The sequence below is a fragment of the Nyctereutes procyonoides genome, unplaced genomic scaffold, assembly GCF_905146905.1.
Source record: "Nyctereutes procyonoides isolate TBG_1078 unplaced genomic scaffold, NYPRO_anot_genome, whole genome shotgun sequence".
Lineage (NCBI taxonomy): Eukaryota > Metazoa > Chordata > Mammalia > Carnivora > Canidae > Nyctereutes > Nyctereutes procyonoides.
In genome coordinates, this window is record NW_026575125.1 from 103,652,536 (window position 1) to 103,795,888 (window position 143,353).

Genomic DNA, 143,353 nt, shown 5'->3' on the forward strand with positions numbered 1-143,353 from the left:
CCGAGCGGCCCGCTCCCTGGATGCCTTGGAGCCGCGAGGAAGGCTCGGGGCTGAGGGCCGGCGACCGCGCACGCTCTCAAGGAAGGGGCGCTCGCTCCCTCGCTCGCTCGCTCGCTCGCAATCCCCTGCAGGAGCGCTGCCTCTGGGCCAGGCCGGCCTGCTGCCCGTGGCTTCCGTGCAGCTGCATCCGCCGCCGCGGGAAACCTGGGGAAACTGACGGTTCCAGGAGAGACACTGGGCCTCCTTTGAGATACCTTCCGCGAGGTGGGGGGGGGGGGGGCAGAGGCGGGGCGGCGGGCGGGGCCTGAGCGGCTCAGTGGCTTGAGCTTGGGATTCTTGGGGTCAGCTCAGGTCCTGGACTCAGGGTCCTGAGGTCAGGCTCCCGCTCAGCCCGGGAGTGCGCGCTTGGCAGTCTCTCCCTCCCTCTCCCTCTGCCACCCCGCCCTCCCTCAAGGGAAGAAATCATTCTTCCTCCAAAGAAGCTTGCCCAGGGATGGGGTGGGAACAGCGCCGTTTTCCACGACTGGGCAGGAAGAGTCATGAGTCGTTTTCTGTTTCATCCCCTCCAGGGACGAGGCCGGGGACCCCAGGGCTGTGAGCAAAGAGAGGGAGAGCATGTGGGGGGCGCGGGTGGGGGGCGGTAGAGGTCTCGAGACCTGTGCTGACGTGCACGTGACCACCCCTGTGTCCACCAGCGTGGCCCCAGACGTTGCACTAAGAACCTTTGGATGTTGGTACACGTGAGCGTTGCAGGGGCTATCCACTCTAGCCCGGTCGCCATAACCCTCTGGCATCTTCTGTGTGACCTGGGAAGAGTTAGTCAGTGCTCCTGAGCCACAAGCCTCAGGCCCCTTCTCTGTACTCCGGGCATGATCCTAGCCCCCACCTCTGAGCTTCGGGTGAGGGCTGGGGGACCTGACCTATGCCTAGGAAGGAGGCTTAGAGCAGCACCTGGACCCAGCAGGAGGAGCGTGATCTGGTCGGTGTCCTTCGTTCTTCACGCAGCCCAGATGGCCGGTGGCCCACCCTGTTGCGGTCTGTTTTTCTCTCCCCCGAGGAAGCCCCGCATGCCCCTCCCTAGCAGGAGGCCCGTCACGCTGACGCTGGCTGAAGGACGCACCCCTTGAGCGGAGAGGCACGAAGGCTTGTGGATTTGCAGCCTTTGGAGGCATGGCTGCAGCTATGATGCCCGTGGCGGAAGGTGACCGAGGGTCACTCAGGGCCACCTGGACCTTCAGGGTTGCTCAGCAGAGGTGTGAGCGCTACCCCCACTTCCTCGGTGGCGCGCCTCTACACAGAAACGGAAGACGGCGCTCACTAGACTGGCAGTGGGGTTACACGCCACCAGATGGATAGGGCTTCGCATAAGGGGTGGGGTCCTTAGCCTTCGGCCGGTGGAGTTTCAAAGCCGAGCTGTCCCATAGCACTTCCTGCAATTCTGTCTCTAGAGCACTTGAAATGTGGCTAGTGGGAATGAGAAACTGAATCTTTCGGGTTAATTAAACTGAAACTGCCACATGGGACGTGCACTATCGTATGGGGCAGCACAGTCGTAGAGGGTCCTTGGATGTTCATGAACATCTTGTAAACCTTTGACACGGGATGTGTGTGTGTGTGTGTGTGTGTGTGTGTGTGTGTGGTTTGTATTTCTGGGAGGTGATTCCATGGCTTTCATCAGCTTCTGCTAACTACCAAAGAGGTCAGGACCTGCAGCTTTATGGCTTTGGCAGAAAGGCAGCAAGGTAAGGGAGGTGATTGTGGCCTCTGGTAACCAGTACGGTTGCTCCTTCCTGCTTTTGCCTGTGGGTGGCTTCTGGGGATGAACCCCTATGTGCTTGACTTCTTCCTAGCAGGCTAGGACCCCTAGCCCAGAGCCCACTGGTGTGAAGCTCAGACTCTCATGCATCCTGCGGTTTTTTTTTATTTATGATAGCTACAGAGAGAGAGAGAGGCAGAGACACAGGGGAGGGAGAAGCAGGCTCCATGCAGGGACCTCGACGTGGCACTTTATCCCAGATCTCGCACTGGGCTAAATTCGGGACTAAACCGCTAAGTCACCCATGCTGCCCTGTGTTGTGGATCTTAATTCTGGAAAGTCCTCTTCCTTCTCTTGCTAATTGTAAGCTTATTCAAAAAATGTTTTTCTTCAAGTTGTTTCCACATACTGAGTTCTTTGCAGCTCAGGATCACACCTTGGTTCCTTTGTGAATCAAGGTTGAAGGTTGAAGTGTTTAAAGGAAGAGAAATGCCCTCTAGCTTTTACATTTTTTAGTGTTTCAAACATATTAGCCCAAATTTAACCATAAATGTCATCTAGGTGTTATGTGTGTAATTAGAAACCCCTAATTTTTGCAGTTTTATAAAAAGAGAACATAGCTCAATGTTTGGTTTTATTATTAACCATATTAACAATACATAATGAATTTTTTTAAATAAATTACAAATTGTCTTCCTGGAGTCTATATTCCTTTTGAAGATTTTTCTCTTCGAAGCTTATAAACCATATTAGGTTAAAGAGACTATTATGCTTATTTCTATATTCATTCTAAATGGTTAACTGTTTAATCCACAGATAAGTTATATTGAAGAGAGTTACAAGGTATAACTTTATGCAGATTAAGATATAAATTTCACACGGTGTAAAAACCTTATGATTAAAAAAACAAAATAAAAAGAAAATGCCTTTTATCTAACTACCCTTGTTGGTTAGTGAGTGATTCAATTAAAGGGTAAGCCCAGGAAGGAATGGTTCAGAAGTAACAATGCCTTTAATTCTTCTTCATTGTTAGAAAACATTGGGTTGAAAATACATGCCCTTAGGAACATAGCTTTGAAAGATCGATTCTGAAATCATTTCTCTGTTGAGGCAAACATCTTTTTTTTAATTTTTTTTATTTATTTATGATTGTCAGAGAGAGAGAGAGAGAGAGAGAGAGAGAGAGGCAGAGACACAGGCAGAGGGAGAAGCAGGCTCCATGTACCAGGAGCCTGACGTGGGACTCGATCCTGGGTCTCCAGGATCGCGCCCTGGGCCAAAGGCAGGTGCCAAACCACTGCACCACCCAGGGATCCCGAGGCAAACATCTTTACTAGGGTCATATGCCACAGATAATGCACTGTCTTATTGCAGGCTTTGAGGCAGTTTTGTTTTTCAAAAACTTAATTTGTGTCTCCTCAGGTAAACAGTTAGATAAGTACTCTTTATTTTTCTCCTAGGCCTGCAGGTCTCTTTTCTGCTTCCCAGGGAAACTTCTCCCACAGACTTCCAAAAGAGGTGTTTAAACCCCACCGCCCTACTGAGTTAGTTTCTTCTCTTTCGATTCATAGGGACAGTTTTCATCCAAATGGCTCAATACTAGGTAAACATGGATAATTTGGAGATGCTGACAACCCAAGATACTCAGGTTCTTAGAAAAGCGACTTATCCAGAAGACTATGCTGAGCACTACAAGGGGTAATACGGTGAAACAAGGCTCCTGGCATGCCTGGGTGGCTCAGTAGTTGAGCGTCTGCTTTTGTCTCAGGGTGTGATCCTGGTCTGGGAATCGAGTCTCTCATCGGGCTCCCCTGGGGGAGCCTGCTTCTCCTACTATGCCTCTGCCTCTCTCTTAAAGTTTTTTTTTTTTTTAAAGAGAGAGCATCTGCCTTTGACTCAGGGCGTGATCACGGAGTCCACCGGGATTGAGTCCCACATCGAGCTTCCTTCATGGAGCCTGCTTCTCCCTCTGCCTATGTCTCTGCCTCTGTGTGTGTGTCTCACATGAATAAATAAATAAATAAATAAATTCTCTTAAAAAATAAAATAAACTAGAGAAACAAGGTTCCTCCTGTCTCACAGGGAAGAAACATAATGCAATAGAAAAAGCAAGGGAAATAGCAAAAGACCTCAATTTTTCTCTAAAATTTGCCACTGCAATCCACATGATCCTGAGGCCATTATGCCTTACAATTCTGGAGGCTTGGGACAAGTCTAGTGACGATTTTCAGGGCGGCGGCCCTCACTTGGAGTGGGGGTGAGGTTCCAGGTAGAAAGGGCTGCTGGCTGCCAGAACGCGACCAGAAGGATCTGCACTTGGCAAGTCAGGGCCACATGATCGCGGCACCTGGAGTCGGTAGGCTACACAGCTCGCAGGCGACAAGCCGCTGCCCTGGCTCCCTCCCACCGGCCTCTAGTAGGCCTGGAATAGGCGCGTTCGCGTCCTAGCCTGAGCCTGAGCAGAAAGCTGCGCTCCCAGGACGGAAGGGAGCGGGGTCACGTTGCCTGCCAGGCTGCGCCCGAGACGCCACAGGTAGAGAGAGGGAGACGACTGGGCGTGACTGTCACGTAGCCACCGGAAGCGCATTCTTTCTTTTCCGGTTGGGCGAGGTCCACAGACTGCGACCCCAAAATGGCGAGTCGGGGCACAGCCTTGGGGAGCTAGAGGGGTCGGATGGGGGAACAGTTCTCCAAGGCCCCCGCGCTCCCGAGCTCGGAGCTTCCGTCACCAGGCCTGGAGAGGCGCGGGAACCGGGCGCTCCCTCCGCGAGGCGGCGGGGAAGGCGCAGAGACACTAGCCAAGTTGAGGAAGAGGGAAGTGGCGTCCGCGGAAGCTCGGGCTGGGCAGAGGTAATGAAGCAGCTGCGTTGCCCCTGGGATTTGGTGGCCCGCGCCCCCTTCGCTGCTGGCCACACGTGCCAGTGGCGGCCCCTCTTCTCCCGGGGCGGTGAGCTGGGGCGGGGCCGGCAGCCTCCCGCCACGCGCCAGGCGGTCAGTGGCCCGCGGCTGCAGGGCCAGGCGAGTGCCCTTGCTCCGACCGCCCCGTCCAGCCGCCGCCAGCACTCTTTGTCCCCCATGTGCACGTGCAGCCCAGTGATGCCCCCCGAGCATCCTCGGGTGGGGGGCTGGCCGCCCGCGGAGTCCCCGGGAGAGCGCTGGTGGTCAGGCCCCAGGGCGTCTCGGATTCTTGGAGGGTGGGGGGTGCAGCAGCAGTGTCCCCCGCTGCACCTGGCGGAACTTCCCCGTTTCCGCTCTGGCTGCTGGTCAGGTCGCTGAAGCAAGGGGCCTTTCAGCCTCAGAGATGTTAGGCTCTGCTGACATAGAAATAGAGGAGGTTCCCCTGTACCTTCCGAGCCTGGAGGAGTGGCAGGGAACCGAGCATTTCTTTGAATACCCGTGGCATCCTCAAGAGAACTTTGTTGCTGTTTCTGCTGGAATAGCTCAGGAAAAATCGGCCTTTCGGGGTTACCCTTAGCCTTACTTAAAAGATCTGTGTGTCCCTAAGGAACTGTAAAGTCAGGAGAAGAGTTACCTTTATTAGGACCCTTCCTGTCTCAGGAACCTTAATCATCACCCTTTGTCTCATTTTTTACAAGCTGACATTGTGTTTGGTAAACAAGGCCAAGTTGTCTTTCCAGTAAAGTAAGCAAAAAGTTAATACACAAGTACAAATCAGCACCATGCCCTTGATGAGTCTTCCCAAAGTACCCCCCCCCTCGCCAATTATTTTTTGACACCTGGTTGCTCAGTTGGAGGATATTTGCTGAGAGGGATTAGGTTACTTTTTCCCCTAATGGCTTTACTTTTCTTATCTGGTTGTCTCAGCTCTCCTGCTGTATTAATACAGTGGAAAAGAGACTATCAAATGTTCCATGAGGTAAAAGTTTCAGTCTTAATTAGGGGTGGAAGGGGCATAGTAGTTGTTTCCCCCTAACTAAAGACAAAAGACTGGGCTGGGCTGATCTGTTAAAATTTAGAGAAACTCAGATATGCCCTATTTGTGCAGGTGAAATAGGAAGCACACAGATTAAATATTGGATATTGTCAAAGCTCCTTTTAGCGAGTGGGTGCCAGTTTCACTCACCAGCTTTTCCTCGACCTTAAACCAAAAAAAAAAAAAAAAAAAAGAAAAAAGAAAAGTTACCGATTGAGGTTTGTCTTCTCTGAGCTGTGCTTTGTTTATCAAGCTGAGTGACAAAAAGAAATAGATATCTTGAAGGAATCTGTCATCGTAAGTGTCCTCATACTTGGCAGGTGATTTTAAAGGGGAGACTGGACAGGTTCTTTTCTGTTCGTTTTTCTCTGGTAACTATAAATAGCAAGTAAATATGTATGTCATGTGGCTTTCTTTTTGACATGTACTTTTTTTCTCCCCTCTCTCAGTGCTCTTGGGGAGAAGATCTACTCATTGGTTTTATACCAAGCCTGACAAGGCCTCAGTTGTCAAAGGTGGCACCAGGAGAATGTCACACATAGGAATAAAACTGTTCCTAGAGCAAATGATGATGAGACATCTGGAGGTGAATGCATGCTTATACCCACACATGGAGGCTTTGTGGGAGTCTAAGGGGTCCGTGAAAGAGAGCTCCAGTGACAGTCAGAAATCCAGCCCAGAGATGGACAGTCTTGGTCCCGAGAGCGCTCGCCAGCACTTCCGGAGCTTCTATTATCATGAAGCACCTGGACCCCTTGAGGCTGTCAGCCAACTTCAGGAATTATGCCACCAGTGGCTGAGGCCAGAGACCCACTCGAAAGAGCAGATCTTGGAACTGCTGGTGCTAGAGCAGTTCCTGTCTATTCTGCCCAGGGATACCCAGAACTGGGTGCGGAAGTATCATCCACAGAGCATCAAAGAGGCTGTGGCCCTGGTAGAGCGCTTTCAGAGAGAACATGGTGGAATAAGTGATGAGGTGAGATGATCCTTTACTCGTACAATGAAATAGAACAAAGGTGGATATATCCGGGTTAGGAGGGAGGAGTCAAATTTTTTGTAAAAATTATTTATTTATTTATTTATTCATTCATTCATTCATGAGAGATGCAGAGAGAGGCAGAGACGTAGGCAGAGGGAGGAACAGGCTCCCTGTGAGGACCCTGATATGGGACTAGATCCCAGGATCCCAGGATCACCACCTGAGTCCAAGGCAGATGCTCAACCACTGAGCCACTCAGGCACCCCTGGGGAAGAGGGATCAATTGAGGAATGAGGTGGATTAGGTCCCTCCTCTTTAATTCCTTTAGGACTGCTATGCAGGATCTGAAATCAGAGGTATGTAACAGCAGTAGATGATAGCTTTCAGGCTTCCTGGCCATCTTTTCCTGGCCTTAGGAAAAAAACAAATGTATTTTACCCACTTTCAGGCCAGGGCAAACTGGGGGTGGTGGGCCTTGTTTGGCATGGCCGAGAAGAGAAGACTTAAGTTCTTAGAAACAGAAATAAAAGGCAAGATGGAGTTAGAAAAGGGAGGAAAAAATCTGGAAAAAAAATCTGGAAAAAAAGGCACAGCACTTAGAGATCAAAGGAGAGAGGGCAGCAAATAGAAGTATAAATCAAACAACTTTGGGAAGACTGCAAAGAAAGATAAGAGATGGAAAGAAAAAAGGGATGCAAGGATACAGAAAGAAGAAACCTGCTAAGAGAGGGGAGTGGATAGAATCAGGGTGTGGAAGGGTAGTGCCTTCTCTAGTGGGAGTGCCTGTGGTCTGCCCTAGGCCTTCCTGAGAAGTGGGGAGCCAAGGGTATGCCCTCAGCAGATGGCAGCACCTTTCTTTTCCTTGGGGGCCTGCTCTGAAGGGCACAGGACAGGGCATATTTTTGGTGTCTTACTATAACAGAATCTTAGGGAAGAGTCCGAACTTTCCCCCCAGTTTTTCCTCCACTGTATCTCCTTTCTCCCTGAAGTCCTTCCCTGGCTGTGGAAGGATTGGGAAAGATGACCTATAGGTGTCTTTTTTTAATTGGGGTTTGTTTGTTTTAGAGCAAACAGATAAGTTAGAAATATCCTTAGGCAAGGATCCAAGTTGGGAAAGCAAGCCAGTAAAGGCAGCGTGTAAGAGCCAGTGGGCCCCCACCTTGCCCCCATGCTGCTTGCAGAGGGGTGGAGGCTGGCAGCAGCCACAGCTTTTGTCATCTTATACTGATCTCCCTAGCCAGTGTATGTAGTTCTTTGCGAAGAAGTGGTGACACGGTACCTCTTAATTTTTTATTACTTCTCTGAATGTCACAACTTCCTTCCCGAATCCAGGCTCCACTCTTGTTCATCCCTTCACCACCACCCTCGAACCGAAAGTAAGTTCTGTGCTAATGAGGATGGGGATTATTTCTAGGTCACAGCCCATGAGCTGGGAAAGGAGGCAGTGCTCTTGGGAGGAGCAGCATTGGCCCCAGGCTTTAAGTGGAAGCCAGCAGAGCCCCAGCCACTGGGTGTGTTCCAGAAAGAATGTTGGAATACACTCCGGGTACCACAGGAACAGCTGGGCTGGAATACTCACAGAGAAAGCCAGCCTGTATATCAAAGAGGTGAGGAGCTTCATAATAATTCTCTTCTGGGCAGTGTGATAGTAATCGGTTCAGCTGGAATGTCATGGGAATTCTCCAGGTGCCCAGCCATGCCAGCTGTTAGAGTGTCTCTCAAGTTTGAGTACAATAGGCCAATGATGGGTAAAGGTGAGGGTCAGCTGGAGTGCAGAAATACCCAAACCAGACATTCCTCGGATTCACACCAGGGACCTTGCTTCTTAGGAATTTGAGAGAAGATGGAATAGGGACAGGTGGGGTCATCTCCCCCTTCTATGTTAGAGAGGAAACTGGGATCAGAAATGGGTTGTCATGGCAGAAGAAGGCGAGGATTGTGCACCAAGAAAAAAAAATAATAAAAGACAGAAACCACCTAGCTTGGAAGGACCCGAGTCTTTCATTTTCAATCACCTCTAATTCCTGCTTAGCTCAGTAAACAATTTGTTTCATGAGAAGCAAAAAAAATAATTACAATAATGGATTTTCTTGTAGTAATTTCTCTCACGAAATCTGGGTAAACAGCCAACTAGGGAACCAGTTTGTTGGCGTGGTGGGTATTTGATTCTCATTTACAATGAGAAGGTCACTTCTGGCACCACACACACACACTTGTGGAGGTGAGCCATCTTTCCTGAAGGACTCCTGATGTCCTGTGTTTTAGAAATCAGCTCAGAATATTTGTAAACACAAAAGAGAGACATTTTCTCTGGCTCTTTTCCATCCACAGCTGTGCCTGCTCAACAGATTCTAGCCTTTTCTGAGCAGAAAAGCACCCCACACTGGAAGATGGCATCTGAGCTCATCTTGCCTGAGTACCAGGTGAGCTGTACTTTCCAGCTTTTTCAGGCAGCCTGAACGCAGCCTTGTCTGTGCTTTTGTCTGCTGCCCATGACCCACAGTGCTTGGAAGGTGCTCTGAGGCACGTTAGCCCTGGATGTTCACCTCTAGGCAACTAGGCTTGGCACAGTGGGGACCAGGCCCCTCCCGAGCTGTTTACTGATCTTTGGCTTTTTCCTTTTCTGCCATTTCACTTTTTTCCCCTGAATCTTAATACTCTTCTTTGGTGACTGGCCTGCTGTGTATTTCAGAGATGAGTGATAGGATGGCTTCATGCAGTGGCAAGTACTGAACTAAAACCCATTCTCTTCTTCAGAGCTTATTGACATTTGAAGATGTGGCTGTGTTTTTTTCTGAGGAAGAATGGAAATTACTGAACCCTACTCAGAAGATCATTTACAGTGATGTAATGCAGGAAAACTATGAGACTATCATCTCTCTAGGTAAAAATTCTTCCTTTCCTTTGCATAGGAGTTGCATGATTGGGCTGCGGTTTATGGAAGACTATCTCCCATGGGAGAATCCCAGTGTCCCAGTTGCTGCTTGTGTCTCAACTTGATGGTGTGAGGGAAAGGCAAGGCAAATCTAGATCATTGAAAATAGATCCTGACTACAACCATGTCTCCCCGTCTTATGCTCTTACCATATTAGTCTAAGCTGCCATCATCCCTGACCATGTCCGCTTCACCAGCACTGGATTCCCATTCTCTGCTTCACATGCCCTCCCCAGGCTTCCTTCTCCACTTTCTCCTTGTGCATCCCCCCACAACCACAGTAGACTAGAAAGAGGATAACTGAATCTAAGAATCTACCCATTTAAACGTTTGGAATAAATGAAAGTATGAAAGAATCATTCACTCTTCCTGAAGAGAGTCTGGAAGTAAGATGCCAGCCCATGACCTCAGGTTTTATACTCAGAGCATTATTGTTACCCCCTAAACCTGAACTAATCTGTTCAGAGCAAGGGATAACCACAGATCCAAGGTCCCCAAGAGTTGAAGGAGTCTTGGAGAGTCTCCCACAGGTAAGTATATACATGGGAAGAAGAGAAATGTTCTTTGGTAAGAATATTTATAGGGGATTAACATTCCAAGATTCCATTCCTGTGTTTTTCTAAGTGAACTTCATATTGAGTGATAATTGTAAATTTGTATGCAGATTTAAAGTGTAATACAAAGAGAACCCATAGATGCTTTACCCAGTTTTCCTCAATGATAACTTTTGCAAAAGTATCATAGTGTTACAACCAGGATATTGATATCTATAGTCTTCTGACCTTCCTGTTTTCCATTTTATTTGTATGTGTGCATAATTAGTTTTGTAAAGGTATTTTTTTAAGATTTATTAATTTATTTTAAGGAGAGAGAACGTGAGCATGCACGCTTGTATGTGTGCAGGGGGAGGGGCAGAGGGAAAGAATCTCAAGCGGACTCCCTGTTGAGCAGGGAGCATGATGCAGGGCTCAATCTAAAGACCCTGAGATCATGACCTGAGCGGAAATCAGGAGTTGGATGCTTAACTGACTGAGCTACACCAGGGGTCCCTAGTTCTGTAAAGTTTTATTGCAATTATAGGTTTGTATATACACCTCTGCAGTCAAGATGCTGGACAGGTACATTACTGCAAGGACCTTTTTGGTTGCTCTTTTATAATCATACATGTGTCTTCTGTACCTCACCCCATCACCAACCCATGCCAACCACCCATCTGTTCTACATTTTGCCATTTCAAAAGTATTGCCTGAATAGAATCATAAACTGTAACCTTTTGGCATTAACTTTTTCATTCAGAATAATTCTCTGGAAATTGATCTGAATTGTTGCATGCATCAGTAGTTGTTGGGCTTTTTGTTTTGTTTTGTTTTTTTTCTTACTACTGAGTAGCATGCCATGATATTGGGAGACCACAGTGTGTGTAACCATTCACCACTGAAAAGAGATCTTTGCTATCTTCAGCTTGGAACTAGTGTGGATAAAGCTGCCCTGACCTGAGCATTTGTGTGCAGGATTTTTTTACAGAGATAAGTTTTCATTTCTCTGGAAAAAATGCTTTGAGAGTGCATTTGCTGGTTCATATGGCAATTAAATGTTTAATTTCCTAAGCACTTGCCAAACTGTTTTCTACAGTGGCTGTGCCATTTCATATTCCCAGCAGTAAAGAACGAATGGTCCAGTTTCTCATGTCCTTGCCAGTGTTTAGTATTATCTCCCTTTTATGTTTGCTATTCTGAAGTATTTGGGAAAAAAATAGCAGAAAATGTATAGTGCTTATCCCATTGTGGCTTGGATTTGCACTTCCCAATTGGCCAATGATGTTTTACAGCTTTTCATGCACTTATTTGCCATCTCTATATTCTCATTTGTGAAATATCTTTTACCTATACTTTAATTGGATTGTCTTTTAACTGTTGAATTTTGTGAGTTTTTTCTAGATTATAAATTCTAGCACTTTGTCAAATATTTGGATTGCAAATAGTTTCTCCAAGTCTGTATATTGTCTTTTTAATTCTTTTTCCATGGACTTCCACAGAAGAAAAGGTTTTCGTTTCATGAAAAGGTTTCATGAGGAACAATTTTTCATTTTTTTCTTTTGTACATTGTATATTTGATGTCAAAGCTAGAACTCTAACCCTAGATCCCTAAAATTTTCTATTTTTTTCCCAAAAGTTTTATAATCTTTTAAGTCCATGATCCATTTAGGGTTGATTATTTTATAAGGTGTGAAGTTTAGGATGAGCTTCATTTTTTGGCCTATGGAGAGCCAGTTGCTTCAGCCCCATTTCTTGGAAAGGTTATCCTTCCTCCATTCAGTTGCTTTTGCACTTTTGTCAAAGATCAGTTGGGTATATTTGTGTGCATCTATTCTGTTCCATTGAGCTCTGTGTCTGTCCCTCTGCTGATATTGCATTGTCTTGATTACTGTAGCTATGTAATATCAAAGCCACAGTATCTGTCAAATAGGCTGATTTTTCCACTTTATTCTTTTTTTGTAAAATAAAATTTTATTTTAGTCCTTCTAGGGCCTGTGTCTTTCCATGTAAATTTTAGAGTAAGCTTATCTATGTATACAAAAAACTTTGTTGGGATTTTGCTAGATACTATAATAAACCTATGTATTAGTTTGAGGAAGATTGATATCTTTACTATGTGGATTTTTTTGATCAGTGAACACAGTGTGTGTCTATTTAAGTCTTTGATTTCTTTTGTCAACTTTTTATAATTTTCAGTGTACAGATCCTCTGTGTGGTTTGTTAAATATATACATTTTATTTTCACTGGAACATTTATAGGTGGTATTATTTTTAATTTTGGTTTCTGCATGTTCATTATTATATAGTAATGCCACTGATTTTGTATTTTGATTTTGTATTCTGTGACCCTACTAACTCACTTATTATTTTTAAAGAGTTTTTTTGTAGCTTCCTTGAGATTTTTACACCTAGATAATCACATTATCTGCAATGCCTTTTAATATGTTCTTTTTCATGCTGTAACTGCAGTAGCTCCAACTTCCTGCTATGTTGAATAAAAGTGGAAAGAGCAGACATCCTTGCCTTGTCCCAGTTTTATCATGAAAACATTGTTTTTCACCTTTACCTATTTATATTAATATGTTTTTTGTTGTTGATACTATTTTATCAAGTCAATATAATTCTTAACTTAAGTGTTTTTATCATGAATGGATATAGTTTGTGAAACACTTTCCTATGTCTGTTGGTAGGAATATGATCCTTAAAAGCTAGTTGATATGGTATGTTATGTTGATTGATTTCAAATGCTGAACCAACTTTGCATACTTGCAGTAAATCCTTCTTGATCCTGGTATATAATCCTTACATACTGTTACATTCAGTTTGATAGTATTTTGTTGAGTATTTATACATTTAAGTTCATGGGAGATGTTAGTCTGTAGTTTCCTTTTATTTTTAAAGATTTATTTATTTATTTTAGAGAGTGCATGCACAAGCTTGAGCAGAAGGAAGAGGAGGGACAGAAGGAGAGGGAGAGAGAATCCTCAAAGAGACTCCTCGCTGAGTGGGGAGGCTAATGTTGGGCTCAATCCCTGGACTCTGGGACCTGAGCCAAATCCTTGGACTCTGGGACCTGAGCCAAAATCCAGAGTTGGCCTATTAACGACCTGAGCCACTCAGGCACCCCGATAGTTTTCTCTTTTAGTACTGTCTTTATATGATTTTGCTATCAAGGTGATATTGGCCTTATAAAATGAGTTGGGTAATATTTAATCCTCTTTTCAGGAAGAGATTGTATAAAATTAGTGTTAATTCTTTAAATATTTTATAGAATCCTCCAGTCACACCATATGGACTTGGATTTTAGAAGGAAGCTTTTAAACTATGAATTCAACTTGTTTAATGGTGATGGTGCTATTCAGATATCTATTTCATGTTGTTTGAATTCTGTTAGTTTGTGGTTTTGAGAAATTGGTCCATTTTTTCCTAACTTTTATTTTTTTTCCTGACTTTTAAAAGCTATGAACATAAGGTTGTTGGTAGCATTCTCTTACCATCCTTTTATTTATTATTTTTAAAAAAGATTTATCTATTTATTTTTTAGAGAGCGTGTGAGCCAGGGGAGGGGCAGAGAGAGAAGGAGAGGGAGAGAAGCAGACTCCCTGTTGAGTGTGGAGTCTGAAGCGAGGCTTGATCTCAAGATCCTGAGATCATGACCTGAGCCAAAATCAAGAGTCAGATGCCCAAAGAACTGAGCCACCCAAGTGCCCCTCTTACTATCCTTTTAGTTGCCGCAGAATGTGTAGTGATATATCCAATTTACTTCCTCCTATTGGTGATGTGGATTTTCCATCCTTTTATTTTTGTCAATTGTGATAGAAGTTTATCAATTTTTTAAATTTTTTAGAAGAACAGGCTTTTTGTTTGGTTGTGACTTTTGCTATGATTTTTATTATTTCCTTTCTTTAACTTGCTTGCTTTGGGTTTATTTTGCTTTTTTCTCTAATTTATAGAGGGAGAAACTAGATTATTGATTTGAGACCTTTCTACTGTTCTATTATAAGCATTCGGGGCTGTACCTTTTCCTCTGAGCACTTTGGCTGCATTCCACATATTTTGATATATTTTAATTTCACTTTCTTTTTTTTCTTATTTACTTATTTATTTATTAAAGGTTTTATTATTAAGTAATCTCTACACCCAGCATGGAGCTTGAACTCATGACCCTAAGATCAGGAGTCTCCCATTCCACTGACTTAGCTAGCCATGAGCCCCTAGAGTTCGATTTTCATTCAACTGTGTATTTTAAAATTTTTTTGAGACTTTCTCTTTGAATCATGGAAATTTTAGAAGTGTATTTTTCTGTTTCCACATATTTTTAGATTTTCCTGTTGTCTTTCTGTTTTTTTATTAAGATTTTATCCATTGATACATGAGAGACACAGAAGGAGGGAGAGAGAGAGAGGTAGAGACACAGAGGAAAAGCAGGCTCCATGCAGGAAGCCCGATGCACAACTTGATCCCAGGACCCCAGGATCATGCCCTGGGCTGAAGGCAGGCACCAAACCACTGAGTCACCCAGGGATCCACTGTCTTTCTGTTTTTGATTTCTAGTCTGATGCTATTTTTGTTAGATTGCCTTTTTTCACTCAAGTTGTGATTTTTTTTTTTTTTTTGGTTCTTGGTCTGATGGGTGATTTTTTATTGTATCCTGAACATTTGTCTATTATGTTAGGAGATTCTGGGTCCTATTTAAATATCTTAATGTAATAGCCCCCCTGTTTTAGTTTAGCACATAGGTTTTTTCCTGCTTTTGTGGGTTATGCTTCCAGCGATAGTTTAATTTTCAGAGCCTTCATGGTGTTATCATGATTTCCTTGGTTCATATGGTACTGCTAGGGCTTCTTTTTAAAAAAAATATTTTACTTATTCATGAGACTCACACACACACACACACACACACACACACACACACACACAGAGGCAGAGACACAAGCAGAGGGAGAAGCAGGCTCCACGTAGGGAGTCCGATGTGGGATTTAATCCCTGGACTCCAGGATCACGCCCTGGGCTGAAGTCAGGCACTAAACCACTGAGCCACCCAGGGATCCCTGTTAGGGCTTCTATATGTCCCTGCTGGTGTTGCTTGAGGGTGAGGAAGGTACTTACCCAGGCCAGAGTACCTCTCAGTGGGAAAAAGGAATCTCAGACCCTAATGGATGAAGAGGCTTCCTGGGCCAGGCCACTGTGGCTACTTACTACTGTGCCTTACACTGTGCCTCTTACTACTTCTGCCCCTCCACTTTGGTTTCTCCAAACTAGGGTTCTGCTGCGGGCAGGCTTCCCATTGAGACTGGTGAAGAGATAAGCCTGTCCAGGCAGCTTTCTGTTGCTAAGTTGAGTATTGGAAAAATGCTAGCTTGGGGCTGCATTCCTCTGGTGGGTGTGGGGATGTAAGACCATCTGCTGTGTTATTCTGCTAGTTCTGGAATCCAATACCATTTTGCTTTCATTTTACCATGTTTTAGAATTCTTTGCTGGTTGTGCCTTGCATTCTTTCATCAGTTGTTGTCCCTAGTGGAGAGGATCAGGAGGAAATGTGCCTGTGCCATTTTGTCCATATTGGACCAGAAATCATTTGTTCTGTGTTTTTTAAAAGCAATCATCATTGATTTTTCTCTCCATTCCTATAGTTTTGTTCTGGGACACAGACGGCTGACTCTTCTGTTTATTCCAACAGGGTTAAAGCTCAAAAATGACACTGGAAATGACCAACCTATATCTCTTTCTACATTAGAATTACAAGCATCAGGATGCAAAGTATTAAGAAAGGCCAGAGTGAAAGTTGCCCAGAAAACAACAGGCAAAGAAAATCATGATGGTACACGCAGGGTCCAGAAACGGCACCAAGCTTTTCTAGGGAGGAAAAGAAGGAAATTTTCAACCTGTACACAAGCGCTTCCAAAACATATGGATCTTCATGGGAAAGGCCATGCAGGAGAGAAACCTTTTAAGTGTCAGGAATGTGAGAAAAGCTTCAGAGTTAGCTCTGACCTTATTAAGCACCAGAGAATTCACACTGAAGAGAAGCCCTATAAATGTCAACAGTGCGATAAGAGGTTTAGATGGAGTTCAGATCTTAATAAGCACTTAATGGCACACCAAGGAATAAAACCATACAGGTGCTCATGGTGTGGGAAAAGCTTCAGTCACAATACAAATCTACACACACACCTAAGAATTCATACAGGCGAGAAGCCCTTTAAATGTTATGAATGTGGGAAAAGATTTATTCAGAACTCCCACCTTATTAAGCACCAGAGAACCCACACAGGTGAGCAGCCATATACTTGTAGCATATGCAGGAGAAATTTTAGCAGGCGGTCAAGCCTTCTTAGACACCAGAAACTCCACAGAAGAAGGGAATCCTGTTCAGTACCTCCGGTCTGAAGAAAGTCACCATATGGATCTTGACCTTAGAGGTGATGAAAGAGTTTAAAACTATGATACATCGATGATAGGAACTTGTCACCCACAGGAAATTTGGGAGGGGTACATGTCCTGCTTTACAGAAAGGAATCTAAGCTCTCTTGCTCAGTATTGTATTTTCCGTGCCTAGCACAAGACTGATACACAATGAGTACTTGATAAATAAAAGAGTGGAAATATAGCTATTATATATCTATAGTTACCTATTCATCTATCTATCTATATATCTGTCTGGTTATTCAGCTTCCCCATACCCTCTGCGATCTAAGTTCTGCAAGTGTCAGGTGCTCAGCAAATACATGGTGGCCATGAGTCTTACTCTCATTCTTTCTGAAGAGAGATGGAATAGAAAAGTATTCAGGTCCTCTGAGGGGAGCTTAGAATTTCTAAGCTGGACAGAGTTTCTCTGGCCATTATTCTGCCGACACGAACAACCAAGCTCAGGGCCGAGGGAACTTTATTCTGTACCAGGAAGAGAGCATTCTGTGTTTGCCCTGGGAGAAGTGCCCCCATTACAGTGGCCGTTCCCTGGAGTGCCCACTACCACAGTGTTTTCTCTCAAGAAGTTCCAAGAAGCAAGCGAAGGCCTGAATACCACCACAGACCTAGGGACCTTGCAAGCACTTGATATCTCTCCTGCTAATCCTCTCAACACTGAGGTATATGGAATGAAATGATGAAGGAAGCAGTCTGGGCCCTCATCCACACATTTGTCTTTTTGTAGAAAGCCCAGGGCCATGTTAAATGACCTTTTTTTTTTTTTTTACTTTTCACAATTTGGGCTAGAGGCTTTCACATTGAGGCCACACTGCTCCAGGGCCTAAAGGGAAGCCCGTTTTTATGGATTGCTCAGCCACAACCCCATATACTTTGGATGATCTGCAGGAAAGTCTGGAAGTTTTGTACACTGATTTGCTGAGAATGGCAAGGTGAGACCTGTGGACTTGTAGCCTCAGTACACAGTGGATAGCAGGAGGGAGCCTCTGAAGTGTTGGAGCAAAGTAAGGTCCGTGGGCTAAACGGATGTCCCCCACCCCAATGAGAAGTAGGTCAGATGGAAACTGTTTTGTGATGTTGATGGTTTCTCTTCCTTCCCTTGGCCTCAGATTATCTCCTGAGAACGTAATGTGATGTCAAGGGAAGGGTGATGAAGTTGAAGGATATGGATTTATAGCTATGTCAGATCCTAGTTTAGGATGTTGGCTGGGAAAACAAAAATTAAAAAGAAAGATGTTGGCTGAGGCTTCATAAAATTTTCCCCCTTTTTCTGAAGATTTTATCTATCTATTCATGAGAGACACAGAGAGAGAGGCAGAGACATAGGCAGAGGGAGAAGCAGGCTCCCTGTGGGGAGCCTGATGTGGGACTCGATCCCAGAACTCTGGGATCGTGACCTGAGGTGAAGGTGGATGCTCAAGCACTGAGCCACCAAGGTGCCCCCAAATTTTCCTTTTTTAATGAAATGGAGTGTTGTTTCATACTAAACATTAAACAAAACTCCATGGTTACCAAATAACTCAGAGATGGCAGTCACTTTTTTGGCATAGATACTTCGAGATATTTTTTCTATCAAGAGCCCCCTCTATGCCTGTTTTCAGATTTGTAAAACAGAGATGATAATTCCATCCTCTTAGGGCTGCTGTGAGGATCAAATGAGATGTGAACATGCCTCACACTGATGGGCCACAGTGGGTGTTCCATAAACATTTGGATCAGTCTTCATCTCTCATTCAGTTATTTTAAAAAGAAAATAAGCAAAAAAAAAAAACGCATCCTCAGTTAGTGGTTGTTTCTGTCATTCCCAGCTGCTTTTTAAGCCTCCTTGTGGTGGTCAGAAGGGTAGCCTAGTTTGACATTCCTTTCTAGAGATGCTTCTCTCTAGTCATTATGAAGCAATAAGCCGATGTCCCCATTGAGCTAGATGCACTGATAGCAAGTAACAGAACCAAAATAGACTAGAAGTCCCCAACTTGACATATGTGCAATGTCGAGGGGGTGATGGCTAGGGGTGAACCTATTTGGACTGTATTTGCACTATGAGGTGTATTCATCCTCAAAATAATGGAGGAAAGGAATGCATACTAAGAAGAATGCAAGCACTAAGCCCAGAGGAGGAAGTGACCCAGAAGGAAAGGATTCCATTATATTCCTGAAGGCTTGGAGACTGACTGCCCCACCATTGCTTCTAGAACTGAGATTGTGCTCTTGAAATTAATGGAAAATTCAGCTTCTTTCAGAGGGCATTCTCTTTGTGTGACCCTGTTTGGTACCACCCTGGATGGCTCCTGTCATACCACCATTCAAAGGACCTTTGTTCGTGTAGCATTTAGAAAGGGCAGATGGACTTGAAAGTTGAAGGAAGTACTACATCAATGGAGCAAGCAGTTACTGCCCACTTCCAAGATTCAGCAGACTTCCTGAAAATGCGTCTCTAAAAGGGCCCTCCCGTTTCCATAAAGCTGCCAACCCCTATTATTATACCTGTTGGTGTGAAAGCTCATCTTGGAGGTCCTCATCTACACTGGCATCCTCAGGAGAGGTCAGAACTAGGGAAGCTGGGTCCTATTTTAGAGATCAGTTATTTAAGGCAAGCAGCAGAAAGGCCTTTAGATGCAAATGGGCCGAAACAGAGAATTCAGGATACCCTGTTCTAAATTCAGACCACACTGCCCTTTGAATACAAGGGCTCCAGGAAGAAATGACATTCCCTGCAGTTGTGGGACTGGATTTAGAAGTTGGGGCTCCTGGCTGAGTCATCAGTACCTATTTTTCCCTTTCAGCCCTGTGATACAGCTTCCTGGGGCCCCATTCCCAAGGCATCCTGACCACTCCTGTCAGCCCTGACTGTCAGAAAAAGGAGAGACACAGGCACTAGGGGATAAAATGGCAGAATGAAATCAGAGAGATGCCATTCTGCTTTATACTTGCCTGCCACCTCCCCAGCATATGGCTAAGAGATGGGAACTCCACTGCCTTTCTGAGGACACAGTAGGAAGCCCGGAGACTGAAGGAACAGGCTGATCAGTCATCCGAGGGACAGAGCAAAGAGGGAGAAGGCTCCATCCCACGGGCAGAGATGGGACCAATGAGACAAAGGCTGGCCTGAACCTGGTGTGAGGGCTGTGGGCTCAGATCCCAGTGTATGTGCTCCTGTCCTCAGGGAGTGAGGGGCAGGCATCATAGGGAAGACAGGCTGAGTGGAGAGGAAGAGCAAGGAGCTGGGTGAGCAGAGGCCAGCAGTCCTCTTCCACTCGGATCTGCATCTATAAGGCCTGAGGTTGGGGGTCAAGGCCTCACAGAGCATAGTATTGACACTTGCTGCCGCTGAGGCACAAGGCCATGTCTGAATCAAGGCTCATTCATGCAGGACCCAGGTCTCTACCTTCTCTCAGAGCAGACCATGGCATGGCTGCCCCCAGGAGTCTGGTTGGGTCCCTCTGTAGTTACAGCTGCAATCACATAAAGCTGTATCCCCTGCTCCCTCCAATCATGTAGGACACCGGGGCTGAAGGAGCCTTGGAAGCCCAGGAGACCATGCTCCTTATTTTACAGAAGAGGCCACTGGAGCTTAGGGTGTTTCCCTTCCCAGGGCCTTGTGGCAGGGGGAGGGACTGAAATAGTCTCCCAAGCCCCAGGCCTCTCTCTCCAGACATGACACATTCAGCTCCTGGCAGTGGCTTCTCGGGAAGTGTCATTCTTAAACCTCTTGGTTGTCTCCCATAGGGTGAGAAATCCCTTTTGAGCAATGGACTCTTTTGTTCTTGGAGGACTCCAAGCCCTGTTCTGTCAAGATAACCCCTCAGGTAGGAGGTTCCACTTCTGAGCTCTTTGAGAAAGAGCTACTCTGTTAACAGGGGATGCCAGTCCTCCAAAAGTACATCTTATCCCTTTACAGAGACTAGGACCAGGGAATCATCCCCCTTCTACCCATTCTCAGGTGCAAAGGGGTCTGGGACTTGGAGATTCACAGGAAAAGCTAGGCATGGGGCACACGTCCCTGGAGAGGCAGCCTCTTCTCAGAATACCTCAACCACTATTTCTGTCTTACATATTCAGGAATGTCCCTGTACCACCGTAGTGACCCAGTCACTCTTCGCTTAAGCTTCCAGCAGCCCCCGGTTCTCACATCCTTTATGTTCTGCTCCCTACTTGGGTTTCCAGGCTCTACTTTGCCTGCCTGGCTCCAAGAGAGCCGACTCTCTTTCCTGTGTCCTAGCTCACAGATCCAATGCTGAGCCATGCTGTTAATGCACCTTCAGGTTTTGTTTTTAGCCCCCAGTATGGCCTTCCGACCTGTTCCAATCCTTCCTTCAATGTCACATCGCCTTTTCCTCCTTAAGCTCCCTAAACTCACTCCATACTGTCCCCTTAGAACAGCACCCATTCATTCATTCATTCATTCATTCATTGATTTTAAAAGATTTTTATTCATGAGAGACACAGAAAGAGGCAGAGACACAGGCAGAGGGAGAAGCAGGCCCTCTGTGGGGAGCCTGATGCAGGATTCGATCCCAGGACCCCAGATTTATGCGCTAAGCTGAAGGCAGACGCTCAACCACTGAGCCACCCAGTGTCCCTAGAACAGCATTTTAAACCCAGATTTTGTTGAAACACTGATTGCTGGGCCTCATTCCCATAATTTCTACCTCAGTCGGCCTCGTGTAGGGCCAGGAAATGGGCATTGCTTGCAAGTTGCCACATGATGCTGATGCTCCAGCAATGCTCCGTTGAGTACTGTTGTCTTAGAATACTTCTCACGTACTTTCTCCTGTGGACAGAGATAGTCTTAAAACCCCAGTAACTGGTGATGGCTGGCCTGGGGCTAGATGTCAATATAAATTCCCTGAACATATGGGGTTGGTCACTTTAGCTTTAAACGTGAACTTAATCTGCACTTTACTCTCATGTAATTGGAAAATCACTGCCAAAAATTAAGTGTGACTGTAAAGGTTCTTGGTGTCCCCTGAATTTTGAGATTTCCATCCCATATCCCTGATCTTTTTATTTGTTTTATTTTATATATTTTTAAAAGATTTTATTTCTTTATTCATGAGAGACACACAGAGAGAGGCAGAGACATAGGTAGAGGGAGAAGCAGGTTCCCTGCGGGGAGCTTGATGCAGGACTCAATCCCAGGACCTCAGGATCATGCCCTGAGCCAAAGCCAGATGCTCAAACACTCAGACACCCAGGCATTGCCCGTCTCCCTGATCTTGCTGTCTGTTTCAGTCTCTGGGACAGCCAGCATGCCTGGCCTCCTGGCTGTGGGCCCTGGTGGATCAGTCACCAGGAAGCTGGTTGCATTGCAAGGACCTCTGGGATCTGGTGGTGTCTGGGAGTGGCTCTGACCAAAACACCTTGGGAGCATCCCTGCACACTGGTTTTTCTCCTTCCTCGTGTTACGTCTCCTCCAATGTCCTGCCTGCCTGCCAGCCTTTTGGATCTTGGTCCACCCAGCATGCTGTCCTCACTGGAAACTGACCTTGGCAGAGGTCATCAAGCAGTCCAAAATTATGCAATAGGGAGCATAGGGGACTAGCATTCCCCAGGGAGATTGACTTTTTTCTGAGTGTTCCTACCTCCTTCCTCATTTTGGAGATAGGTGGGGTCAAAAACCATCCAGTGCTCCAGAGGTGAACTTGGCAATTGTTGCAATAAAGTAGACCCTGCACTTTCGCTGAGGCCTGTAGGCAGCATGGGTGCTCAGGACCCAGAGATCCCTCTTGGAGATGAATCTGAGGAGCCACTTCTGAGGAGTCCATTAGTGATCAAGGTTCACTTGTGCCTGGCAGGCATGTGTCAGGACTGTCCAAGGGAGATTGGGCACAGATAGTTTTACAGGAATCTATTTGAATCCTTAGGTTCCATACGTCCTTCTTCCTAAAACTGATATGAAGAAAACCCAAAAGAAGGTTCTCCTTCACTATCCTCCCCTTCCTCACCCCCCTTCCACCACTCTTCCATGCTCTGATCTTCCCGTGGTGCATTGCCCCAGAGTTTAAGATGTCTGAGGAGCCAAAGGGGCATTTAAAATATCCTAGCTGGAAAACTGAGTGACTAATGACTGGCCAGGGAATCTTGCATATCACATAGTTTTCCATGTTTTCATTTAGACAGAATTGAAGTAGGACTTATTAATCAACTGATCAACTGATAGATCATTGGGAAAAATGGTGATCTTTCAGTACTTGATTTGTGCCATATACCTCTAAGGGAAATTTATAAAATTTGAGTGACCCTGCTATATAACAAAATATTGCACATGCCTATTGACATATCATCTCTGAAAATGAGAAATAGGAATATAATTGGTGATGAGTGAGGCTTTATTCTGGAAATAATTAATATTCATGATATGAACTAATTTCAAGGAAGTCATCTATAGCATTGAGTGGGATTTTCAATAAATATTTATTTTTGTTTATAAATACCCAAATTTATAATATATGTTGTTTAATCAATAGCATTTAATAATTGTAATAATCAAAAGAAAACACATTAACACTTAGAGCCTCATGCTCATAAGACATTTCCCCCCTATTTTTATGTTTTTTTAAAGATTTTATTACTTTGAGAGAGAGAATGAGCTGGAGGAGCAGTGGGAGAGGGAGAAGCAGACTCCCCGCTGAGTAGGGAGCTCACTGCGATGCTCAATCCCAGGACCCTGAGATCATGACCTGAGCCAAAGACAGATGCTTAACTGGCTGAGCTGCGCAGGTACCCCTATTTATATGTATTTTAAAGGAAGCTTACTGAAGCATGGCACAAACAAAGAGGCTCAAGTAGTGAGTGTCCAGCTCAGTGATTGCACTAAGTGAACATCCTTGTAACTACCACACAGATCAAGAAAAAGAATATTTCTAGCACTCTAGGTGTGGGATGGTTGGGTCACAGGGTTTATATATGTTCACCTTCTTTAGACACTGCCAAAATGTTTTTCAAAATGTACCAATCTGCATCCCCACTAGCAGTGTGTGAGGGTTTCAGTTGCTCCTTATCCTTGTCAACGTTTGAAGTTGGCTGTCTTTTTCATATCTACCACCCTGGTGAGTAGTAGGATTATGGCTTTAATCTGCATTTCTTTGGTCGATTAACATGAGCACCTTTTCATGTGTCTAATATGTGATTAGTGAGCATTTGTTTTTTTAAAAAAGATTTTATTTATTTATTCATGAGAGGCAGAGAGAGAGAGAGAGAGAGAGAGGCAGAGACACAGGCAGAGGGAGAAGCAGGCTCCATGCAGGGAGCCTGAGGTGGGACTCGATCCCGGGTCTCCAGGATCGCGCCCTGGGCCAAAGGCAGGCGCCAAACCGCTGCGCCACCCAGGGATCCCCTCTTTTTATTGGTTTCTTAAAGTGTAATGTCAGGTTATTGATTTATTTCTTCTTTTTAAAATGTATATATTTACAGCTCTCAGTTTTTTTGAGCACTATCTTTGCTAGATCTCATAAATTTTTTATGTTGAGATTTTTATTTCATATATTTCATTTCCTTTCTGGTTCTTTTTTGACTCCGTATTTTTAAGAGTGTGGTATTTAATTTCCACATATTTATTTTTCCAGTTTTCCTTCTGTTTTTGACTTACAGCTCTATTCTGTTGTGATCAGAGAAGATATTTTGTGTGATTTCAATCATTTAAAATTTATTGAGACTTTTTTGGGAGGCCTTGTAAATTAAGTTAAATTTAATTTAATTTTTCTAAAATGATGAATATGAGATCTACCTTCTTAAAAATTGTGAAGTGTACAATACATTATTGTTGAATATATGTACAGTGTTGTACAATGGATCTCTAGAACTTACTCATCTTGCTTAACCGAAACTATGCCCATCAATTAGTAATTACCAATTTCCCCCTGGCCCCCAGCCCTGGCCAACCACCATTCCACTCTGATTCTGTAAATTTGACTATTTTAGATACTTCATATAAATGAAATAACATGGTTGTTTTTTTTCTCTGACTGCTTTATTTCATGTAGCAGAATGTCCTCAAGGTTCATCCATATTGTCACATTTTGCAGAATTTCCTTTTTTATGTGGCGTTTCTTTAAAAAATATGGAACAATTCACAAATTTGCATGCTGTCCTTGTGTAGGGGTCATGCTCTTCCCCTCCATAAAGAGCCAGTTTTAGTATATGTACTGTTGAAATGAGCATCCTTCTTTTCTTTAATGCTGAATACTCCATTACATGTATATACCACACTTGTTAAATTCATCTGTCAATGCACATTTAGGTTGTTTCCATATCCTGGCTACTGTGAATAGTACTTCTGTGTACATGGGAGTGCTAATACCTCTTTGAGACACTGACTTCAGTTATTGTGGATAAATACTCAGAAATAAGATTACTAGATCATATGGTAGTTTTATTTTTAACTTTTTGAGAAACCTCCATACTGTTTCCCATAATGACTGCACTATTTTTCATTCCCACCAACAGTATACAAGGGTTCCAAATTCTTTACATCTTTGGCAACACTTGTCTTCTTTTTTAAATAGCCTTCCTGACAAGTGTGATATGGTATCTCATTGTGGTTTTTATTTACAATTTTCTGATGATTAGTAATTTAGATCATTTTTTCATATATATGTTGTTGCATTTGTATGTCTTTTTTGGAGAAATATTTGTTCAAGTTCTTAGCTCATTTTCTACAAAACATTGATGAATGAAATTAAAAAACCAAACGCATGGAAAGATACCCTATGTTCATGGATCAGAAGACTTAATATTGTTCAAATATCTATATTTCCCAAAGCAATCTATAGATTCAGTACAATCCTATCAAAATCCCACTGGCTTTTTAAAAATAGAAATAGAAAAAAAACAATTCTGAAATTCATATGGAACCATAAAAGACAATGAGTAGCCAAGTCAATCATGAGGAAAAAAAGTACAAAGCTGGAGGCATAATTCTTCCTTATTTCAAAATGTGTCACACAGCTACAGTAACCAAAACTATATGGTACTGGCATAAAAGTAGATATGTAGACCAGTGGGACAGAATAGAGAGCCTGGAAATAAATCCATGTATATATGGTCAACTGATTTTTGACAAGGGTGCTATGAATTCACTAGGGGTAAGTGATAGTAGTCTCTTCAACAAATGGTATTGGCAAAACTGGATATCCACATGTAAAAGAATTAAATTGGACCCTTATCTTATACCTTACACAACAATCAAGTCAAAATGTACTCAAGACTTAAATATATGGCTTAAGATAAAACTCCTAGAAGAAAACATATTGAGAAAGCTCCATAATACTGGTCTTGGCAATGATTTCATAGATAATACACTAAAAACACAGGCCACAAAAGCCAAAATAGACAAGTGGGACTATATCAAACTAAAATGTTTCTGCATAGCAAAGGAAACAACAGAGTTAAAAGGAAACCCATAGAATGAGAGAAAAGTGTTTGTGAACCATAATCTGATGAGGGGTTAACATCCAAAATATATAAGGAACTCTTACAACTCAATAGCAAAAAAACCCTAATAACTCAAAAAGTGGGCTATAGACTTGTGGCTTAACATATACTCTATCCTGAGAAGAGTCCATGTGAACATGAAAATGTATGTTCTACATTTTGGGGGTGGAATATACATGTATGTTAGGTCAAGTTGATTTATAGTGTTGTTCAAGTCCTCTATTTCATTATTGATCTGTCTGGGTGTTCTATCCATTACTAAAAGAGAGAAGTGAAATTTTTGACAATTGTAAAACTATTTCTCCCTTTGAATTTGTCAAATATTGTTTCATATATTTGGGGACCCTTGTAAAGTGTGCATATGTCTATAATTGTTATACTAATTCTTGATAAATTGACTCTTTTATCAATATGTAATGCCATTCTTTGCCTCTTATAACATGTTTTGATTAAAGTCTATTTTGCCTAATATTAGCATAAGCACTTCAGGTCTCTTGATTATAGTTCGTATGGAGTATCTTTTCCATCTTTTCACTTTAAACCTATTTATGTCTTTGGGTCTAAAATGAGTGCCTTGTTGGGGTACCTGGGTGACTCAGTCAGTTAAGTGTCTGCCTTTGGCTTAGGTCATGATCCCAGGGTCCTGGGATTGAGTCCCATGTCAGGCTCCTAGCCTGCCTCTCCCTCTGCCCCTCCTCTCCTGCTTGTTCTCTCTCTCTCTCTCAAATAAATAATAAATAAAATCTTAAAAAATAAATATAAAATAAGTGTCCTGTAGACTATGGAAGGATCATGGTTTGTTTTTTAAGCCCATTCTACTAATGCCTTCTTTTTAGTTGGACAGTTTAATACATTTAAATTTAAAGTCAGTACTGAAAAAAATAAAGTCAGTACTGATAAGGAAGGACTTCTGCCATTTTATCATGGTTCTCTATATATCTTATATCATTTTGTTCCTCAATTCCTCCAATACTGCGTTCTTTGGTTTATTTTTTTAAAGATTTTTTTAATTTATTTATTCATGATAGTCACAGAGAGAGAGAGAGAGAGAGGCAGTGACACAGGCAGAGGGAGAAGCAGGCTCCATGCAGGGAGCCCGACGTGGGATTCGATCCTGGGTCTCCAGGATCGCGCCCTGGGCCAAAGGCAGGCGCCAAACCGCTGTGCCACCCAGGGATCCCCGTTCTTTGGTTTATATTTTATTTTTTGCAGGTGCCATTTTAATTGCTTTTTTATTTCCTTTTCTGTTTTTTAAAGTTATTTTCTGGGAAGCCTGAGTGGCTCAGTGGTTGAGTGTCTATCTTAGGCTCAGGGCATGATCCCGGAGACCCAGGATTGGGTCCTGCATCGGACTCCCTGCGTGGAGCCTGCTTCTCCCTCTGCCTGTATCTCTGCCTCTGTGTGTGTGTGTGTCTCTCATGAATAAATAAATTAAATCTTTAAAAAAATTAAAATAAAGTTATTTTCTAGGGGTTTACCCTGGGACTACAATTAACATTTTAAACTTGAACAATGTAGTTAGATAATTTTTTAAAAAAGATTTTATTTATTTATTCATGAGAAACACACAGAGAGAGGTACAGACATACGCAGAGGGAAGAACAGGCTCCCTCAGGGAGCCCAATGTGGGACTCAGTCCCAGGACCCCGGGATCACGCCCTGAGCCAAAGGCAGACACTCAACCACTTAGCTACCCAAGTGCCCCACGAAGCATCTTTCTTGATGGCTTCAGCAAAAGCCATTTTATCATTTGGGTTGGGCTACATGCTGGCTAAAGAGTGAGAAGGGTTTAAGATGATAAAGAGGTATTTTGATTGTTCAGGCCTCTGGTCATTCATTTACTTTTGAGGTTGGAAGAAAGCATATGAGCCCCACCTGTGTCATGTGGGGGTGATAAGGATATTAGGATGGGAAAGATTTGGGTCACCTGAGTGGCTCAGTGGTTGAACATCTGCCTTTGGCTCGGGTCCTGATCCCAAGGTCCTTAGATCGAGTCCTGCATCAAGCTCCCCTCAGGGAGCCTGCTTCTCCCTCTGCCTGTGTCTGCCTCTCTGTGTGTCTGTCATGAGTAAATAAATAAAATCTTTTTTTAAAAAAAGAGTTGACCACGGAGGAATGCTTTTGGAGCACAAAGGACATATTTAAAGCAAACTTGGGGGATCCCTGGGTGGCGCAGCGGTTTGGCGCCTGCCTTTGGCCCAGGGCGCGATCCTGGAGACCCGGGATCGAATCCCATATCGGGCTCCCGGTGCATGGAGCCTGCTTCTCCCTCTGCCTGTGTCTCTGCCTCTCTCTCTCTGTGACTATCATAAAATAAAAATAAAATTTAATAAAAAAATTAAAAAATAAAGCAAACTTGGAAGAAAGAAAGTGTTTATAAGACATGATGATTCTTCAATTGAGTTTCAGAGGGTGGTGAAAAGGAGTTTACTAGGTTTTATAAAAGGGAGACATTTAGAAAAAAAGAATAGTTCTTGGATGAGGCTAGATTTTCAAAATAGTATGTTAAGAAGTTTGATATATCTAGAAGTTAGATACACCTGTGGCTAAGTGGACAAAGATGAGGCTAGAGAAGTAGGCAGAGGCCAGATCAGGAAGTCTCTTGTTGTGTCCTAAACTAAGTCATTGGAACTTCATACTGAAAGCATTGGAGCTCCTGAAGAATTTTCAAAAAAGAATGTTTTCATAACTTCACCCTGTTCTACTCTGAAAAGCAGTGTACAGGATGGGTTGGAAGGGGCCAGACAGAGGTAAGCAAGTTAAGAGACTCGAGTAGAGACATGCTCTTTGTCCAACATCATGGTCATCAAAATACCAACTCTCTCCCATCCTTTTTTTAAAGGATTTTATTTATTTATTCATGAGACACACACACACACACACACACAGAGAGAGAGAGAGAGAGAGAGAGAGAGAGAGAGAGACATGGGCAGAGGGAGAATCAGGCTCCCTGTGGGAAACTGGATGCGGGACTCAATCTCAGGGCCCCGGGATCACATCCTGAGCCAAAGGCGATGCTCAACCACCGAGCCACCCAGGCGTCCCCGTGGTCAACTCTTGAACAACACGTTTTATAAGATGTTTGATAGTTTAATGTCTGCCTCCATTTTATTGTGTGTTCTCTCTCTCTGTTTTGTTTTTGTTGTTGTTGTTTGTTTTTTTCTTTGTTTTTTGAGAGAGAGAGAGAGCAGGGTAGGGAAAGAGGAGGAGAGAGAAGGAGACTTTTTAATTTTTTTCATCTTTTTAAAATAACTTTATTTTTTTATTGGTGTTCAATTTGCCAACATATAGAATAACACCCAGTGCTCATCTCATCAAGTGCCCCCCTCAATGCCCGTCACCCAGTCACCTCCACCCCCGCCCACCTCCCTTTCTACCTAGCTTGTTTCCCAGAGTTAGGAGAGGAGACTTTTTTTTAAATTTTATTTTATTTATGATAGTCAGAGAGAGAGAGAGAGAGAGAGAGAGAGAGGCAGAGACACAGGCAGAGGGAGAAGCAGGCTCCATGCACCGGGAGCCTGACGTGGGATTCGATCCCGGGTCTCCAGGATCGCGCCCTGGGCTAAAGGCAGGCGCCAAACCGCTGCGCCACCCAGGGATCCCAGGAGACTTTTTTAAAAAGCATTTATTTATTTTAGAGAGAGAGTGAGCAAACGGGGGAGGAGAAGAGGGCAAGGGGAAACAGATTTTCTGCTGAGCATGGAGCCTGAGGTGGGGCTCAGATCCCATGACCCTGAGTCATGACCTGACCCCAAACCAAGAGGCTCAACTGACTGAGCCACCCAGTCGCCCTGGAGAGAGAAAATATTTTTTAAAAGATTTAATTTATTTATTCATGAGAGATACAGAGAGAGAGGCAGAGACACAGGCAGAGAAAAAAGCAGGCCCCATACTGGAAGCCCCATGCGGAACTCAATCCCGGGATTCCGGGATCATGCCCTCAGTCAAAGACAGACGCTCAACCACTGAGCCACCCAGGCGTCCCTGGAGAGAGAAAATCTTAAGGAGGTTCTACATGCAGTGTGGAGGCCTGATCTCATGATCCTGAGATTATGACTTGAGCCAAAATTAAAAGTTGGTCACTTAACTGACTGAGACACTCAGGCATCCCTGTGTGCTCTTTTATAATGAGCAAATGTATTCTATTCAGTGTTTTCATCACCTGGTACATAGTAGAAAGCCAGAAAATGCTTTAAAGAGCTAAAACGCCCAGCACTTGCCAGGCCCCCCACCATTAAACCCTAAAAAACAAATTGTACCTTTTTTGCTTTCAAAATTCTTTGTGGAGGGATCCCTGGGTGGCGCAGTGGTTTGGCGCCTGCCTTTGTCCCAGGGCGCGATCCTGGAGACCCGGGATCGAATCCCACGTTGGGCTCCCGGTGCATGGAGCCTGCTTCTCCCTCTGCCTGTGTCTCTGCCTCTCTCTCTCTCTCTCTCTGTATGACTATCATAAATAAATAATAAAAAAAATTAAAAAATGAAGTGCAAAAGTTTAAAAAAATTCTTTGTGGATACCAGCACTATTTTAGTTTTATGAAACTTTCTGTTTGTTTCTACCTAATTCAAGGTGGATGATTCATACATGGCTGTACTACTGATGTACTTAAGAAGCTGAATTCCACTGATTATTCGTTTGGTGGCTCCCTTCAGTCTGTTCTGAGGCCCCAAGATGGCAAGGATCACATTTGATACATTGGTCCACAGCCAAGCCTGACTTATTGAATGTTTGCCAGGTAAACACACACCTCCATGTTTTCCCAAGTAAGCTCTCAATTATTTATAATTAGGCTGTAAATGTTTTCTTTTCTGTCATATACCATGTCTCCTTTTAGTCTCCTTAAAGCCCTAATTTCACATTTTTCCTCTTACTCTGCAACTATTTTTGTGTTCTCCATGTAGCCAATAGGAGGTGAGTCGTATTCTTGCCCCTACTTCCTCTGAATCTAAATGAGAGGCAGAGACAGCTAAATGGGAGTCAGACACCAAGAGTCCTGATGCAAGAAAGTCATGGCCTCTCCATGTCTATCCAATGCAAGTAAGGACAACACAGACCTGCAGGCCTAGTGTAGGAGCTCTGGGAAGCCAGACCAGTATCAATTCGGTATGTAGCTATGACGTCATGAATCTCATGGAAACTTTCTGTTGTTGAAGCCCCCTGGTCTGGGACTGCTATGGCAGTCCTCACAAATCAATATACATGAGTATGTTAGGAAGCATTTGTATTCATTTCTTCCACTGAAGTGCTAAGGTGTGGTGTGACCAGTTGGAAAGGATGCTAGAATAAGAGTCTGAGGTCAGACGACTGGGTGTCCATGCTTTCTGTTGACCTGCAAGTCCTGGAGCAAGTCACATTTCTCTAATGAGCCTTGGTTTCTGCCTCTCTGAGGTAATTTTACTTGCTTCATTTACTTTACTGACTGGATTCTAGGATCACATTTATAGCTATGAAATCACACTATAATTACGAATCAGCTTACTCATATCCGAGGTTATTATTCCCACCATTCTCATTATGGGGTCGAGGAATTTGCCTTCTCACCTACTTTCCAATTGTGCCAAGTGTAAGAAGGGAGCACAGGCTCTGTGATTTTCCTTCTTACTAAGAAGCAGAGGGCAACGAGAAAGAGGGGAGAGGAAGGTGCAAACTGGAACCAGTGATGTTCAGTTTGCTTTTCTCATAATTTGACCTCATTTGGATTAATTTTTCAGAGAAAACTCTCCCCACAGAAACCAACAATCTGGGACATCCATCTGTGTAAGGAAAGGATCAGTCTGTGAAGAGTATCTATTGAGTACCTACTGTGTGTACCAGGCACTACATTACAGGGCAAGCAAAGCACACAGGCCTTTGACTTTACAAAGTGTACTGTGCAATGGAGAAGAAAGAACTACTGAATAATTACAGACATAGAATTTAACTAATTGTGAATTTCCAACTGCACAAACATTTCTGGAGGATTGCAGTGTATCTCCTTGGGACTCATCTGGGTTCTGTTACAGTGCTGGCTAGGGAGGGACAGAGACGCCCATCATCCAGTCATGGCTACAGATGGACTTGGGAGAAGCAAAACGGAGGTGAGTTAGTTCCTTCTCTAAATGGGCAATGATTCAGAAGGGCTGGCTAGCATTTTATTTTCCTGGTATGATTTTTCAGGTTGCAGTGACGTTTACATATTAACGGTCCTGAAAGAAAAGATGAGGCCAGAATTGCTGAGCCTTGCCTGATGAAGCCTAGGACACAGAAAGTGCTTAGTAGCCAAGAGCAGGATTGGTGACCTGGAAGTGCAACGTGGTTCAGGTGCCGAAGGATGGCCCTGCCTCTCAGGAGGAGGCGGAGAGTGCTCTGCAGGCAGTTGGGAAGGCAACACCAAAGGACGTGGGCTGCACGTGTGCACATGCACGCACACACATGCATGCACGTGCAGTTATTCTTCTCTTTTTTGCACATCTTATTAGGAGGATCAAGGCTGTGAAACTTTGTTTGATGCCTGTTTCTTCGCAGTTCCTAAAACCAGCCCATCCTTTAGGAAGACAGAAAAGAAAACCATTCTGCTAGGACCGCACAGTTCAGGAAGGTATGATGGTGAATTTTAGGTTACAGCATGCCTGGGCAATGGGGTGAACAGGCATTTAGCCAAACATTCCTTTGGATGTGTCTGAGGGCAGTTTTGGTTGAGATTAACATTTGAATCCGTAGAGGGAGTAAAGCACCTGGCCTTCTCCAATGTGGGTGGGCCTGGCCCAAGCAGTTGAAGCCAACATAGACCAAAAGGCCATGTAAGAGGGAATTTCTGCCTGACTCCCTAAGCTTGGACAATTGGTCTGCTCTTTCCTGTGGACTGGAACTTATATCTTTGGTTCTCTTGGGTCTCCAGCTTGCTGACTGCAGATTTTGGGATTTCTCAGCCTCCATCATCTTGTTAGATGATTTCTATAATACATACATATGTATATACATACAAACATACATATCAATTCAACCATTATATCATCAGATCAATCCTTTGCAAAATAATTATGCCTTTCCCCACCTTTGAAACAGATAAAAACAAAAGAGTTTATAGAGAGAATGTTAACAACTCTGGCCAATTATTTATACATATAATATCATAAACCAAATATTAACAAACTGTGTAATTCTATCACATTTTCTCTGAAATGTCATCCATCATAATAAAAATCCTGATTTCAGGTATGTTTTGTGAGGGGGAGAAAAGGTCAATTCATATCAGGATGAATCTTTCATCTTTCAATGGGAAAAAGCCCTCCCCTCTCCCCCAAAGTCCAGGGCAATGATACAGGAGTTGTATTTTATAAAGAAGTAAAAAAAAAAAAAGATATATTCCCAGCTAAAAGTGAGATAACTCTCTCCATGAACCAATAGAGGATCCCAGACAGAAGAAAAAGGGAAAAATTAAAATTAAAAAAAGAAGAAGAAAAAGAAGGGAGTGGAAACCATACACAGCCTGTTAGGCTTCATGGCCAAAAGTAAATTGAATGACCAGAAATGCACATCCAGAGCTAGGGGTGGGAGACAGGGTAGGTCACCCACAGGAGGGGGAGGAGGGAGGAAAGGCAGAAGCTGTAACAAGTTTTCTGTTGTTTCCCCTGCTGAAGACAAACAGTTCTTTTCCAGGGGTATGCATGCTTGCCCCAGATTCAATCCTTAACATAGGCCTCTCACTTATGGCCAAGTTTTTGTGATTCAGAAATGGAAGACTTTGACCTCCTCCAGAAGACTCACTGTTTCTTTCCCTCTCTCTCTCCCTTTCTCTCCCCTTCCTTCCCTCTTTCTTTTCCCCAGCTTTATTGAGAGCTAATGGACATATAACACTGTATACATTTAAGGTGTACAAAGGTGATTTGCTATGAGTACATATTTTGACATGATTATCACAATATTGTTAGCACCTCCATTACCTCACATAGTTACCTTATTCTTTGTGGTGAGAATATTTAAAATTTACTCTCTCAACAGTTTTCAAGTATGCATAATAGGGTATTATTAACTAGAGACATCCTTAACTAATTATATAACTGGAATGTTGTCCTTGTTGACCAGTATCCCCCCCACTTCCTGAAACCCCAGCCCCCAGGAAACACGATTGTTTGTATGAGTTTGCCTTTTTTAGATTCCAAATATAAGAGATCATACAGTATTCTGAGCAGTCCATTATTTCTCATATTTTCAGGTCTCTCCTGTCTTACAAAACAAAAAAGCTCAAAAACACAAATTTGAGCGCAACAATGGACCAACTCCCCAGGAGCACTTATTAGAATGCCCATATTAGGGGCACCTGTGGGTTGAGGTCTGCCTTTGTCTCAGGTCTTGATCCCAGGGTCCTGGGATATAGTTCTGCATCAGGCTCCATGCAGGGAGACTGCCTCTCCCTCTGCCTATGTCTCTGCCCCCCTCTCTCTCTCTCTGTCTTTCATGAATAAATAAATAAAATATTTAAAAATAAAAATAAAATGCCCTTATTGGAGCCCAAGCTAGAGCCAATGCCTGAGGGCGTCTGGGTGTGGTGAAGAAATCTAAATTTAAGAAGTCCTAAGTTTGGGGATCCCTGGGTGGCGCAGCGGTTTGGCGCCTGCCTTTGGCCCAGGGCGCGATCCTGGAGACCCGGGATCGAATCCCACGTCAGGCTCCCGGTGCATGGAGCCTGCTTCTCCCTCTGCCTGTGTCTTTGCCTCTCTCTCTCTCTCTCTCTCTCTGCGACTATCATAAATAAATAAAAATTAAAAAAAAAAGAAGTCCTAAGTTTAAAAAACTCTTGCAAGAACTTCCTCCTCCCCTCCTGTCGGCACAGGGGAAGGTAGAGAGTGCTGGGCCCCGGTTAAGGAGACAGTGGGGCCTCCACCCTGGCCTGTGCCTCTCTGCTTCCAGGCCACCAGATGAGCTGGCACATGGGGGAGAACCCCGCTGGTCACGCCCTGGTGCCATGAGGAGGACTCCCCCACTCTGCCTTAGTGGCTTCCATCAGGAGGCCGCCTGGCTACTACCCCCCTGGCCCCCTGCAGCACCGTACTCAGTGCCAGAGAACCTGGAGGCCCTAAGTTCTGGAGCCAGAGGCATGGACTCCCTGATGGGAATGGCAGGGTTCCCTTGGGTGGCTCAGATCACACAGCAACTGCCCGGGGTAGACACAGGTAGAAGAGACAGCACAGGGCCACTGTGCATCCCTGGGCCTGGGAAAGGAACCAGAGGCGGGTCCCTCTGTGTCCCTGGGAGCAGGAATGCAAGGGGCAGTGCAAAGAAGGTCCCTGTGCCTCACCAGACACAGGAAAGGAATGAAATGCAGGTCCTTGTGTGTCACCGGGCGCGGAAAGGAAAAGGGTGGCCCATGGTGGGCCCTGTGTGTCCTAGAGATGCTAGCCTAGGGAGCTGGGCCCCTTTTATCCCCCAAGGCCACGGGACCTGGTAACCTCCAGCCCTGGCCTGGGCTTTAGCGCGAGTTGCAGGGACCCATGAGGTGCCTTTGTCCTTGCAAGGAGCTCAGGGAAAAGTGATTGGCGGCATGCCCCAGTCAGGCCTCTGGGGCGCCAGGGAAAGTTGTTCGCCCCGACGCAGTACCTACCTGAGCCACCAGAGGGCATGGACGCGAGCGACCGAGCTCTAGTCCTGCTAGGCTATTTCAAAAGGTCACCTCCAGACAACCCTGCGGCGGCCTGTGGACAGAAAAAAGGCACGGGGATGAAGGAGGGGCGGCAGGAGCGTGGAAAGAGGACACGCGGCCTGCCTCTGTCCCGCCGGACTCCCTTCCGCTGTTCCCCGCGACCCGGGCCAGGCCTTTCCGAGGTTGTCTGGGGCGAGTAGTGCCCTTCATCGGGGCGCTGGGACATGCTGCTGGGGCCATTCCCGCGCCTGCGCTGGCACCCCCGCCAGCACCCTCGCCCCGCCCCGGGCAGCCGACTTGTCACTGGCTTTTAGACGCGTCCCCCTCGCCTTTCCGCCTTTCCCCGAGTGCCTGCTTTGTACAGAGCCTTGTTATCCTAGGGCTAAGTGAGTGCGGGCTGTCTCAGGCGGCTTTGGGGAGAAAGAGTGGGGTGCAGTGGGGTTGCCCTGAGGGAGAGCAGATGGAGGGACAGCTGGAGGATCAGGGCCCTGGTGAACGTGCTGGAGGGTTGGGGCCCCTGTGGGGAGGGCAGCCAGCTTTGAGGTCCAGCAGTCAGGGAGGGTCCACAGCCCAAGGCGGCCACTTCTTGGACGCTTTGCAAGCACGAGGAGCAATCACCTTGCAGGAGTACTTCCTCTAGGCCAGGGTAGGCAACTGGTTCCATGCACTTTCGATCGCAGCAGGAAAATTGAGGCAGCTGATGAATGGTACAAGGAGAGACACCAGCTGTCCTTTCAGAAACATTCCTGGGGACGCGGGCGTGGCGCGTGCGGGCGGGGTGCCTGGGTGGCCAGTTGGTTGAGCTTGGGATTCTTGGTTTCAGCTCAGGTCCTAAACTCAGGGTCCTGAGGTCAGGCTCCCACTCAGCCGGGAGTGAGCTTGACAGTCTCTCCCTCCCTCTCCCTCTGCCACCCCGCCCTCCCTCAAGGACAGAAATCATTCTTTGTAAAAAGAAACTTGCCCAGGGATGGGATGGGAACAGTGTCATTTTCCATGATTGGCCAGGAAGAGCCATGAGTCGTTTTCTGCTTCACCCGGTCCATGGAAGAGGCCGGGTACCTCAGGGGTGTGAGCAAAGAGAGGGAGACCATGTGGAGGACGGGTGGCTGGGATACAGGTCTTGACCCCTGTGCAGACATGCACTTGACCACCTCTGTGTCCACCAGCGTTGCCATAGATGTTGCACTAAGAACCTTTGGATGTTGGTACACATGAGCATTGAAAGGGCTATCCATTCTAGCCCCGTCACCATAACCCTCTGGCACATTCTGTGTGACCTGGGACAAGTTATTCAGTGCTCCTGAGCCACAAAACTCAGGCCCCTCCTCTGTACCCAGGGCATGATACTAGCCCCCATCTCCTAGCTTTGGGTGAAGGCCAGGGGACCTGACCTATGCAGGAGGCTTAGAGCAGCACCTGGACACAGCAGGAGGAATGTGATCGGTGTCCTTTGTTCTTCACGCAGCCCAGGTGGCCGGTGGCCCGCCCTGTAGTGGTGTATTTTTTTCCCCAAGGAAGCCCCGCATGCCCTAGCAGGAGGCCGGTCATGCTGATGCTGGCTGAAGGACGCACCCCTTGAGTGGAGAGGAATGAAGGCTCGTGGATTTGCAGCCTTTGGAGGCATGGCTGCAGCTAAGATGCCCATGGCTGAAGGTGACCAAGGGTCACTCAGAGCCACCTGGACCTTCAGGGTTGCTCAGCAGAGGTGTGAGTGCTGCCCCCCACTTCTTCTGTGGCCCATATATGTATATGGAAACAGAAGACAGCCCACGGTAGGCTGGCAGCGGGGTCTCACACTGGTACTTGTGTGGTGGGTTCTCCTTAAGTCAAGTATCCTTAGCATGCTGAAATTCTAGAGCCCAGCTGCTGGAAAGAACATTTTACACTGATGGCCAGGGAGCACTGGAAATGTAGCTAGCACCAGAATTGGTATTTTCATCACTCGGGACTTAAATGTCTGTGTGTCTCTAGTGGCTCCCCATAGGACGACAGCACAGTTCTCGAGGGTCTGTGGATGGGCTGGGACATTTTATGTATCATTTGGAACTTAGATGCAGAATGGGACTTGTATGTGTATTTTTCTAAGAAGTGAATCCATGGCCTTGCCATCAGCTTCTTAAAACCATAGAAAGGCCAGGGGCTGCTGCACCAGGGCTGTAGTGGAAAGTCAGCAAGGTAGGGAAGGTGAGAATGGTCTCTGGTAACCACTGGTGTTCCTTCTTTCTGATTTTGGCCTCTCCTCAGCTGTGGGTGCCTCCACCCCATGCCTACAAAAAGAAACAGATCAGAATCTGAGACTGGAGGCCCCAGAGCCACTGTATCCCACCAGAAGGGGGATGGCCATGGCTCTGGGTTGTGCGATCCAGGCCTCCCTGAAAATGGGCTTTGTGTTTCAATACTATGATGCCCACTGTGAAGCCTTCTGCCAGCGCTTCAGGCAGTGAAGTGCCCCAGCCGCCCCTCCCCCTCAGGCTTTCAAGGGACTCTGGAAGCTTTGCTGCCAGTGGTGAGGCCCAGCACGCACTCCAAGGACCAGCTCCTGGAGCTGCTAGTGTTGTTGCAGTTCAAAACCATCCTGCCAACGGAGACAAGGACCCGGGAGATGCCACTGGGGCTGCAGAACACAGGAAGAGTTGTAGCGGTGAGAGACGACTTCTGCACAGAAGCTGAGCCAGTGGAGCAGCGGGTGAGCATTGCCTTTGGTGTCTTGGTGACGAAACCCCGCTAAGGAGTAGAGGCATCCGGCTCTGGGTCAGATGTTTGTCTCCATGTCCTCTTGGACCCCGGGATCCTGGGGAGGTCCTTTCCATCTCTGGATCAGTATATGGCTCACTTCTCTGGGTATCAGACCCAGTCCCTTCCTACAACAAAGACTTTGTAGTGCCCCCTTAAATACATGGAAATGAAATTCATAGGTTGGGGACATACCCACATTCATCCTCCAGTAACATCAATATTGTGTGGTAGGCTGTGCCGGCCAGATCTGGCCACAGCCTGTGTTTGTATACCTGGGAGCTGTAGCAGTTTTAACCTGTTAAAGGGTTGCTTTTTAATTTTTAAGGTTTATTTATTTATTTGGGAGAGAGAATGAGCACTAGGGGGAGGAGCTGAGGGAGAGGGTATCTCAGGCAGACTCCTGGCTGAGCGTAGAGCCTGATGGGGGACTCCAACTCACCACCCTGAGATAAGAACCTGAACCAAAACCAAGAGTCAGATGCTTAACTGACTGCAACAGCCATGTGACCAAAGGGTTGCTTTATTTTATTATTTTTTAGGGTTGCTTTATAGAACAAGTTAGGAGGATAGTAGGGGACAGACTGATGTGACCCACGAAGCCTAAAATATTTCCTATCTGGCTCCTTATAGGAACATGTTGCCAACATGAGTCAAGTGGAGCCCAGAAAGGATATAAAGGAAAGCGAACATAGTTTGTCATAATCGAATAAGCATATGAACACACACGCTGGGGCTTGACTGCACCGGAAAATCTCATGAGGTTGTCATGTGCCCCCATCCCATCTATGTACAGTCTCACTATGAAGGCAACAGTCACCAACACTGCTGATGGTGTAATTTTCCGAAGGGGCATCCCATGTTAGCAAATCTAAACAATAAGTGAGAGTAGTTGTTTAGTTTCCAAAGTAGGGCTTTCCTAGAAGATTCAAGTCATGCCACAATATGCAAAAAATGTTTTGTGCTTATATGAGCTGCAGGATAAGGTCTTGAGAGGATCTTTTACGTTTAGCGACAATGCTGAGTTTACTGAGACCCCACGTTTCTGGTGGTACCAACTGGGATGAGGTGGTGGATTCCTCTCCTCCATATAGTCTGTTCCAGTTGTGATTGTCTGACAAGGCTTCTCAAATTTCTAGTGCAGGCTAGGTCCACATGGTTAAGGTGCTAAGGTTCTTGAATAAAAAGTGTTACAAACATATAATTTTAAAAAATATTTTAGTTTTTTAAATTTTAGGGTGATAGAGCATGAGCAGGGCTAAGGGCAGAGGGAGAGAAAGAATCTCAAGCCAACTCAGAGCTGAGTGCAGAGTCCTATGCGGGGCTCAATATCACGACCCTGATATCACAAAATGAGCATAATCAAAGTCAGATGTTCCACTGACTGAGCCACCCAGACATCCTAAATATATTGATAATTTTAAAGATTTACCTCCATCTGTGTCTTTAATACCCAAGACAAGAATAGATGCTGACAGAGGAAGCTGGGGGGGTGCTTTCCCTCCCCTGCATGTCCCCAAAAGCTCTGTTGCATTCCTTCCTGGGTTCCTGTATGCTGAATCTCCCTGATCTGAAGGTGCATCTGATCTCATTTCCCACACATGCGTGTATTTGAAGCCAAGTGGACAAGTCCTGTGGCTGTAGCCGGTAGTAGGACGGAGGCCACAGTTAACTTGTTCACCTTTGTATCCTGACACCCTGGTCCAGAGTCTGGGACTGAGAGGGGATCTGAGGGGGCCCGGGTCAGGCATCACAGTGTTGGTGGGCTCCCATGAAAACTGAGAGGGTGTGCTGGGGTGGACAGCGGTCCTGCTCTGAAGCATTCATCTCATGGCCACGCCCTGGGCTCAGGGCCGAAGGGCCTTCCTGCCATGTGGTCATCAGAAGACCCCACAGGGAGGAGAAAGTATTGTCATGTCCACTTTACAGACCAGTCAGGGAGACACAACCAGGGGAAAGTGGGCACCTGGCTAGTGTCACCCGGATCTGGAGGCCCAGTAGCCATTCCCTGCCATGTGTGCTCCTGCTTCAGCCTCTGGGGCAGCTCCTCCCACAAGATGAGTGCAGGGGGACTCTGAGGCCAATTTTCAAAGGGTCTCCTCTGTGGTCAGTGCTGTCCTCCCAGCTGGGCCCGGCCTTCCTGGTGCCGTGATCACATGTCAGTTGATAAGGTATGCTAGTGAGTTTGCATTACAGGGCCATCCAGTTGTTAGTGTTTCTCTTTGTGGGCATGTAGAAAGAGTGAATACTCTGTAGAGCATAGGCTATCACTGATTGGTTCATTCCAAAATTCTTCCTGATTCCCTTTCATGTGCCAGGCACTGTTGTAGTCACTGATTCTTAGTCTTGAAACAAAAGGACAAAATTCCTGCCCTGATGGAACTTGCCTTCTGTTAATGCTCACTTGGCTTACTGAGCCATGGAGACACAGGAGAGAAAAGGGGTAAGTGGGGCCAGTGTTGGCTCTGGGTCCCCATGAATGTCGTCATGCTAAAGTGGCAGCACACCTGCGGTCACACAGGGAAGCCCACTGTTGGACTGGACAGATACAGAGACTGTGGATTCTCCCACTGGGTTGATGTGGGGAACATGCTTTTGAGACTGCCGGGAGCATGGCTCTGGTCTCCCAGAATGGATGATGTCATGGCACTAGAACCAGAGACCAGGAAAGATCTGTCTGGGCTGTGTTAGAAACAAGCTTTTAATAAGTTACATGAAAACCCACAACATGGAACCCCAATTTTCTGGGGCTCCAATGTTCTGTGGTGGAGTTTCCGAACTGATGTGCTGGGAATGAGTAGCAGATGTGCTGATGTACAGATCCCTCTCCACTCACTTAGGGTTCACTGCACTGAAGGAAAGGAAGTAAAACGGTCCTCTTGAGCATGGGTTGCAAGGTATGGCCCTTGGGCCCATGCTGCACTGCTGCCCAAGATAATTCTTAAACAATGACATTTCAGTAACATACCTGGAACCTAATCTATGTCTACAGTGGTGACTCTACTGTCCTCCTCATCATCACTGTGATTGTCGTGTCAATACAGGGACTTTGAGGTCTCTCGTCATGACTGGTTTCATCCATTATTATTTGTATTCCTAATTGCACTCAGTTCATTCCTCTGCTGAGGCTGCTCGCATGCGGCTTGAATGGTACATATCCCTGGTACCTGGGCTTTCTCAGCACCAACAGCCCTTCTTTGTCATGTTCAATGTGTAGTTCTTTGGTTTGTTTTGTTGGAAGTTTGGAAGGACTTCAAACACATGGAGGTTAAGGACCATCTTGCTAAAAGATGAAAGGGTCAACCAGGAAGTGAAGGAAGAAATAAAAAGACTCATGGAAACTAATGAGAATGAAGATACAACCATTAAAAATCTTTGGGATGCAGTAAAAGCAGTCCTGAGGGGTAAATACATTGCAATACAAGCATCCATCCAAAAACTGGAAAGAACTCAAATACACAAGCTAACCTTACACCTAAAGGAGCTAGAGAAAAAAACAGCAAATATATCCTACACCCAGCAGAAGAAGAGAGTTAATAAAGATTCGAGCAGAACTCAAGGAAATCGAGACCAGAAGAACTGTGGAACAGATCAGCAAAACGAGGAGCTGGTTCTTTGAAAGAATTAATAAGATAGATAAACCATTAGCCAGCCTTATTAAAAAGAAGAGAGAGAAGACTCAAATTAATAAAATCATGAATGAGAAAGGAGAGATAACTACCAAAACCAAGGAAATACAAACGATTTAAAAAACATATTATGAACAGCTATACGCCAATAAATTAGGCAGTCTAGAAGAAATGGATGCATTTCTGGAAAGCCACAAGTTACCAAAACTGGAACACGAAGAAATAGAAAACCTGAACAGGCCAATAACCAGGGAGGAAATGGAAGCAGTCATCAAAAACCTCCCAAGACACAAAAGTCCAGGACCAGATGGCTTCCCTGGGGAATTCTATCAAACGTTTAAAGAAGAAACCATACCTATTCTACTAAAGCTGTTTGGAAAGATAGAAAGAGATGGAATACTTCCAAATTCATTCTATGAGGCCAGGATCACCTTAATTCCAAAACCAGACAAAGACCCCACCAAAAAGGAGAATTATAGACCAATATCCCTGATGAACACAGATGCAAAAATTCTCAACAAGATACTAGCCAATCGGATCCAACAATACATTAAGAAAATTATTCACCATGACCAAGTGGGATTTATCCCTGGGACACAAGGCTGGTTCAACACTCGTAAAGCAATTAACGTAATAGATCATATCAACAAGAGAAAACACAAGAACCATATGATCCTCTCAATAGATGCAGAGAAAGCATTTGACAAAAGACAGCATCCATTCCTGATCAAAACTCTTCAGAGTATAGGAATAGAGGGAATATTCCTCAGCATCTTAAAAGCCATCTACGAAAAGCCCACAGCAAATAACATTCTCAATGGGGAAACACTGAGAGCCTTTCCCCTAAGATCAGGAACACGACAGGGATGTCTCCTCTCACCACTGCTATTCCACATAGTACTGGAAGTCCTAGCCTCAGCAATCAGACAACAAAAAGACATTAAAGGCATTCGAATTGGCAAAGAAGAAGTCAAACTCTCCCTCTTCGCCGATGACATGATACTCTACATAGAAAACCCAAAAGACTCCACCCCAAGATTGCTAGAACTCATACAGCAATTTGGTAGCGTGGCAGGATACAAAATCAATGCCCAGAATTCAGTGGCATTTCTAAACACTAACAATGAGACTGAAGAAAGAGAAATTAAGGAGTCAATCCCATTTAAAATTGCACCCAAAAGCATAAGATACCTAGGAATAAACCTAACCAAAGAGGTAAAGGATCTATACCCTAAAAACTATAGAACACTTCTGAAAGAAATTGAGGAAGACACAAAGAGATGGAAAAATATTCCATGCTCCTGGATTTGCAGAATTAATATTGTGAAAATGTCAATGTTACCCAGGGCAATTTACACATTTAATGCACTCCCGATCAAAATACCATGGACTTTCTTCAGAGAGTTAGAACAAATTATTTTTTAAGATTTGTGTGGAATCACAAAGGCCCTGAATACCCAGGAGAGTTTTAAAAAAGAAAACCATATCTGGGGGCATCACAATGCAAGATTTCAGGTTGTACTACAAAGCTGTGGTCATCAAGACAGTGTCGTACTGGCACAAAAACAGACACATAGATCAATGGAACAGAATAGAGAATCCAGAAGTGGACCCTCAACTTTATGGTCAACTAATATTCGACAGAGCAGGAAAGACTATCCACTGGAAGAAAGACAGTCTCTTCAATAAATGGTGCTGAGAAAATTGGACATCCACATGCAGAAGAATGAAACTAGACCACTCTCTTGCACCATACACAAAGATAAACTCAGAATGGATGAAAGATCTAAATGTGAGACAAGATTCTATCAAAATCCTAGAGGAGAACACAGGCAACACCCTTTTTTGAACTCGGCCACAGTAACTTCTTGCAAGATACATCCACGAAGGCAAAAGAAACAAAAGCAAAAATGAACTATTGGGACTTCATCAAGATAAGAAGCTTTTGCACAGCAAAGGATACAGTCAACAAAACTAAAAGACAACCTACAGAATGGGAGAAGATATTTGCAAGTGACATATCAGATAAAGGGCTAGTTTCCAAGATCTATAAAGAACTTAGTAAACTCAACAGCAAAGAAACAAACAATCCAATCATGAAATGGGCAAAAGACATGAACAGAAATCTCACAGAGGGAGACATAGACATGGCCAACACGCACATGAGAAAATGTTCTGCATCACTTGCCATCATGGAAATACAAATCAAAACCATAATGAGATACCACCTCACACCAGTGAGAATGGGGAAAATTACCAAGGCAGGAAACCACAAATATTGGAGAGGATGAGGAGAAAAGGGAAACCTCTTACACTGTTGGTGGGAAGGAGAACTGGTGCAGCCACTCTGGAAAACTGTGTGGAGGTTCCTCAAAGAGTTAAAAATAGACCTTCCCTATGACCCAGCAATTGCACTGTTGGGGATTTACCCCAAAGATACAGATGCAATGAAATGCCGGGACACCTGCACCCCGATGTTTCTAGCAGCCATGTCCACAGTAGCCAAACTGTGGAAGGAGCCTCGGTGTCCGAAAGATGAATGGATAAAGAAGCTGTGGTCTATGTATACAAAGGAATATTACTCAGCCATTAGAAACGACAAATACCCACCATTTGCTTCAACGTGGATGGAACTGGAGGGTATTATGCTGAGTGAAGTAAGTCAATCGGAGAAGGACAAACATATGTTCTCATTCATTTGTGGAATATTAATAATAGTGAACGGGAATAGAAGGGAAGGGAGAAGAAATGGGTAGGAAATATCAGAAAGGGAGACAGAACATAAAGACTTCTAACTCTGGGAAAAGAACTGGGGGTGGTGGAAGGGGAGGAGCGCGGGGGGTGGGGGTGAATGGGTGACAGGCACTGAGGGGGGCACTTGTCGGGATGAGCACTGGGTGTTATTCTGTATGTTGGCAAATTGAACACCAATAAAAAATAAATTTATTATTTAAAAAAGTAAAGGAAATAAAATCCTTTAAATAAATAGTTTTAGGGCAACTGGATGGCCCAGTTGGTTAAGCATCTGCCTTCGACTCAAATCATGAACTGGGGTCCTGTGATTTTTTCCTTGTTTTTTTGTATATATTTGTTTTTTTAAAAAGATTTATTGGGCAGCCCGCATGGCTAAGTGGTTTAGCGCCGCCTTCAGCCCAGGGCGTGATCCTGGAGACCTGGATCAAGTCCCGCATCAGGCTCCCTGTATGGAGCCTGCTTCTACCTCTGCCTGTGTCTCTACCTCTCTCTCTCTTTGTGTCTCTCATGAATAAATAAATAAAAGATTTTTGTGTCCTCTTTGTGTCTCTCATGAATAAATAAATCATGAATAAATAAATAAAAGATTTATTTATTTACTCATGAGAGTGTGTACAGAGAGAGAGAGAGAGAGAGAGAGAGAGAGGGAGGGAGGGAGAGACACAGGCAGAGGGAGAAGCAGGCTTCATGCAGGAATCCCCACGTGGGACTCGATCCTGGGACTCCAGGACAATGCCCTGGGCAAAAGGCAAGCGCCAAACTGCTGAGCCATCCAGGGATCCATGTATATATTTCCTTCTTGAAGTATGATTTGCTAACATATAGCTTAACACCCAGTGCTCATCCCGTCAAGTGCCCCCCCATCAGTGCCCATCACCCAGTCACTCCAACCCCCCCACCTTCCTTTCCACCACCCCTTGTTCGTTTCCCAGAGTTAGGGGTCTCTCGTTTTATGTCACCCTCACTGATAGTTCCCACTCATTTTCTCTCCTTTCCCCTTTATTCCCTTTCACTATTTTTTATATTCCCCAAATGAATGAGATCATATAATGTTTGTCCTTCTCTGATTGACTTACTTCACTCACCATAATACCCTCTAGGTTCATCCACGTTGAAGCAAATGGTGGGTATTTGTCATTTCTAATGCCTGATTAATATTCCATTGTATATATAGACCACATCTTCTTTATCCATTCATCTTTTGATGGACATTGACACTCCTTCCACAGTTTGACTATTGTGGACATTGCTGCTATAAACATCGGGGTCCAGGTGTCCTGTCGTTTCACTGCATCTGTATCTTTGGGGTAAATTCCCAGGAGTGCAATTGCTGGATCATAGGCAAGGTCTATTTTTAACGTTTTGAGAAACCTCCACACAGTTTTCCAGAGTGGCTGCACCAGTTCACATTCCCACCAACAGTGCAAGAGGGTTCCCATTTCTCCACATCCTCTCCAACATTTATTGTTTCCTGTCTTCTTAATTTTCCCCATTCTCACTGGTGTGAGGTGGTATCTCATTGTGGTTTTGATTTGTATTTCCCTGATGGCCAGTGATGCGGAGCATTTTCTCATGTGCTTGTTGGCCATGTCTATATCTTCCTCTGTGAATTTTCTGTTCATGTCTTTTGCCTATTTCCTGGTTGGATTGTTTGTTTCTTTGCTGTTGAGTTTACTAAGTTCTTTATAGATCTTGGAAACTAGCCCTTTATCTGATAGGTCATTTGCAAATGTCTTCTCCCATTCTGTAGGTTGTCTTTTAGTTTTGTTGACTGTAACCTTTTCTGTGCAAAAGCTTCTTATCTTGATGAACTCCCAATAATTCACTTTTGCTTTTGTTTCCCTTGCCTTCATAGATGTATCTTGTAAGAAGTTGCTGTGGCCAAGTTCAAAAAGGGTGTTGCCTCTGTTCTCCTCTAGGAGTTTGATGGATTCTTGTCTCACATTTAGATCTTTCATCCATTTTGAGTTTATCTTTGGGTCTGGTGTAAGAGAATGGTCTAGTTTCATTCTTCTACACGTGGCTGTCCAATTTTCTCAGCACCATTTATTGAAGAGACTGTCCTTTTTCCAGTGGATAGTCTTTCCTGCTCTGTCGAATGTTAGTTGACCAAACAGTTGAGGGCCCATTTCTGGATTCTCTATTCTGTTCCATTGACCTAGGTGTCTGTTTTTGTGCCAGTACGACACTGTCTTGATGACCACAGCTTTGTAGTACAACCTGAAATCTTGCATTGTGATGCCCCCAGATATGGTTTTCTTTTTTAAAACTCTCCTGGGTATTCAGGGCCTTTGTGATTCCACACAAATCTTAAAAAATAATTTGTTCTAACTCTCTGAAGAAAGTCCATGGTATTTTGATCGGGAGTGCATTAAATGTGTAAATTGCCCTGGGTAACATTGACATTTTCACAATATTAATTCTGCAAATCCAGGAGCATGGAATATTTTTCCATCTCTTTGTGTCTTCCTCAATTTCTTTCAGAAGTGTTCTATAGTTTTTAGGGTATAGATCCTTTACCTCTTTGGTTAGGTTTATTCCTAGGTATCTTATGCTTTTGGGTGCAATTTTAAATGGGATTGACTCCTTAATTTCTCTTTCTTCAGTCTCATTGTTAGTGTTTAGAAATGCCACTGAATTCTGGGCATTGATTTTGTATCCTGCCACGCTACCAAATTGCTGTATGAGTTCTAGCAATCTTGGGGTGGAGTCTTTTGGGTTTTCTATGTAGAGTATCATGTCATCGGCGAAGAGGGAGAGTTTGACTTCTTCTTTGCCAATTCGAATGCCTTTAATGTCTTTTTGTTGTCTGATTGCTGAGGCTAGGACTTCCAGTACTATGTGGAATAGCAGTGGTGAGAGGGGACATTCCTGTCGTGTTCCTGATCTTAGGGGAAAGGCTCTCAGTGTTTCCCCATTGAGAATGTTATTTGCTGTGGGCTTTTCGTAGATGGCTTTTAAGATGCTGAGGAATATTCCCTCTATCCCTACACTCTGAAGAGTTTTGATCAGGAATGGATGCTGTCTTTTGTCAAATGCTTTCTCTGCATCTATTGAGAGGATCATATGGTTCTTGTGTTTTCTCTTGTTGATATGATCTATTACGTTAATTGCTTTACGAGTGTTGAACCAGCCTTACTTCCCGGGGATAAATCCCACTTGGTCATGGTGAGTAATCTTCTTAATGTACTATTGGATCCGATTGGCTAGTATCTTGTTGAGAATTTTTGCATCTGTGTTCATCAGGGATATTGGTCTATAATTCTCCTTTTTGGTGGGGTCTTTGTCTGCTTTTGGAATTAAGGTGATGGTGGCCTCATAGAACGAGTTTGGAAGTATTCCATCCCTTTCTATGTTTTGGAACAGCTTTAGTAGAATAGGTATGGTTTCTTCTTTAAACGTTTGATAGAATTCCCCAGGGAAGCCATCTGGCCCTGGACTTTTGTGTCTTGGGAGGTTTTTGATGAATGCTTCAATTTCCTCCCTGGTTATTGGCCTGTTCAGGTTTTCTATTTCTTCCTCTTCCAGTTTTGCTGGTTTGTGTTTTTCCAGAAATGCGTCCATTTCTTCTATATTGCCTAATTTATTGGCATATAGCTGCTCATAATATGTTTCAAAAATCGGTGGTGTTTCCTGGGTATTGGTTGTGACTCTCCTTTTTCATTTGTGATTTTATTAATTAGAGTCTTTTCTCTTTTGTTTTTAATAAGGCTGGCTAATGGCTTATCTATCTTATTATTTCTTTCAAGGAACCAACTCCTGGTTTTGTTGATCTGTTCTACAGTTCTTCTGGTCTCTATTTCATTGCGTTCTGCTCGAATCTCTATTAACTTCTTCTGCTTAGTGTAGGTTTTTTTTGTGTGTGTGTGTGTAGGTTTTATTTGCTGCACTTCTCCAGTTCTTTTTGGTGCAAGGTTAGCTTGTGTATTTGAGTTTTTTCCAATTTTGTGAGGGATGCTTGTATTGTCATGTATTTCTCTCTAAGGACTGCTTTTGCTGTATCCCAAAGATTTTGAATTGTTGTATTTTCATTCTCATTAGTTTCCATGAATCTTTTTAATTCTTCTCTAATTTCCTGATTGACCCTGTCATCTTTTAGCAGGACGCTCTTTAACCTCCACGTGCTTGAATTTCTTCCAAATTTCTTCATGTGATTGAGTTCAGGTTTCAAAGCATTGTGGTCTGAATATATGCAGGGGAGAATCCCAGTCTTTTGATATTGGTTAAGACCTGATTTGTGACCCAGTATGTGGTCTATTCTGGAGAAAGTTCCATGTGCACTGGAGAAGAATGTGTATTCAGTTGCGTTTCGATGTAATTTCTGTAAATATCTGTGAAATCCATCTGGTTCAGTGTATCATTTAAAGCTCTTGTTTCTTTGGATATGTTGTGCTTAGAAAATCTGTCATTTGCGGAAAGCGCCATTTTGAAGTCTCCGAGTAAAAGTGTATTATTATCTAAGTATGTGTTTACTTTGGTTATTAATTGATTGGTATACTTGGCAGCTCCCACATTAGGGGCATAAGTATTCATGATTGTTAGGTCCTCTTGTTGGATAGATCCTTTAAGTATGGTATAGTGTTCCTCTTCATCTCTTACTACAGTCTTTGGGATAAACATTAATTTATCTGATATAAGGATGGCTACCCCCGCTTTCTTTTGAGGACCATTTGAATGATAAATGGTTCTCCAACCTTTCATTTTCAGGCTGTATGTGTCCTTAGGTCTAAAATGAGTCTCTTGTAGACAGCAAATAAATGGGTCTTGCTTTTTTATCCAGTTTGAAACCCTGCGTCTTTTGATGGGATCATTAAGTCATTCACATTCAGAGTTACTATTAAAAGATATGAATTTAGTGTCATCATGATACCTATTCAGTCTCTGTTTTTGTGGATTAGTTCTTTGGGCAACTTCTTTCTTTTACAGAGTCCCCCTTAGTATTTCTTGCAGAGCTGGTTTGGTGGTCTCATATTCTTTCAGTTTCTGCCCATCTTGGAATGTCTTTATCTCTCCTTTTATTCTGAATGAGAGCCTTGTTGGATAAAGTATTCTTGGCTGCATGTTTTTCTCATTTAGGACCCTGAATATATCCTGCCAGCCCTCTCTGGCCTTCCAGGTGTCTGTGGAGAGTTCTCCCCAGATAAGTTAGGGATCTTTTGTCTCTTGCTGCTTTAAGGATTTTCTCTTTATGTTTGTTGTTTGCAAGTTTCACTATTACATGTCTGAGGTGTTGAACTTGTTTTTTTTTTTTGGTTTTAGGGGAGGAATCTCTCTATCTCCTGGATCTGAATGCCTGTTTCCTTCCCTAAATTAGGGAAGTTTTCACCTATGATTTGTTCAAATATGCTTTCTGGTCCTTTGTCCTTGTAGGCGCCCTCTGGAACCCCAATTAAACGTCGATTTTTCTTCTGAGGCTGACATTTATTTCCCAATGTGGGGCCCAGGAAATTTAACAAATTTAACAAAATCCCCTACCCCTGGACAAACAGAGCAGGACTGACTCTGTTTTGTGGTGCACCTGCCTTGTGCTGACCTACTTATTACTTAGGGCACTGCCCCACCCTAGTCAAACACCAGGACACACCTTTTCTCCCTCCAAATGTTACAACGAACCCATGAGCAGGTGTGGCCTAAACTGAGGGCCCTCTATGAGACTCAGCCACCCCTGAACCCCCATCGATATCGGCCAGGTAACTGGGTATATGTGCGGAGATACCAACACCAGACACTTCAACCTCGCTGGAAGGGACCCTACCTAGTGATCTTGACCACTCCCACCGCTCTCAATGTCGACAGGATTACTCCCTGGGTCCACTACATACATGTCCGGCCAGCTGACCCACACACCATTCTCAAGGACTTTGTTACAGAATGGAAAAACCAACCAGACAAGGACAATCCCCTAAAGCTAAGACTGCGCCGTTCTCACTTATTTCCCACCTCCAAGACTCCCTAGTCTGAGGTTGTCCTTTGAAATAGAATGGGATTAGACTTAGTCTTTTTACAACAGAGGGTGAGGGGGTTATGTGCTGCCTTAAATGTAAACGAGAGCGAGAACAGCAACAAGGTTGGTGAAAATCCTGGTTTAATCATTCCCCTGGCTCACTCTGAGAGCAACCTGGACCCATGATTGGGTCCTGCATAGGATCCTCTGAAAAAGGGGGGAATGTGGGACCCAGGAAATTTAACAAAATCCCCTACCCCTGGAAAAACAGAGCAGGACTGACTCTGTTTTGTGCTGCACCTGCCTTGTGCTGACCTACTTATTACTTAGGGCACTGCCCCGCCCTAGTCAAAGACCAGGGCACACCCTAACCGGAAATCTGGCTCAGTGGACCATCATGACTGTGCAACTTTCTGCGTATCCCATTGGCCACTGGCCCCTATAAAGTTGCTAAGCCTCTTAGTCTCGGGGTCCAAGTCCCTGCTCCGCTGCGTCGGGTATACTTGGACCCAGGCTCAAGCTTGTAATAAACCCTCGTGTGTTTGCATCGGTGTAGGCTCCTTGGTGGTTTTTCGGATTCGTGATCTTGGGCACAACACCTTAAGCTTTCCTCATGGTCTTTGAATTGTTTTTCTCTTTTTCCCTAAGCTTCCTTCCTTGCCAATCAACTTGTCTTCTATACCACTCACTCTTTCTTTTACCTCATTAACCCTCGTCATGGGGGCAAATCACATCTCATAATAGTCGATTTTGTCCCTCAAAAGAGTAGTGGATCTCCAGTTTTGATTGCATCTCATTTAATTGATTTTTAATTTCCACCTGATTAGATCTAAATTCTGCAGTCATGAAGTCTCTTGAATCCTTTATGCTTTTTTCTAGAGCCACCAGTAGGTTTATAATTGTGCTTCTGAATTGGTTTTCTGATATCAAATTGTTATCCAAATTCTGTAGCTCTGTGGCAGAGAGTACTGTTTTTGATTCTTTCTTTTGTGGTGACTTCTTCTTTCTAGTCATTTTGCTCAGTGCAGAGTGGCTAAAAACGAGTTGTATTTGTTAGAAGCAGAAACTCTTCTCTCTGTAGCATTCCAGCTGTTCTTTCTTTAAATGTCAGGTCGAATTCGTATGTTTTCAGGATGATTTGAAAGTTATCTATGAAAAAAAAAGAAAGTTATCTATGGAAGTTGGTGGGGACAGGTGACTTGGGGACTCTACTCCTCTGCCATATGCCCTGCCCCCACCTCTCTTTCTCTTTCTGTCTGTTTCTGTCTCTTGCTCTCTCTCAAATAAGTAAGTAAATAAATAAATAAATAAGTCTTTAAGCAGATGCATAGGTAGCAGCAGCAGCAAAAGCATATTTTTAAAGATTTTATTTATTTATTCATGAAACACACATACACACACAGAGGCAGAGACACAGGCAGAGGAAGAAGCAGGCTCCATGCAGGAAGACTGACGTGGGATTCCATCCTGGGTCTCCAGGATCACGCCCTTGGCTGAAGGCAGCATTAACTGCTGAGCTACCCAGGCTGCCCAGCAAAAGCATTTGGTAGGGTCCTCACAAGCCAAATATTTTTAAGAATGTGAAGTCAGCATGCCACATAACAGCTCTTCGTCCATATAAGCCCCTGCCTGATGGGTATATGTATTGCAGGGCATTATTCTTTCCATTGAGTGCTCTATAGAATTGCAGCCAATGCCCGGTTAAGACACAAAAACCAATGGGTACAAGGCAAGTGACATTGCCTGGGTCTAGCATCTGTTAGGCTTATGTTGGACTGGGTCTAGCATCTGTCAAGCTTATGGTGGACTTGAGACACACAATGCAATCTGGGAAACACAGATATATCCAGAAGGAGACAATGACTTAGGGTCATTTTAAGGAGGACCCCGATCTCATAATTCGACCCCTAAATGCTAACTGTTGAAATTTCCAAATTAGGATAATTAAGTCAACAACAAAGGCTTGGTGGGACTCATCAAATGCAGAGCACAATAACACAGCTAAAACAGTAAGCTTCCAGTAGGCAGCAGCTCAATGGGCATCCTTTCACTGGGTAGCTGAGCCAGTTAGGAAGCTGAGGTTTGATGGTCATCATTGTCTAGACATCTTGCTTAATGTACCAATAGTTGTGCAAACCCACAGAGAGGTAGGTTACACTCCGTCCCCTCAAAATTTGGCTTATGGGATGCCTGGGTGCCTCAGTGGTTGAATGTCTGCCTTTGGCTCAGGGCATTGCCCTGGAATCCCTGGATCGAGTCTCATGTCCGGCTTCCCCCAAGGAGCTTGCTTCTCCTTCTGCCTATGCCTTTGGCTCTCTTTCTATGTCTTTCATGAATAAATAAATAAAATCTTTAAAAAATGGAAACTCAAAATTTGTTTTGCATGTCAAGACAGGAGATAGCACGCATGCTCCAAGAGTGTATTGACGGGTTTATCACACACACACTGAGGCTTTCTGGGATCAGGGCAGAATTTCCAAAATGGGAATTGAAATCTGTCAATAGTCAAACATTACAATGGAGTAAGAAAGGGGAACCTGGGTAGCTCAGTGTTTGAGTCTCTGCCTTCAGTTCAGGTGACCCCAATCCCTGGGGTCCTGGGATTGAATCCCACATTAGGCTCACTGCAGGGATCCTGCCTATCCCTTTGCCTATGTCTCTGCCTTTCTTTCTGTGTTTCTCATGAATAAATAAATAAAATATTTTAAGAAATGGAGTAAGACACTTCATTTCAGATATTTTCTTGACAAACTCTGAAGTGGGAGTGACTAGGGTTACTACACATTACAGATGAGAAAATAAGGCTTAGAGAAGTCAACACAGATGTTGTAAGTATCAACAATGGGATTTGGACACACATTTACTTTTTGTTAGTGACTGTGATATTGACTCATGCAAAGTAAAGTGGGGAACGTATGAACTAACAACAAGCTGATTTCCAAATTAAGGGAGCAGAGTATTCTTATCACGTCTGGATTCTTATAATTTAATGATGAATGCCGCACCAATTAAATGCAGTATATGATTACCTTTTAATTTTCAGGATGTTGCTGCTAGTATATTAACCCTGATTCCAATTGCACATAAAGCTCACCTTTATGTCAGTGCCTCATATTGCATTAATAATAACGTATGTTCTTGCCTGAGGACTCACATGTACCTCTCTTCCACTGGAGATGAAGCAACACTGGAGATGAAGGCTGAAGTTTGGTGTGTCTGTAAGCTATGGGATCTCATAGTCTTGTACCTGACTCGGGGTAATGACTCCCTGGGCACCATCAGTTATCACCAGCATCAGTGTTTTAGGCTGGTGCTTCACCTGCCATACTGGTACCCATCTGGGTCACCGACAGACCTCAGGATTCCCACTCCTCATCACTGGAATTGAGCTCATGCATGGCTTCAAGGGTAGTTTCCTAGCATAATGAGTTGTCCTGGCTAAGGTTCTCAATGGCAGATGTTGGCAGAACTTTCAGAATATTCTCTTGAGTGAACTCGAATAACTGTAGCCAAGGATGTGTCTGTTAGCCATGGTGTGGTGACCAGCTTGAGACCCAGGAGCCCTGTGTCTTTTGATACTGTGAGGATCATGAGCTTTGCCTTACCCAAGACCTCTTCTTTGTAATAGGGTGGAGAGGAATGGGACAGTGTCCTTAGGGAGTGAACTTTGCAGAAATTGAATATACATCCAACTGAGACTGCTTAAATCAGAGTTGACTGGGATGTCTGGGTGGCTCAGTTGGTTGAATGTCCGACGCCTGATTTTGGCTAAGGTCATTATCTCAGGGTCCTGGGATTGAGCCCTGCATCTGGGTCCACACTCAGCAGGGAGTGTGCTAGGGCTTCTCTCTCTCCCTCCCCCTCTGCCCCTCCCCACGCATGTGTTCTCTCTCTGTAAATAAATAAATCTTTTTAAAAAATCAAAGAATAGACCAAGAAGAATGCTGTAGCCTGAACACTCCCTATGTGCTGGACACTGTTCTGAGTGCTTTCATGTTACTTTATTAATCTTCACAAATCCCTAATGGAGGAGGTCTGATTGTCATCCACACTTTCAAAGGGGGGAAACTGTGGATCAGAGAAGCTAAAGGACTTGCCCAAGGTCACACAAACTTGGATTGGAAATCAAACCGCCTGTCCCCCGAGCTCCTAACCACTTCATGTAGCAGCATTTTACTACTGTGACCGAGCATCAATCCTTCTTGCAACTATCACCCAGCAGGATTGGGGGCCATCAGGTCAATTTATTTTGTGACAGCAGATAAAGATGCGACATTAGCTAGCTGTGTTTGACTTAGACCACAGGAGCTATTCTGAGTAGCCACATTTCCTCCAGGAGTAGGTCTGGATAAAAGAGCAAAAGAAAAAACAAAAATTTCCTTTCCTTTTGTCCTCCTCTTTTCTCTAAGTCCCAGAGCCTGATTGGTTAAGTGCCCAGAGGAGTCATGGTGACTCACAACGTTTCTCAGACTTTGTGACCACATGTAATGGCAAGATATGGGCACTGGTTACCACCACCTGGGTGACTTCTAGGTCAGGGCTAAATATGGTGAGTTGGAGAGAGGCACTGGAAGAGGTGGAAGCTGGTACAGATACTTGAGTACCATCTCCAGACCTGCTCCCTGCATGATTGACTGTCTTGTCCCAGACCTCTTCGTGAAATGATGCGAAATCTCTCCATTAGCACTTTCACTGTGGGGTTCACTGAAATGTCCTAACAGTGTTAATTGCATTTCAACAGGTCTACTGGGCAATGGTCAGTGACTCTGACCTTGAGATCCAATCACCCAGTGAAAACTGAAAAGGAACTCAGTCCCAGGTAGGATTCTCCACTCTCCCCCAAACTCTGGATCCAGTTGTGGCTGTGACTCTTAGAGTGCTGCTTTCTTTGTGTACCAGTTCACATAAAGGGCATGGGTAATTGCAGGAATTTCATGAGTAGTCTGATGGCTGTATCATTTTAAAAAATATTTTATTTATTTATTCACGAGACACACACACACACACACAGAGAGACAGAGAGAGAGAGAGAGAGAGGCAGAGACACAGGTAGAGGGAGAAGCAGGCTCCATGCAGGGAGCCCGATGTGGGACTCAATCCTGGGACTCCAGGATCATGCCCTGGGCCCAAGGCAGGGGCTAAATGCTGAGCCACCCAGGGACCCTCTGATGGCTGTATCATTGACATTAAAGTATGACCCACATGGTTGCCATCTAGAGGTAGGATATGGATTTTCACAGGATATTGGAGGACTGATGGGGAGGACGTTTTGTTTGCTATGGCACTACTCTTTTGAGGGACAAAATTGACTATTATGAGATGTGATTTGCCCCCACATTGGCTGCTCCACTCAGTCTCACATAACAACTGAGGACACTGAGGCACAGATGCCTGGAAGATGGCGCCAGTCACACACTCCTTTTCCTGAGTGTCAGGGAATGCTCAGTCATCCAGGTCTCTTCCCATCTCAGATAGAAACATGTAAAACCACAAAGGTACTGTGTTCTGTGATCAAAAGAGATAAACGGGTGAGAATTGTTTCCTTGGCTTTCACGAGGATCAAGCGGAAGCATCCTGAAGGGGTGGAAGGATGGGGCTCTGAAGCCAGACAAGTTGGGTTCATATCCTAGTTGTGTCACATGCTAGCTTATGTGAACTTGGGCCAGTGACATACCATCCCTGCGCCTCAGTTCCCTGCCCTGGATAAATGGGCATGACAGTGGCACCCACCAAAGGTGTGAGAAGTTAAACAAGCTATTGTGTAGGAGACCAGAGAGTGGGTGTCAGCACGTCCTCTCTCCCTCCTGAGTAAAGCTTCTCAAAGCTACAGACAAGGATGGAGAATCTTTCCGGGCTAGGTAAGCTCTCTTACCTTGAACTGCATTTACAGGTTGGTTCCCTGTTCCTTTGATTTGGGGTTTGGCACTTTTCTTCTGAACTCCAGTGCCTTTCCCTTGGAGGAGACAGGCAGAGCAAATGAATGTGGGCCAACCTTCCTGGGTGTTGGCACCTCTCTCTGTCTCAAATTTATGCTTCTGAGGAATCTTGTTTTACTTAAAGAATTTTGCAGAATTCACTTACACATATTTTTGCGTTCTTGTTGGAGAAAATACAAGAATTACATTTATAGAGATCAATTCATAAGCCCTCATTTACTCTGCTCCACCATTTTACACCCATTACACCAGAAGAACCAGCATTAGCAGTTTGCTGTAAACTTTTTAGATCTTTAAAAAAAATTAAATTAAATTAATTAACATATATTATTGGTTTCAGAGGTAGAGGTCAGTAATTCATCAGTTTTATATAATTTCCAGTGCTCATCAAATCACATGCCCTCCTTAATGTTCATCACCCAGTTACCCCCTCCACCGACCCCTTCCCCTCTAGTGACCCTCAGTTTGTTTTCTATGATTAAGAGTCTCTTATGGTTTGCGTCCCTCTCTGATTTCATCTTTTTTATTTTTTCCTCTCTTTCCCTATGATCCTCTGTTTTGTTTCATAAATTCCACATATAAGTGAGATCATATGATAATTATCTTTTTCTGATTGACTTATTTCACTTAGCATAATATTCTCTACTTCCATCCATGTTTCAAATGGCAAGATTTCATTTTTAAGGGCCGAGTAATATTTCATACACACACACACACACACACACACACACACACACCACTTCTTTATCCATTTATCTGTTGATGGACATCTGGGCTCTTTCCATAGTTTGGCTATTGTGGACATTGCTGCTATAAACATTGGGATGCAAGTACCCTTCGGATCACTACATTTGTATTTTTTGGGAAAATATCCAGTAGTGCAATTGCTGGGCTGTGGGGTAGCTCTATTTTCAACTTTTTGAGGAACCTCCTTACAGTTTTCCAGAGTGGCTATATCAGCTTGCATTCTCACCAACAGTATAAAAGTGTTCCCCTTTCTCCGCATCCTCAGCAATATCTGTTGTTTCCTGACATGTTAATTTTAGCCATTCTGACTGTCGTGAGGTAGTTCCATACAAATTTTAGGATTTTTTGGTCCAACTCTGTCAAATACATTGATGGTACTTTGATGGGAATTGCGTTGAGTGTATAGATCACTCTAGGTAACATAGAGATTTTAACAATTTTGGTTTTTTTTAAGACTTTATTTATGAGAGGCAGAGAGAGAGAGAGAGAGAGAGAGAGAGAGAGAGAGGCAGAGACACAGGCAGAGGGAGAAGCAGGCTCCATGCAGCGAGCCTGATGTGGGATTTGATCCTGGGTCTCCAGGATCATGCCGTGGGCTGAAGGCAGTGCTAAACTGCTGAGCCACCGGGATGCCCAACAGTTTTGTTCTTATAAATCCATGAGCATGGAACTTTTTCCTATTTCTTTGTGTCTTCCTCAATTCCTTTCATGAGTGTTCTATAGTTTTCTGAGTACAGAAACTTTGTCTCTTTGGTTAGGTTTACTCCTATCTTAAGGTTTTGGGTGCAATTATAAATGTGTTTGACTCCTTAATTTCTCTTTCTTTTGTCTCATTGTTAGTGTTTTTTTTAAATTTATTTTTATTTATTTATGATAGAGAGAGAGAGAGAGAGAGAGAGAGAGAGAGAGGCAGAGACACAGGCAGAGGGAGAAGCAGGCTCCATGCACCGGGAGCCTGACGTGGGATTCGATCCCGGGTCTCCAGGATCGCGCCCTGGGCCAAAGGCAGGCGCTAAACCGCTGCGCCACCCAGGGATCCCTCATTGTTAGTGTTAATGCAACTGATTTCTGTGCATTGATTTTATATCCTGCAACATTGCTGAATTCCTGTATGAGTTCTAGCACTTTAGGAGTGGAGTATTTTGGATTTTCTATATAAAGTATCATGTCATCTGCAAAGAGTTTGACTTCTTTGCCAATTCAGATGCCTTTTATTTCTTTTTGTTGTCTGATTGCTGAGGCTAGGGCTGTGTTGAACAGCAGTGGTGATAGTGGACATTCCTGCTGTGTTCCTGACCTTAGGGGAAACTCTCAGTTTTTCCCCAGTGAAAATGATATTCGCTGTTGGCTTTTGGTAAATGGCTTTTCTGATACTAACGTATGTTCCCTCTATCCCTACACTATGAAGAGTTTCAATCAAGAAATGATGTGATGCTTTGTCAAATGATTTTTCTGCATCTGTTTCAACTGCATCTGTTGAGAGGATCATGTGATTCTTGTCCTTTCTTTTACTAATGTAGTGTATCACATTGATTTGTGGATGTTGAACTATGCTTGTAGCCCAGGGATAAATCCCACCTGGTCGAGGTGAATAATCCATTTAATGTACTGTTGGATCCTATTAGCTAGTATTTTGGTGAGATTTTTGCATCCATGTTCATCAGGGATATTGGTCTGTAGTTCTTCTTTTTGGTGGGGTCTTTGGTTTGAGGATCAAGGTAATGCTGGCCTCATCGAAAGAGTTTGGAAGTTTTCCTTCCATTTCTGTTTTTTGAAATAGCTTCAGAAGAATAGGTATTAATTCTTCTTTATTTTTTTTTTTATTTTTTTAATTTTTTTTTTTAAATTTTTTTTTTTATTTATTTATGATAGTCACATAGAATGAGAGAGAGAGAGGCAGAGACACAGGCAGAGGGAGAAGCAGGCTCCATGCACCGGGAGCCTGATGTGGGATTCGATCCCGGGTCTCCAGGATCGCGCCCTGGGCCAAAGGCAGGCGCTAAACCGCTGCGCCACCCAGGGATCCCTTAATTCTTCTTTAAATGGTAAAATTCCTCTGGGAAGCCATCTGGCCCTGGGCTTTTGTTTGTTGGGAGATTTTTGATAACTGCTTCAATATCCTTGCTGGTTATGGGTCTGTTCACGTTTTCTCTTTCTTCCTGTTTTAGTTTTGATAGCTTATATGTCTCTAGGAATGCATCCATTTCTTCCAGATTGCCTATTGTTGGCATATAGTTGCTCATAATATGTTCTTTTAATTGTATTTCTTCAATGTTGGTTGTGCTCTCTCCTCTTTCATTCATGATTTTATTTATTTGGGTCTTTTCTCTTTTCTTTTTGATAAGTCTGGTCAGGGGTTTATCAATCTTATTAATTCTTTCAGAGAACCAGTGCTTAGTTTCATTCATCTGTTCTATTGTTCTTTTGTTTTCTATTTCATTGATTTCTGCTCCAATCATTATTTCTCTGTTCCTGCTGAGTTTAGGCTTTATTTGCTGTTCTTTCTCCAGCTCCTTTAGGTGTAAAGTTAGGTTGTGTATCTGAGACCTTTCCTGTTTCTTGAGAAAGCCTTGTAATGCTATAGGCTTCCCCCTTAGGAATGCCTTTGCTGCATCCCAAAGGTTTTGAATAGTTGTGTTTTCATTTTCATTTGTTTCCATGAATTTTTAAAATTCTTCTTTAATTTCCTGGTTGACCTATTAATTCTTTAGGAGGATGCTCTTTAGCCTCCATGTATTTGAGTTCTTCCCAAATTTCCTTTTGTGATTGAGTTCCAGTTTCAAAGCTTTGTGATCCAAAAATATGCAGGGAATGATACCAATTTTTTGGTACTGGTTGAGACCTGATTTGTGACCCGCTATGTGACCTATTCTAGAGAACGTTTCATGAACACTTGAGAAGAATGTGTATTGTGTTTCTTTAGTATGGAATGTTCTGAATATGTCTGTGAAGTCCATCTGGTCCAGTGTCATTCAAAGCCCTTGTTTCCTTGTTGATATTCTGCTTAGATGATCTGTCCATTGAAGTGAGTGGAGTATTAAAGTCCCCTACTATTATTGTATTATTATTGATGTTTCTTTAATTTTGTTATTAATTGGTTTATATAATCAGCTGCTCCCAAGTTAGGAACATAAATATTTGTAATTGTTAGATCTTCTTGTTGGAAAGATCTTTTAAGTATGATATAGTGTCCCTCTTCATCCTGTACTATAGTCTTTGGTTTAATATCTAATTTGTCTAATATGAGGATTGCTATCCCAGTTTTCTTTTGAGGTCCATTAGCACAATAAATTATTCTCCACTCCCTCACTTTCAATCTGGAGGTATCTTTGGGTCTAAAATGAGTCTTGCAGACAGCATATTGATGAGTCTTGCTCTTTTATCCAATCTGATATGTTGTGTCTTTTGATTGGGGCATTTTGCCCATTTACATTCATGGTAACTATTGAAATATATGAATTTACTGCCATTGTATTACCTATAAAATCACTGTTTCTGTATATTGTCTCTTTTCCTTCTTAGCCTATGTTACTTTTGGGCTCTATCTCCATTTAAAGGATCCCAGTTAATATTTCATGTAGGGTTGGTTTAGGGATCACAAATTCTTTTAGTTTCTGTTTGTCCTGGAAGCTTTTTAAAAAATATTTTATTTATTCATTTGAGAGAGAGGGAGGGAGAGCAGAAGGAAGGGAAGAAGCAGAGGGAGAAGCAGGCTCCCCAATGAGCAGGGAGCCTGATGCATGGGTCTTAATCCCAGAACTCTGGGATCAAGACCTGAACCTAAGGCAGATGCTTAACTGACTGAGCCATCCAGGCGCCCCTGTCCTGGGAGCTTTTTTATCTCTCCTATTTTGACTGACATCCTAGCTGGATAAAGTATTCTTCACTGCATAGTTTTCTCATTTAGCACACTGTATATATCAGGCCAGTCCTTTCTGGCCCACCAGGTCTCTGGGGTACGTCTCCTGCCAGTCTAATGTTTCTATCCTTGTAGGTTATGGATCCCTTGTTTAAGCTGTTATCAAGATGTTCTCTTTGTGTCTGAGATTTGCAAGTTTCACTAGTATATATTGGGGTGTTGACCTATTTTTATTGATTTTTAAAAATATTTTATTTATTTATTCATGAGAGACACACACAGAGAGAAGCAGAGACACAGGCAGAGGGAGAAGCAGGCTCCATGCAGGGAGTCTGATGTGGGACTCAATCCCAGGACTCTGGGGTCACACGCTGAGCCACAGGAAGATGCTCAACCACTGAGACACCCAAGCATCTCCTTTTTACTGATTTTGAGTGAGGTTCTCTGCCTCCTGGACCTGGATGCTTGTTTCCTTCCCTGGATTAGGGAAGTTCTCTGCTATAATTTGCTCCAATATACCTTTTGCCCCCCCCCTTCTTCTTCTGGGATCCCAATTATTCTAGTATTTTTTTACTCTATGGTATCACTTATCTCTCAAATTCTCCCCTTGTGAGCCAGTAGTTCTTTATCTTTCTTTTTCTCAGCTTCTTTATACTCCATCGTTTTGTCTTCTATATCACTAATTCTCTCTTCTGCCTCATTTATCCTAGCAGTTAGTCTCCATTTTTTAAAAGATTTTATTCATTTATTCATGAGAGACAGAGACAGAGAGAGAGGCAAAGACACATGCAGAGGGAGAAGCAGGCTCCATGCAGGCAGCCCGAGGTGGGACTCAATCCCAAGACTCCAGGATCATGCCCTGGGCCAAAGGCAGGCTCCGAACCGCTTAGCCACCCAGGGATCCTCTAGAGTACCCATCTTTTTATTGCATCTCATTAATAGCCTTTTGGTTTCAACTTGATTAGATTTTAGTTCTTTAATTTCTCCAGAAAAGGATTCTCTAGTGTCTTTCATGTTTTTTCAAGCCCACCTAATATTTCAGATCTTGTTCTTTGTTTTTACTTTTATCTGTTATAGATGACCCTGTGAAGAAAAAACAGAGGGCATAAGATACATACTGTTTTTCAAGTTTCTTTCTTCAGTTACCACTTCCTGGAGATAATTTCCATGTTGGTGCATAGAGGACCACTTTTACCATTCTTTAAAAATTTTATTTATTTATTTGAGTGAGAAAGAGAGATAATGAGAAAGGGGGAGGGGCAAAAGGAGAAGCAGACTCCCTGCTGAGTGGGAACCCAACGTGGGGCTCAACGTGGGGCTCGATTCCAGGATCCTGGGATCACGACCTAAGCTGAAGGCAGATGCCCAAGTGACTGAGCCATCCAGGGGCCTCCCTCTTACCCTTTTAAATAGCTGAATCTTATTTCATATTATTGAGATATAGAGCTTATTTACATAAGGAAATTTGAAAAATTGCCTGTGTCTACTTAAGTCAATGTCTCTGGAATAGCCAAGTCATTCACTTAGATGTTTTACCAAAAACTAAGGTTAGATATGAATTAAAGACATAAAAAAGATATTGCGTACTTCTCCAAGAATAAAATATGAAATAATGGAAATAACATATCCAGTTCACACTGGCCACAAAACACACATGTGAATTTCATATTTTATTTTATTTATTTTATTTTTTATATTATATACTTTTATTGGACTTTGAATTTCATATTTTATTATTGAATTTAATATTTTAAGACTTTATTTATTGTGAGAGAGTATGTGTAGGAGGAGGGGCAAAGGGAGAGGAAGAGGGACAAGTAGACTCCCCACTGAGTGGGAGTCTGATGTGGGGCTCAATACTAGGACACTGAGATCATAACCTAATCTGAAAACAGATGCTTAACTGACTAAGCCACCTAGGTGCCCCGTTTTTTTTTTTAATAGAGGGAAATATGCACGAAACTTTTTTTAATAAATTAATTTTTATTGCTGTTCAATTTACCAACATACAGAATAACACCCAGTGCTCATCCAGTCAAGTGTCCCCTCAGTGCCCGTCACCCATTCACCCCCACTTCCTGCCCTCCTCCCCTTCCACAACCCCCAGTTCGTTTCCCAGAGTTAGGAGTCTTTATGTTTTGTCTCCCTTTCTGATATTTCCCACACATTTCTTCTCCCTTCCCTTCTATTTCCTTTCACTATAATTCATATTCCCCAAATGAATGAGAACATACACTGTTTGTCCTTCTCCGATTGACTTACTTCACTCAGCACAATACCCTCCAGTTCCATCCACGTTGAAGCAAATGGTGGGTATTTGTCGTTTCTAATGGCTGAGTAATATTCCATTGGATACATAAACCACACCTTCTTTATCCATTCATCTTTCGTTGGACACCGAAGCTCCTTCCACAGTTTGGCTACTGTGGACATTGCTGCTAGAAACATCGGGGTGCAGGTGTGCCGGCGTTTCATTGCATCTGAATCTTTGGGGTAAATTCCTAACAGTGCAATTGCTGGGTCATAGGGCAGGTCTATATTTAACTCTTTGAGGAACCTCCACACAGTTTTCCAGAGTGGCTGCACCAGTTCACATTCCCACCAACAGTGTAAGAGGGTTCCGTTTTCTCCGCATCCTCTCCAACATTTGTTGTTACCTGCCTTGTTAATTTTCCCCATTCTCACTGGTGTGAGGTGGTATCTCATTGTGGTTTTGATTTGTATTTCCCTGATGGCAAGTGATGCAGAGCATTTTCTCATGTGCATGTTGGCCATGTCTATGTCTTCTTCTGTGAGATTTCTCTTCATGTCTTTTGCCCATTTAATGATTGGATTGTTTGTTTCTTTGGTGTTGAGTTAATAAGTTATTTATAGATTTTGGAAACTAGCCCTTTATCTGATATGTTATTTGCAAATATCTTCTCCCATTCTGTAGGTTGTCTTTGAGTTTTGTTGACTGTATCCTTTGCTGTGCAAAAGCTTCTTATCTTGATGAAGTCCCAATAGTTCATTTTTGCTTTTCTTTCTTTTGCCTTCGTGGATGTATCTTGCAAGAAGTTACTGTGGCCAAGTTCAAAAAGGGTGTTGCCTGTGTTCTCCTCTAGGATTTTGATGGAATCTTGTCTCACATTTAGATCTTTCATCCATTTTGAGTTTATCTTTGTGTATGGTGCAAGAGAGTGGTCTAGTTTCATTTTTCTGCATGTGGACGTCCAATTTTCCCAGCACCATTTATTGAAGAGACTGTCTTTCTTCCAGTGGATAGTCTTTCCTGCTCTGTCGAATATTAGTTGACCATAAAGTTGAGGGTCCACTTCTGGATTCTCTATTCTGTTCCATTGATCTATGTGTCTGTTTTTGTGCCAGTACCACACTGTCTTGATGACCACAGCTTTGTAGTACAACCTGAAATCTGGCATTGTGATGCCCCCAGATATGGTTTTATTTTTTAAAATTCCCCTGGCTATTCGGGGTCTTTTCTGATTCCACACAAATCTTAAAATAATTTGTTCTAACTCTCTGAAGAAAGTCCATGGTATTTTGATAGGGATTGCATTAAACGTGTAAATTGCCCTGGGTAACATTGACATTTTCACAATATTAATTCTGCAAATCCATGAGCATGGAATATTTTTCCATCTCTTTGTGTCTTCCTCAATTTCTTTCAGAAATGTTCTATAGTTTTTAGGGTATAGATCTTTTACCTCTTTGGTTAGGTTTATTCCTAGGTATCTTATGCTTTTGGGTGCAATTGTAAATGGGATTGACTCCTTAATTTCTCTTTCTTCAGTCTCATTGTTAGTGTATAGAAATGCCATTGATTTCTGGGCATTGATTTTGTATCCTGCCATACTGCCGAATTGCTGTATGAGTCTAGCAATCTCGGGATGGAGGCTTTTGGGTTTTCTATGTAGAGTATCATGTCATCGGCGAAGAGGGAGAGTTTGACTTCTTCTTTGCCAATTTGAATGCCTTTAATGTCTTTTTGTTGTCTGATTGCTGAGGCTAGGACTTCCAATACTATGTTGAATAGCAGTGGTGAGAGTGGACATCCCTGTCTTGTTCCTGATCTTAGGGGAAAGGCTCCCAGTGCTTCCCAAATGAGAAATATATTTTCTGTGGGCTTTTCGTAGATGGCTTTTAGGATGTTGAGGAATGTTCCCTCTATCCCTACACTCTGAAGAGTTTTGATCAGGAATGGATGCTGTATTTTGTCAAATGCTTTCTCTGCATCTAATGAGAGGATCATATGGTTCTTGGTTTTTCTCTTGCTGATATGATGAATCACATTGATTGTTTTACAAGTGTTGAACCAGCCTTGTGTCCCGGGGATAAGTCCTACTTGGTCATGGTGAATAATTTTCTTAATGTGTTGTTGGATCCTATTGGCTAGAATCTTGTTGAGAATTTTTGCATCCATGTTCATCAGGGATATTGGTCTGTAATTCTCCTTTTTGGTGGGGTCTTTGTCTGGTTTTGGAATTAAGGTGATGCTGGCCTCATAGAATGAATTTGGAAGTACTCCATCTCTTTCTATCTTTCCAAACAGCTTTAGTAGAATAGGTATGATTTCTTCCTTAAATGTTTGATAGAATTCCCCAGGGAAGCCATCCGGCCCTGGACTCTTGTATCTTGGGAGATTTTTGATGACTGCTTCAGTTTCCTCCCTGGTTATTGGCCTGTTCAGGTTTTCTATTTCTTCCTGTTCCAGTTTTGGTAGTTTGTGGCTTTCCAGGAATGCGTCCAATTCTTCTAGATTGCCTAATTTATTGGCGTAGAGCTGTTCATAATATGTTTTTAAAATCGTTTGTATTTCCTTGGTGTTGGTAGTGATCTCCTTTCTCATTCATGATTTTATTAATCTGAGTCTTCTCTCTCTTCTTTTTAATAAGGTTGGCTAACGGTTTATCTATCTTATTAATTCTTTCAAAGAACCAGCTCCTGGTTCTATTGATCTGTTCCACAGTTCTTCTGGTCTCAATTTCGTTGAGTTCTGCTCGAATTTTAATTAACTCTCTTCTTCTGCTGGGCATCGGGTCCATTTCCTGTTTTTTCTCTAGCTCCTTTATGTGTAAGGTTAGCTCTTGTATTTGAGTTCTTTCCAGTTTTTGAATGGATGCTTGTATTGTGATGTATTTCCCCCTCAGGACTGCTTTTGCTGCATCCCAAAGATTTTGAACAGTTGTATCTTCATTCTCATTAGTTTCCATGAATCTTTTTAATTCTTCCTTAATTTCCTGGTTGACCCTTTTATCTTTTAGCAGGATGGTCCTTAACCTCCACGTGTTTGATGACCTTCCAAACTTCTTGTTGTGATTTAGTTCTAATTTCAAGGCGTTATGGTCTGAGAATATGCAGGGGACGATCCCAATCTTTTGGTATCGGTTCAGACCCGATTTGTGACCCAGTATGTGGTCTATTCTGGAGAAAGTTCCATGTGCACTTGAGAAGAATGTGTATTCAGTTGAGTTTGGATGTAAAGTTCTGTAGATATCTGTGAAATCCATCTGGTCCAGTGTATCATTTAAAGCTCTCGTTTCTTTGGAAATGTTGTGCTTAGAAGACCTATCGAGGGTAGAAAGAGCTAGATTGAAGTCACCAAGTATAAGTGTATTATTATCTAAGTATTTCTCGACTTTGGTTAATAATTGGTTTAAGTATTTGGCAGCTCCCACATTCGGGGCATATACATTGAGGATTGTTAAGTCCTCTTGTTGGATAGTTCCTTTAAGTATGATATAGTGTCCCTCTTCATCTCTTACTAAAGTCTTCGGGGTAAATTTTAGTTTATCTGATATAAGGATGGCTACCCCTGCTTTCTTTTGAGAACCATTTGAATGGTAAATGGTTCTCCAACCTTTTATTTTCAGGTTGTAGGTGTCCTTGTGTCTAAAATGAGTCTCTTGTAGACAGCAAATAGATGGGTCCTGCTTTTTTATCCAGTCTGAAACCCTGCGCCTTTTGATGGGGTCATTGAGCCCGTTTACATTCAGAGTTACTATTGAAAGATATGAGTTTCATGTCATCATGGTATCTATTCAGTCCTTGTTTTTGTGGATTGTTCCACTGGACTTCTTCTTAAAGGGGAATTTTAAGAGTCCCCCTTAAAATTTCTTGCAGAGCTGGTTTGGAGGTCACATATTCTTTCAGTTCCTGCCTGTCTTGGAAGCTCTTTATCTCTCCTTCCATTTTGAATGAGAGCCTTGCTGGATAAAGTATTCTTGGTTGCATGTTCTTCTCATTTAGGACACTGAATATATCCTGCCAGCCCTTTCTGGAGAGGTCTGCTGTTACCCTAATATTCCTCCCCATGAAAGTCAGGGACTTCTTGTCCCTTGCTGCTTTAAGGATCTTCTCTTTATCTTTGGAATTTGCAAGCTTCACTATTAAATGTCGAGGTGTTGAACAGTTTTTATTGATTTTAGGGGGGGATCTCTCTATTTCCTGGATCTGAATGCCTGTTTCCCTTCCCAGATTGGGAAAGTTTTCAGCTAGGATTTGTTCAAATACATATTCTGGCCCTCTGGCCCTTTCGGCGCCCTCGGGAACCTCAATTAAACGTAGGTTTTTCTTCCTTAGGCTGTCATTTATTTCCCTTAATCTGTCTTCATGGTCTTTTATTTGTCTCTTTTTTCCTCAGTTTCCCTCTTTGCCATTAACTTTTCTTCTATGTCACTCATTGGTTCTTCCACCTCGTTAACCCTCGTCGTTAGGACTTCTAGTTTGGATTGCATCTCATTCAATTGATTTTTATTTCTGCCTGATTGGATCTAAATTCTGCAGTCATGAAGTCTCGTGAGTCCTTAATGCTTTTTTCTAGAGCCACCAGTAGCTGTAGAATAGTGCTTCTGAATTGGCTTTCTGACATTGAATTGTAATCCAGATTTTGTAACTCTGTGGGAGAGAGGACTGTTTCTGATTCTTTCTTTTGAGGTGAGGTTTTCCTTCTAGTCATTTTGCTCAGTGCAGAGTGGCCGAAAACAAGTCGTATTGGGAAAAGGAGAAAAAGAGAGAGAAAGAAAGAGAAAGAGAAAAAGAAAAAAGAAAAAGAAGAAAAGAAAAAAGAGAAGAAAAAGAGAAAGAAAAAGAAAGAAAGGGGAAAAAGGGGGGGAAGCAATCAGAAATCAAAAAGAAGAAAAAAAAAAGAAAAAAAAAACAAAAACACGGGGGAGTATCTTCTGATTCTGTATACTTTAAGTCCCTTGACTTCCCCTGGAACTGGTCGTCTAGCTGGTCTTCTGGGGGAGGGGCCTGCTGTGCTGATTTTCAGGTGTTAGCACTTGGGGGAGCTGCTCTGCCCCCTGCCTGGTGCAGGGCTCAGTGGGAGTTGTTTACTCCGTGAGGCCCCAGGAGGAACAGCTGGCTATGGCAGCTCTGGAAACCTGGATTCAGCCCCCACAGTAACTACGGGGCTCTCCGTCCCGTCCGCAGGGCCTGGAGGCTCCGGGGCGGGGCCGCTGATCTGCTCAGCTCGGGCAGGAGCCTCCTCGCTGTCCTGGGCCCTCCCAGCCTCTGCCTGTCCAGGGGGAGGCCGGATCCTGGGCTGTGTCCCGGCGCCCTGTGCTCCGGTGCCTGCGCTGTTGGATTCGCGCTCCCGGTTGCGCAGCCGCCGCTCTGCGGAGCCTCTCGAGCCCCTCTGAGCTGCTCCCGGCCGCGCAGCCCCCTCTGCACGGAGCCTCTTCCTCTGCCGGAGCCGCCGCCGCCACCGCCGAGCTGCTCCCGCCCCGCAGCCCCCTCCGCGGAGCCTCCGCCCGAGCCCCTCCGAGCTGCTCCGGGTCCCGCCGTGAGCGCTGTAGCCCTTAGGGAGCTCGGCGCACTCTCCCGGGGCGCAGGTGTCTGTTAGTGTCCCAGGGAGCCCGAGGGCATCCCCGCCCTCCTGGGTCCTGCTCTAACTCCCTGCAGGTGCCTTTCCGCCCGGGAAGGTTGGTGCAGCTCCTGCTTCTCCGGGACGGGGCTCTCCTGTCCTGGGGACACTCGCCCCGGCCTCAGCCCGGCTCCTCGCAGGGCCCCTCCCCCTTGGAGGCCTTTTGTTTATTTCTTTTTCCCCGTCTTCCTACCTTGATAGAAGCGCAAACTCTTCTCACTGTAGCATTCCAGCTGGTCTCTCTTTACATCTCAGGCCGAATTCGTAGATTTTCAGGATGGTTTGAAGGTTATCTAGGTGATTTGGTGGGGACAGGCGATTTGGGGACCCTACTCTTCCTCCATCTTGCCCCTCACCTCCGAAACTTTTTTTTGAGTCAACTGTTTTGATGCTAAAAATACCGTTTCTTGGGGATGCCTGGGTGGTTCAGTTGGTTGAGAGTCTGCCTCTTGGTTTCAGCTTGGGTTGTGATCTCAGGGTCGTGGGATTGAGCCCAGCTTAGGGCTCTGTGCTCAGTGTGTCTGCTTGTCCCTCTCCCTCAGCTCTTCCTCCTGCTTTCTATCTCTCTCTCTCTCACTCTCTCAAAGAAATAAACAAAATATTTTTTAAAAATACCATTTCTTGCTGGAGTGGAAAATTAATTATTGTGATCCTATAAATTTTTTTTGCAAAACAAATCCATGAATTCAGTGAAAGCACAGTCATGAACTGTACTAGGTTTTATTTGACATGAAATAAAATGAGCTGATTAGTCAATTAAATGATGGAGAACATATGTGGGAGTAGCTGTTGATGGTGAGCTTGCCATAAAAAAGATGAAAATCAACACTATAGGCTTAGCAATTAAAATAGGAATTGAAAATATGGCAGTGGAGCAGAATAGATTCTGACAGGATGGGAGAAATGACAAGGTTGGTATTTCCAAACAGATGGTGCCCCAAAGCAACATTCTCTGACCATGCTGGAAAATGTGTGTGGTGAGGAGGTGGCCCAAGTGGATCAACTGGGTTTCATCATCTTTTTCAGACTTCCTTGGTTGTGTTCCTTCCAAAGCCATCTGTAGCATCAGCCAGTCATGGAGAAGGATGCTCTGAAGTCAGTCCCAGCACACCCATACCGAGCATCAAGAAGAAGGCAGATGAATACTTAAAACCCATTCTGGGGATCCCTGGGTGGCTCGGTGGTTTGGCGCCTGCCTTTGGCCCAGGGCGTGATCCTGGAGTCCCGGGATCGAGCCCTGCGTCGGGCTCCGGCATGGAGCCTGTTTCTCCCTCTGCCTGTGTCTCTGCCTCTCTTTCTCTCTCTATGTCTATCATGAATAAATAAATAAAATCTTTTAAAAAATAAAAAAAATAAAAAAAAAACCATTCTGTCCTCCAAAAACATGCTGAGCTTTCTACTTGGTAGGCAACTAGGGAGCCACAGAAATTATCTGGATCTGTCAAAGTGGCTATGGATGCTGACACAAGCCACACCAGGGTGGAGGTGGCCTTTGCCAAAAAACCACATAACTTACCTGCTTATGCCTGCCAGCAATTTTGGAAAATGCATAAAAAAAGGCTTAGAATAACAAACTCCTGCCTTGCTTCAGCTGTTAAAATAAAAGCTGCATTTTCGCTTCTATGGTTTGATACATTTTTATGCCCAAGCAGCTATCTTGGGTTAGTTAAACCGAACAGGGGATTCCATTCAATGGAATGCAATGGAACCAATGCTAGCATTGTGTGCAGGAGCTCTCAGTCTGGGAGGTTGTGAGATCACACGGCAAGTCACATTTCTTCCACCTTTAACCTGAAACAAAAGCAAGGGAGCAGTGATGTGGAATTAGTCCCCCTCCCCCGGAACCGAGACTCCTCTCCCTAGGCATTTGAGGAGACACCCACTGTGTCTCCCTGGAAAACCTAGCTGCTACCCTGGTGAAAGGTTAAGAACGGGCCTCAAGCAGTGTGGGAAGTTTAGGATACCCATATTTTTTATTCTGAGGCTCATGAGAATATCATTTAGAAATTACAGTCTTTGTTGGTTCTATTTCATATAAAGAGATCAGAGCACACGGCATTTTAACATGGGAACATCACACTTTAACAGCTCCAACCAGTCTTTAGGGTAAACTTGCTTTAAGCTTATGCGCTCCTTGCTTGCTCCTAGGTCCTTTGGTCTGTAGTGGAACTAACCTACTTTCCTTGAGATTTGCAGAATACTGGCCTTGAGGACTGGAGTTCCGGACTTTCCCAGAAGATAAGGCCTAACCACCTTTGAAAACTGCCCCCAACTGATGCCAGCAAGTTTGTTCAAGGACATGTCAACATGTGGCTAACCACCTGGGCACCTGCTTCTCCTGTGCACCGCCTGCCCCCTTTTCCTGAGCCCTCTCTTTTAAAACCCTCAGGCCCCTCCAGACATGGAAGATGGTCTATGAAACCTATGCCCACCATCCTCCCAGGTTGGTGGCTTTCTGAATAAAGCAACCTTTCCTTTCCTACTATCACTTGTCTCTTGAGTATTGATTTTTCACTGGTGAGCAGCTGAACCTGAGTTGGGAAGCAGTTCTCTGTCCAGGACCAATACCCACAAAGCCTCCTGAAGGTAATGACTCTTCTCACTGCCCTCAAGCCCTTCTCACTGCTCTCAAGCTGTTGCTGGCCAGGCCTTCTTGGGCCGGGTGCACTTTGTGGTGGCTGGCAGCAGAGAACTTATGGGACTGAGGGCCCCAGCCCCTCTCAGCAGGACGGGATGGGGGGCCAGCTCCCCAGGCAGAGCCCTCCAGGAGCCTGCGGGGCACGACCGTCCCTGGGGGAAGTGGGCACAGTAGCGAGGACATGGGGGGGGCGTGGGGAAGCCAGGGAAGACGCGACAAGGTTGAGCGGGGATTGTCCCCATGCCCCCCCCCAACCCCCGCCTGTCAGAGATGCTACCCTGCTACTTCCCTGCTCCTCCTGCCAGCACCTCAGGGCGCCGGCTCCTTCCTGCCCATCGGTTAGGTGGGACAAATCAGGCCCTCCGCATCCTATCCCCTGGTTCCCTGGCCTGTCCCCCTCGAAGCAGGGGCTGCCGGGCCCCAGGCCATGCATGCGGCGGTGGCGGCGATTGAGCTTGCTGCTCTGGGCACAGGCATAGGAGCAGAGCTCGCAGGAGTAGGGCAGCTCGTCCGTGTGGGAGCGCCGGTGCACCATCAGGTTGCTGCTGTTGGTAAAGTGCTTCCCGCAGAACTCACAGCTGCCCCCAGGCCCGCGGCTCTTGCCCACCGGCTTTGGCATCTTCTTTGGGCACAGCTTTTTTTAAAATTGAAATAAGTTTATTTGCAGGAGAACATCTGAACATCAGATACAGTCTGATCCACAATGATCCAACAACAGTCGGGACTCATTCTAGGAGTGCTCTTGGGCAGTTTGGAGGAGGAAGTCCATGTGGAGCAACAGCTGAACAGTTACCAAACTTCATAAAGCCATCCAACCTGAGTATTACACGATACATAATGACCATGACATGGTAATAAAAATACAATAGCAAATACTCACTACTTTGTGAGTTACAGTTACAATATAAGCAGTTTAGGCCCTCTTTTAAAAAATGAAAAAATATATCTATTACAGCTTTATTTCAAGCATTTCAGTTGGGGCTGTGCTGGGGGCCATTGCAATGTGCCCTCTGGTGCTCGGCAGCATGGGCACGCTACTGTGCACACAGGTCCCCAAAGCGGCGCAGCAGCTGGCACCGCCTACCACTTATCTCCCAGGGGTGGCTGATGTCCATTGACACAAAAATTGTAAAACTGTTCATGAGGCACAATTTATCTATTTACTTTCTTTTGTTGGTTGTACTTTTGGAATTGTGCTTTTGTATGTAAGGACCCAGGACCAAATCTAAGGTCATAATTCACCTCTGTTTTCTTTTTTTTTTTCTAAGTGTTTTATAGTTTTAGGACCTACATTTAGGTCTTTGATCCTTTCTGAGTAAAGTTTTGTATATGATGTGAGGTAAGAGGCCCATTTTATCCTTTTGCATATGCCTACCCAGTTGTCCCAGGATCATTTGTTAAAAAAAGATGTTCTTTTCTTCACTGAACTGGGTTGGTGTTTTTGGCTAAAATCAGTTGATTATTCAAAGATCCAGCATATGTAATGAACCCTTACAACTGAATAACAACAAGTCAAAATCCCAATTTAAAATTAGTGAAGGAGGGGCACCTGGGTGGCTCAGTGGTCGAGCTTCTGCCTTCTGCTCAGGTTGTGATCCCAGGATCCTAGGGTCAAGTCTGCATCTGCATCTGGCCCCCTGTAGGGAGCCTACTTCTCCCTCTGCGTATGTCTCTGCCTCTCTCTCTGTGTGTCTCATGAATGGATAAATAATATCTTTTTAAAAAATAAAAATAAAAATTGGTGAAGGACTTGTATAGAAATTTCTCCAAGGAAATATGCAAATTGCCAACAAGCACGTGAAAAGATGTTCAATGTCATTAGTTACTAGGCAAATGCAAATCAAAACCACAATGAGGTACCATTTCACACTCACGAGGCTAACCAAAACCAAAACCAAAATAAAACAAAACAAAAGAGAAATTAACACATGCTGGAGAGGATATGGAGAAACTGGAACCCTCACATGTTGCAGGAATGTAAAATGGTGTAGAACTTTGCAAAACAGCCCAGCAGTTCCTCACAAAAGTAAATAGAATTACCAATGACCTAGCATATACCCAAGAGAAATGAATACATATGTCTACACATACACTTGGAGACAGATGTGAATCTTACCTTTATTCAAAATAGCCAAATCGAAGAAACAAACCATATGTCCAACAAATGATTATTGGATAAACAAATTGTATATCCATATAATGGAATATTTGGCCATGCAATTGAACGATGTAGCAATCCATGCTACAACATGGATGAACCTCAAAAACATTGTGCTAAGTGAAATAAGCTAGAAAAAAGGGCCACCACATTTTATATGCTTCCATTTGTAGAATAGGAAAATCTATAAAATATCCTTGTCTTATTTCTGATTATGGGGGGAAAGCATTTAGTCTTTCACCATCAAGTATATTAACTGTAGGCTTTTTATAGATAGTCTTTACCAGATTGAGGAATGAATTGAGGATATTGATGTTTACTGGAAGATTTCTCAAGTTTCTTTCTGGTGTCATATGAATATTTTTCATTAGCAACCATTGTGTGATGCTGTTGAATTTACCTAAGCCATACTCTCTGCACATGGACTGTGTATCATCATCAGGCAAGGGATAACCTTAACATTTTTCTCTGGTGGAGGAAATGTACATAATCCACTCTTAGTAAGAAATAATATTATCAGAAAGAAATGAGGCTTCCTTTCTAGAAAGGAAGGGAATTTTCATTAAAATCACTTGCAAGTTAGATTGAAGGCCAAAAAATGTTTCAAAATATATGCATTTTCCCCCATTCAACTGTTCTTGCTATTCTTGAGCTCCTGACATTCAGTGTTAGGAATTCTTTTATTGCTAAGAAATTTGCTAGTAGGTTTTCCTGTAATATATGTTAAGACTTAGCTATTTCAACTGCCTGTGAAATGTTTGGATAAGTTGTAACCCTTAAACCAGTAATGGTGATTTTGCACATTCTAAAATTGTTGTTGATAGAGTGATTCAACAGTAATTTTTCTAACCTCTTCTTAAAAGGCTGATGAATCTAAAACCTCAAATTTCTGATTATGATGTTCAGAGATCCACACATTCCTTTACTACTGCAGTAAAATATTTTAGATAAAGTGACTTCCTGAAAAAAAATCAAACATTGCAGTGATTTTTGTTGTTATAAACTTCCACTTCCCTTCCCTAGGTCTTGTACTAGGGCTTTGTTTTCATTGTCATATAAATGTGCTACTGATTCTCTCTACCTAGGAGCCTTCTGTCATCCTCTCCTGCTACCGGTGCCACAGGGAGGTGTGGCTCTCCCTCAGGGTCAACCCATGTATCACAGATACTCTTTTGTGGCCCTGAGATCTTTATTGTCCCCAGCATCAACCTCACTTTTCTATAAAACCAGTTGAAATCTGTTCTGGTTTCTTTTGTGGGACTATTAGAGCATAAACATATGTATGTGATGTAAAAATAGTAATATAAAAAACTGAGCTGTGCCTTCAAGAAGGGGCTTGGACCTGCTGTTTGAAATACAGCTACAAGAGAATGCGAGGTCATCAATCCTGCCTTCCTGTCTCAGGCTATATTCCCTGAAAGTCCTGCCAGTGTTAGCTCACACTGACCCCAGGGCCAGAGACTTAGAAGAAAGGAAATATGCTCACTTTTATCTGTGCACCATCGGCACACACGCACGTATGCACCAGGCTCTGTGCTGAGTGTTTGACGGGTGATGTTCTGTGTAACGCTGCCATCTCATGCAAGCAGCAGAGGACAGGTCTGCCTGTGAAGGTTGCCAGCAGGGGCGCAAGATTGGAGGCTGGATGAGGAGTTCTCCCATCAGATATTTTCTAGTACCTCTTGAGTATCTGGGCTCCTCACTGTTCTAGGCTCAAGGCACAATGCCTCAAGGAAGAACACCATGTGGTGATGACAGGGGAAGATCTGCCTGGGGGAGGTGACAGGGTGGAGGAGAGGTGACAACCGGAAGCGTGGGTCTAATACAATAAAAAAGAGCCTAACTTCTGATGTGTTGATATCAAATAGAACTATGTGTGACTGGGAAACTCCAGAAGGAGGAAAAAAGATGGGTAAGCAGAAATGGATCTGGGGTCCAGAGGAAAATGAGGTAAAAAATCAAAACCCCAACTGGTGTGTGCTCTGCTCCAAAGACAAGCAGCAAACCCTCCCTCCACAGACCAGCAGACAGCCTTCAGACAAGCCCAGTGCCAGTTAGTGGGTATCTGGACCCCTCTCCATATCTGATGCTCTTTGAAGGTGCTGGGCTTGACTTTGGGCACTCCAGTAGCTGAAGAGTGACTGTGGAAGGGTACATGGGTGGCTCAGTCAGTGAAGTGTCTGCCTTTGGCTCAGGTCATGATCCCAGAGTCCCAGGATTGAGCCCTGTATCAGGCTCCCTGCTCAGTGGAGAGTCTGCTTTTCCTTCTTCCTCTGTTCCTACTCTCTATCTCAAACAAATAAAATCTTAACAAAAAAAGAAAGAAAAGTGATGTGATGTGGAGACAGTGGAGACCATCCCAGTGAAAGGAAACAGAAGCTAACTGTGACCCCTTGCTGAATCAGTGGCAATATTTTCACAGTTGTGACTCACTTCCTATACGTGATGCATGAAAGCAAATGGAAGGGTTGTTCTTTCTTCCCTGTTTTGATGTAGTTCTGATTATAAGGTACATGGGTCTTGTTTCATGGGGTCTTTGGATCCCTGGGTGAGCATGAACCATGATTTTTTAAAAAAGTCTTTCCCCAACTTTGGACAGTGGCACAGTGTATACTCTCCACCAAACTCCATTGATTATCCATTTCTCATAGTCGATGATGGCATCCCTTGAAGAGAAACAAATGGGCATTCTACAAAATTCTTACTTGAGCTTATTTTTTTAATATTTTTTTTATTTATTCATGAAAGACACACAGAGAAAGAGGCAGAGAAATAAATAGAGGGAGAAGCAGGTTCCTCATGTGTGGAGCCCGATGTGGGACTTGATCCCAGGACCTGGGTTCATGACCCAAACCAAAGGCAGATGCTCAACCACTGAGCCACCCAGGTGCCCCACTTGAGGTCTTTAAATGGAAGAGTCCCTGGTGGAGGGCACTCAAGTATAATCTCAATCGATTGATAGCCCCTCAATTGACTCCCAGATGTGAGCCAGTTTATAGATCTGGAACCCCTTGAATGAAGGGGAGGCCATGTCCCCTGAAGAAAAATTTCACTACACTGCCAGAGATATATACTCTTGATCTTTCTGTCAGCCTTCCCCCAAAGAGACTTATGGCCTATTATCAGGGTGACTTGCATTAGGGGAAAGGAAGTAACCAGCCTTTTGTGGGGGGAGAAACGAACACTGCTTCTGAGCTGACATGAATTCCAAGGGGCCCAAAGTATTTCTGTGGCTCACCAGTCAGAGTGAAGCTCATGGAGGTCAGGTTATCAATGGAGTTGTAGCTCAGCACTGACTCACGGTGGGCCCTTTAAGTCCCCAAACTTACCCTATGGTTATTTCCCCAGTTCCAGACTATAACTAGAACACATATACTCAGGAACTGACAGAATATCCACATTAGTTCCCTGACCTGTAGAGTGACAGATATTATTGTAAGAAAGGCCAAGCAGAAACCACTAGAACTTCCTTTACTTAGGCCAATAGTAATCCAAAAGCAATGCTTCATTCATCCAGGAATTTCAGAGAGTAGTGCCACCATTAAGGACCTGAAACATGCAGGAGTGGTGATTCTTACTACACAACAACTCACCTGGCATATATTTTTTTTCTTTTTCAAATCTTTATTTAAATTCTAGTTAGTCATCTTGCATATTTAACCTGTGTAGAACACAAATACATCTCAAGGCTCTTGGGTGGTGCAGTTATTTAAGTGCTCCACTCTTGGTTCAGGCTTGGGTGGTGACCTCAGGGTCGTGATTTCAAGGTCAAGAGATCAAGCCCCCTTCGAGCCCTGTGATGGGCTCAGTGCTCAGTGCTCAGCATGGAGACTGCTTGAGATTCTCTCTCTCTCTCTCTCAAACTACATAAATAAATATTTAAAAAAGAAAAGCAGATATATCTTGGAGGACAACAGAGCTTTATTGTAAACTTATGGAGGTCGGGATTCAGGTTACACCCACTGTTTCAGATGTGATGTCATTGCTCGAGTGAATTAGCACATCCTGTGGTAGCTGGTATGCAGCTCTTGATCTGGCAAATGTCTTTTCCCCCTGCTTAATAACTGTTAGTAAAGACTACCAGAAGCCTTTGATGTCACCAGGCAAGGCCAGCAATACATCTTCATTGTCCTATCTCAGGGATTTCTCAACTGTCTAATCCTGTGTCCTAATTTAATTCCTGGAAACTTGATAGACTTTCCCTTCCACAGGATTATCACAAAGGACTATTACATTGATGATGCTAGGATGATTGGACCTAGTAAGCAAGAAGTAGCAACTACTCTAGACTTCAGGGCTTCCCTGAGTGATCACTGGCTCCAGCTAGAAGATCAGGGACCTTCATGCTGTTCCCTAAGGGAAAGTTTCCTTCAGAAGCATTTCTGTTCCCAGCCCATTGTTTCTGACCATAAGTCAACCTGCCATCACTTATCATCATAAAAGGGCCCAATAGCAAGAGAGATTATTACAGGAATCCGAGGGCCAACTTTCAATAGAGGACCACAGTTTGGGGGGGCACTTGGGTGGCTCAATCAATCAAGCTTCTGCCTTCCACAGGTCATGATCCCGGAGTCCTGGGATCAGGCCCTGCATCAGGCTCCCTGCTCAGTGGAAAGTCTGCTTCTTCCTCCCACTCTGTTCCTTCCTGCTGCTTGTTCTCTCTCTCTATCTCAAATAAAAAAAATATTTTAAAAAATAAACTACAGGGGTTTTTGAGTGTGAGTCTGTGATTGTGGAGGGGGTGGGGAAACCTCCTTCCCACTGCCACCTTTCCACACAGATCCTCCCAAGTACTGCACCACCACTTATCCTCTCCACCTCTTCGGGGTGCTCCCCTTCCTCACTGCAACTTAAGCAAACCTAGGAGTGGGGTCCAGGGAGTGTGGCCTCAAAGTCTCAGTGCTGAGTTTGGGACAGATAGAGCTAGGCAGGGAAAGATAAGGAGAGGCCCCAGAGTCAGGCTCCTATAAATCCCAAGGACACTGAGATGCAACAAAAACAGAAGATAAGAAAAAAGATCTGGCCATCTGGCCCCAAATTTTAGGGAACATCTTCCTTTGATGGCTACAAAGTAATCACAGAGACCCAGCAGACCCAAAACCAGCCATCTGCCATTAATTAGAGATGGCACAAGAAATCACAAGGCCATAAACTCCCTAGTCAGCCTCTCTATAAAAGGCCAAACAAAAAACCTTCAGTCCTAACCCTGTCCCTACCCCTCTCACTTCTGAGAACTTTCTCTGTTATCTTTGCTTAAAAAACTTCTATCACTTTACTCACTCTTCTTTGTCCAAGAGATTCATTCTTCCACTCCGAGAGACAAGAACCAAGCATTCCTGCAACAGTGCCAAAATGTTTCTCTGAGCTCAGTGTTAAGTGAGACCGAGCTCTGCAGATAGGACCAGATCGCTGACCCCAAGGTAACAACAGCAAACCTTGAGTGTGTTTGCTCAGAGACCAGGTCTCCCTGTGTTGCCCAGGCTGGAGTACAGAGGCTCTGGACAGGCATGAACCCACTTCTGGTGCCCAGGCCAATTCTGACCTGCTCCATTTGCAACCTGGGCGCAAGTCCACCTCTCCTCAGGCAGCCTGGAGGTCTCCCGCTTCGGGGAGGTTAGCCCAAGTGAAGGCGAACTTGGGAACAAATGTAGCCCACACAGCCGACCAGCAGAGCGCAGGCCAGTCCAGAACTCCTGGGCTAGGACAGTCCTCCCGCCTCTGCCCCCGGCATCTCTGCTGAGCAGCTGGGACCAGAGGCGCGGCCGCCACACCAGGACCGCTCAGCTGGAAGCACTAACTATCCACCACTAGCAGTATCATCACACGGACGTGCTGATCCCCTTTGAGTCCTCCAAACCACCCCAGGAGCCGGTAGGCCCAAGGGGGAACAGTAACCTGCCCAGAGTTACACCATTAGTGAGCAGCCAGCAGAGCCAGGATGCAAACCCCTGGGATCCCAGTGGAGCGCACCCTGATGACCTCAGCAGCAACACCGCCTCCCTGCGGAGACAGGTGCGCCGGGGAAATCTGCAGGATCCAGGGGGCGGATGAAACCACTGAAGGTCACATGCCCAAGTCAGGTCTCCCCGGGCCAGTCAAGAAAATGTGAATGGGCAAGTAAGAGTCCACGGGCTCTCAGTCTTCGGGACCAACCCGGAGCAGATGGGAGCCCGCGCTCGCTCTGTGTCTCTGACCTAGTCCCTCGCCCCCAAGCTCTCTGCCTAGACTCTGCAAGAGGCACAGCTTCCTCGCAGCTCTGCAGAAGCAGCTTCTGCACCCGGCTGTGGATCTCTCCTGGGCCAGGAGGGCCAGGAACTGCTCGGACACCAAGGGACCTAGGACCGGTTCCAGGGTGCTCATCTCAGGCCGAAGCCACCGACCGGTGGCAAAGCTCCAGGAGCTGCCTGATGGTTTCCTGGGGCCCAGTGGCAGAAGCCACAAGGGCAGGCGAGAGGCCACCAGGCTGCGCCTTCAGGGTGGGGTGGGCTGTGGTGGGGTAGGGTCAGCTCCTGGCGGCAGGCACAGCAACTCTGGGGCTGTTACACTCAGGAGGCTTTGGCTCCTGGGAGCCCGGGCTGGACGCCAGGGTCAGGTTCCTAGGCCTTGTGACCCCAAAACCAGCTGTGACCACCATCCAAGGTGCCGGGTGCCCCGGGTGGACGACATTAAACAGTAGGTGCATGACCGCGGTGCCCCATGCTCTCAGTCCCAGTCCATCAGCCTGAGTCCAGCCCCAGCAGAACTGTGTCCAGGACCGTGGCCTCTGTGGATTCCAGGCGGTGGGGTTCCTGCACTCTCCACCCACTTCTGTGCGGGGTTGGGAGGCACAATCGCAGGTGGCTGTCTCCTCTCTGTCCAGGGCCCACGCATGACTTGGTCCTGTTCCCACCACGGACGTAGCAGCAGGCCTAAAGTCTGGCATCCGAACACCACGGGCACCAGCTGGGGAGCATGGTTTACATGATGTGGCCTGAGTGACAGCATCGCCTCTGGCCTGGCGCCAGCTCAGCCAGGGAGGAAAATGTGACCCCTTGCAGGGCTTGGCCCGTGAGGGATCATTTGGAAGACAAGAGGCAGGGCGGCAGGGCGAACCCCAACACCCCCCAACACCCAGGAGCCCTCTGCTGGTGGCCAGGGCTGAGAGAAGCACACTGGGTAGGGAGATCAAAGCTCAGGTGTTGAACGGAAAAAACTAGAAAGGTACCTGAAGGTCACTGGAACCCACCAGACCAAGACCAGAGTCATAAGCCCAGGAAAGCTTATGAAAATGCGAATTGTCCAGCTCATGTGAGATGCGGTGCATCAGGGTGTCAGGGTGTCGGCAAGGGGCCCAGAGATGTGCAATTTTACGTGCAGGGCCTCCCAGGAAATTCTCTCTGCACTGAGAGGTTTGAGATTCAGTGACCCAGTTGAAGGGGATCCCCGCCCCTTCGGTTCCTCTGGGGTGGACGGGAGAGAAGCCTCGGTAGGATCAGGAACAGGGGACGTCCCACCCAAGCCCCTGGGCTTTGGAAGAGCTTCTGACCGGAAAAGGGAAAGCTTCCAAAGCGGCAGGAGGCCCCTAGGAGGCCAAGGAAGTGGCGGCCACTCCCACGTCAGCATGCTCTGCGGCCCAGACAGCGGGACGGGAGTCTCTGGGCCTGCCGGGAAATGTAGTGTACAGGGCGGGCGCGCGCCTGCGTTCTGCGCAGCTGCCCCGGGGAGCCTGGGAGAGCCGTGGGCGCCGAGGCGGTGAGTCCCTGAGCGGCCAGAGGGCGTGGCCGTCCCTGGGGCGCGGGCGCGGGCGCGGGCGCGGGCGGCGGGGCTCCCATCCCGCTAGGGCTACGCCAACTGGCCGCCGCCAGCCCTGACCTGGCGGCAGGCGCGTGGACGAAGGACACGCGGCGGGCCCCTGTCCGGCCCGGGTTGCCGCCGCCGCTCCCTGCGACCCGGCCGGGCCTTCCCGCGGTTGTCCGGGATCCTGAGCGCCCGTCAGGACGCTGGGACATCCTGGTGGGGAGTGCGCTGGGGCCGCACCCGCGCCCCAGGCAGCCGATTTGTAACCGGCTTTTAGAAGTTCCCGCGACGTGTCGCCCTAGCCTTTCTGCAAGTGCCCGCTTTGCATGCACCCTGGTTATCCGTGGGCCGTGTGAGCGCGGGCTCGCTCAGGCGGCTTTGGAGAGAAGCCGTGAGCGCAGGGGTGCAGTGAGGTTGCTCTGCGGGAGGGCGGGTGGAGGGACCGCGGGACAATCAGGGCCCTAGTGGACGTGCTTGAGGGTTGGGGCCCGTGTGGGGAGGGCTGCCAGCTCTGAGGCCCAGCACAGTCAGGGCGGGTCCACAGCCCAAGGCAGCCCGCTTCCTGGATGCCTTCCAGCGGGGAGGGTTCGGTGCCTGGGGGTGGGGGTGGGGGGACGGGGAAAGCTTTCTAGGAATGAGTCTTTGGGAGCAATAAATTGGCTTGAGCGGTTCTCCTGTGCCAGGCCACGCAGCTGCAGTTCACTTCCATGCAGTTGAATCTACTACTACAGGAAATCTTTATGAAATCAATTCTATGATTATTTCCCTGTTACAGACAGAAGCACTGGATGTCAGGGTCACAAAGCCAGCAGGTTATCACATGTGGATGGATCTGCTGCTAAAGTACAGGTTAGCATGGAGATAAAGTATATAGGGTCACAATGTACATTTGGGATGACTACGTAGGAAGATAATGAGTATTTCTTTTCTTGTGCTACTGCAGCGAAGAGGACAGGTACATGAGGCATCTGGGCAAATATGTAGAGAGAGGATCCATAGCATAGGGTGAGTAGTGGCATTGAGATCTGCGTTTGACCTCATCTGTGACCTCAGAGATTGCACTAAGAACATTTTGATAGTTTTAGACATGACCGTTGCAGAGATCTGTTCATTTTAGCCTGGTCACCATAACCCTCTGGCATATACTGTGTGACCTGAGACAAGTTATTCAGTGCTCCTGAGCCACAAATCTCAGTCCCCTCCTCTGTACTCAGGGCATAATACTAGCCCCCACCTCCTAGATTTGGGTGAGGGCTACGGGACCTGACCTATGCAGGAGGCTTAGAGCAGTACCTGGACACAGCAGGAGGAACATGATCAGTGTCCTTCATTCTTCACCCAGAAAAGATGGCCGGTAGCCCATGCTGTTGTGGTGTATTTTTCTCCAGAGGAAGCCCCGGGTGTCCTACCAGGAGGAGGTTCAGGCTGATGCTGGCTGAAGTACACACCCCTTGAGTAGAGAGGAATGAAGGCTTGTGGATTTGCAGCCTTTGGAAGCATGGCTGCAGCTAATATGTCTGCATCTGAAGGTGACCGAGGGTCACTCAGAGCCGCCTGGACTTTCAGGGTTGTTAGCCAGCGCTCCTTCCCCCAATTCTTTTGTGGCCTGTGTATATTCAGAAACACAAGACAGCTTGTATTAGACTGGAACTGGGGTTATAGGTCAGCACATCTGTGGATCAATGGAATTCTAGAGCCAAACTGTCCAGTAGAACTATCTACAATGAAATCTATGGAGCACTTGAAATGTGCTCCATAGATTTGAATGAGAAACTGAATGTGTAATTGCAATGAATTTAAACTGAAACTGCCACATAGGACTTCTTGCTACCATATTGTGTAGCAGAGTTTTAGAGGGTCCATATTTGGTCTAAAACATTTTGTAAATTTTTGGAAAATGGATGCGGATTTAGGTGTGTATGTGTATTTTTCTAGGAAGTGATTCCATGGCCTTCATTAAATTCTCAAAATCACCAAAGAAGATTAAGTTCTGCTGCTTTAGGGCTTGGTGGAAAGTAAGCAAGTTAGGGGAAGTAAGTATATCCTCTGGTAACAACTGCTGTTCCTTCTTTCTTGCTTTGCCCTGTCCTTAGCTGTGGGTAGCTCCCCTTGACGCCTGCACAAAGAAACCTATTGGAATCTGAGACTTCTAGCCCCAGAGAAATTGCACACCGCCAGAACAGGGCGATGGCTGTGGCCCTGGGTTGTGCAATCCAGGCCTCCTTGAATCAGGGCTCCGTGTTTCAAGACTATGATGCTGACTGTGAAGTCTTCCGCCAGCGCTTCAGGCAGTTCCAGTACAAAGAAGCAGCCGGCCCTCATGAAGCTTTCAACAAACTCTGGGAGCTTTGTTGTCAATGGCTGAAGCCAAAGATGCGTTCTAAGGAGCAAATCTTGGAGCTGCTAGTGTTGGAGCAGTTCCTAACCATCCTGCCCACGGAGATAGAGACCTGGGTGAGGGAACATTGTCCAGAGAATAGAGAAAGAGTTGTGTCACTGATAGAAGACTTACAGAGAGAACTTGAGATACCAGAGCAGCAGGTGAGAAAAGAGTTTGGGATCATGGTAATTAGACAAAGAGAAATAGCAGAGACATCTGATCCTAGATCAGACATTTCATTTTGAGCCCCATGCTTTCCTAGAAGTGATTTTCATTTTTCTCTTCTGCTGTAATTAGCATATATGGCTCAGTGATTCTCAACTATTAAACCCAACTCGTATTCTATAACAAATATTTGGTACTGCCTCTTCTATCCTGAAATGAAACTTATGTGTAATATCACCAACTTACATACACAAAATAAAAAACATTACTGTAAGGGTTCTGTGATCCATGGGCCAAATGCAGCTCATGGCCTGTTTTATGCAGCCCATGATCTAATAATGCTTATTTATTATCTTTGTAAAGAGTTGTTAATACAAGAACTGTATGCAGTAGACCAACATGCCCCACAAAGTGTAAATTATTTATTATCTGACTTTCTATAAGAAAATGTGGCCAATCCAAGTCAACTGGAGCCTAGAAAGGATATAAAGGAAAGTGAATGTAGTTTGTCATAATCAAATAAGCATATGAACACACACGTTGGGGCGTGACTACACTGGAAAACCTCATGAGGTTCTCGATGCCCCCATCTATGCACAGACTTACTGTGAAGGCAACAGCCACCAGCACTGCTGGTCCTGTAATTTTCCCAAGTGGCGACAAGTTAGTAAATCTGAACAATAAGTGATAGAGTGATTGTTTGGTATCCAAAGTAGGGCTTTCCTGGAAGATTTAAATCATGCTAAATTATGCAAAAATATTTTGTGCTTATCTGTACAACAGAGTGAGGTTCTTGACAGGTTCTTTTTACCTAGATGGAAGTTTGAGGGGCAAGTACAAAGTTGGTAGGGACTTGGAACATTTTAGCACTATGAATGATTGATACATACTCCCATCTCCGCCTGCTAAGTTCTTTCTTTTTTTAGAAGATTTTATTTATTTATTTGATAGAGAGATATGGAGAGAGAACTCGAGCAGAGAGAAGAGAGAGAAGCAGGCTCCCCATTGAGCAGGGAGCCTGACGTTGGGCTCAATCCCAGGGCTCCAGGATCATGACCTGAGCCGAAGGCAGATGCTTAATAGACTGAGCCACCCAGGCGCCTCTTCACCTGCTGAATTCTGATAGCTGCCTGTCATCATGCCACATCATCCTTTGGTGGCGGCGCACTGCCTCCTGCTCAGAGGCACCTGGCACAGGGCAGAACCTTTGGCAAAAGGGAGAAAGGGCTTTTAGTTGGGCCTTAGGAACCCAGGATTGCATGTTGATGCGTCTGTGCAGTTAGCCTGCTGGATCTAGAGTCTTCCCAATTTCCCTACCTCCCCTTCCCAGGATAGAATGAATTTATGGTCTTCCCTTCCTTTCTCTGTCTTCTGGGTTTGGCTTGCTATATGAGATTTTACCTGCCTGTAGCCCAATTGTGCACTGCCCAGTGTGGTAGCCACCAGCCAAGTGTGGCTCTTGAGCACTAGAAATGTGGCTAGTCCAAATTGAGATGTGCTGTTAAGTATAAAACAGTCATCACATTCAGAAGACTGAGTATGAATGATGAAGTAGGCGAAATATCTCATTAATACTTATTTATATTGATTACACTCTAAAATAGTGTGCTTTAGCTATATTGGGTGAAATAGTGCATGTCATTAAGATTGACTTAACCTATTTCTTCTTTTTCTGTATGGGTACTGGAAACTTAACATGACATGGCTGGCTCACATTGTTGCTACTGGGCAGTGCTGGTCTAGACTCGAGATTGATGGGTTCTGCCGTTTTCCCCAGATCGATAGGCAGGAAATGCTCTTGGAGGAGCTGGCACCAGTGGGAACGGCACATGTAGCGCCCAACATCCACCTGGAGTCACCCTCACTGCAAGTGATGGGACCTGCCCCAGAAGCCCCAGTGGCAGAGGCCTGGATCCCACAGGCGGGGCTGCAGGAGTTGGACTATGGTGCCGCTGAGGATTGCCAGCCCTTCCTGGACCCTGGTAAGGCAAGGGTGTGACTTCCCTTTTGTGGTTTGTATGTTGAGAGCTCCAGAGCTCCCTGGGTTTGGGGTTGTGTTAGAAACGGTGATCACTGGATGGAAAGGAGTGCTGTGGTGAAGAGCAGGAGGAGGGATACCTTTCTGGGAACAGTTAGGAACAAAGCTCGGGACAGCAGATGGGATTCAGAACCCCTTAAGCTATGACCCTGCTCAGGAAGCCTATTTTCCTCTTTTCATTTTTTTTTTATTTTTGTAAAATGCACATAACATAAGGTTTAGAATTTAATCATTTTTAAAAAGATTTTATTTATTTATTAGAGAGAGAGAGAGCTTAAGCAGGGGAGGAGCAGAGGGAGAAGCAGACTCTTCACTGTGCAGGGAGCCCAACGCAAGGCTCGATCTTGGGACTCCAGGATCATGACCTTAGCTGAAGGCAGACACTTCACTGACTGAGCCCCCCAGGTGCCCCAACATCTTAAACATTTTGACATGTATAGTTCAATGGTATTGACTACATTCATAATGTGACACCATTCCTACCATCCATTTCCATATCTATTTTTATTTTGTAAACTGAAACCCCATGCTCATTTAAACAAGAACTTTCCATCTCCCTCACCCCTGGAGACTACCATTCAACTTTCTGTCTCTATAAATTGGACTCTCTATGTACCTCATGTAAATGGAGTCATACAGTATATGTTGTTTTGTGACTGGCTTATTACACTTAGGATAATGTCCTTAAGGTTTTTCCATTTGTAGTGTGTGTCAGTATTTCTATCCAACTAAAGGCTAATTAATATGTCAATGTATGTATATACCACATTTGTCTTATCTGTTTTACCTAAACATATGCTTGGTTTGCTTCTATGTTTTAGTGATTGTAAGTAATATTTGTATGAACACAGAGGTGCAGATATCTTTTTGAGACCCCACTTTTACTTTTTTGGGGCCATATAAGCAGAGGTGGAATTGCTGAATCATATGGTAATTCTATTTTTTTAATTGTTTGAGGAACAGCCACACTGGTTTCCCCAGGAACTGTACCATTTTACATGCCCACCAACAATGTATAACTTTTCCAGTTTCTCCACACCCTCACCAAACACTTGTTACTTTCTCTTTTGTGATAGTAGCATTCCTAATAGGCGTGAGGTGGTATCTCACAGTAGTTTGGATTTGCATTTCCCAAATGATTAAGGATACTAAACATGTGCTTATTGGCCTTTTGGATATCATCTTTGGGGAATGTCTGTTTACATCCTTTACACATTTCAAAATTCAGGTTGGTTTTTGTCTTTGGATTTTAGAGTTCTCTATATATGATTGGCAAGTATTTTCCCATTTGTGGGTTGCCTTTTTACTCTCTTTAAGCTGCCTTTTAATGGATAAATTTTAAATTTTTTCATGAAGTACTCTGTATCCATTTTTTTGTTGTTGTTGCCTATACTTTAGGTGTCACATCCAAGAAATCATTGACAAATCCAATGTCAAGATGCTTTTCTTCTGAGAGTTTTTTTTTAAGATTGTATTTATTTATTCATGAGAGACATAGAGAGAGAGAGGCAAAGACATAGGCAGAAGGAGAAGCAGGCTCCCTGCAAGGAGCATGTTGTGGGACTTGATCCCAGACCCGGGAGCATGCCCTGAGCGGAAGGCAGATGCTAAACCGCTGAGCCACCCAGACATCCCTCCTCTGAGAGTTTTATAATTTTAGGTCTTTGATCCATTCTGTGTTAATTTTTGCATGCACTGTGATGTAAGGTTCTAACTTCATTCATTTGCATATGCATAATCCACTTTTTCCAGCACCATTTGTTGAAAAGAGTATTGTTTTTCCATTGAATGACCTTGGTATCATGGTTAACAATCATTTCACTATATATATGAAATTTTACTTATGGGCTATCTATTCTATCCCATTGGTCTATATATACCTGTCTTTATGCCAGTACCGAACTATTTTGATTACTGTTACTTTTTAGTAAGTTTTGAAATCAGGAAGTGTGAGACCTCTAGCTTTTTTCTTCCTTTCCAAGATTTTTTTTTTTTGTCTATTTGGGCATCCCTGGAGATTATATATGAATTTTAGGTATGGATTTTTCTATTAATTTTTTTTAGAGAGCAAGCAAGTGTTGGGGGCAGAGGGAGAAGGAGAGAGAATTGTAAGCAGGCTCCATGCCCAGAACAGAGCCTGATGTGGGGCTTGATCTCACAACCCTGAGATCATGACCTGAGCAGAAATTAAGAGTTGGACACTTAACTGACTGAGCCAGCTGGTTGCCCCAGGGATTTTCTGTTCATGAAAAAAAGTATCATTGGGTTTTTTTTTTGAGACTTTATTTATTTATTCATGATAGACATAGAGAGAGAGAGGCAGAGAGAGAGGCAGAGACACAGGCAGAGGGAGAAGCAGCCTCCATGCCGGGAGCCCGATGCGGGACTCGATCCTGGGACTCCAGGACCACACCCTGGGCCAAAGGCAGGCGCCAAACTGCTGAGCCACCCAGCGATCCCCATCATTGGGGTTTTGACAGAGATTGTATTGAATCTGTAGATCACTTTTGGTAGTATTGACATCTTAACAATATCAAGTCTTCTAATCCATGAACATGGGATGTGTATTCCTATATTTATATCTTATTTAATTTCTTTTGCCAATGTTTTGTAATTGTTATTTTAAGTCTTTCATGTACTTATTTAATTCCTAATTATTTTATTTTTTTTCAATGTTATTGTAAGTGGAATTGTTTTCATAGTTTCCAGAATTGTTCATTGTTAGTGTATAGAAATGGAACTAAGTTTTGCATGTTCGCTTTGCATCCTGGTACTTTGCTGAATTCATTTATGAATTCTATCAGTTTTTTAGGGGAGTCTTCAAGGTTTCTACATATTAGATCATCTAATCTGCTTATAGAGATCACTTTACTTCATCCTTTTCAATTTGGATGCCATTTATTTCTTTTTCTTGCCTAATCGCTCTGACTAGGACTTCCAGTACTGTGTTGAATAGAGTGGCCAAATAGGCATCCTTGCCTTCTACCTAACCTTAGAGGAAAAGCTTTCAGTCTTTCACCATTGAGTATGAAGTTCCCTCTGAGTTTTTCGTATATGGCTTTTGTTATGTGGAGGTAATTTCCTTCTGTTCTATTTTGTTGAGTGTTCTTTTATCATGAAAATGTGTTGAATTTTGCTTTTTCCACATCATTTGAGATTATACTGTTTTTTTTTCCTTCATTCTGTTAATGTGGCACATTACATTGACTGATTTTCATATGTTGAAACATCTTTGCATTCCAGGAACAAATATCACATGATCATGGTGTATTATCCATTTAATGTGCTGCTGAATTCAATTTGCCAATATCTTGTTCAAGTTTATTTTTCTATCAGTGTTCATAAGGGATATTGGTATGTAGTTTTTCTTATAATCTCTTTTCTGGCTTTGGTATCAGGGTAATGTTGGCCTCAGAGAATGAGTTAGGAAGTGTCTCCTTCCCTTCATATTTTTTTTTGGAAAAGTTTGAGAATGATTTGTATTAGTTCTTCTTTATATGTTTGATAGAATCTACCAGTGAAGCCATCAGGCTTTTCTTTGTCAGGAGATTTTTGATTGCTGCTTCAATCTCCTTACTGGTTAGAGGGCTATTCAGGTTTTTCTATTTCTTTATGTTTTAGTCTTGGTAAGTTTTGCATTTCTGGAAATTTATCTCTTTCATCTAGGCTATCCAATTTGTTTGTGTACAATTGTTCATAGTACTTTTAAAATTATTTTTATTTATGTAGACGCATTGGTAATATCACCACTTTAATTTTTTTAAATCTTTATTTAAATTCAATGCAGATAACATATACTGTATTATTAGTTTCAGAAGTAGAATTTAATGATTCATCAGTTGTAAATAACACTCAGTGCTCATTTCATCATGTTCCCTCCTTCATATGTCACCAAGTTGTCCCTACCCCCTTCCCTGCTCCCCTCCACCAACACTCTGTTTCTTAGAGTTCAGTGTCTCTTATGGTTTGCCTCCCTCTCGATTTTCATCTTATTTGTCCTCTTTAATTTTAACAATTTGAGCCTTCTCTTTTTCTTAGTTCATCTATTTAAAGGTTTGTCAAGTTCATTAATTAAAAAAAACAATTTTTGGTTTCACTGATTTTTCCCTATTATCTTTCTAGTCTTTATTTTGTTTATCTCTGCCTGTTCTTTTTTGTTTCCTCCCTTCTACTAGCTTTGGGTTTAGTTTTTCTTTTTTCATTCCTTAAATTGTAAAGTTTTGTTATTGTTTTGGGATTATTTTTGTTTACTAATGGAAGTGCTTATAGCTATAAATTATCTACTTAGCACTGCATTCATTGTGTTTCTAAGTGTTGGTGTTGTGTTTTCATTTTTGTTTATATCTAAGTATTTTGTAATTTTCTTTGTGATTTGTTCTTGCCATCCATTGGCTATTTAAGAGGTTTTATTCAATTTTCACAAATTTGTCAGTTTTCCAGTTTTCCTTCTCTTGTTTCTAACTTCATCCCACCAGGGTTGGAATAAGTACTTTGAATGATATATATATGTTTTAAAATATATTGGAACTAACTTGTGGCCTAACATATGGTCTGTATCCCAGAGACTGTCTCATGTGCACTTGAGAAGAATCTGATATTTTTATTCTTAGTGGGTGTTAAGTGGTATCTAATGGAAGTTTTCATTTACATTTCTTTAAAGACTAATGGTGTTAGTCTTTATTTAGTCAATAAGCCAATCTTTTCATTGGCTTATTGGTCATTTGTATATCTTCATACAAAGATATGGAGGAATGCCTATTTAGGTTTTTTCCTATTTTAAAATTGGATTATATATATTACTATTATTGAGTTGTGTATGATCTTTGTATAGTCTAGATAAAAATTTGTTACTAGATATATGACTTGTAAAAATACTTTCATGTTCTGTGGTTTGTCTTTTCATTTTCTTTTTTTTTAATATTTTATTTATTTGAGAGAGAGTGAGGGAAGGAAAGCACAAGCAGGGGTAGAGGGAGAAGGAGAAGCAGATTCCCTTGCTGACTGAGCAGAGAGCTCGGTCTGGGGCTCGATCCCCAAACCCTAGGATCATAACCTGAGTCGAAGGCAGAACTTTAACCAACCGGGCTACTCAGGCACCTCTAGATACCTTTTCTTTCTTTCTTTCTTTCTTTCTTTCTTTCTTTCTTTCTTTCTTTCTTTCTTTCTTTCTTTCCTGTTTTCCGTCCTCTCTCTCTCTTTCTTTCTCTTTATGTCTTTCTTTCTCTCTCTTCTTTCTCCCTTTCTCTCTTTCTCTCTTTCTTTCCCTAATTGCCCTGGCTAGAACCTCCAGTAAAATGTTAAACATAAATGGCGTGACTGGGCTTCCTTATTTTGTTCTTTATCTCAGGGGAAATGTATTTTTTTTAAGATTTAATTAATTTATTTATGAAGGGCAGCCCGGGTGGCTCAGTGGTTTAGCCTGTGTCTCGGCCTCTCTCTCTGTCTCTCATGAATAAGTAAATTTAAAAAAATCTTTAAAAAAAGATTTAATTTATTTATTTATGAAAGACAGAGAGAGGCCGAGACACAGGCAGAGGGAGAAGCAGGCCCCATGCAGGAAGCCTGCTGTGGGACTCAGTCCTTGGACTCCAGGATCATGCCCTGAGCCAAAGGCAGGCACTCAACTGCTGAGCCACCCAGGCGTCCCTCAGGGGAAATGTATTTAGTCTTTTGTCATTAGTTATGATACTGTGTGTCTTTCATAGATTCCTTTTATTAGAATAAGTAAATTCGCTACTATTAATGGATTATTGGGTATTTTTATCAAGAAACCAGTGAATTTTGTCACATGCTTTTTATGTATCTTTTGAGATGACCATGTGGTTTTTACTCTTAATTCTTTTGTAATGGTATATTTCCTTAATTTTTAAATATTAAATCAACATTGCATTCCTGAGATAAATATCACTTGATCCTGGTGTATAATTTATATTATATGTTGCTGGAATTGGTTTGCTAGTATTTTGTTAAAGATTTTTGCATCCGTTTTCATCAGAGATACTGGTCTGCAGTTTTTTTGGTCCTGTATTTATCTGATTTTGTTATCAGGGTAATATTGGCTTCTTAGAATGAGCAGGGAAGTCTTCCCTCCTTTTCAGGCTTTTGGAATTTTTTGCAAAAATTTTCCATTTTTTCTTGTGTTGTTTATACTTTGGATGTCATATTTAATTTTTTAAAAGATTTTATAAATAAATACATAGAAAAAAGAAAAAATAATAAAGATTTTATTTATTTATTCATGAGAAATACAGAGAGAGAGACAGAGACACAGGCAGAGGGAGAAGCAGGCTCCCTGCGGGGAGCCCCATGTGGGACTTGATCCTGGGACTCCAGGATCACACCCTGAACGGAAGGTAGATGCTCAACTGCTGAGCCACCCAGGCATCCCTGGATGTCATATTTAGGAAACTGTTGCCTAATTCAAGGTCATGAAGCTGTATACCTGTGGTTTCTGCTAAGAGTCTTATGGATTTAGCTCTTCAGTTTAGATCATGGATCCATTTTGAACTAATTTTGTATATGGTGTGAGGAATGGGACTAACATCATTCTTTTGCATGTGCATATCCAGTTGTTCCAGCACCATTTGTCAAGGAAACTATTCTTTCTCCATTGAATTGTTTTGGTACCTTTATCAAAAATCAGTTGACAATAAATGTCAGGGCTATTTCTAGAAAATTAATTCTACTCCATTGATAAATTTTTCTTTCCTTATGCCAGTAAAGTGAACTGGAAAGTATTCCATTCTCTTCTATTCAGTGAGAGATTATGAAGAATCAGTGTTTAATTCCTTAAATATTTGGTAGAATTCACCATTGAAGCCATTGGGCCTGGGCTTTTCTTTGTGAGAAATGTTTTGATTACTAATTCAGTCTCTTTACTTGCTATAGGTCTATTCTAATTTTATATTTCTTTGTGAATCAATTCTGGGTAGTTTGTATGTTTTTAGGAATTTGCACATTTCATTTATCTAATTTATTTCCATACAGTTTTTCATAGTATTACTTTATGATCATTTTTATTTCTGTAAGGTTACTAGTAATGTCTCCCCTGTCATTTGTGATTGTAGTAATTTGACTTTTCTCTCTTCTTTTCTTGGTCAGTTTAGTAAAGGTTTGTCAGTTTTGTTAAATTTTTTTCAAGGAACCAACCTTGATTTCATTTATTTTCTCTATTTTTTACTATTCTGTATTTCATTAAATCCTGCTCTAAATCTTTATTATTTTCTGTCTCGTTCTAGGTTTCATTTGCTCTTCTTTTTCTAGTATTTTAAGGTACAAAGTTAGGTTATTGGTTTGAGATTTTCCTTTCTTTTTTAATAAAAGCATTCATAGCTATAAATTTCCCTGATAAAACACTGATTTGGGTATGTTCCTAAGTTTTGGTATATTGTGTGTTCATTTTCATTTATCTCAAAATATTTCTAATTTCCCTTCTGATTTTTCTTTGATTGTTGCTTATTTTCCATGTATTTGTGAAGTCCTCAAATCTCTTTCTGTTATTTCTTTCCTTTTTTAAAAAAAAGATTTTATTTATTTGTTCATGAAAGACAGAGAGAGAGGCAGAGACATAGGCAGAGGGGGAAGCAGGCTCCACGCAGGGATCCTGATGCAGGACTTGATCCCAGGACCCTGGGATCATGACTTGAGCCAAAGGCGAACACTGAACCACTGAGATGCCCAGATGCCCCTGTTTTTTATTTCTAATTTCATTCCACTTTGCTGGGAGAATATACATTGTAATTGTGATCTTTTTGCATTTTTGGACATTTTTTATGGGATAGCATCTTGACTGCCCTGGAGCATTTTCCATGTGCTTGAGAAGAATGGGTATTCTGCACTTCTTGGTTGGAGTGTTCTGTAAAGTCTGTGACATTTAGTTGGTTTATATTTTTTTTGTCTTCTGTTGTTGATCTTCTGCCTAGATTTTCTGTCTGCAGTGCAAAGAGGGATTGAAGTCTCCAACTATCATTGCTCAATTGTCTATTTCTTTTACTATTTCTGTCAGTTTTTTTTTCTGTCAGTTTTTGTAATCATGTATTTGGTACTCTGTTTTTAACTGCACATATGATTATAATTGTATCTTCCTGATTGATTGGTAATTTTATCATTATAAAATGATCCTCTTGGGACGCCTGGATGACTCAGTGGTTGAGCGTCTGCCTTCGGCTCAGGACGTGATCCTGGAGTCCTGGAATCGAGTTCTACATTGGGCTTCTTGCATGGAGTCTGTTTCTCCCTCTGCCTGTGTTTCAGCTCTCTCTCTCTGAGTCTCTTGTGAATAAATAAGTAAAATCTTTTAAAAAATAAAATAAAATGATCCTCTTTATCTCTAGTAACTTTCTTATTTTGGTGTCCCTTTTGTCTGATATTAGTGTTAGTCACTCTGGCTGTCTTATGGTTATTTGCATGATACATCTTTGTCCATCCTTTTACTTTCAGTCTGGTTTGTATCTTTGAATCAAAATAAGTCTCCCACAGACAGCATATAGTTGGATTTTTAAAATCTAATATGATAATTTCTGCCTTTTGATTATTTATTTTTATATTTTTTAAAGATTTTATTTATTTATTCATGAGAGAGAGAGACAGAGACATAGGCAGAGGGAGAAGCAGGCTCCCCTGATTGAGTTGTTTAATCCATACATTTTTAATCTTATTTTTGATATAGTGTAATTTACATCTGCCATTTTACTTTTTGGGGCCATTACTCAATTTTTTCTCCTCCTTTCTCTCACTCCTCTTCTGGTTCTCATTATATATCTGTTAGTGAATTGAGTGGCACCCCACTTTCCTCTAAGGTTCCATTCATTTCCCTTCATTCTTTTTTTCCCTCTGTTCCTCTGATAGTATAATCTCTGTTGATATATCTTCAAGTTCAGTAATTCTTCTGACAGTTCAGATCTATTCTTGAGCTATTCTAGTGAATTTTCCATTTCAGTTATGGTACTTTTCAACTCCAGAATTTCCATTGGATGCTTTTTTATACTTTCTGTTTATCGATATTCTCTGTTTGATGTGATGTGATGTTGTTTGTCCTCATAATTTACCTTACTTCTTTCATCATGGTTTCCTTTCATTCTTGGAACATATACACAATGGCTACTATCAAGTCTTCATTGAATTCAGTATGTAGTTGTTCACATAGGCAGATTCTGTTGTTTGCTCTTTTTTTTCTAGTGTATGAGTCATACTTTCTGTCCACATGCATGTCTCATGTTTTGTTGGAAACTGGACATTTTAGATAATATATTGTAGCAGCTCTGTGTCCTTCTTTCTCCTCCCCAGGGCTCATTATTGTTATTTGTTTGCTTATTTGTTTGGTGAATGGCTGCATTATTTTCATAAAGTCTAGTCCACTCTGAAATGTTAAGCATTCGATGTTGCTGCTTCTCAGGGAGCACAGCCATGGGTATGCACATGGTCACCCTTGAATGACAGTACTTTTTACAGGGCTTTCTTTGGCTCTCTCTTTCCCTGACCTGACCTAGCCATTAATTTCCAGCTAATTGCTCGATTGTTTTCAACAGTGCCCTGGATCATAAGTTCTCTGTAGATGAATCCAGTCAATTTCAGACACCTTTGTTGGGCTAGTTCCTGCAGTCAATTTTTGAGATTTGTTCTGATCCCAGGAGGGCTCCTCCTAGCTGTCTTTTCCCCTAGTTCTCTTCCACAAACTAGTCAGCCTACAGTTTAGGGTGTATAGTCAATAAATCTATCAAATTCTTTCCAGTTGCCTTTCGTTATAACCTCTACTCTTTCTGAGAGTGTCCTTAGGCTTGAATATTTCCACTCTCTGTTGCAATGAATCAGGTTCTTTTGTGAATACATTAGACGCTACCTATTTTAAGGCCTGCTTTTCCTTCCCAGGCCAAATCTCTGATATATCACCTTGGAGGCAGGCAAAATGGTGTGCTTCTCTCTGAGTGACATTGCTACTCTAAGAGCTGAGCACTAGGTCTGGGTCTCAGATCTTTTTGGGTTGCCTCTGCAGGCATAGAACCACTGCCTTACAATTGCAATTGCCTTAGAAGGACAGTCATGGAATAGTCTAGGATTCTCAACAATATTATACCCAGGGTAGATCCTCCATCTACTGGGTGCAGACTGAGTAGGTAAAAGGAGCCGTCACCTTTCAGCCACAGTTGCTTGGACTTTAGAATCAACAGTGGTTAGCTAGGGACAGGATGAGAAATGCTGACATCCTGCTCCTCCCAGGAAGATAGCTCTCTGAAAAAGAGCTGGGGGAGCACCTGCCCCAGGTCCTTAGCTATGCCAATCTAGAGTGGAGCTGGGAGAGGCACTAAAGAGAACTGTTGTGGTTTAATTTTTTTGGTATATTTTTTATTGGAGTTAGATATGCCAACATATAGTATAACACCCAGTGTAGTGGTTTAAAATAATGAGTCTCCCTATGATCTGTGAATTATAGCAGATTTTAAAAAAATAGATGCTTCCTAGTTGCTATAGGCCGTTAGAACCTATGTTTGTTTTTTTATTTTTATTTTTGTAATATATATTTATTTATTTAAATATTTTATTTATTTTTTTGACAGAGAGAGGGAGAGCTGCAGGCAGAGAGAGAGAGAGAGAGAGAGAGAGAGAGAGAAGTAGCTTCCCCGCTGAGCAGACAGCCCTAATGTGGGGCTGGATCCCAGGATCCAGGGATCATGACATGAGCCTAAGGCAGACTGAGCCACCTAGGTGCCCCTATTTTTTTTATTTGTAATAACTTTCACCAGTTTCACCAGGAGATAAGTCTGCAGAGCTCCTCATGGTGTCATGTTGGAATTCCATCTCCCTTGCTTTGCTTAGGTCATAAATCCGTATTCTATGCCTATGCCTTTGCTACTCTGCTTATTTCAGGTTTCTGTTTGCTCTCACTTTCCTTCCATCTGTGACCCTCCCAGTTTTGTTTGACCTGTGCTGTCTTACCCTTTGATCCCACTCATAGCTTTGAAATCTAAACAAAAACAATATCGTGAGACTAAACGGAATTTTAGTTGAAATGCATTTTGGTTTATCTTAAAAGATCTTTTTTCCATGAAAATATAAAATAAAGTATTTTAGTCCACTTCCTGTTTTGACATTTCTTGAAATTCAAATTTTCATTAACTTGCTAATATTATTTTAATAAGGCAAATATTTAAGAAAATAATGCGACCCTTTAAATAGCATCCTACATTTAGATTTAAAATCAGCAATTTCCATCCCACACTTTACTGAAGACCACTATACTTTGCTAGAGCTGAGGAAAGCTAGGAGGGGTCGTGGAAAGAGAATGCATGCCACACCGGCTCTCAGTGGAGAGAGGGATGGTAGGACACAGGGGATAGTAGTGAAGAATCTTGTCTAGTTGTTCTTTGTTTTTTAGAGAGGGAGAGAGAGAATCTCAACCAAGCTCCACACTCAGTGCAGAGTGCAATGTGGGGCTCGATCTCACACCTGAGGTCATGACCTGAGCTGAAATCAAGAGTCGGGTACTTAACCAGCTGACCCCCTGTGCATCCCGTTGTCCTGGTTGTTCTTAGATTGACAATGAGAAACACTTTGAGGGTTTGGGTTAATTTCAAGAGAGTGCACTTCTAGATTTGGCCTGAAACAAACACTGCTTTTGCTTATTGCTGATTTCATCATTTTCCATTTTAATGTGAAAATCTCAATGGAAATTATTCTAGTATAAAGTTTCATAACCCATACTTTTAGCTCTCTCTTCATTTGGTGCTCAGTAGCAGCATTTCTCAGTTAATATGCCAAAACTTTATGAAGATTTACTTCCTATTTTAGCTCTAACCTGAATAATCAAACATTGAAATAGATACAGAGATCATTTAGTGCATTGATTTCTTTTTTTTTAAGATTTTATTTTCTTATTCATGAGAGACACAGAGAGAGAGGCAGAGACATAGGCAGAGGCAGAAGCAGGCTCCCTGAGGGGAGTCTGATGTGGGACTCAATCCCAGGACCCCAAGATCACGACCTGAGCAGAAGGGAGAGGCTCAGTCACTCAGCCACCCAGGTGCCCCTAATGCATTGATTTCAACACAGAATAGATTCACTCTCCTTCCATAGATTCAAGGAGAGTAGACTTGAATTTCATGTTTTGTTCTTATCTTTAAAAAATAGACTCTCGTAAGAGGTCCAGGTGGAGTAGTTCTGATTAGGGAGGAAGTAGGTATTAGGCAGCCACATGTCCAATATATCATCAGGGAAAAACCTTGATGATGTCATCTATTCTGCTTCTCATATTTCTTGTGGCCAGGATATCCAATACCAAAGCTTGACGTGAGCTTTCCATTGGAGCCTCGGGAAGAGGTGTGGGTGAAGGAACTACAAGATTCCAAAGAAATGAAGCAGTTACTTGATTCCAAGATTGGTAAGTAATTATTCACTGATACCACAGAGAAAAGAAAAGAAAAATTCAGTCTGATCAGGATAAAGAGTTTGGGATTCTCCTTGGGAATTTCTGTATTCCTACTGGTGCCTAAATACAACTCTTCACTTTAGCTCATGTTTTTTTCTTTCTGTGGGACACAGTGACAGCAGCCATTTCTGTTTCTTCTCTCAGGTTTTGAGATTGGGATAGAAAACGAAGAAGATACTTCAAAACAGAAAAAACTGGAGAACATGTATCCATTCATTGTTACTCTAGAGGGGAATGCTCTCCACGGTCCCATTTTGCAAAAGGACTATGTACAGTTAGAAAATCAATGGGAGAGCCCCCCAGAGGATTTGCAGACAGATTTAACAAAACTGGTAGATCCCCAGAACCCCCCTGCTGGAGAGAAGCCTGAGAATCCCAACGTGGAAGAACCTCTCAACCCCAGGCCCCAGAAGAAAAAGAGTCCAGGAGAAAAACCTCACCGATGCCCTCAGTGTGGAAAATGTTTCGCTCGGAAGTCACAACTTACAGGGCACCAGAGAATTCATTCAGGGGAGGAACCTCATAAGTGCCCTGAGTGTGGAAAAAGATTCCTTCGTAGTTCAGACCTTTATAGACACCAACGGCTGCACACAGGGGAGAGGCCCTATGAATGCACTGTGTGTAAGAAGCGATTCACTCGGCGCTCACACCTCATAGGGCACCAGAGAACCCATTCTGAAGAAGAGACTTACAAATGCCTTGAGTGTGGGAAAAGCTTTTGTCATGGATCAAGTCTCAAAAGACATCTGAAAACTCATTCTGGGGAAAAACCTCACCGATGCCACAGTTGTGGTAAAAGTTTTAGTAGACTGACAGCTCTGACTTTACATCAGAGAACTCACACAGAAGAGAGACCTTTTAAATGCAATTATTGTGGGAAAAGCTTTAGGCAGAGACCAAGCCTTGTTATTCATTTAAGAATTCATACAGGGGAGAAGCCATACAAGTGCAGTCATTGTTCTAAAAGCTTCAGGCAGAGGGCAGGCCTTATTATGCACCAAGTCACTCACTTTAGAGGACTTCTTTAAGTATTGTCCAAGGAAACAGGCTTCTGCAGAAATTGATGCTAACTAAAAAAAAAAAAAAATCTTAACCTACAGCAGCCTGTTTGACTTGGCAGAATCTTTTTGTTTGAACTTATGAGAACAGGTTTTAAAAACGATTTTAAAACCCTATATTCCAAAGTATATGAATTCTAGAGTGTCTGTCTACTCTTGCAATGTTCTCAGATTTGATCTTTTCCTGTCTCTGATATTTTTCTCATTACAGTGAAATGTTTTGTGTCCCAGGCCAAACCTATCATAGATATAAAGCATATCATTGATGACAATCCTTTTCAGGGTAGGGTTAATATGATGAATAATCATGTCTATCAACATATCCACTATAACAGCACTGTAATTATTCTGCTGTCATTATTAAAAGTGATTATATTAGTTCAAAGCTTTATGTGTCCTACGTAGCAAGGAAGGAGACAGTGTATTTTGTCAAATAATAAAAATGTGTCAGGAACACATTTGCCTGGTAAGAACTGGGTTATTTCCACTGAAAGTTTTTTATGTTTAAGGAAATTAAGATTTTAACCTTTACTAATGAATTGTATGGAGTTTGTTAGTCTGTGTAGTTGGTGGTCTAGGCTGATGCTGCTTAGATTTAGATCTGAGTACTAATTTGATGATTTATTTTGTTCACAGAACAAGTAAGCTCTTTGTGGAAGAATCCATTTGAGTGGATGTCATACAAGTAGAATCAGATTTAATTTAGATTGACTGAGTAACCAGCATCTCTTGCTTTTTACTCTCCTTTGGTTTTCATCCCTGTGTCTCTCAGTGCTTTTAAGACTTTCCCCATTCTTTACTTCAGTGTCCCCCTAACTATGTGTTGTAGAGCCCTTAGTTCTACAAGAAATTTACAAGTGATTTAGGGAATCCTTGCTGTCTTCACTTTCTAGATTCAGAGTGCACATCAGCATGTGAGAATCTCTGAGAGACCCTCCAGTATAGGTGGAAAAAAAGCACCTCTTTTGGCTCAATGTTTTGCCTACCTAGTTGACCCCAGAACCCTTTCTCATGTACACTCACTAATAACCCACAGAAGTGGTATTCTGCAAATATTCCTTGGAACACCTTATCTTTAACAAATGTATCTATAGCTATCAATATAATCTTCTTGCTCCCAAGCCTAGTTATCTCCAGTTGTTTCAAGGGTGTTATGAAAAATTTTCTACATATATACCTTTTTTATTTAATACACAGACATCAATATGTGGAGGTGAGCATCACTAATTGAGATAATTTATATGTCACTCGGTGATTCTCAGCCTCTTTGAATTTTACTTATAATCACACACACTTATTGCTACTTATATAAACATTCTCATGTAATCATGGTCATGACTCAAAGTCCCATAGCAAGGGAAGAACTCTGTCAGTTATAACTGTTAACACCTGAAAATGTTCATTCAGCCTAGTTCCTTGTTATAAAATACAAGAGGTAGGACATTCAAGCATTTTCCCTTTATGAAGATACCAGTCATTCTTTCCCCAAACTAGAATTAGGAAGATATATATATATATATATAATGTATATATATATATTTTCTATTCCATTGAAGTTCTTGTAAGTGACATTGAATATAAATGTTTTGAGGGCAACTATGTGCCCAACTAGTCCTGTTCTAGGCTTAATGGAAACCATTAAAGACATTAATCCACGAGTCAGGTTCATAAGGAGCTTATAATATTGTTAGTTAAACAAGAGTTGGGAAACACATGGAGAACCATGCAAGAGAGTTTGGAATTAGTGCCAAATCATATCAAGTGCTAGAGCCAGGGTGTGTCCTTAATTCTTGTCATCTGGGTCCCTGTATGATGCTGCTATAAGTGTGGGGTTAAAGTTGAGATCCCAGTAGCAATAAACATGTAACATGGGAGGAGTCTGAATGTAGAGATGAACAATACGGAATGTAATGGCTTCTCTTTTCTCTCTTGTGGACTTGCATTTAAACCAGGACAGTGCCTTAGAATGAATGTGCCCAACTGCTCTGTATCTATGCAATATTTTAATAAAGTGGAAATGTGTATGCTCTTCCTGTTTCAGTCACATTAATAATGATTTCCACAACTCAGAACCACTTCTTTGAGCTGTGGCAGCAAGCACCACAATTGACTCCTGCTCCCACCCAAAGTTGCAATCACTTTACTCTCTGCACCCATGGTACTGGATTTATGCATCCTTTTGATAATTTAATACAGTCAGTTTTAGCTGGCAGGCTCAGTTGCCATCATAATATGAGCCACATCCTCCCTCTCGTCTATAGCATAAATGTACAACTGAATTTTGCAGGACATCTATTATCCATTTCTTTGTTCTGGTATCCTGTATATAGCAGGCACTAAGAAATATTTGTGGCGTTGAATCAAGAAATATGTGAAATAGTTCTTGGAAACATATACTAGTGGACGTCCCTAGTGGATCCTAGTGGATGTGCCTAGGTATATTTCTGAATGTTTCCACAAGGTAATGGCAAAATACAGTACCTACCTCCTAAAGCACTTACGAAGGGCAAAGCCCCGGCATCCACCTCTTAAGTGCTGTGAAGGTTAAATGAAATGTGTTGTTCCAGCCTTACACAGTGTAAACTTTCAATAAATATTCAGGATATTGCCTCTCCATTCTTTGCTTTTTAATGATAAAAAGCATTTAAGTTATGGATTTTCCTCTAAATATGGCTTTAGTCACCTTCTATAGTTGTATATATAATGTCTCTATTAGGCTTTTCTGGAAAAACAGAACTAACTGTGTGTGTGTGTGTGTGTGTGTGTGTGTGTGTGTGTAGAGAGAGAGAGAGAGAGAGAGAATGATTACAGGAAGTGGCTCATACAGTTGTGAAGATAAAGAAGTCGCATAATCTGCTGTCTGCTAGCTGGAGAGCCAGGATGGCTGGTGGCATATAATTCAGTTCTAGTTGGAACACAGAACTCAAGCCTGATGGCATAACTCCCAGTTCAACGTGGAAGACTTGAGAATTGGGGTAGGGGGGTTGCATGTATAAGTCCCAGAGTCTTAAAATCAGAGAACAAGGAGCTTTAATGTTCAAGAGCAGGAAAGGATGGACATCCTAGCTCAAGAAGAGAGCAAGGGAGTTTGCTCTTCCACCTTTTCTATTCAGGCCCTCAAGATTGGATGCTGCCCACTCCACCTGGTGAGAACAGATTGCTTTGCTTAGTCACTGAGTCAAATGCTAGTGATCTTTTTTAACACCCTTCTGACAAGCCCAGGAATAATGTTTTACCAGCTATCTTGCCATCTCCTAGTGCAGTCAATTGGCACATTAAATTAACCACCACAGTGTTATTACTAATGATTTCAAAATTACTTGTTTTGCAGTTTTCGTTATAATTCCTCTTTGATCCAAAACAATACGATATTGCAATTTTCTTTTTACTTTTCGTTTTGCCACAATGTGATTAGAAAATAGCTTCATTTTATTTCTGCTTTCAAAGTTCATTTAGGGTGCTCCGCATCACTTGCCATCAAGGAAATACAAATCAACACCACAATGAGATACCACTTCACACCAGCGAGAATGGTGAAAATTAACAAGACAGGAAACAACAAATGTTGGAGAGGATGTGGAGATAGGGGAACCCTCTTGCACTGTTGGTGGGAATGTGAACTGGGCATAGCCATTCTGGAAAACTGTGTGGACGTTCCTCAAAGAGTTAAAAATAGAACTGCCCTATGACCCAGCAATTGCACTGCTGGGGATTTACCCCAAAGATACATATGCAGTGAAAGACTGAGACACCTGCACCCCAGTGTTTAGAGCAGCAATGTCGACAATAGCCAAACTGTAGAAGGAGCCTTGGTGTCCATTGAAAGATGAATAGCTAAAGAAGCTGTGGTCTATCTATACAATGGAATATTAGCCATTAGAAACCACGAGTACCCACCATTTGCTTCGATGTGGATGGAACTGGAGGGTATTATGCTGAGTGAAGTCAATCAGAGAAGGACAAACATTATATGGTCTCATTCATTCGGGGAATATAAAAAATAGTGAAAGGGATTAAAGGAGAAAGGAGACAAAATGAGTGGGAGATATTAGACAGCATGACAGAACATGAGAAACTCCTAACTCTGGGAAACGAACAAGGGGTGGTGGAATGGGAGGTGGGCGGGGGATGGAGGTGAGTGGGTGACGGGTACTGAGGTGGGCATTTGATGGGATGAGCACTGGGTATTATACTATATGTTGCAAATCGAACTCCAACAAAAAATATACCAAAGAAAGGCAAGGCAAAAAATAAAATAAAATAAATAAAGTTCATAAAGTTCATTTAGGTTCTTTTAAAAAAATACTTATTTGAGAGAGTTTGTGCATGCATGCAAGGGGGAGGAGGGGCAGAGGGAGAGGGGGAAGCAGATTCCCCGCTGAGTGTGGAGCTATATGTGGGGGCTCCATCCCATGACCCTGAGATCATGACCTGAGCTGAAACCAAGAGTCAGATGCCTTAACTGACTGAGCCACCCAGGTGCCCTCATTAAGGTTCTTTTCCCCCCAAGAGTTATAGGTGATAAGATTTGTTAAGTATCCTAAAGCCCTAGAAAATAAGGATTCTAGATGTAAGGTACACACTTAGAATAGTGTCTTGGGCCTCTCAATTACTTCGATGTCTTCAGGGGTGTCCTTGGTGCTTGCGAAGGGGCAGTGACAGAAGAGATTGGGTTGCTACCCATTCTGCCTCCCAGCATTTTGTACTCCCTGTTCTCTTGGTAAGAGGATTTTTTGGGAATCCACTCTGGGTGTTATATAGCAATTGTTAACAGCTGTCCAGCTATCAAGGGTGGCAGTAAAAACAGGAGGCCAAAGGACCTAGGAGAGACCCAGCCTCTCCACACCAAGCTGACAGAGCTCTCCCCTGGATTCTGTAGTGGTCTGTTCCCCCGAAAGTAGAGAGAACCTGCACTGGGTGCCTTGAGGTGAGAATCCAGGCAATCAGGAAACATGTAGGTGAATCATCCCTGGGCAGCTCATCAGCAGATCAGGGAGGGGAGACATTGCACTTGGCCCTCTTGCACTTGCCATCACATGACATTTGGAAGAGAAGCAGTGGTGGCCGCCTCCAGAAAATTGCAGGAGCTTTCTTCCTAAAATCTCCTGTCATTTCTAGCCTACGGATATGGGCTGGATAATCTCATAAATCACCAAAGCTCACACATAAGCCCTGAGCAGCCTGTGCTTCTTTTCTAGTCTTCTGTAACAGATATGCAATGGATGGGAAGACAGCTCATCTCCTCGTCTCTCTGTAACATTAATAATCAATGTACTCTGTTCCCCAGTTCTGGAATTTTAACTACTGAGATTGAAGGGTGGTGGTAGATTCTTTTCTCACCATAATGATGGATAAGTTAGTCTCTATCTAGCCTTTTCCATCTAGCTTGACCTGAGGATCCAAAGATATGAAAATATGATTTCTCTTTCCTCTCAATGAGTGAAACTCATCACAATCCCCAATATACAGGAAACACTGATATGTAAAATCAAAATTTTATCTCCAAGGATAACCTGGAAACCTGATTCATATAATAGAGAACAAGTTTACATTAGAAAGATACATAAACTACTGAGTCACTAAAGAATCCCTCTAGATTTTTATTCGAACCAAACAATATGAGTAGTCCATGTTGATTGTATGCAATTCAGCGTTACACTCGGAATTTCCCTTTGACAGAGCAATAGTGGATTCCATCCACAGCCCTCCCTCTCCTGGACACTCCTACTACCTCTTCATCTTTCAACATAGCCCACATTTTTAAAAAAATAATTTTTAAAAAAGATTTTATTTATTTATTTATTTGAGAGAGAGAGAGAGAGAGATTGATTGGTGGGGGGTGGAGGAGCAGAGGGAGAGAGACAAGCAGACTCTGAGCCCCGATGGGAGGATGAGATCAAGACCTGAGTCGAAATCAAGAGCCAGACGTTCAACCAACTGAGCCCTCCAGGCGCCCCAACATGGCCTGTGTTTGAAGGGCTGTGTGCCAGAGAAGAATGTCTAGAATGAATAATACTCTGCCCCTCATGCCAGACTTTTTTGCAGCCCTTAAACTACTCACTTCGTCATAATCCCTTTCAAAACAAAATTCCTTTTCTCTCAGGTTTACTGAAGGCCCTGCTCTGATTCCTACCTCAACTGACCCACATTTTACGCATCTAGAGAAGTCAAAAGTGTGAAACAGAGAAACCAAACCACTCCTCTGAATGCAACTTCCACCTTATCCTTCACCACTCCAGCTGCTGAAGAGCTATAAAAAGTTGAATGAACCTGTTGTGTCCACAACACCTTCCTGGAGAGTGATGAAGTCAGGCCAGGGCACTCCTTCCATCCACTTTGGTGATCTTCAAGCACTGCATTATGATAATGGATTCTCCAAACTTTGGGGTCTGATTTTCCCCTCAGAGGGCTTGTATTAACTTCCTCATGCCCCTATGCCTCTCTAAAGGCCCCTGAGGTTGCAAGCATCAATGAGCCATTCGGTTAATTGAGCCATTGTACCAAGACCATACCTTGTACACAAGGGGAGAGGTCACCCATATTTGTACAGGTGGCACTGAAAATTCAATCCTCTGTGTGATGCCAGAAAGCCTTCTAGTACAAGTCATTTGCTCGTAGTAAAAGTGCATGTTGCTCCAGGAGGTAGTCCTTAGTACGGAGAACTTCATTTGCCCTCAAGAAAATGGCTCAATTGCTTTTTCTCCTCTGCTAAAAGCCATTAGCATTGAGCTGTTGGTAGTCTGAACCTATTTGTCATGTTGGTCTTCTCAGAGGGGCACTTGCATTGCCTCAGAGGGGTATTGCTTACCAGAACTTTATCTGGGAAGCTTTAGCCCTCTGCATTTCACTTTACAAAACTCATTCAAGGTTTCCCTTTCTTGCCTGCACCTGATAATGTGATGATCTTGTTCCCCCAAGGAGTAAACAATACATGGTTTCAAGTGGAGTTAGAGGATTTGAGTGTCTTTTTTTTAGAAGGGGAGAGAGAGAGAGGTAGAGGGAGAGGGAGACATAATCTTAAGCAGGTTCCCCGCCCAGCATGAGACCCAACACAGGGCTCAATCTCAGGACCCTGAGATCATGACCTGAGCTGAAATCAAGAGTTGGGTGCTTAGCCAACTGAGCCACCCAGGCAACATGTCTTACTTTTAAAAATTTTTTAATTTAAATTTTAGTTATCATACAGTGCAATATTGACTTCTGGAGTATCTCAGTTTTTTTTTATTTTATAAATTAATTTTTATTGGTGTTCAATTTACCAACATACAGAATAACACCCAGTGCTCATCCCGTCAAGTGTCCCCCTCAGTTTTGATTTGAAACCACATCACATAAACTTGTACAGAGGTGGCCTGCTTCTTGATCATGGCCTAAAGGTTCCTGGGATAGTTATACTGGATTGGAGCCCTGTGTGATTCAGGAGATTTAGTAATTCTGCTGATATCAAGTGTGTGCCATCTGTAGCCTCTTCCTGACTTTGAGGCTACCTATAGGTATGTGTGCTGGTGGACACTGAGGAATAGCAGGGTCCCTTAGCCAGCCTGGACACCTGGCCTGGGACAGCACTGGGCACCCAGTTTTTACTGCAGGAGCCCATTAAGATTCCAGCCTGGAAAAGGGTAAGGTTCACTATAAGTCGCAGCACGAAGCTAGCTGACCTTGGGATAAGTTTAAGTTAAAAGTGACATACAAGGACACCTGGACACCTGGCTCAGCGGTTGAGTGTCTGCCTTCGTTTCAGGTCACTATCCTGTGGTTTCGGGATCGGGTCCCACATAGGGCTCTCTGCATGGAGCCTCCTTCTCCCTCTGCCTATGTCTCTGCCTTCTCTCTGTGTCTCTCATGAATAAATAAATAAAATCTTTTTTAAAAAGTGACATACATACAACGATGTTTGGTGGAGTAAGTTTAAGTTTTATTGTGAGACGACAATAAGAATGATGATACTTCCTGTAGCTGCTACTGGTCAGGAGACAAGGAACATTAAGACAAAGACTCAATTAATGGGGATGTCCAATGTGTGACAATAGCATAAGAACGACAGCTACAGGTCCCGGCCTTGGTGACATGGGACGGGAGGAGTGTGCCTGTGCATTAGAGCTGCCTGGGGAGGCGGGGTTGGGGGCGGAGTCCTGCTCCCACGGGTAGGTGGGCTGGTCTCATCATCACCTCCTGTCTGTACTCAGTGACCAAGTCCCCTATACAGAAATCACATCGCACTGGATAATTGAATGAAACGGGGACAAGTAAAGCATTGATTACAAATGTCTTAACGATGAGCAAAAGTGGCAGAAAAAATTATATTAAGACAACTGATACTGGAAGCAATTGAATCTCAGCAGGATGGAACATTCTGTGCGACAGATTCTAGTGGCAGAGAGTGAATCTGCACATATGCAGAATTCAGAATGATCATAATTCAAGCCCTGCTTCAGCTTGCATTTCTGCAGCTGGATCAGGCACTGGACAAGTCTCCCCAGTTGTAAGTCTAGTGCATGCAGTTACCTTCAGGCCCAACTGTAGGTGACCAGGGAGTCACTGAAACACCACAGCATTTGGTTATTCCATCTACAAATACAAACTGTTCAGATGGTAGGCAGAGACAGAGGAGTCTTCAGAATCGGGAGGTGTAACCAAGCCCCATAAATGTAGAGAAATCCTTTCCCAAAGACCCTTTATATATAGAAAAAGACTGAATTAACTTTTCTCTGATGTGCCTAGTGTTCCCAAGATTGAAGAAGAAAATCAGAGGAATTAAGAATTCCACTTAACATCACTATCATGGCAATACTGGCTATCATGTGTCAGGCTAGCATAGGGTACTGGGGCAGGTGCACAGTCCTGTATGATGCAGTACCAGCTTTTTTTTCTTGGCTCCCATGGAAGCAACATGGGTTTGTCATGAAATTATTCCATTTAAAAATGTATCATGAATATACCTAACCTGTGTTAGGTATGTGAATGGAATGAAATGTGAATGTTAAAATGAGAAATTCATACTAAGAGCTATCAATAGACTTTTGAAAAGTAAAAATTTTTATTACTGATGATAGAAGAAAATCTGGGGTAAAAATAAACAAAGGAAAGTTTTTCCTATTTATATGTATTTTTAATATTGAAGTATAGACATAAAATGTGATATTAGTTTCAGGTGTACAACATAGTAAATTGACAGTTCTATACATGACTCAATGCTCTCTATAAGTGTAGTCACCAAACAATGTTATTACAATATTATGGACTATATTCCTTATGCTGTACTTTTCATTCCCCTGCCTTATTTATTTTATAACTGGAAGTTTGTGTCTCTTATTCCCCTTCATCTGTTTTACCTATCCCCCCACCCTCCTCTCCTCTGGCAACCACCAGTATGCTCTCTGTATTTATTTTATTTATTTTTTTATTTTTTGCTCTCTGTATTTAAGAGGCTGTTTTCATTTGTTTGTTTTGTTTCAGATTCCACATGTAAGCAAAATCATATGGTATATTATTTAGCATAATATCCTTTAGGTTCATCCATGTTGTCACAAATGGCAACATCTCATTCTTTTTTATGGTTAATATTCCATTTTGTGTGTTTGCGTATGTGTGTGTGTGTACCATATCTTTATCCATTCATCTCTTCGTAGATATTTGATTTGCTTCCATACTTTGGCTACTGTAAATAATGCTGCAATAAACATAGGGAGGCATGTACCTTTCAAATTAGTGGGTTTTTTAAAAGATTTATTTAATTATTCATGAGACACACACACACAGAGAGAGAGAGAGAGAGAGAGAGAGAGAGAGAGACAGAGACATAGGCAGAGGGAGAAGCAGGCTTTTCTCAGGAGCCTGATGTGGGACTCGATCCTGAATCCTGGGATCACGACTTGAGCCAAAGGCAGCTGCCCAACCGCTGAGCCACCCAGGCATCCTATCAAATTTGTGTTTTTGTTTTCTTTGGGTAAATGACCAGTAGTTGAAGTACTAGATCACATGATATTTCTATTTTTAATTTTTTGAGGACCCTCCATACTGTTTTCTACAGTGGCAGCACCAATCTACATTCCCACCAACAGTGCACAAGGATTCTCTTTTCTCTAAGATTCTCGCCAACACTTATTATTGCTTGTCTTTTTGATACTAATCATTCTGACAAGTGTGAGGTGATATCTCATCATGGTTTTGATTTACATTTCTCTGATGATGAGTGATGTTGAGCCTCTTTTCATGTGTCCATTGGCCATCTGTTTGTCTTCTTTGGAAAAATGTCTATTCACGCCCTCTGCCCATTTTTTTTTACATTTCTTAATTTAAATTCAATTTGCTAACATAGTATAACGTCTGTCCATTTTTTAATTAGGCTGGTTTTTTGAAGTTGAGTTGTATAAGTTCCTTATATATTTTGGATATTAACCCCTTATCAGATGCATCATTTACAAATATCTTCTCCCATTCAGTAGGTTGCCTTGTTTTGTTGATGGCTTCCTTTGCTGGGCAAAAGCTTCTTATTTTAGTGTAGTCTTTGTAGTTTATGTTTGCTCTGATTCCTTTGCTCGAGAGAGAGATCCATAAATATGTTGCTAAGGCTAATGTTCAAGAGATGACTACCTGTTTTCTTTTAGGGGTCTTATGGTTTCAGGTGTCACATGTAGGTCTTCAATCCATTTTGAGATTATTTTTGTGTATGATGTAAGAAAGTAGTCTATTTATATGTTTATATCTATCTCCTGTAAAAATTTAAAACATGTTTTTATTGTCTTTATGATGCATGCAAGCATGATAAGATACAAATGTTTGTATTTTATTCTTGTTGGGTTTTGCTACCAACAATTACATATCATACTTACTAACCTAATATAGGTACATTTGTTTTCTAAATATATTTTAAAGATTTCATCTTATTTATTTATTTGAGAGAGAGAGAGAGAGAGAGAGAGAGAGAGAGAGAAAGGTGGTGGAGGGGCAGAGGAAGAGGGGAAAAAGGATCCTAAGCAGACTCCACTCTGAGCACAGAGCCCAACACAGGGCTCAATCTCACGACCCTGAGATCACAGCCCAAGCTGAAACCAAGAGTAGGACACTTAACCGCCTGCACAACCCAAGTGTCCTATTTTCTAAATATATTTTAAATGTTATTCTGTTTTCACTACTTTCTACTGAATTAATCTGTGTTGCAGGGTTTTTTTTTTCTAAGAGAGAATGGAAATTTTTATTTTTAAACCATGGCAATTTAGTAGACTATTTTATTTTAAATATTAAGCACCAGTCACAATTACTTTTTAAAATGACTTCCATGAAGTAGATTAATGTTCAGAGTGAGACAGCTACTTGGAATGAAGTGAGGGTTCAGTGTTTGATAACAGGCTTATAGGCCTGGCTGGTGGAATAATCGTAAGATGCAGCATTACCACTGCAAGTGACCACTGGAGTGAAATTAAGATTCAGGTTGAAAGCAGAAGCATGAAGATGACCACTTACTTGCTCCTTGTATGACAAAAGCAGGCAACTTTCACTGGGATAAAGGTTACAGTTCAGTGTGAGATATCAAGCAGGAAGATGAGCACTGGAAAAAAAAAGTATGTCCTCAGTGTGAAGAATCCTGATGATGTCTGCAGGAATGTTAAGATTTATTGAGCAACAAAACTAATTAGATGGCTGCTGAAGAAAGGATTGTTTCAATTTAACACAAGGCTAATGGCAAATGCAAGAGTGAATTTACTCCTCAATGTGAGACAAAGAGCAGCAAGCTGATTGCTGGGTGAGATTAGGTTTGGTGTGCAACAGCAAGAAAGAATATCACTGGGGGAATAAATTTTAGTGGAACACAACAACCATGAACTTGATGGCTGGAGTAAGGCAAAAACTTTGAGCATGACCACAAGCTAGAAGGTCACTGCACAGATAGGATAATGTTCAATGTGACCCAACAACCAAGAAGATGGCTTATGGATTACAGTTGTTGTTCAGTGGGAGTCCACAAACCCAAAGATGACCACTGTGGTAAGGGTTAAGGTAAGTGTCATAAGATCAGACATTGTCAGGATCATGATTGCTTGAATAAGGTTACAGTTGAGCAAGACACAACAGTGTAATGACGGCCACAGGCACTGGATTAAAGCTCCTCATGAGATAGCCAGCATGATAGGGACTGCCAGAGCAAAGTTAAGATGCAGTATGACACAAAATATGTGAAGATGACCAGTGGAAGAATGTTTTGCCTCACAGGAGATAACAAGCATTCAGTTGACTGGTGGAGTAAAGTGAATATAAAGTCTGCAATAAGAGCATGAAGAGGACATTGAAATAAGTTTGAGAGGGGAGGGGCAAGATGGCGAAAGAGTAGGGTCCCCAAGTCACCTGTCCCCACCAAATTACCTAGATAACCTTCAAATCATCCTGAAAATCTACGAATTCGGTCTGATATTTAAAGAGAGAACAGCTGGAATGCTACAGTGAGAAGAGTTCACGCTTCTATCAAGGTAGGAAGACGGGGGAAAAAAGAAATAAAGAAACAAAAGGCATCCAAGGAGGAGGGGCCCCGCGAGGAGCCAAGCTAAGGCCGGGGCGAGTGTCCCCAGGACAGGAAAGCCCCGATGGAGAAGCAGGAGCTTCACCAATCTTCCCGGACAGAAAGGGACTCACGAGGAATTAGAGCAGGACCTCAGGAGGGCGGGGATGCCCTCAGGCTCCCTGGGACACTAACAGACACCTGGGCCCCGGGGAGAGTGCACCGAGCTCCCTAAAGGGCTGCAGCGCGCACGGCTGGATCCGGGAGCAGCTCGGAGGGGCTCGGGCGGCGGCCAGGCGGAGAGGGGGCTGCGCGGCAGGGAGCGTGAATCCAACAGCGCAGACCAGGAGCACAGGGCGCCGGGACACAGCCCAGGATCCGGCCTCCCCCCGGGACAGGCAGAGGCTGGGAGGGCCCAGGACCGCAAGGACGCTCCTGCCCCGAGCTGGGCAGATCAGCAGCCCCACCCCAAGCATCCAGGCCCTGCAGACAGAGAGCTCTGTAGTTACTGCGGGGGGCTGAATCCAGGGCTCCAGAGCTGGCCGCTGCCACTGGGGTTGTTCCTCCTGGGGCCTCACGGGGTAAACAACCCCCACTGAGCCCTGCACCAGGCAGGGGGCAGAGCAGCTCCCCCAAGTGCTAACACCTGAAAATCAGCACAACAGGCCCCTCCCCCAGAAGACCAGCTAGAAGAACGGACAAGTTCCAGGGGAAGTCAAGGGACTTAAAGTATACAGAATCAGAAGATACTCCCCTGTGTTTTTTTTTTCTTTTTTATTTCGTTTGCTTCCCCCACCTTTTTTTCTATTTTTCTTCTTTTTTCTCTTTTTCTCTTTTCTTTCCTTCTTTCTCTCCTCTCTTTTTCTCCTTTTCCCAATACAACTTGTTTTTGGCCACTCTGCACTGAGCAATATGACTAGAAGGAAAACCTCACTTCAAAAGAAAGAATCAGAAACAGCCCTCTCTCCCACAGAGTTACAAAATTTGGATTACAATTCAATGTCAGAAAGCCAATTCAGAAGCACTATTATAAAGCTACTGGTGGCTCTAGAAAAAAGCATAAAGGACTCAAGAGACTTCATGACTGCAGAATTTAGATCTAATCAGGCAGAAATTAAAAATCAATTGAATGAGATGCAATCCAAACTAGAAGTCCTAACGACGAGGGTTAACGAGGTAGAAGAACGAGTGAGTGACATAGAAGACAAGTTGTTGGTAAAGAGGGAAACTGAGTGAAATAAGTTTGAGGTTCAGTGACTGGCAACCAGAATGAAGATGAGTGCTGGAGTACAGTTAAAATTCACCAAGCCAACACAAACAAGGAGAGTACTGATGGGGACAGGCTAAAGTTCAATGTGACTCAACAAACATTAATGTTAGTAGAATAAGGTTAGGTTTAAAGTGCATCAACAACCTAGAATATTAGTGATGGAATAGGTTAAGATTCAGTGTGGCACGGGGAGCCTGGGTGGTGCAGTCGATTAAGCATCTGACACTTGGTTTTGGCTTGGGTCGTGATCTCAGGGTTGTGGGATTGAGACCGTCATTGGGCTCGTACTCAGTGCAGAGTCTCCTTAGGACTTTATCTCTCTCTCTTCCTCTCCCTCTCTCCCTGCTCTCTCTTTCTCTCAAATAAAAAGAAATAATTTTTTTAAAGACAACTTAAAAAAAAAACAGCTACAAAGTAGATGCCTGTTGGAATAAGGGCAACATTCAGGTGAGACAACCTGCATGAAGATGAAGAATATTGCTGGGGTAGTATCAGCGTTCAGTGTCAGATAATAACTAGGACGATGACCAGCAGAATAAGTTGAAGTTGTGTGTCTGTGATCACAGCATGTTGATGAAGGCTGAAATAAGGCAATTTATTCAGTTTGAGACAACAGGCCTGAAGACAACTACTTCAGAGTGTCACATTCCCTGGGGGCCAAGAGCAAAGATGACCATCGCAATAAGGTTAAGTTTCAGTGGGAGACAAACAGCATAGTGTTGACTCCTGAATAACAAGCTTCAGTGTGAAATAGCAAACGTGATGGGAAGGGCTGCTGTAAGGAGAAGTTTCAGGGTAATGTTACAGGCACGAAGATGGCTTCTGGAATCATTTTAAGGTCCCATGTGAGACTACAGACAGCCAAATGGCCATTAGAGAAGCATAAGTTTCGGTAGTGACAACTAGAGTAAAGATGGTGACTGGAACGAGGAGTGGAGTCAAATATGACAATGAATGCTGGAATAATCAATCTTCTCTGTGAAAAGGGAGATAAAAGTAGTTGCATATCCCATGAGATTTGAGAAGATTGAGACAGATGAAGAACTGAGTACAGGTGTTGGTCCTAGTTAGGCTTTGAGTCATTGGGGTACCAACTGTTTGCTGGTTACCATCACCTCTGCTGCCAGCGGCACCGTCACCACCATCAAAATGGTGCAAGCTAGTATCTCTTTCTTTTTTAAAAAAAATATTTTTTATTTCTTTTTTTTTTAGATTTTTTTTTTGAGAGAGAGCATGTGCGAGTGTGGGGAGGGGTAGAGGTAGAGGGAGCATCTGAAGCAGGGTCCATGCTCAGCACAGAACCCAACATGGGGCTCGATCCCAGGACCCTGAGATCATGACCTGAGCTGAAATTAAGAGTCAGAGGCCTAACCTACTGAGCCATCCAGACACCAGTAGTGCCTCTTTCAAAAGGACTATTGCTGCATGGGTTCCGGCTGGTTTAACAGGAGCCCTTTTGTTTTCGGGAAAGAATACACACAGCTACATTTTCCCCCAAGGCTGATGTCTCCCATCTGTGGTTGGAATCTAGGCTCCAGAAAACCAACCCAGTCACTAGGAAGATTGAAGGTGGCACTCAAGGTGGCAAGCACAGGCCTGAAATTTCCAGCAGGGGTCAGAGGGGAGAAGTGCCTTTCCCTCACCTATATTTCTTTTAAACAGGGCTTGTTTTCTGTTGTTGGCATATAGCCTCACTTCACGAGGATCCTGAGAAAGGCAGCCACTCAGAAGCCACGGGGGAATAGTGAAAACAAGAGATTGGGCTTGTTGGGTCAATAGTTCATTCATTCATTCATTCATTCATTGGGATCCACACCCAACATGGAGCTCGGACTCTCGACCCTAAGATCAAGAGTCACACACTCCACCTATTGGGCAAGCCAGGTGCCCCATAGTTGATACATTTAGAGAATGGATAAAGTTACTCTCCAAGTAGGAGGCCACAGAACAGTTCCTCTGTGTGCTGGGAACAGTCCTGTTCTCTCTGCCACTTTCCCACCAGGCTTCCAGCTGGCATCTCATACTCTGCCCCCTCTAGTAAAGTCCTTGCCCACACATCAATTACTCTGTCATCAGATGGAGAAGGGTTCAAGCAAGGTATCACTCTGTGAGGAGAGATCTAGCAGAAATCCACAGGTCTGCTCTTTAGCAATCTGTCAGTTACTAGACTCCTCTGTGCCACTTTATGCAATAGCACAGTAGAGACTTTCTACCCACTCTAGCTATGGAGTTAGGAAAGCTTAACTACAAATATGCTAAAATGCTAACAGTGGATATAATTCTAGGTAGGTGGACTTTTGGTTATTTTATTTATTTTTACTTTTTTAAAAGTAGACTCCACACCCAGCATGAATCCCAAAGCAGAGCTCAAACTCACAACTGTGAGATTAAAACCTACGCCAAGATCAAGAGTTGGACACTTAACCCACTCAGCCACCCAGGTGCCCTGATTGTTGGTGATTTTATTTTATTTTTTTTAAATTTTATTATTATTTTTTTCATTTATTTATGATAGCTACAGAGAGAGAGAGAGAAGCAGAGACACAGGCAGAGGGAGAAGCAGGCTCCATGCACCGGGAGCCCGACGTGGGATTCGATCCCGGGTCTCCAGGATCGCGCCCTGGGCCAAAGGCAGGCGCCAAACCGCTGCGCCACCCAGGGATCCCATTGTTGGTGATTTTAAATCCCATTATAAGCCTCTGAAATCTCTACACCTTCCACATAAGCACATAATACATCTATTGTTTGAAAACTCATTTCAAAAAGAACAAAAATTGAGTGCGTCCAGCCTTTTTGGGCATCGTGCTTTCTCATCACTTACTAGCAAAAATGCCTCCTACACAGGTAGTCCGCAGGATATAAGTCAATGGCCTTGCCGTAAAGTTTCAGTGTACTGGTGCAGCCACTCTGGAAAACTGTGTGGAGATTCCTCAAAGACTTAAAAATAGACCTGCCCTATGACCCAGCAATTGCACTGCTGGGGATTTACCCCAAACATACAGATGCAGTGAAACACTGGAACACCTGCACCCCAATGTTTATAGCAGCAAGGTCCACAATAGCCAAACTGTGGAAGGAGCCTTGGTGCCCATCGAAAGATGAATGGATAAAGAAGCTGTGGTCTATGTATACAACAGAATATTACTCAGCCATTAGAAATGACAAACACCCACCATTTGCTTTGATGTGGATGGAGCTGGAGGGTATTATGCTGAGTGAAATAAATCAATCAGAGAAGGACAAACATCATATGGTCTCATTCATTTGGGGAATATAAAAATTAATGAAAGGGAATAAAGGGAAAGGAAAGAAGATGAGTGAAAGTATCAGTGAGGGTGACAAAACATGAGAGACACCTAACTCTGGGAAACGAACAAGGGGTAGTGGAAAGGGAGGTGGGCAGGGGGTTGGGGTGACTTGGTGATGGGCACTGAGGGCGGCACTTGGCGGGTGAGCACTGGGTGTTATGCTATATGTTGGCAAACTGAACCCCAATAAAAAAGAAAAATTATGTAAAATGATGAGCTTAGATTAATAACCTTTAATGTCCTTCAGCCCCAAGTTTCTAAGACTTTTTAAGTTTTATTTTTTAATTTTTTAAAATTTATTTGTTATTGGTGTTCAATTTGCCAACATATAGAATAATTTCTAAGATTTTATCCGGGGCCGATGCCTTGGATTATGAAAACATTGCCTTCTGTCATGATAAAAAATACTTAAATGCTTCTAGAACTATGGTGGATACTCATACTGCCCTATAATTGTTTTGTTCTTTATAAAAGTAACTTTCTTTTTTATTAATAAAAGTAGGTTGTGGAAGGGAATGTGTGGGGGGATGGGGTAACTGAGTGAAGGGCATTAAGAAGGGCACTTGATGAGAACTGGGTGTTATGCTATATGTTGGCAAATTGAATTTAAACAAAAACAATTAAAAAAAATAAAAGTATACTGTAAAATTTCCAAAAAAAGTTTCAGTGATAATTCATTCTCTTGTGATTAAGGATAATAACAAGAAGAAAGACAACACACTTGATTTTTTAAAAGTAGACTCCACACCCAGCATGAATCCCAAAGCAGAGCTCAAACTCACAACTGTGAGATTAAAACCTACGCCAGTACTAAACAAAAGTACTAAACAGTACTTTGTTTGCTGTGGAATATATCACCCCTAATTTATAGCAAATAAACAATCCCACCAATGAGGAAACATCCACTGAACAGAATTCACTTGAGAGAAAATACAAAAGCTTTCATAGGAGTCAACTGCTCGAGAATGATCTAAGAAGCCATACTTCACCATATATTTGGAAGAGAGTAACCTTCCCTTTCCCTGGGGGAGTGGTTTTTCCAATTTTGGAGATTTCCACCAATTAGAGTTCCCCTTCCTGGACTCCTTTGCCCTTTTTGACTTTATTTATTTTTTAAATAATTTATTTACTTATTTTAGAGAGAGAGCGCGAGCAAGAGCACATGGGAGCTGGAGGAGGAGCAGAGGGAGAGGGACAAGCAGACTCGACTCCGCACTAAGCATGGAGCCTGACACCAGGCTTGATTTCACAACCCTGAGGTCATGACCTGAGCCGAAATCAAGAGTCAGACACTCCACCGGCTGAACCATCTAGGCACCCCTGCCCTCAATTAAATGCCAATTCTCAGTGGAATTGCTCATTAAACTAAATAACCTAGAGAGGCCTTCCCCCAGCGTACAATAAAGGCACTCAAGATGACTGGGTTTCTTTTTTTTTTTAAGATTTATTTATGATAGACACACACAGAGAGAGAGAGAGGCAGAGACACAGGAGGAGGGAGAAGCAGGCTCCATGCCGGGAGCCCAACGCAGGTCTCGATCCCAGGACTCCAGGATCGCGCCCTGGGCCAAAGGCAGGCGCTAAACCGCTAAGCCACCCAGGGATCCCCGATGACTGGGTTTCTAAGGAGAAAGAGGTTTTATAGATATGTTTCTACAGCACCTGGGTGGCACAGTTAAACATTTGCCTTCAGCTTCGGTCATGATCTCAGGGTCCTGGGATGGAGCCCTGAGTAGGGCTTCCTGCTCAGCAAGGAGTCTGCTTCTCTCCCTCTGTTCTTTCTCTCTCAGATAAATAAAATCTTTATAAGTAAATAAAACTCTTTTTAAAAATAGGTAATCATTTATTTTTTTAAAAAAAGATATATTTCTCTTTTTCAGCTTTCTTGCTCTAGCAAATAAGCATCTGGTAAAGAAGCAATTATAAATCTTGGGTGGTGACTGGCCTTTGGTCACCATCAAGTCACCTGGTAAAAGAACTTGGCTGCCATGGTTCAAATAAGTGGTTTAGGGTTTAACTTCTAAATATGTAAGGCCTCAGCTTTTCACCGGTAGAAAATAACGATGATCCCCACCTTCCTAGGTTTTCACATTATTTAATCACTTATGGTAATAAATCTAAAGGCTTTTCAGTGTCAGCAGGTTCTACAAAAGTGAGGTTGGGTGTTAGATTTCTAATCAAATAGAAATTTAGAAATTTGAATCTTAGGTGTGGGGCTGGCCTCATGAATATGCATCTCGTGCATTCAAACAAAGCCCTGGGGCTTGGTTGGAAGCTTTGCTATTGGTACCTTGAAATTCCTAATAATTTTTGAACAAGATACTTCTCATTTTCATTTTGCACTAAGGCCCTGCAAATTATGTAGCTTTTCCTGACATGAGATGCATGATGCCACTGTGGTAACCAAACCTGTTCATTTAGAAAAACAGAGTAACTAGAGATGTCTGCTGAGAATAAAAGTCAAAAATCTCTTTGAGAACATTTTCTAATAGGTCATATTTATATTTGGCCATCTCCGCCCCCCACACTTCAGTCTCAAATTGTCTTTACCTGATCTTCATTGAATTAATCACTGCCCAGAAAAGAAGGGACCTTGTATAAGAAGGGAAAGAGCAGAAAGCTTTCTGCCACTGCCAGTTAACAGGCACCCTGGCCTTCAGTGTTCCCATCCTGGATAGTCCTCCGAGGTGCTGGGTGCTGAGCCACATCACCCTCCATATAAAGGGGCTGAGTTGACCAGGACAGAATGTGGCTCAGAGCAAGGAAAAGCCCAGGGTCTTGGACCACCTCTAGTTTCAGAGCAAGATTACAGAAACCTGGTTTCCAAAGGGAAGCCCATTTAATCCCTGAGGAAACTTGCTGGCCCTGGGAAAAGAAACAAACAATGAAAGGACATGATGACCAAGTCAAAAGAGCTTGGATTGGAAGTGGGGGTGGGAAGGGAGATGGGGGGAGGAAGGAGGAGAGTGGAAGAAGATCGGGGTAGGAAGAAATGCTCAACCAGGCACCATTCATGTGTTGCCCCCCAAATATGGATTAAGGACAGGGGTCACTGATTCCTTGACTATCTCCTGCGAGCTGGGGCACTTTACAAAGATAATCACACTTGGTCCTCACAACATTCCTCACAGCAAATTGTGATTCCCACTTTATGGCTGAGAAAATTCTCGCATGAAACTGAGGTTTGCTGGGAATGATCCATGGGGTTTCCAGACTCAGACCCTGGGAGACTTGTGAATAAGACATGGTTTATGGTTCTGGGAATGCCCACAAAGCAAAAAAAAATGATATATCAAAAGTGAAGATTTGAGTGATACTAATGTACTTATTATTTTGATGGTTGGCTTATGCCTCTGTGACCACCAGCACATGCCTACACAACACTACTTCTGCAGGGAGAGACTGGGCAGACTGCTGCTCCCTGCTCTCCACTTGGTCCACAGGTCCCATATTTTTCCTTTTTCCTGGATGGAGCTGGCTTTAAAGAACATTCAGATCCACATTCTCACCTGCAATAAAGCCACTTGAGCAGCACTCCCACAATCCTATGCAGCCCACCTTCCTGCTGCTTTCTGCTATGGCAAAGCTTTCTGAAAAAAGGAGAAAAATAAACACTTGGGTGTTTAAAAGGTGACATTTAGGTTTATTTTTAAATGAAAACCACTTAATAAAGTCAAGATATCTATGACAGAGTAACCCACAGTGGACAGAAGAAGACAAATAAGGACTGGAAAAAGATATCACCACCAAGTCAAAGAGCAGATTGTAGAAATGCCCAGTAGTGACTCTCCCACTGCTGGTAGTTCCTCTGTCTAGAGACCCAGAGAAGGAATATCAACACCATCTTTAATGATGGCACAGGGGACAGCAGAGGGAGGCAGCCCTCTGCCCAACACCCCTTACCTCCCACTACATAGAGATGTACTTACTTGTCAGTTCTGGTTCCACTCTCCTGACCTTACAAGCCCCTAGGTTGACAAGTGCTGGACTTTTTCCATCAACTGTTCCTGAAAAAGTTGATCATCGGACATACTATGTACATAGGACTATCTCCATACTCTGTATGTCCAGGAAGGCTGCCAGTCCCAGACTGCATTACCCTCCTTCACCCTCAAGCTGGTAGTTGGGTTGGGCCAATGGTAAACAACTTCATGAAATCCAAGGATAGGAGGAGACAGGCCAAGGTATTTTTATTCCCTACCACAACTCTGACTAGTCATTTTCTCTCTAGCAGTTGGCGATGTCCATCCACAATTGTAGCTTCTGGCAAGTGGCCCTTCCTCCTATGAATCTATTGTGTCAGAAAGAACACTGGTGGTTGCTTAGGTGCGGGAGATAGGAAAGCATTAGAAGAAGAAATTACAAAGGAACACAAGGAGACTCAAGGGTGATAGATGCATTCACTTGAGCACAGTGATGGTTTCAAGAGGATATATATATATATATATATATATATATATGACAAAACTGATTAAATTAGGTATTTTAAATATGCTCCATATATTGTATGTCAGTTATACCTCAATAATGGTGTCTGGTAAATGAAATGAACATTGTCTCTTGTCTCATGCCATACACAAAACTTATTATTTTTTTTTAAGCCAGAGCAGGAAAGTTCTCTGCCTGTGCACAGACACTTCTGGAAGCTCCACCCTCCCACTTTCTGTGAACCAGAAATACCCAGCCACCACTCCAGCTGAATGGAGGAAGACCAAAAATTATTCTAAAATGGTAATAGATCGGGCTGCCTGGGGGGTCAGTTAAGCGACCCACTCGGTTTTTGCTGAGGTCATGATCTCGGGGTCGTGAGATAGAGTCCCATGTTGGGCTCCACACTCAGCATGGAGTCTACTTGAGATTCTCTCTCCCTCTCCCTCTGCCTCCACTCATGCTCTCTCTCTCTCAAATAAATATATTTAATAAAATAATAAAGTGGGTAATAGATCAAAGTGAAACACCAAGACTATAAAACTTCTAAAGTCAAGCATAGGGGAAGATCTCTGTAACTTTGGGATGACCACAGATTTCTTACACAGGACCAAAACCCATGAACCCAAAAGAAAATACTGATAAATTTTATCAAAATGTAAAACTCCTGGTCTTTGTAGAGAGTAAGATGGAGTCACTCCTGTCAAGCAGGGTCCTGTGCCAAGCAATGATGTGGCAGCTAAGACAAGGTATCACCGAGACCAGCATCAGCTGATGATACACTCATAACTGACAACCAACAGCAGCAGAGGAGGTCTGTGGGGACCCAAGACTGGTCACATCACTTTAAAAAGAGAGGATTTGGGTAGCAAACTGTCAGACTCCTCAGACCCTGACCCTTCTACATCTGACCACTTCGAAAATACAGCTGCCACTGAAGGCTCTGCCTGATTGATCTGGGAACAGACCTGAGATCATTCACTCCTGGAACATCAGAAGGAGTAAGTGCTGAGAGCTGACCCAGCCCGGGCCAAGGCCTTAACTGCACAACCATAGACTGACTTCCCTTTTGGTTCCTTAACTTTCTACTCTCTGTTCTATCCTGTTTGTCATGTGCTTTGCCTTGTGCTTTGCTTTGTGTGCTGTGTAAGAAGCCAAGTTAAACACGTGATGAAATGTCATTGGGTTTGGGATCCTAAACCAGTTTTATTTATTTACTGATTTTATTTTATTTATTTATTCATGAGAGACACACACAGAGAGGCAGAGACATAGCCAGACAGAGAAGCAGGCTCCCTGCGGGGAGCCCAATGCAGGACTCAACCCCAGTATCATGGGATCATGACCTGACCCAAAGGTCAATCACTGAGCAACCCAGGCATCCCTCTAAACCTTTTTTTATGATTATGTTGATGTTGCTCAAATGCTGAATAAGGGAACACTGTGGAAAGACACAAGCCATGTGTGTGCCTCCATAGCATGCTCAGGATAGAAATACCTTGCAAAAATTAAAAGGCCAGCTGCAGCCTGGGACAAAATATTTGCAAAACATATATCCCAGAAAGGCCTGGTGTCTAAAATATATAAAGGCCTCTCACAACTCCATAATAGACAACCTAACTTTTAAAAGAAGGTAAAAAGGGATCCCTGGGTGGCGCAGCGGTTTGGTGCCTGCCTTTGGCCCAGGGCGCGATCCTGGAGACCCGGGATCGAATCCCACACCGGGCTCCCGATGCATGGAGCCTCCTTCTCCCTCTGCCTATGTCTCTGCCTCTCTCTCTCTCTCTCTCTCTCTCCCTCTCCCTCTCTCTCTGACTATCATAAATAAATGAAAATTTAAAAAAATAAAAAATAAAAGAAGGTAAAAGATTTGGACGGACGCTTTACAAGAAAATAGATATTGAATAGCAAACAAACATGTGAAAAGATACTGAGCATCATTGGTCATAAGGGAAACACACAAGAAAACCACAGTGAAATATCAGTACATACTCATGAGGATGACTAAAATTAAAGACTCACACTAGCAAGTGTTGCTAATGAATGTAAGTCAATCAGTCCAGCCCACATTCAAGGCTGTGGGTGGCCCAAGGGAGTGAATACCAAAAGCGTGTGATGACAGAATACAGGCCAGGGGTGGCCTGGGCATGGGTGTGGAGAGAAGGAGTGTCTGGGAACAGCACAAGGGAACTTTCTGTTGTGTTGGAATGTTCTTTTTTTTTTAAAGATTTTATTTATTGGGATGCCTGGGTGGCTCAGCAGTTAAGCATCTGCCTTCAGTTCAGGGCATGATCCTGGAGTCCTGGGATCAAATCTCATATCAGGCTTCCTGTGTGGAGCCTGATTCCCCCTCTGCCTGTGTCTCTGCCTCTCTCTGTGTGTCTCACATGAATAAGTAAATAAAATCTTAAAAAAAAAGGCAGATGCTCAACTGGTGAGCCACTCAGGTGCCCTGTGATCTATATCTTGATTGTAGTGATGACTGCACAGATGTATAACTTGAACAGAACTCCTCAAAATAATAGATTTGCATTTCATTGTATGTTGATGGCACCTCAAACATAGAAAAACTGAAAGGTGGAAGTAGGGCTGCCTGAGAACATTGGAACTTGAGGAGTGACATGGCAGTGAGTTCCCTGGATTGCCCCTTGCCTGCCACATATGTCTCATGAGGTGCTGGAGTTTCCTGCAATCCAGAAACTCCAACAAAGTAAAATTGCAAGAAAAACTTGCTCCCCCAGGCCCAAGGCTGGGAAAAGGGTGGCCTAACAGAATAGGATACCTTTTTTAAAAAAATATTTATTTATTTGAGAGAGTATGAGAATGGGGAGGGGAGGGAGAAGCAGACTCCCCCACTGAACGGAAAGCCTGACATGGAACTTGATCCCAAGACCCCGGATCATGACCTGAGTTGAAGACGAATACTTAACAGACTGAGTCACCTAGCGCCCCAATATGGCACCTTTTGGACAACACTCATCTTCCTCTTTGCAATTTCAGCAGGGTGGGTGAGGAGCTGACCTTCATTCCCTGCATCGCGACCTCCCTCCTAAGAGAAGAGAGAAGAGAGGAGAGTTCCCTAAAATCAGAAAGGAAATGATAACACAAGGAGGATGGGACTCCAGGCCAGAAGACAGGACAGTGGAGTGAGAAAAAGTTGTAGTAAATAGAATAGAATCACAATCTCCTCTGGAGATTTTAAGATCTCGCTTTACAGGGATGCCTGGTTGGCTCAGCGGTTGAGCGACCACCTTCAGCTCAGGGCATGATCCCGGGTCCTGGGCATCAAGTCCCACGTTGAGCTCCCCGTGGGAGGCCTGCTTCTCCCTCTGCCTATGTCTTTGCCTCTCTCTCTGTCTCTCATGAATAAATATCTTTAAAAAAAGATCCTGTTTTATAGTTAAAGCAAAAGCTCTAACATCATCTGATGTGGGTTCCGTGTACATAATGGAAATAGTTAAGCTATTTCTTTTTTTAAAGGAGTAGAATAAAGGGACGTAAATGGAAAAAAAGTTTCTCTACTTCACTCCATGGGTTTAAGTGCTGATGCCAGTAAACTGTGATAGGTACACATGTATATTGCATTGAAAAACTATAAAATAAACAGTAAAACTATGAAATAAAATTTTAAAACTGATACAAAGTTATACAGAGAGATATACTAAAACCACAATAAATAAATAAAATTCCTAAATTCCTCAAACATGCTCAAGTATCCTACAGGAAGATAAGAAAAGACAAAGAGGAATGAAAAACAAAATGAACAAGCAGAAAACAATATGGTAGACTAAGCTCTAACATATCAATAATTACTTCAAATATAAATGGCTTAAGAATGATAATCAAAAGAAAATAAGTTTATTTTAAAAACATCACCCAACTCTGTGCTGTCTACAAGAACATCATTTCAAATTTTACATTAGATTTATTCATTTTAAGCATAATTTTATGCTTCTTATAAAAATATATTTCCAAATAAACTCCAAAATAAAATTACTTAATTTTATAATGAACATAAACATGAGTGAACCTAGAAGCAAATGAGCCTGGAATTGTAAAGGATCGTTCAGTGACATCTGGGTGACTCAGTGGTTGAGTGTCTGCCTTTGGCTCAGGTTGTGATCCCTGGGTCCTGGGATCGAGTCCCACCTTGGACTCCCACATGGGGAGCCTGCTTCTCCCTCTGCCTATGTCTCTGTTTCTCTCTGTGTCTCTCATGAATGAATAAATAAAATCTTAAAAAAAGGATCCTTCAGGCCACTGAAACTTAATGGTTCCATCAAGGAAAACTTAATTTAATAATGTTTCTGACCAAAAATTTATTTCCAGGTGGTTCTAGGACACTTAAAATAACAGGAGCCTCATCACTTCTCAAGGCTGTCCATTTCTTATGTTGGCCAAGAACAGTTTCAGCCGATTGGCCTAAATTCTAAACCACGGAATAGTAAAGCAGTACTTTAATCCCTTTTGAATATGGCAGATCTTCAAATATTTTTTCAAAAGATTTTATTTTTAAGTAATCTCTACACCCAACGTGGGACTCCAACTTACAACTCCTGAGATCAAGAGTCGCCTGCTCTATCGACTGAGCCAGCCAGGTGCCCTGACCTTCAAGTATTTAAAAGAGCTGTCACATCTCCTTTATAAGTCTTTGTTCTCTAAACTATGAACATTTCTTTCAATAATTCATCACAAGACATGGATCTAGTTCTTTTATCACCCACACTGGCTTCCTCTGGAGACATGGCAGAGTGATGCTCTTCTTAAAATCATAAAATAAATCCAAAAAGATTTAAAAGAATTGAAAGCATACAGAGTTTGATTTCTGATCACAATGGGATCAAACTAGAATTTAATAACAAAAAATTAACCAGAAGATATCCAAACACGTGGAAAATAAACAGCACAATTCTAATGAATTCCACAAAATTTCTATGTAGTAATCAGGAGCATGTGGAAACTGATATTAAAAACAAAGCATCAAAAAACCCACAAAGTATCGTTTATAGTTGCTTCAAAGAAATGGAATATGGGATGCCTGAGTGGCTCAGTTTGTTAAGCATCTGCCTTTGGCTCAGGTCATGATCCCAGGGTCCTGGGATGGAGCCCCACGTGGGCTCCCTGCTCAGTGGGGAGCCTGCTTCTCCCTCTGCCCCTTCCCCACAATACTCGTTTGCACACGCTCTCTCTCTCTCTCAAACGGATAAGTAAAGTCTTAAAAAAAAAGAAAAGGAATACTTAGGAACCCATTTATTAAACACATATCAGATCAAACACAGAAAACTACAAATTTGATGAAAGGAATAAAAAAATTAAATAAATAAATAAATAGACACACTGTGTTCATGGATTGGAAGACTAAAAACAGAAATTGTGTCAATTCTCCCAGAAAGTGGTCGTTGAGCTTAACACTATTTCTAGCATAGGTTTTCTAAACCAATAGACAAATATATATGGAGAAACACAAGCCCTAGAATTGCTAAAGAAATTTTGAAAAAGAAAAAGGAAGTGGGGGAAATCACTCTACCTGATTATTAACACAAACTAAAGAGCTACCACAATCCGGACAGTATAGTAGAAAGGAAAGGATAGACACATAGAGCAATGCACCAGAATTGGATGCAATCCACAGAGATGTGCTCAACTGATTTTTGACAAGATATGAAAGAAATTCACTGAAGGAAGGATAGCCTTCCCTACAATTTGTGCTCTAGCAATTTGACTGTCTTGTCAAAAAATGGAACCTGGACCTACACCTTCAAACCTGACACAAAAATTAACTCAAAACGGACCACAGATTTAAATGGGAAATAAAAGTTTGAAATTTTAAAAAGAGGGGCACCTGCGCGACTCAGCGGTTGAGCATCTGCCTTTGGCTCAGGTTGGATCCCTGGGTCCTGGGATTGAGTCCCACATCAGGCTCCCTGCAGGGAACCTGTTTATTCCTATGCCTGTCTCTACCTCTCTCTATGTGTCTCTCATGAATAAACAAATAAAATCTTTTTTAAAATTTTTAAAAAGAAAACACAGAAGAAAATCTATGGGACCTAAGGCCTGGTAAAAAAGAGTTTTTACATCTGATCCCAAACCACAATGCATAAATCATTTGAAACTCATCAAAATTTAAATATTTAGCTCCGAGAAAGCAGAATGAAAAGACAACCTGAAGACTGGGAGGAAAATATTTGCAAACCATGTGTTTGACAAAGGGCTCATATGTAGAATATATAAAGAACTCACAAAACTTAAAAAACAAACAGCTCAATTAGAAAATGACAAAAGATTTCTCACTGAAGAGGATATACAGATAGAAAATAAGTACATAAAAAGATTTTCAACATCATTAGCCATTAGGGAAATACAAATTAAAACTACAATGAAAGGGTGCCTCGGTGACTTAGTCTGTTAAGTGTTTGCCTTCGGCTCAGGCCATGGTCTCAGAGTCCTGGGATTGAGCCCCACATCAGGCTCCCTGCTCAGCAGAGAGTCTACTTCTCCCTCTCCCTCTCTGCCTCTGCCCCCAACTTATGCTCGCTCTCCCTTTAAATAAATAAATAACATCTTTAAAAAACTACAATGAAATATCACTCCATCACAATGGCAAAAATAAAAATACAATGATAACACCTGGTGCTGATGAAGATGCAGAAAAACTGGATATATTCATAAATTGCTGATGGGAATGTAAAACATTATAGCCACTCTGGAAAAAAAGTTTGGCAGAGTCACAAAACTAAACGTGCCCTACAACCCAGAAATTTAATTTTGGAGAATTTATCCAGATAAAAAATTTTGTTCGCATCAAAACCTCTAAACAAATACTCATGGTAGCTTTATTCCTAATAGCAAAAACTGGAAACAACCTTGATGTCCTTCATGGGCGAATGGCACACAAACTATGATGCCATCATACCAAAGAATACTACTTGGCAATAAAAAGAAATGAACTAGGGATCCCTGGGTGGCACAGCGGTTTGGCGCCTGCCTTTGGCCCAGGGCGCGATCCTGGAGACCCGGGATCGAATCCCATATCGGGCTCCCAGTGCATGGAGCCTGCTTCTCCCTCTGCCTGTGTCTCTGCCTCTCTCTCTCTCTCTCTCTCTCTCTCTCTCTGTGACTATCATAAAATAAAAAAATAAAATTTAAAAAAAAAATAAAAAAAAAGAAATGAACTATAGGGGCACCTGTGTGCCTCAGTCATTTGAGCACTGGACTCTTGGTTTTAGCTCAGGTCATGATCTCGTGGGTCATGAGATCATGCTCCAAGAGGGGCTCTGCACTCAGCTGGAAGTCTGCCTGAGATTCTCTCCCTCTGCCCCTCCCTCTGTACACGCACCCATGTTCTCTGTCTCAAATAAATAAATAAATCCTTAAACTATAACTTTTTATTAAAAAAAGAAATGAACCATATGTTATATATATATGCTATATTTCCACTGTGGCGGTGGATGCATGGACCTACATATCTGATAAAGTTGCATAGAGCGAAACATACACATGCACACATGTGCACACATGCACAAGTAAATTGGGGAAAATTTGAACAAGAGAGATAGATGCATCAATATCCTGATTTTGATACTGTACCACAGGTTTGAAAGATATGTGAAACTAGGTTAAAAGTACATGGGATCTCTGTACTTTTTCTTACAACTGCATGTAAATCTATGATTATCTAAAAAAAAACCCTAAAAGTTCAGTTGCAGTTCTATATACCAACAATGAACATGTGAAAACCAAAATAAAACACCTACAATCACTTATACTCACTCCAAATAAAATGAAATAGATATAACTCTAGCAAAATATGTATAAGTGGCTGAGTGAGTTCGAAGAGGTAACACTAAGGAGTTCTTTTGTACTGATAGAATATGTTTGTATCTTGATTTTTAGTGGTGATTACAGGAATCCTGACATGAAATGAAATGGCTACAGTGATACACACACACACACACACACACACAAATTAATGCAGGTAAGGAAATGGGGAAAGCTGAATTAAGCCTGTAGTCTACTTAACAAATAATGTACCAATGTCAAGTTCCTGGTTTTGATACATTGCATCTGTAGAAAATGTAACCATTGAGGAAGCTGGGTAAATGTGCAAGGTTTTTTTGTACTATTTTTGCAACTTCCTGTGAGTATTTAATTATTTCAAAATAAAATGTTAAAAATAAATGAGATGAGGCCAAGGAGGGGTTTCAGAAATGATTAGAGGAAATAAGCTATGCAAAAGAATGAGGCTGGATCCAGTCTGGAACAAAGGACTGAGATTTGTCCTTTGTGGACAAAGCCTGTATGTGGCTTAAGCCTGTATTTCTGTGGCTCTTTCTTTTTCAAGTGATTAATTTTTTCATGGCATTACACAAATATATATATATATATGCAAATGGACATACATATACATACAGAGAGTAAAAAGTACATCTTCCTTCCTACTGCCTTAACCAGAGGTAAACAATGTTGAGTAATTTGATATATCTGCCCTGATATTTTTTCTGCATTCACACCCATGTATGGTTATGCTGTGGTTAAAGTCATGATGCTACAGAATAACATAGTGGTTATGAAATTCTCTGTTTTGGGGCAGCTGGGTGGCTCAGTTGGTTATCTGGGCAACTCTTGATTTTGGCTCAGATCATGATCTTAAGGTTCTGGAATCAGCCCCTTGTGGGACTCCACGCTTGCTTCTCCCTCTCCCTCTGCCCCTCCCCCTGCTTGTGCTCTCTGGCTCTCTCTGTGTCAGATAAATAAATACAATCTTTTTAAAAGATTTTTTATTTTAAAATAAAAGGCTGATTTATTTATTTGAGAGAGAAAGAGGCTCCCCGCAGAGCAGGGAACCCAAGGCAGGGCTCAATCCCAGAACCCTGGGACCATGACCTGAATGGAAGGCAGGCAAGTGACTGAGCCACCTAGGTACTCATAAATAAATGAATCTTTAAAAAATGAAATCTTTTTTTCCACGACCATGTAAGTATGACAATTGCTCAGTGTACATAACTGTGCTGAGTTCCTCTGTTACAAAGATGCCACACATGTTCAAGTGTGATGATGATTAGGCATTTTGAGAGAGCGTAAATACTCAGACTAGCCTTCCTTGTGAAAACTGGGATGAGGTCTAGGTGAATCTACTCGCAGACAGCTTTTAAAAAGTCATGAATCAATGAAGCTCGATCATTTCAATAGTTTTGAAAAAGTGGTCGGGTTTGCGTCGGATTTGGTTTAGAATAAAGGTAAGATGAAACCACGAAAGGACTTTTAAGCCCACCAGCAAGGAAAACAGCCATGAACAAGGGCAAATGAAAACCTGAGAAGACCTTGTGCGGTATCCAGGGCAAACATACGCTTAAGAGGAGTACTTAGAAATAACTATGGAGGGAAAGGTAAAGGCAACGCGGGTAACGGGGCAATTCACCAATAGAGAAATACGCATGACCAGCAAATATACCAAGAAGAAAAAAATGCGCCTGTAGGTTTGGTGAACCTCTACAGTGCTGAGTTAGCAGAGAAATGCGAATTAAAGGTACAATAGATTGCCTGGCCGGGTTTTCTGTGTAGACAGTGCGGAAGGGGGATAAAGTAAACAGGAGGAGCCTTCCCAGTGGGCTTTCCGCACGTTATCAGTATAGCTTTCTAGACCCTCTGGCCCTCCGGCGCGCTCAAGGACACGCCCCAGAAGCGATCCTTGGGGAACGCCACCTTCCAATCCCTTCCCGCCCTCGGGCTCCGCCCTTGGGAGCCCAGGAGAAGGCGGGGCTTGCTGGCGGGGCGGTCCCGTGGACCGTCGCTCCGTGGCGCCCTGAGGGGGCGTGGCCAAGCCAGGGGCGGGGTTACGCTGGCGGAGGCTGCCCTGGCAGCCGGCGAGGGGCGGAGTCCTCCGTGGGCGGAGCTCCCCATAGGCTGCTGGAGAGGGGCGGTGGCGGAGGCGGAGGCGGAGGCGACAGCAGCCCAGGCTGCGTTCCCGGCCAGGCCAGGGAAGGGGTGACCCAAGGAGGGCCGGGGCGCTTCAAGCCTCGCGTCCACTGGGTCGGCGGGCCCGCGCCGGCCCGGGCCCATGGCGGCGTCGGCGGCTCTGTCGGCGGCAGCGGCCGCGGCGGCCCTGTCGGGCCTGGCGGTGAGGCTGTCGCGCTCGGCGGCGGCCCGCGGCTCGTATGGCGCCTTCTGCAAGGGGCTCACGCGCACTCTGATCACCTTCTTCGACCTGGCCTGGCGGCTGCGCATGAACTTCCCTTACTTCTACGTGGTGGCCTCGGTGATGCTCAACGTCCGCCTGCAGGTGCGGATCGAGTGAGCGCGCGCCGCCGCAGCCCCGGCCAGAGGGTCCCGCGGGCCGGGCCGCCGCGGGCAGGGGCGCAGGCATGGACGACGGCCGCCGGGACGCGGCGCGGGCAGGGGGCGGGGCGGCCCGGGCCCCGGGGCCCTAGACCCCCGCAGGAGGACGCCGGCCACCCGGCCGTGGGCCCGCCCTGCCCGGCCCTGGCCCGCGACCCCCCGCCCGCAGCATGGCCGGTGACCGATTGCACAGAAACTCAACAAACGGGCCCCTTCTGTCGAGCTCGAAAGAAAGAAAAAAAAAAACGATTTAAGTGCCGCCGACCTGTTGCCTCACGTTGGCCAGAGGCGGGGAAGCAGCAAGGAAAAATTCTGCAGCAGGGACTTGACTGGCCTCAGTCTTCAAGGTAGGAGGCCCGAGGCTGGACCCTATGGGCTGGCGGCGGCGCTTGCCATGACATCTTGGTGGCAGGGGGAACTGTGGACGGGACGCCAGGAAGCTAGCCCCGGAGCTGCCCAGGCAGGGGGCCGCAGGCACCCCAAACTCCCTGGTCCTCCTCATTCCCAGACGAGGGTGAGGGGCAGCGGCGGCCTAGGCATCTGGGAGGTCAGCCCATCCCCGCCCCGCTTTCCCCAGAGGCCCTGGCGTTGCCACCTGAACGCCAGTGAATGGAGGGGAATGAGCTGGGGGAGGCCCCAGGGAAGGCTGTAGAAGGAAAAGATGCTGCCACCCTTTGCCCCCTTGGGGGACCAGACAGGAAAGCTGGTTGTGCTCTTGGCCAGAGCGCTGGTCAGGCCTCTTCTCATCCCTCAGGCCCCTGGGGTCTGGGCAGCTGACGCCCAGCGCTTGGCAGAATTGCATCTGCCCGGTGTTGGTGTCCAGGGGACTGCTCTGGGCCTGCTTCTGCTGTGCCTGCTGCTCCCCTCCCCCCAGGGGCATCCTCTGGCGCTGGGCATTTGGACATTTGGAGACCTAGAGTGGAAAGGTCGCCCCGCCCTATCCCTGCCCCCACAGTCTCTCTCTTGCGCCATCACAGCCACCCCCCCCCCAGCCTCTACCTCTGCCCTCCCGATGCTACTGAGTGCCGCCTCCAGCAGCCTCTGTGCACCCAGAGCATCCGGGGAAATGGGGATCTCCTTGAGGAGAAGGCAGGCAGTTCTCAGGCTCGCGAGGCAAAAGCAGGTGGAGGAGGGGCTTGGGAGGAGACAGCACTTGGGGAAACCGTCACCACTCTTCGTGGGGAGGCCACACTGTGAAATCTCCATCTCTTTCTGTCTTTCAGGAGCCCCTTCTCTGGCCTTGTCAAGAGACTCCAATCCCTGCCCACGGGGTGCCCCTGGCCCCACAGCCGCCTGGGAAGCAGCTGGGCAAAAGGCCTGGGCCAGGAGGAGAGAAAGGACCTTTCAGGCAGAGGCACTGAGGGGTGGGGTACCCAGTGGTCCAGTTGTTGCATGGGGAAGGACTCGACCCTGTCATCTCAGCACTAGATCTCCTAGCAACACTTTGAAGGAGTTCTGTTCTCCCCGCCTGATGATTGGAAAAACTAGTTCTGGGACAGGGAGAGATTGTCCTTGTCATACGGATAAGAAGTGGTGGAGCTGAATCTGATCTGCCCCCAGACTTTGAGAAAACCTGGCATGGTAGGGGGTGGATGTGGGAGGGAACTCAGGGCCCCTCTGAGGGACCTAAGGGGGGAGAGAGAGAGGTCCAGGGTAGGGAATGTGGGGGATTGGCTTTTCTTGGAGTGCTATGGGAGGTCACAGGGGAGACAGCGAGAGCTGAGGTGGACTCAGGAGAGTCCTAGAACCCCTTGCAGAGCTGAAGTCTACCCACATGGCCTGGCCTCCCCAGCACCCCACCCCAGGCTTGACCAAGGGCTCCTCAGCAGTTGAGTGGCAGGAGCCTCTTAGTTTGGGGGGCAGGGTGGGGGTGGGTGGTGGCATGGCTCCTGGGGACATGACGGAACCAGGAGGGTGAAGGGATAAACCTAGGATGAGGCTGGGACCCGTGTGTGACTCCGTCTCTCTGTCCCCAGGCTCAGGCCCCCAAGCCCAGGATCACTCCGAGAACCTTCTCTGGATGGGCTTGGATTGGTCCCGGAGGACCCAGGTGTACTGCTACCTGGTGCACCAGGATGGCCAGGCATGGCCCCAAGGGGAGCCAGGAAAGACCCCTGTCCCACAGCTGCTCTGCCACTGGTTGCTCTCGGCCCCCACGCTCTGAATTCCTGGACCTGAAAACCAAAGCAATCTGGTCAGCCCCAGGGACAGAGTGGCCCAGTGTCACACCTCCTGCTCTCCTCCCTCAGCTGCCAAGCTGGAAGCCTGATCCTGACTGAAGAGCTCTGCCTGCCTCACCCCGGGGACTGAGGCCAGACAAAGCCACCATGTGTCCCCTGCAGCTCCCCACAGGGTGTGATGGCTTCCTTCCTTGTGCCTAGTGTCCTGAGGTCCCTGATCCGGGTGGCGCCTCCCATACCCCAACCCTTTCCACCGAGGTCCAGTTCGGGAAGCATGCCAGCCTGCTGACTCCATCTACAGATGTCTGGGGACAGCCTTCAACAGCCACCTGGGGCTGTCTGAGAGGAGAGGACGAGGGGCCTCCTTAGGGCTGATCCACTGATGTGCCCCTTTCAAGACCCCCGTCTCACCCTCGAGTGACCTGCTCCCCAGCTGCAGCCTTGTGGCTCAGGTGGAGCTGCCTGGGGCCTGTGACATCTCTTACTCGCGGAGAGGGGTGGGGGGAGCCTCAGGGCCCCTGGCCCGCGGCCCCTCCCCTGCAGGAAGGTCCATCCTGTGCCACCCCCTCCCCCAAGGTACAGGGTGTCCCAGAGCAGCCCCCAAGGGTCAGGGGAGGGGATGCACGTCTTTCGCCCGTGTTCCTGCCACTGCTTTTCTGACCGGTTTGGCCTTGAGTACTTGGCACGCTTCTTCCCCACCCCTTCCCTCTCCCGCACTGGGCCCTGGCTGCCTGACAGGCTCTCCATGCACTTTATTTATTTGCAGTCTGTGTTCCAGGCGGCAGAGCTTCTACAGCATCAGAGCCACGGGCTGAATATGATGACTGTCACTTTCCCGCGTGTGATTAACTGCTGGTCAGCGCCGTCTGCTCAGAGGAATGGGCTCGTTTCTGCTGTCAAATCCTGTCACTCTTAAGTTAAAAAGAAAACCCTCCCTAAGTTCAATAAAATGAAATACAAGAGGAGGCCATCCTTCTGGTGTGGCGCAGTAGCCTTCGAGGAGGGGGCCAGCAGTGACATCACGCTGCAGGGCTGCGGGGTGGGGGTGGCGGTAGGGGTGGAGGCCTGCTCCAGAGGTGTGGGGAGATGGGCTGGCCTGGGCCACTGCTCCTTGAGGAGAAGGCAGCAGTGGGGCCTGGCCCAAGGAGTGGGAATTTGTCCTACTCACAACCTTTATCTGAATGACCAAGCACCTCTGTCTTTTCTCCATTTTCGAGCTGGGCTTCAGAAAGCACTTAACGCCGTGGAGGCTTGAGGGTGGGCTGGGGAAGGTGGGGTGAAATGGGCTCTCTGCACCTCTTTTTGGGGCCCCCAAAAGCCACAGCAGGTGGCGAGGACCCCTTGCCTCCCTGCTAGTCCGGTGGGTGCCCAGATTTGGAAAAGGTAAAGTATGGGGACTGGGAGCCTGCTGCCCTTCCCCCCAGCTTAGACCCCACCTGTCCCTTCAGAGCCCCAGCCAGGTGACTCCTCAGAGAGGCCTGGCCATGGGCTCGGCGGGCTGCAGAGCTGAGGGTGGATATGCAGGCAGAAGCCTGGTGGAGGGGGCCTGGGGAGCACAGTGGCCCAGGTAGAAGAAGGAAGGCTCTTGGTCCCCAGGGGGGAGGAAGCAGGGTCATGGTCACACGGAGGAGCACAGCCTGGGGCAAGGGCCTTGGGTATGTTCCCCTTGCTGGGAATTTCTGGGGGTCCAAGCGATTGGACAGGAGAGAGACCCTCCTGACATCTGCCACCACAGGAGAGATGGACCTCAGTCACTGCCAGTGCCCGGAACCCGCCCTTCACTCATCCTGTGGAAGGAGGTGCCCCAGAGGCTGGAGGGGGGGACACACCCAGCAGGGAATGGCTGCTGGGCCTCTGGGTCTGGATAACACCAGTCGGGTGCCCACTTTCTCCTGGTCATGTCTCCCTGACCTGGCTGTAAAGTGGACATGACAATAAAACCCCCTCCTTGTGGGGTCTTCTGGCCCAGGGCTTGGCCCAGACAAATGCTCGGCTCATGAGATGAACACTTCAGAATACTAGCAACAAAAATTTAAAAATTGGAATAAAGAAAATATTTTATATTTTATATTTTTATTTCATTCACAGTAGCCTAAAAAGAGTAGAACACTTAGGGATAAAGCAGATAAAGCAGATGTACCAACCTTGCATACTAAAAATGAGAAAACATTGCTGGGGTATGCCTGGGTGGTTCAGCAGTTGGGCTTCTGCCTTCTGCTCAGGGTGTGATACTGGAGTCACGGGATCAAGTCCTGCATCGGGCTCTCTGCATGGAACCTTCTTTTCCCTCTGCCTATATCTCTGTCTCTCTCTGTGTCTGTCATGAATAAATAACTAAAATCTTAAAAAAAAAGAAAACATTGCTGGGAAAATTTAAAGAAGCTCTGGATAGAGGGGTGCCTGGGTGGCTCAGTTGTTTAAGCGGCAGGCTCTTGATTTTGGCTCGGAGCATGATCTCAGGGTCCTAGGATGAGCCCTGCGTGGGGTTCTGTGCTCAGAAGTGAGTCTGCTTGAAGATTATCTCCCCCACAACCCTGCTCCAGCTCTCTCTCTCTCTCTCTCTCTCTCTCTCTCTCATATATATATATATATATATATATATATATATATATATATATATATAAAATGAAGAATGAAGGTATAGAGACATTTCATAGTTTGGAGACTGAATATTGTCAAAGATGGCAATCTTCCCCAAATTTATCTGTAGATTGAACAGATGCTCTATCCAGATCTCAGCTGAGTTTCCTGTAGAAATTGACAAGCCAAACCCAAAATGTAGGTGGAAATGTATATTACCTTAAATAACTAAAACATTTTGAAAAAAGAAAAAGTTGAGGATTCACCATACCTATTTCAAAACTTTGTTTAAACTACAGTAAGAAAGACAGTGTGGTATTGGAGCAAAGATATGTGTATTAATCATTGGAACAGATTGAGAGACTTTAAAGAAATCCTTACATTTATGATCCATTGATATTTTTTTATTGTGGCAAAATACCTATAAGATGAAATTTACCATTTTAACCATTTTAAAGTATACAATTCAGTGGCATGGAGTACAATCACAATATTTTGCAACTGTCACCAGTCTCAGGTTCCAGAACATTTTTATCACCCTGAACTGAAAACACCATATGCATGAAGCTGTCAATCCCTGTTCCCTCCCTACCCCAGCCCTTGGCAACCAAAAATGTGTTTTCTGCCTCTATAGATATGCTTCCTCTGGGTATCTGATAAAAATGAAATCACAGATATGTGACTTTTATGTCTGGTTTCTTTAACTTAGCATAAGGTTTGGGAGTGTCATCCACATTGTTACATGTGTCAGTACTTTGTTCCTTTTGGGAGGTGAATAATATTCCACTGTATGAATATACCACTTTTGTTTATCCATTCACATATGCTGATGGAGATTTGTGTTGTTTAGAACTTTTGGCTCTCAAAAAAAAAGAACTTTTGGCTCTTTTGAATAGTGCTGCTAGGAACATTCATGTACAAATTTTGTTTGAACACCTGATTTCAAATTTTGGGATCCATATCTAGGAGTGGAATTTCTGGATCACATGGTTATTCTACATTTAATTTATTAAGGAGCCACCAAACTATTTCACTTAGAGCTGCATCAGTGTATATTCACACTTGTAATGTATGATGCTTATGATTTTGCCACATCCAGCCCTATAATTGTTATTTTCCTGTTTTGAAATTATGGCCTCCTGGCGGGTGTGAAGTAGTATCTCATTGTGATTTTTTTAAGATTTTATTTATTCATGAGAGACAGAGAGAGAGAGAGAGAGGCAGAGACATAGGCAGAGGGAGAAGCAGGCTCCATGCAGGGAGCCCGATGTGGGACTAGATCCCTGGACTCCAGGTCACGCCAAAGGCAGACACTTAACCACTGAGCCACCCAGGCATCTCTCTCATTGTAATTTTTATTTGCATTTCCCTAATGACTAAGGATGTTGGGCATCTTTTCATTTGCCTGTTGGCCATTTGTATAACTTTGTAGAAAGTTTAGTACTTAGGGATAAACTCGACAAAAGATATGCAAGACCTGCACGCTGAAAACCTGAAAAGAATCTCAAGAACGAACATAAATGCAGAACTATGCCATGCTCATAGATTTGAAGACTCTGATGAAACTGACATATAGATTCAGTGCATTCCCAACAAAATCATAGCAGGACTTTTTAAAGAAATTACCAAGGTGATTCCAACATTTATACTAAATACAGAAGGCTTAGGACAGCCAAACAATTTTGAAGATGAGCAGAGTTCCAGGTCTTTGACACCTTCATTTCAAGACTTACTATAGAATGTAAGCCATCATCCGGGCCTTGCGGTATTGCAGAAAGAGATCAATGAACAGAAGCGAGTTCAGAATGTACTCAGAACTAGGTGGACAATTGTCTTTTGACAGAAGCATCAAGGCAATCCAATAGAGAAAGGATAATATTTTCAAGAAATAGTATTGGGCACATCGGAAAGGCCTGCCTGGAAAAATGAAACTTGACCCTAACCTCACATCATATACAAAAATCAATTCAAAACCATGGCATACATGTAAGAGACGAAACTGTAATACATGCCACTTGTGGGTTACTGTAGTTCTCAGCTGAACTGCTGCTGGTTGTGCTTCTCTCCGATGTCAAATTTTTTTTTCTTTTATAAGATTTATTTATTTATTTATTTATTTATTTATTTATTTATTTATTTATTTATTTATTTATGATAGACATAGAGAGAGAGGCAGAGACACAGGAGGAGGGAGAAGCAAGATCCATGCCCGGAGCCCGACACGGGGCTCCATCCCGGGACTCCAGGATCATGCCCGGGCCAAAGGCAGGCGCCAAACCGCTGAGCCACCCAGGGATCCCCTCTCCGATGTCAAATTTAATAAAAAAGTCAGACCACATCACCCTGGCGATAAGGCTAAAGCAGATGCCCCGCAGGCTCACACTGACCCCCACATCCCCAAGCCCCTTTTGGTGCCCCAAGACCTTGCCCCTTAAAAACTGCTCCGCATGGCTGACTGCCGCCCCTTGGTGGAAGGCGAGAGCAACGGCCCCGCCAGGCTTTCTGATGTAGTTCGAGGAACTCGCCAGGAGATGGCGCCACGCTCAGCACAGGCCAGATTCGCGGGAGCGCAAAGGGCCTTTCATCCAGCTTTGACAGAATTAAGCTGCCTGTAAACTAGGAAACCCTGGAGATGAGGTAGAGGTTTCCCAGTTACCCGAGGTGCAAGATCTTGAGCAACGAAGACCCCTGAACGGATGATGTGCTGCCGATTCCAGGCATGCTGCAACCATGATTCTCAGACACGGGGGTAGCAGGGCACCCCCGTGTCACCAGGGTCTGTTCAGAACCCCGCTAATACCAGGAGATGGTCAGTCCCATCCTTAAACCGGGGCCCGTGCGGTCCTGGCAGGCTGGGGAAGCGGAAAGCAGAGGGGTTTGGACCCTGGTTCTTAAGGTTGTGAGCGGGGACTTCTGCCAGGCCCACATACTCTCTGCCCCCCCCCCTTCGTCATCTGCACAAGGATTAGTGACCCAGGGGTCCTGTGGGGAGTCGGTGAACACATGTCCGTCAGTGAACAAGCATCGCGCGGGGCCGACACGTGGAAGCCGTGGGGTAAACGAAGACTAGTCTTTATCGGCGCTTAGCCGTGTGGGCAGCTAGTCACACAGGCTGTGCGGGGTCAGGGACGCCAAAAGGCAGCCCCGTGTCCGCGTCAGGGCCACAGACCTGGTGGTGGGGGTCCCACTGCTGCACCATCTCTCAGCCGCGGTGGGGAGCGCCCTGGGCCGGCCGGAGCCCCAGCCCCGTGACTGATGGTGACAGTGGCAGGTGCCACAGGGTCCCGGCGGGCTGTCACGGAGGCGGGGGGGGGACGTGGGAGGGGACCCGAGGGTCCCGGCTGCTGTGGCACCCCGCTGGGCAGGAGCCCGGCCTGCCACGCGTGGTCCCCCAGAAACGCCCCCTTCCTTCCAACGGGTGCGCGTGGGGTGCTTCACCTCTGCTCAGGGGCTCTCAGCTGCAGGGGGGTGGGGGCTCGCGGGGCAGCGGGGTGTGTGGGTGTGGGAAGCGCAGGGGTGGGGGGGTTAGGGGGATAGGGTGGGGGTGCGCAAGGGGGTTTGGGGGTGCGGGACGCGGGGGTTGGCCTCGCAGCAGGAGAGAAAGGAAAACACAAAACGGAGGGGATTCCATCTGTCCCCGTTTCCTGCTTTGGGAAAGACAGCCGCCCCTGAGTCTGACATCTGTATGGCGGTTCCAGTTGGCAGGGAGGCCCCTGATGCTCCCGGGGTTCGTCTGCATCAGGCCCTGCTGGAAACATCCCGAGTCCTAGCTGGCCTGAACGTTTGGCCCCTAGTAGCCACAGCAGCCAGCCTCTTGGGGCCGCTTCTTCCTCCCCCAACCCCCAACCCCCTCCCTCTCCGTGCCTCTGGGAGAACCGAAGGATGAGAGCCTAGCCACATTCCTGCCCTGACTCCATTCTTTCCTGTGACTTCGCCTTTTCCCCTGCCAGGGAGAAGCAGGCCTTGTCAGGCATGGCGCAGTTTCCTGTCCCTGCTTCCTGAGAGCTCTCCAACCCGGGCCCACTTCTTCCCCACTTGTGTGCTCAGCCCAGCCAGAGAGGTGCTTGAGCCGGGCTTGTCTGTAGTGGGAAGGATTTGGAATCCCAGCGTTTCAGAGACCAAAGATAACCTTTGTTTCTTTGCAGTTCCTTTTATTTCGTTAGTTTTGGTTTCATCATCATCATTAATAATATTTCTTGGACACAGAAGAGGAACAAGGCTCTGGCCTAGGCGCCTCATAGTACTGGATTCTGCAATGTTCTTTATAGACTAAAGAAACGAGAGGGAACAGCTTATGTCAGGCAAACAAAAGGATTCAAGAAACAATTACCTTGTTTTTAATGTTGAAACCTTTTTTCCTCTCAGTGTTTTTTTTTAAATATTTATTTATTTTAAAGAGAGAGAGTGTGTGTATCCATGTGAGTGAGGGGAGGGGCAGAGGGAGAGAGAGAATCTCAAGCATACTCTGAACTGAGCACTGAGCACAGGGCTGGATCTCACCACCCTGAGATCAGGACCTGAGCCAAAATCAAGAGTCCCATGCTTAACCGACTGAGCCCCCAGGCGTCCCTCCCCTCAATCTTTCAAATCTGGCTTTCAGCAAAGCAATAGAGTGAGTGCAGTTAAAATGATGCTGGAAAGATAGTAACAAGGCATCCCTGGCAAGGAAAGGCATTTTACAGCAGACTTCTCCTTCAGCATCTCCTGAGCGCAGTTTGTCCTCATGTCTTGAATGAGGGACATGACAGCCTCCTCTCTGGAAACCTTCTTGTTTTTATTCTTGCCCCTCTGTTCTGTACACAGCAGCAAGGCTGAGTTTTTTCAAACAGAAAGCATGTCCTTCAACAGATGAATGTATAAAGATGTGGTCTATATGTACAATGGAATATTAATCTGCCATCAGGATGAATACCTACCGTTTGCATCAACATGGATGGAGCTGGAGGATATTGTGCTGAGTGAAATATGTCAATTGGAGAATGACAATTATCATATGGTTTTACTCATATGTGGAATATAATAAAGAGTACAAGGGACCATAAGTGAAGGAGAGGGAACTGAGTGGGGGAAAAAATCAGAGTGGGAGACAAACCATAGTTTGTCTATGGGAGACTCTTAACTTTGTTAAAAGTGGGAGACTCTTTGGGAAAGGAACTGAGGGTTGTTGGAAGAGAGGGGGGTGGGGGGTGGGGTAACTGGATGACAGGCATTAAGGAGGGCACATGATGTAATAAGCACTGAGTGTTTTTTGCAACAGATGAATTATTGAAAACTACATCTGAAATTAATGATGTACTATATGTTGGCTAATTGAATTTAAATTAAAAAAACAAACAGAAAGTATGCTTCTTTCTCTGCTTAAAGCCCTAAGATTTGGCACTTAGCAACAGATTCCATCCTTCTGCTGTTCTCTTGCACTCTGCCAGTGACCCTGCCACTTGTGCCTTGGGAGGACCTGTCCCTTTCGAATGGAGAGGCTCACCCTGATCATCTCCTGGGACCTCCTTCTAGTCGTTCAGACCTCTGCTTAATGGTACATCTCAAAGTGGCCTTGCCGTCCACCTTGTGTCATGCCTGCTTCTAAGTTGTCTCTCAATTAGAAATTGTTTACCCCAAGAGGGCAGTGTCCTTGTCTGTCTTGCCCTTGACTTATTTCCATTACTTAGAACAGGTGATTGATAAATATTGGTTTAATGGCGGTCAAGATAATAACACTGTTTTTTCCCCTTCTTGTTCTTAAGCATACAGTGATTCTTCACCTGGGTTTGTGCTACTTCATAGGGCCTTTAAGCTTTAATTGGAAAAGGGAACAAGATGTAGATTCTTTTACTTGAAGAACCATACTTAAGTGCTTCAGCTAGTCTAAACTTCAGTCAACATAAGCCTACTTACCTCCTGGGCTGTGAGTTTGTATAATAAATGGGGCAGCTTTTATGAACTGCAGAGCACTGTCCTCGACCACAAGAGTGGACTGATGAGGAAAAGGAAGCTCAGAAAAACTAATTGGTAGTAAGTGAACAGAGATTTGTCTGCTATACCACGCTGTAAAGCACAAATCCTGAACCATATGTAAATTAATTGATTTTAAGCAGTTAAAATACCAATTCAACACTTTCAAAAGAGGGAGTACATGTTGAACCACAATAGGAAACTTAATTTTAATGGATTTTTTTTCTTTTTCAGAAATTTTCACATCTATTTCTCAAATTGTTTGGCCTTGAGGATTTTAACAAATTATTTTTTTCATTTTTAAAAAAATATTTTATTCACTTACTTGACAGAGAGAAAAAGAGTGCACAAGCAGGGGAAGCAGTAGGCAGAGGGAGAAGAAGGCTATCCAAGGATCAGGGAGCCTGATGCAGGACTTGATCTCAGGACCCCTGGATCATGACCTGAGCCGAAGGCATTGCCCAACTGACTGAGTCACCTAGATGCCCAAGCTTTGGGGATTTTAAATAAGCTCATAAGTCCCTTGTCAACATGTTTTTCAGACTACACCCCATGTACTGCCTTTCAACATACAATATTATTGTTTGGAATCTTTTGTTTTCTGCTTTTTTAAAAAAACTAGGATAGAATTTTCTGAAGTTCTATTCAAATAATTACCCCGATTATGTTAAATTACAATAGTGACTACAGAATCATATTATAATGTAGTGGAAGTGTCTTGACTCTTCTAGGCATTTGGGGCTTTTCATAGAGGTAGCTCAGTGTTTCAGCACCATAAGCTCTGCTGTTAGGTGGCCTTATTTGGAGTTTCAGGTCTCACTTACTAATAGTGATGCCGACCAATTATTCAACTACTTGGGACTCATTTAAATGAGTCCCTTATTTAATGGGGTGCCTAGCTGGCTCAGTTGGCAGAGCATAGGACTCTTGACTTTGGGGTTGTGAGTTCGAACCTCATGTTGGGGGGTAGATTGTATTTAAAATTAAAAAAAACTTAAATAAGAAGAAATAAATTAATCCTCTATTTAAAATATGGAAGTAATAAAAATTGATCTTACAAGGTTGTTGGGGGAAACCAGTGAAAATTGTATATGT

At 43.9% G+C, this 143,353-nt stretch overlaps 3 protein-coding genes and 1 non-coding gene across 13 annotated transcripts; 3 read left to right on the forward strand and 1 right to left on the reverse strand.

The window, feature by feature from the left end:
• The first annotated feature begins 4,466 nt into the window (after positions 1-4,466).
• Positions 4,467-71,504, forward strand: ZNF75D (zinc finger protein 75D). 9 transcript variants are annotated; one of them, XM_055337770.1, is made up of 11 exons: positions 4,467-4,606; positions 6,140-6,666; positions 8,084-8,276; positions 9,001-9,092; positions 9,427-9,553; positions 23,129-23,286; positions 30,566-30,731; positions 30,898-32,573; positions 34,191-38,301; positions 55,417-55,494; positions 70,108-71,504. In XM_055337770.1, the coding sequence occupies exons 2-6, from the start codon at positions 6,220-6,222 to the stop codon at positions 23,200-23,202; spliced, it is 933 nt and encodes a 310-aa protein (XP_055193745.1). In that variant the 5' UTR covers positions 4,467-4,606; positions 6,140-6,219; the 3' UTR covers positions 23,203-23,286; positions 30,566-30,731; positions 30,898-32,573; positions 34,191-38,301; positions 55,417-55,494; positions 70,108-71,504. The 9 variants fall into 9 exon arrangements, with proteins under 9 accessions (XP_055193745.1, XP_055193746.1, XP_055193742.1 ...); XM_055337771.1 differs by having other exon boundaries at positions 31,999-32,573; XM_055337767.1 differs by having other exon boundaries at positions 30,566-32,573.
• LOC129518963 (U6 spliceosomal RNA) lies at positions 24,620-24,726 on the reverse strand. The gene has a single exon (XR_008666296.1). It is a non-coding gene; the product is annotated as a U6 spliceosomal RNA (small nuclear RNA).
• Positions 71,505-81,563: 10,059 nt separating the features above from the next.
• Positions 81,564-101,744, forward strand: ZNF449 (zinc finger protein 449). Of its 2 annotated transcripts, XM_055337776.1 has the most exons (7): positions 81,708-82,044; positions 82,429-82,502; positions 82,597-82,658; positions 83,747-84,194; positions 85,976-86,180; positions 98,496-98,609; positions 98,802-101,744. In XM_055337776.1, exons 4-7 carry the CDS (start codon positions 83,841-83,843, stop codon positions 99,683-99,685), a joined length of 1,557 nt encoding a protein of 518 aa, XP_055193751.1. In that variant the 5' UTR covers positions 81,708-82,044; positions 82,429-82,502; positions 82,597-82,658; positions 83,747-83,840; the 3' UTR covers positions 99,686-101,744. The 2 variants fall into 2 exon arrangements, with proteins under 2 accessions (XP_055193752.1, XP_055193751.1); XM_055337777.1 differs by lacking the exons at positions 81,708-82,044; positions 82,429-82,502; positions 82,597-82,658 and adding an exon at positions 81,564-81,608.
• Positions 101,745-131,147: 29,403 nt separating this feature from the next.
• LOC129518201 (small integral membrane protein 10-like protein 2A) lies at positions 131,148-134,699 on the forward strand. The gene is made up of 3 exons (XM_055338226.1): positions 131,148-131,896; positions 132,773-133,130; positions 133,526-134,699. The coding sequence occupies exon 1, from the start codon at positions 131,272-131,274 to the stop codon at positions 131,506-131,508; it is 237 nt and encodes a 78-aa protein (XP_055194201.1). The 5' UTR covers positions 131,148-131,271; the 3' UTR covers positions 131,509-131,896; positions 132,773-133,130; positions 133,526-134,699.
• The last annotated feature ends 8,654 nt before the right edge of the window (positions 134,700-143,353 follow it).

What these genes read in the sequence shown, in the direction of transcription:
- ZNF75D (XM_055337766.1), top strand. Translation starts at nt 6,220, where the DNA reads ATGTCACACATAGGAATAAAACTGTTCCTAGAGCAAATGATGATGAGA. An exon ending in ATGGTGGAATAAGTGATGAG is followed by an intron (nt 6,667 to 8,083) that starts GTGAGATGATCC and finishes GATTATTTCTAG; the next exon opens with GTCACAGCCCATGAGCTGGG. An exon ending in TCATCTTGCCTGAGTACCAG is followed by an intron (nt 9,093 to 9,426) that starts GTGAGCTGTACT and finishes TCTCTTCTTCAG; the next exon opens with AGCTTATTGACATTTGAAGA.
- ZNF449 (XM_055337777.1), top strand. Translation starts at nt 83,841, where the DNA reads ATGGCTGTGGCCCTGGGTTGTGCAATCCAGGCCTCCTTGAATCAGGGC. An exon ending in CCAGCCCTTCCTGGACCCTG is followed by an intron (nt 86,181 to 98,495) that starts GTAAGGCAAGGG and finishes TCTTGTGGCCAG; the next exon opens with GATATCCAATACCAAAGCTT. An exon ending in GTTACTTGATTCCAAGATTG is followed by an intron (nt 98,610 to 98,801) that starts GTAAGTAATTAT and finishes TTCTTCTCTCAG; the next exon opens with GTTTTGAGATTGGGATAGAA.
- LOC129518201 (XM_055338226.1), top strand. Translation starts at nt 131,272, where the DNA reads ATGGCGGCGTCGGCGGCTCTGTCGGCGGCAGCGGCCGCGGCGGCCCTG.